Here is a 141,286-nt window from a genome sequence, read left to right on the forward strand (position 1 = left end):
TGCGACTGTGTGGGTGGGAGTTTGTTTTCTGGCCGCGCTGCTAAACTATTTGCCCGCGGGCCACAGGCAACCTTGTTTCTGTCCGTGGTGCTGAATCCACTAGCGTCTGGAGGCTCGATTTTCAACGACCTGGGACTTTGCTGCAGAGCTCTGATCCTCGGCCCAGGACTGGCTGCCTCGTCTCCAGCCTGTAACCACGATCTAGCGATTTGGCTCTCTAGGAGATAAGCTAGTCTTACTTCCTGGAGTAAGTGTGGAAGGGCCTGGACCCTGGCCCGAAACTCATTTTTCCTCCTCTTCTCCTCCCAATCCCTATGAGGTAGGATGGAAATGATGCTTCTCTCTACTTCTGCCTCACTATCTCTGGGATGATGGGGAGAACACCTATTGGAGCTGAGAAGATTGATTCAATATCTAAATAGGAGAAGTGGTCTTCCTGGGAGCAGATCCAACTTTATTTACTTCAGCCTTCATCTCCAAGTTACTGAAAGTAACAAATATAGAGGCTGACAATTTTATTCGGCCTTTTGAACATATGCAGCAAGTACATTCATCCTGGCTAGTCATAGAAGATCATATCCTCCATGGAAAAGACTAAGATTGCTCTAGAGAAATTAGGGCCAAGCCCTGCTCTCAGAAAACAGGACATAGAGGGAGCCAGTGGCAGTGGGGAGCCCTACTGCTTGAAGGGACATCTCTAAATTGTTTATTTTCCATTCCATCTCCCACTCCCAAGTCTAAGAAAGAAATAAACATACCCAAGGTGAATTCTTTTCCAGGAAAATAGACTCACAAGCAAAAATAAAGTGGAATTTATAAATAAATGTTTAAATTGTATTTTCTAAAATACAGGAAATAAACATAAAGCACTTAGTTTATTGACTTTGAAAATTAAGCAGCAAAACCCTTTAAATTATCAGACATAATTACTTAGCTTTGATAAGCCCCTACTTCCCCCTCTGTAAAACAGGAATGAACACTTTTCAGAGTTATTGTGAGGTCAGAATATAATTTATATGTATGGCTCAGCACAGTGCTTGGAACATTGTTCTGGTATGTTTTATTATTCAACTCCATGGTTGATTAAGAAAAACAAGGAAAAAAGAAAGGATAAATGAAGGTTGGGTGGTGAGGTAGGAAGAGAGAAAGATAGAATTAGACAGTCATAGAAAAGAAGACAGAGTGAGGGATAAGAAGGCAGCTGGTTGAGATGAATGTGGCTAGAAAGCACAGGGACCTGAAGGAAATGTGCTTGAAAAGACAGAAGTGTCAGGGCAGGCCTGATGACCAGCTGCCAAATGGCCTCAGAGGTAACATTTACCTCAGTGAATTAATCATGGACCAGGGTCATAAGCTTGATTTTAACAGGACTAAGAGATAACCTATATATACTGGGGGGCTGGAAAGTAGATTATAATAACTTAGCTCCTATCCCACTGAGCCAAAGAACCAATGTATTCATTCATGAGAAATGGAATTTCCAAGGGGGACGGAATTCTGACATTGCCATGTCTAGCAAATTTTTCCCTGTAAGAAAATGTGCACGGGAAGCCAATTTATGACACAAAGGCTGCTTTGCAGGTATGAGGGGAGGGGTTTAAGTATTGAATGGCATCAAGACCTGATAAACTTGTGTCTTCAAATACCCAATAGGGATAAACCTGCCATGGGCACCTGAGTGACTATACTAGGCTGGAATGGGATCTATCAACATATACTCCTCTAATTTTTTTTAATCCTAGTTCTATGTCTAAGCAGTCCATTTGAAGGTGAAACAGTCCCTTAAATGTAATTGACCAAAGTAATATAAACTAATTTAGTTTTTATCAGTAAAAAAGTGAAAATATTCATTCATTCCACCCCTACAGACCCATTTAAATTGTTAAACATGTTAACAGATTGTTATGTTCCCTTCCTGGTATTTTCTTACACAAACACACTCTTACAGAAAATGAATATATCTGTTAGTGAGGTAAACACTGTTGATTATTTATCCAGTATGTTTCCCCTCTCATATAGTTTATTGCTCAGAAAACCCAATTTTGTTTGCATGTTCTTCTACTGTAGTCCTTTGATCAGAGAAGATGACCCTCTCCCCAAGTTCAGGGATAAAGATTGTTGTCAGCTAATCATTTTCATCCCATTCTATAGATGTCATGGTTAGCTTAGGCATGGGCCTGTGATACAACCCTGTTCTTCTGAATTGGGAACTCTAGAAAAGCTTTTCCCTCCTTAAAGAAAATATGTGTAACAGTCATATCCCACTTCTTTGTATGTCAGGTCTATATTTGACACCTGGACCTGCTGCAGCTATCTTGACATCATGAAGGGGAAGATCTCAACACTTTTAGTTAATATTTTTCAATTATATGTTACTGGAAACCCAACTAAAACTGGACAAAATGAGATTTTCTTGCTTCATGTAACTGAATGAGAAAGATCTGTGTATAACAGCAAAGTTTTGCACTGGGATTGTAGTAGAGTGTTAGCTAATCACCAAACTTGGATATTCTAAAAAGGGAATGCAATTGAAATCCTAGAACTAAAAAATACAATAACTGACATTAACACAATAGATGGATCTAACATTAAATTAGACTCAGTTAATTCTAAGAAATAGTGAGCTGGAAGATAGGTCAGTATAAAATATCTGTACTGAAGTATATGTAGAGAAAAGATAATGGAAAACATAGATAAGAGAGTAAGAGACACATGGGACATGATGAAAAAGCTTAAATGTATGAAATTAGAAACCTAGAAGAGAGGAGGGAGAGAATGGGAAAGAAACAATAATTGAAAAGAATGTAGCTAAAAATTTTCTAAAACTTTGAAAGACATGAAAACATATACTCAAGAAGTGTCATCAGTTCCAAGCAGGATAAATGCAAAGAAAACCATACTTAAGCACTTTATAGTAAAACTGCTGAAGAACAAAGACAAAAAAAAATTAAAAGCAATAGAGAGAAGGGGAATAAAAGATACATTACTTTCAAATGAGCAACATGAAGACTAGCAATTGACTCTCCAACATTAATAAAATTCAGAAGATGGTGGAATAGTATCTTTAAAGTGCTGAAAGAAAATATGGTTAATCTATAATTCTATACCCAGTGAAAATATCCTTCAAAAATTAAAGAAAATAAATATGTTTTCAGACAATCAAACCTGAAAAAAATCACACACACACACCAAAAAAATACTAAAGGGAACTTTTCAGACAGAATGTAAATAAGCCCAAAAGGAAGCATGAATATGCAGGAAGAAATAAAAAGAGCAATGGGAAGGGTAAACATACAGGTAAAAATAAAGCAATAATGTTTTATGGAGTTTTAAACATAAGTAAAATTAAACCACACCACAAAAATGGCATACCATGTGGGGGCAGGTAAATAGAGTTTAAGTATTTAAGATTCTGGTGTTGTCTAGGAAGTAGTAAAAGAATTGATTTATATTAACCCTTAACAAGTCAAGGATGCATGCTGCAATCACCATGGAAATCATGGAAAAATCATATGTAACTTATAAGCTAATGTAGGAAAGTATGGAATAATAAAAACAATCCAAAAAAGTTTAAAAGAAGAGAGAAAAAAAAGCATAGAACATTTGGAAGAAAAAAGAAAAGTACTATGATATCTTGAAACTCAAATGTTTAGCCATTTAAAATATAAGTGGACTAAATACCCTTATTAAAAAACAAAAATTGCCAGATTATTTTTTTAAATAACTAATTACTGCTTTAAAAAATCTTAAATATAAGGATACAGCTATGTTAAAGTAAAAGGTTGTAAAAAACATACTATATAAACAGTAACTAAAAGAAAATCAGTAAACCTAAACTAATACTATGCAAATTAGACTTTAAGGCAAGAAGTGTCACTAGATACTGCATAATGATTAAAATGTCAATAAACAAGGAAGATAAAACAATTCTAAATTTGTATGCCCTTAATAATAACATAGCCTCAAAGTATACTAAAACACATCATGCATTCCATCCAGCCTAGTAGTCACTCAGGTGCCCATGGCAGGTTTATCCCAACTGGGGATTTGGAGACACAAGTTTATCAGGTCTTGATGCCATCAGATACTTAACCCCCTCCCCTCATACCTGCAAAGCAGCCTTTATATCATATATTGGCTTCCTGTACATATTTTCTTACAGGGAAAAATTTGCTAGACATGGCAATATCAGAATTCCGTCCCCCTTGGAAATTCCATTTCTCATGAATGAATACATTGGTTCTTTGGCTCAGTGGGATAGGAGTTAAGTTATTATAATCTACTTTCCAGCTCCCCAGTATATATAGGTTATCTCTTAGTCCTGTTAAAATCAAGCTAATGACCCTCATCCATGATTAATTCAATTCACCAAGGTAAATGTTACCTCTGAGGCCATTTGGCAGCTGGTCATCCGGCCTGCCCTGACACTTCTGTCTCTTCAAGCACATTTCCTTCAGGCTCCTGTGACTTAACAAATTTATTTCTAGCTTTCATTACATGTCCAGTGTAACTTGGTAAAGACTCTGCTTCATTCACAACCCTCAGGGAAAGACACTGATGGAGACTTTCACCATCAGGAACACATGACAAGGGAAGAGAGAGAGATGGATGAGACACTCAAATTCTTAATTACTGCAACTCAGAAGTATCACTAGTCACTCATGCTCACAGATCATTGGCTAAATCCAGTCACATGGTCCCCTCCTAATTGCAAGGAGAAACAGAAATATAGGGAGCACATGGAACATTTGGTGGGCACTCTCTCTGTAGCAAGAATTCCCCATATACTCAAAGGAAAATATGTTCTTTCTTAGTGCATGACATTATTTGAAAATTTTCCTTTAAAAATCCTATTTTCTACCTTCTCAGTAATCTCTCAGTTGCTTTATCTTTAAAATAATATCTACCTATTTCTCTCTGGGTGTATATCCACCTGTCTCTTTTCTTTGCTCTCCTTTCCTCCCTCTTTCCCACATGGCATCTTCTCTTAACTTATTTGCAACTCCTAGAAGTCCTACAGTGATCCACCATTTAAAAAAGCAGTTGTATCCTTTCACACAATGTGGTTTAGACTATAGACCATGGACAACTGTTCATATACAGCCCCTTCCTCAACCCTTTCCACAAATATTTGTATCTATATTAACAAGGCCAGAAAGGAGGAGGCTGCATGATTCCACAGATGGTCTGTGGCAAGACTGTGAGACCATGCAATGAGTTTGAATTTATACCCTCAGTTGGGGCATTTATTTTGGCTTAGAGCCCTCTGAGAAAAGAAAATATCACTCTACAATAGGACTGTTGTCAGGGACAACCTCCAGAATATTACAACTGAAAGGGACATCAGAGGTCCACTAGTCCAACTGCCCACTGTACAGATGAGGAAACTGAGACACAGAGATGGAAAGGATTTGCCTGGGTCCATGAAAACTATTGCCAAGCTTAGACTAGAACCTGGATATCTTGTAGAAAAGTCTCAAAGCTTATTTGTTTAGTTAAAGTTGGTTGGAAAGACAGTGTGTTACTTTCATATTGCTGTGCTAACAATTTTGTGTAACAGATTTACACAAACTTAGCAGTTTAAAAGAATACACATGTGTTATCTCACAGTTTCCACGGGTCAGATCTGGGCACAACTGAGATAGGTCTATTGCTTGAGGTCTCACAAGCTGCAGTCAAGGCGTCAGGTAGGCTGCATTCTCATCAAAAGCTCAACTAGAAGGCATTTGCTCCCAAGCTCATTCTGTTGTTTTCAGACTTTTTTCCTTGTGGCTGTAGGACTTAGGAGGCTGACTTTTTCTCGGCTGTTGGCTAGTGGCTACTGTAATTCCTTGCCGCCTGAGCTCCCCTACATGGTCATTCACTTCCAGCTCACAAACAAGTCTCTCACCTCCGGGGGTGCCCCATCCCTCTTTCAAGGACTTTTTCATAAGTAAATCTTAATAATCCCCCTTTTAATTAACTCAGACTCAACTGCTTTGGGACCTTAATTATATCTACAGAATTTCTCACCTTTGCTATATTCTATTGGCTAGAAGCAAGTCACAAGTCCCACCACACTTGGGGAGGGAATAGCAGAAGGGCATGGGAACTGGTAGCAGGGGCCATGGGGAGCACGCCAGGGTCTGGGTGGCACAGACAGAAATATTTAAACCTGCTCAAGGAAGAGTTATCAGGTGAGCAGAAACAGCTCCTAAGAATGAACTGGACAACCTGGTGGGAAATGGAGCGGGGTCTGGAAGCTATCAGATACCAAGGCAACTGTTCGCTCATTAAAAAAAAAATTATTTTGCTTGCTCTCTTCTTCTTTCTTCCTGGGGTCAAACAATCTCTGTTTTCTCCTTTCTATAGCACAGTTGCACATTTTCTTCTTTGTAGGCAGACTGTTCATATTGGCCTATTCATAGCTTCTGCTCCTTAAATGCTGGTCTGCCCATGGCATTGACTTGTCATGATCTACATGGCTTATCATATCTGCTCTGGCTTCTGCTGTTGCCCCAATCCTGTGTGACCTTTCAATTTACCTCTGCACAGCTAATTCTGGAAAATTGTTGGGGGAAATAATCTAATTGACTAGCTTGGGTCAGATGTCTATTCCTGGTCCAAAATTCTGTGGTCAGGGGAACAGGGTCACATGGTATAAGGATGGATTCTCAAGTAGGGGATACAGATGAGCAGGTACCACAATTCATGTCTTACATCATTCTATTGCATCAAACTGGACAGTAGCAAATGGAGGTGACTATCCTTGCCAGAAGCCTCAGCCTGCCTCAGTAACTGTTGCTATCATTGTGGCACTATATGTAAACTCTTGAAGCTTATTTGTCTTGTTCATTGTTGTATCTTTAGTACCTAGAACTATGCCTGGCACATAGCAGACACTCAAAAAGTATGTATTGAATAAATAAATGGAACTCTAATCATGATTCACTATTGCCTCCCAAACTGTCTTCCCTAGAAACTAAAATATCCCAGGAACAAATCTGAACTCTGAACTACAAAATCCAACTGTAGATTTTACTGCTCGCTTTTCTCAGGGTTAAGGGTTGGACTGAAGTGGAAGTATAATGGAAAGAGATATGTATGAGTGTGTGAGTGGAGGGGTTGATGGGGATACTTACTCTATTGAGCGGATTGGGTTGAAATAAAAATCTGGAGGAAGGGTGAGAAAAAGGAACAGAAGGGCCAGGGGAGGGCGTAGCATCTTTCTGCTTTGAAAGAGACCAGAGTGATCTCTAATTATCATAGCCTGTCATTATGATATCTCTCTAGTCTAATGAACACATCATCATGAACCTTAATCCCATGCCCTGCTTCAAGTTATCCTAATTCTTGTGGAGTTTCTATGTCAAGCATGTGTTAAATGCCCTATTTTTTAAAATCCTTCTACAAATGTATAAGATGGCTATGGCCCTACATTTCCTTCTTCCCTTCACATTCATGATTCTAGAGGGTTGTTTACTCACTTATCCATTTCATTTGTTTAAATTCACTTTAATTTTAATCAAAATAATACTGCATGTAGTATTAAAAGTCAAGTAGTACTACAAGGCTTATAATAAAAATAGAAATCCCCTGCCTCTCCCCTTCCCAACCCATCCCTGAGTTTCATACCCTAGAGCCAACCACTTTCCATGCTCTTAGTGAATATGGTCCTGGATCTGGCCCAAAGTGGGTCTATGCAAGTGGGTTTCTTTCCTGTTCTTGCTCTGCTCCACAAGCCTCAGGACATGGTCAACAGGGGGCGATGAGGCCACTAACATTATGATTCAATTCATAAGAAACTCAGCTAACATGTACTAGTACCTACTGTGTGCCAGGTTCAGGAGACAGTATTGTACAATGATGAAGAGTACAGGCAGATGTAGGCGCAAGTCCTAGCCCAGGCTTTCTACCTCTCTAAGTCTTTGTTTCTTTGCTTGTAAAATGGGGGAATGACAGTACCCAAGGCATAAGATTGACATGAGGATGGGGGTGTGGGTATGGGTAGACAAGTATCCTAAAACATGGCTTCTGCTCCATTCCATTGGACAGAGAAACCGTATCTGGAAAAGGTATGGAAGGCTAGGTGGAATTTGAACAGGAATGAAAAAGAGTAGCTATTACAGTAAAGAGAAGGATTGAAAGGCAGACTTACAGGCAGAAATTAGCATGGTATGTTTGAGGAACACCTTTATCCCATGTGTAGGCTGGTATAACTTGAATATTGTGCTCTCTTTAGATGTGGGAAATCACATCAGATTGGCAGTTGAGGAAAACACTGCCAGGAAAAATCACAGAGTAGTACTGTAGGATTGTTGGGGAGGAAAGAGGGAGTGTTAAAGGAGCACTCTTTTGTGAGCAGCAGACAAAATGAATTGGATTAGGGCAAGGGGCAGACTCAGGTGTGGTATAAGCAAGCTTTGTCTGGTACTTCAATAGACCTGGCTGAGTGCTAAGTGAAGTAACTTAATTTGAGCCTCGGTAAGGTAGAGTTATATTAGATGGTCTCTAAGGGTCCTTATAGTCATAATGTTCTATGATTTTTATCATTATAGGATTGATATGATGACAGTGGGAATAAAAGCAAAGAGCAGGAATTAAAACAGTTTTGCAAATGGTATGCATGTGACTTGGTCACCATTTGGATACTGGGAATAAAAAATATATATCAATAATGAGTTGCATAATGGGTCCTGAGAGATTGGGGTACCCTTCGATGGGCAGGTGGGGAGGAGAGCTAACAGTAAAACATGCAAGAGAAAACTTTTGTAGATTCATAATGAACATACCAAGCATGTTCCTGTCTCCAGGACTGTGAGCTTGCTGTTTCCTCTGCCTGAAACGCTTTTCCTATAATTGTCTTCCTTCCTCCCTCCCTCCCTTCAGATTTCCTTTCTCCCTCCCCTTGGGTCACCCTCACAGGGAGGTTTGCCCTGACCAACCTACTAAAAATTACAAAACTTTCCCATCCTGGCACTCCCTCTCCCCTACTCCTGCTTTGCTTTTCTCCAACACTTACCATCAGCTGACCACTCCATTTTATTCATTGTCTGTTTAGACATCTAACATGGGAATTGTGTAGAAGACAGTATCCAAAGGAGTTTTATAGTTGTGTTGGAGAGTTTAGGAAAAACAAGTAATAAAGGTACAGAAAACAAATCAAATGGAGAAAAAAGGGAATTACTAACCCCAGGAGAAACAAAAATTGTATACAATATACAAAAAGTGCAATTATAGCTCACACATGGCTCAATGGTGGAAAATATTATAGAGTATAATGTATCCACTAGTGATTTTACTTAAAATATGATACAGCCACATAGGGGCATGAAAGAAGAATTGGGAGGAGGATCAGAATATCTATCAGTTTTAGTCATTCCTGGAGATACCCATCCTGGTGTGTCTTCCTGCTCCTGTAAGGGCTGACTGCTCTTTGGATTCGCACAGCTATCATCCCGGAGCTCCCCAGAGCTTTTCTTCTGTATTATATTTCCTTTTTATCAGATTCCAAGTTTCCCCTCAACTTTTTAATTTATCCCCTTATATCCTTTGGTGGCTTTCTGAGAAAAAGGGCATAAGAGAAAAAAAATTGAGGCTTAGTATACCTAAAAATGTCTGTATTCTCTCCTCACACCTTTTAAACTGGTTATAGAATTCTAGATTTAAAATTATTTTCCTTCAGAATTTTGGAGGCAATTCTCCACTGTCTTCTGGCTTCTAGGGCTAATTCCAAATCCTTGGTATATGACTTCTCTTTTCCCAAAAGTTTTTGGATCTTCTCTTTGTTTTCAATATCCTTTAATTTCCTAATGATCTGGTCTATGTGTATTTCTTTCATTCATTGCTCACTTGGATAGCTATTGCAATCCAAAAAGTCAGGTTCTGGAAAATTCCTTTGTATAGCTTTATCTATATTTTCCTATATATCTATATTTTTGTTATCTGTATTTTCCTTGTGGAATTTGTTTTAGTTAGACATTGAACTCCATAACTGATCTCTAATTTTCTCATTTTCCTTCCAAATTCCATCTTTAGGATTTTCTTTGTCTATTTTCTGGTAGAGTCTTTGCCTTTATCTTCCAAACTTTCTATTAAAAATTTAAATTTTGGCTCTTATTTTTAATTTCCAAGAGTTCTTTCCTTCTCTCTGATCAATGTTGCCCCTTTTTATACAGCATCATGTCTTGTTTCATGCATGCAAATTCTCTGGGACATTAGATAACAGTATTTTGCCTGTTTTATTTAGCTAGCTTCATCATTTCTGTTTCCTCCAATCTAGTTGCTCTTGCTCTTACTCTATTACCCTTTCTTTCTTACTTCTCCCCTGTCTTTCTTTTTTGTTTGTTTGCTTATTTTAATCTCTGCCTTTCACACAAGAGGATTTCACTAAGTGCCTGGAAATCATTAGCTGGTTATTCATATTTAGAGTGAGGTATTAGAGAGCTGAAAGATCTGAAGCAAGGGGCAGAATTTGCTGATTTATAAATTTCACTCTAGATTGATCAGGCAGTGAGCTGGCTTTTCAGTATGTGCAGGATTTTTCTTAAGGGTCTTTCTTTTTCCCTGGAGAAGAGTCACTCAGACTTCTGCTTGGAAGGAAGCTTTCTAGGGACTGAACTTCTTATCACTTATTATGCATACTTTTACTTATTCCCCTGGATTTCAACTTGATAGGTGTCCCTGAGCCTGGAGGGTCTCTTGTTCTACTCTTCCACAGAATAAATCTGCCATCTCCTGCCATAGCGGGGAGGGAAGCTTTCTCAACATAGTCCAAGTTCTGTGAGGAAGAAGTGCAGAATAGATTCTGAGCAGATATGGGAGACATTCTTGGCTCTTTGATCAACCCCCATTTCCTCCTTCCTTTCTCATTCATTCACCCTTCTCTGAATGGCCTTGTCAAGGGATTGGTTTAAGCATAAGCATATGACAGAATTCTGGCCAATGAGAAGTGATGGGAACTCATCTGAGAACTTCTTGAAGAGTTTATCTTACTTTTTAAAAGAGTTACAGGACACCTACTTTATTCTTCTGCATCTGGATATTATCATGTGAGAATGTAATGCTTGAAACTGCTTGCATCCTTTTTCAACCATAAGAGGAGGCCAGAGAAGCCACAGACAAGATGATCTGATGCCCCAATGTCTTTGAAACTCCGGATTAACCATCCCTAAAGCCAGTTTACCTAAAGACTCCTCAAAATGTGGGATAAAATCTATTACACTCAGCATCACCTGAGATCTTATTAGAAATACAGAATCTCAGGCCTCACACCTGATGAATCAGAATCTACATTTTAATAAAATATTCAAGGGACTGATTGGCTCATTAGAGTTTGAAAAGCACTGCTTTAAGTCATATTTAGCTATTTCCCTTATAATTTGCAGCTGAACATATTCAAACTGATAGAGTGGGTGTAGCAACACCTTTGAAGCCATGTGTCACAACCTATAAATGCTAGTGTTTCTGAAAATTCCATCCTTGTTCATTTTCTCATCTCATTCTTACTCATTCCCAGAGCCATCTAATTCCATGCCAGAGATTACAGTCTTCTCCCCAACAGTTAATCCACTCCAAAAATTTAATCTAATCCAGTCATGGTAATTCCATCCCCACTGGCAACAATTTGTTTGATAAATCTAAACCAGATTAGACCAATGAGATTCAAGGGGATGAATGCTTAGACTTCTGGGAAAGAGAAATTAGTCTTGCAGTTGCCTGTTAAGATGACAAAAAGAAGCATTCAGCCTCAACCGCCCATGGCAGTCACTTTGTGATATGAGGGGAGCCAGCTTTGGTATAAAGTCAATGGTGGGGACAGCAGAGCAGTGAGATGGAAGTATCTCAGATTCCTAACGACATTGTTGAACCAGAGAACCTACCCACTCTGCCCTCCCATTGGACTTAACTGTGTTATGGGATATGTTTCCATATTACATAAGCTAGTTTGAATCAGGTATCTGCTACTTGGAGCTGAAAGCATTCTACTTAATTCACAATTACAACCACAAATTCTCTCAAACTCACTTTCCTAAACTCCAAACCTATCCACATTTCCCAACCTCGCTCCTCCTCTTCCTGGGTTTCCTACAATTCTTTTTCTAAGAAATAAGAATCAAGGTGCCTACAATTATGCCAAGCTCTGTTTTAGACTGCAGAGAGAGTAGTTGATAAAACAAAGTTTCTGTCATCATGGACAAGTGAAGGAGGCAGACGATAAACAAAACTACTTTCTGAATGAATGAAATAATGCAGAGTAGAACTCAATGCCAAGCAAAAAAAAATTGTCTATAATATATCACACCAGAGTCTAGTATTCACTCAACAAACAGCCCTGGAAACTGAGTATCAGATCCTGTTCTCACAGTCCTTGAAATCTAAAAGGTAAATATGACCTGGAGCCTGCCCTCTTGTGCTCAGAGGCCAGAAAGAATAGTGAATAGGTATTGATTGCTAATTTTGTCAGCCCTTGTAGTAAGTGCTTTATGGTAACCATCTCATTTCGTATTCACCGACTCTAGGAGGTTGTCCGAGAACAGACGGTTCCGGATGACAGCAGGCCTTACACCAGGAAATCTGGACAGTAACAAGAACTCTGTCGAGCCAGTTCTGACCCTTGGGTTTAGACCCGGTCCGTGTGACCTAGTGCAAGTCACGGACCCCCTCATCTTTGCTGCATCTCTAGCCAGGGCCGGTAGTATCTGACTCCTAGGGTTTTCCCGACGCCCCTTACCCCGGGCTCCAGAGGCTGCCCAGGGGTGTGTGAGGAGGGATCCGCTGGGTGGGGGACCTGAGACAAATACGAAGGGTCACTGAGATCAGTAGGGGGGTGTCGGGTAGTCAGTAAAGAGGGATCAGTGGGAAGGAGATTCTTCGAGAGAGACAACCATACACATTTGCTTTCTTCTCCACCAAGAGTGGAGGATCTGCGAGTTCCCGGACCAGAGGAGCCGGGCCTATTAAGTCAAGCCGCGTGGCCAGCGGAGGATTTGTGGTTCTGGGGCGGCCGGGTGTGGGCGCCGGGTTGGAGAAAGGGAATGCCCTCCTTCCAGGGCCAAGGAGAAGAGTCCTGGCGGCGGCGCTGGAGGGCGTGGGAGCAGAGAACACTTCCCCGGTCCACTCCCCCCTCGGCTCTTGAGCACTTGGTCTGCGCCGCCTGCATTGTCTGTGTGCCGGGCCCGCCCGCACTGCGGGGGAGAAGCCGGGAGCCGCCCACAAGGCTCTGGGCGTCGCTGTCTCCGTGGGACGCGCGCTGGCTGCGCGAAGCGCGGGAGCCGGGCGGGCAGCCATGGTGCGGCTGGCTGGGAGGTAGCCGGGCGGGAAGCGAGGAGCGCTGGAGCCGCCATGGCCCGGCGGCGCCGCCGCGCCTGCATCGCGCTGTTCCTTGTGCTGCTCTTCGCCTTCGGCACCCTAATGGGCCTGCGCACGTTAAAGGCTCCTGACGGACTCCCGGCGCTGGGCCCGGGCCTGGAGCTGGCGCCCTTTGAGCGACGACCGGAGGGGGGCCCCGCGCCGGCCGTCCGGGCTCCGGCAGCTCCCGCCGCGCCGCCGCCGCCGCCGCCGCCTGGCACGGCGGGCCCGGCCAGCTCCCAGAGGCCGGCTCCCGCGGAGGCCGAGCCCGCCCCCAGGCAGAGTCTGCGCGTCTACTCGGACCTGCACGCCTTCTACTACTCGTGGTACGGGAGCCCGCGGCGAGAGGGCCACTACATTCACTGGGACCATGTCATGGTGCCGCACTGGGACCCCAAGATCTCGGCCAGCTACCCCCGCGGCCGCCATAGCCCCCCCGACGACTTGGGTTCCAGCTTCTACCCGGAACTGGGACCCTACAGCTCCCGGGACCCCGAAGTGCTCCGGGAGCACATGACCCAGCTGAAGGAAGCTGCCATCGGTGAGTTCCCTAACCCCTGGGCGGCCCTGACCCCAGTTTCGCCATTCTTCGTTCCCACACCCCAACTCCCTCTGGTCCTGTCACCGGGCCTTTGGTCCCACTCAACCCTTCAGCCCGGCTTCTTATTTCTTCCCTTCTACTCTCATTCTGCGTCCACAACGAGGGACCGCCCCCACCTTCTAGTATTTAGACTCCCCCACCTCTGCCTTCAGACCCCCGCAGTTCCAGGGCCCTTTCATAGAGCGGAGCTGCTGCGAGAGCCAGTGGAAGGCGTTTGCGCCAGAGCTGTCCCAGAGATGAACAGCGAGAGGATGGAGAGTCTGTATGTCCTTTGGACTTTAAGGTTTGGGGAAGTGAGGCTTGGGTATCCTGGCGCCCCAGGTTCAGAGGAGTAGAGCCTGGGATGGCCTCTGCTTTCACACTAGGTACAGGGTAGAGCAACAGCCCTTGCTTTTGCTAGCTGCAAAAAACAAAGTTTGCCCACGTTGCAGGACGGACTCTGCTCTGTTTGTAGCAGAGAGCCCAAGAGCATTTCGTCAAGTGCTTGCTTGAAAAGTGCTTGCCTGAGAGACATCTTTGTAGGCAGACTGGGGTGAGGAGGCTCACTTGTTTCAAATTTTATCACTAAATTATACTGGGTTTTATAGCACATTTCAGTTTATCTGAAAATGGTTAATGAGTGGGGGAGGGGGGTTTGAATGCCCGAGGCAATGGGAGATATTCACGGAAAGATAACACAGACCATCCCTCAGGATTTTACAGTCTAGGGGAGCAGACAGTTGAGACTAATGTTTCTTCTCACAGGAGCCCTCTGCTCAGAGCTCTTCTTGAGGGATCGCAGAGATGCTCCTCTCCTCCATAGAGGACTGTGGCTTCCAGGTGGGTGTGGCATTGCCCACCCATTTCCCTTTGTTCTTCTAGCTATTGCTACGAGAGCCCGGCTACTACCCAGGCTTTTCTTAGGCTCCTTCCCGGCGTAGTGCGCTACGCTTCAGCACCGCAGCCATGGACAGTTCCAGGGCGCCATGCTCCGGAATCCGACCTGCAGGAAGTGTGAACCTGGCAGAAGCCTCGCTCAAGGTTTCAGTCAAAAACCATTTTTCCTCTGGAGATAGTTTGTAAGGAAACAAATCTCTGTTGCGGGGGTGTTATGTCTCTGAAGTAACCTCTGTGTTGTGTCTCAGGTGTCCTGGTCCTGTCCTGGTACCCACCTGGCATGGCTGATGATAACGGAGAACCCTCAGATGACCTGGTGCCTGCCATTCTGGACACCGCCCATCAGTACAGCATCCAGGTGAGTATCCAAGAAGAGATCAAGTGTTCTCTGGTCCATTCTGAAGATTTATCCTCTCTGCACACAGGGATAGTGCCTCTACCAAAGTTCTTGGCCCAGGTATGCCAAACATGTAGCCAGTGTGGTGTAGGGTGTAGGGTTCTACATAGTGCCTATGTCACTCCTATTTTCTTGAATTCTGGAAAAAAAAAGGGGGGCGGAGGAAACTAGGCATAAGAGAAATGGGAGACTAAATAAATACCACAATGGTAGAGTTTAGGTTGGAGACTCGATGACCTTGGATAAAGGGCAGGCAAGGGCCAAATGGGCCCACAGACTGAATTCCAGCCTTAGTCCCCTAGTGGAAGTCAGTGTTGGGCTTCAAGGAGTAGAAAACAACACATGTTTTCAACAGGTAGGCTTGCTTTCAAGAGGAATGACAGAACTGACCTCAGCATGTCCAGTTATTTTCCCTAAATGAACCAAATAAGCCATTCCTCTTTCCTGTAGCAAAGGAAGAAAAATGGTGCAGAGGATCCCCACTCCCACTGAGCCCATCACCAACACACTTAGCAGATCATAACACATTTTCCCAGAAACACAGCTTTCATATACTTCTTCCCAGTTTCAGGCTGCTGGTGCCAATAACTTGGAGCTGGCACAGAAGCTGGGACCTATTGGCCCACCTGCAATAACCCATCAGAATGATTCCCAGATGTCCTGCTGTGGGAGGTGGGCAAACTCCAAGCCCCTCATTTCCTGGTCCTAAGGGCAGTGGCTACATTTATCTCAATGGTATCCACCATTGCCAGCCTCTCTCCTCTGGGCCATTGTTGAAGCATGAGCTTTATAGGTTGTAGCCTCTGGACAGATACTCACCTGACCAGTATCTCCTTTGTGGTATAGGTGGCCTTCCACATCCAACCCTACAAGAGCCGGGATGACATCACTCTGCATGACAACATCAAGTACATTATTGACACGTAAGACTGCTCTGGGACCTGGATTTTGGTTGGGATCAAACTGTGGGTAGGGATAAGAAGTTTGGAGGAGCAGGTCAAGAGACACAAGGACAGAATGCCTGTGTCCCAGCAGCTATTTTATAGTAAGAGAGTACTGGGCTTGGAGTCAAATTCTGGTTCTATGGCCTGCAATCTGTGATCAGAGGCAAGCCTTTTAAACTTTTGAGTGTTGTGAGTTACATGAGTTAAAATATGTGAAAGTGGCTTGTACAGTGCTTGCACATATCATTCATTCATTCAAAAATATTTTTGAGTGCCTTCAGGGTCCAAACACTCCTCAGTCCCAGCTATACAGTAATGGGCAAGACTAGCAAAGTTTACATTCTAGTGTGTGTTGGGGGTACAGTGGAGCAGCCAGTCTTTATACATGAGAACTCAAGTAGTGACCCACACTATGAAAAAGTAATAATAAAGAATAAAGCAGGGTGTTGTGTTAGAGTGTGCCTGAGTAACTACTTTAAAATGGGTGGTCAAGTGAGCCTCTCTGAGATCACATGCAGGCTAACACCAGAATGAAGAGTTGGCTCTGCAAAGATCTGGGGCAGGTAGAAAATTCCAGGCAGAGGGCTGTCAGTTCCAAAGGCCTTGAGACGGGACAAGCTTGATAGCAGAATAGAAAGGCAAGTGTAGCAGAGTATAGATGCTACAGATGGGGTAATGGTAGGACTGGAGGTAGGCAGGGCCAGGTCAAGTAGGTGGGGCCTTGTGGGTCTTAGTAAGAAGCAATCAGACCTGATTTCCACTTAAGAGAACAGATTATAGGGAGGCAGAAATAGGACGAACCGAAACCAGTTAGGTGGCTGTTGATGCCATCCAGACAAGATGGTGGTGGGTTGGCCTAGGACAGGGAATTGAGTCTTGAATAAAGGAATGACAAGGCTGGGGAGTGGAAGGAAGGAACTAGGTTTTTGCTTAGACACAAGATGAGTCCAACTACGGAGACTGGCTGGGTCCAAATTGTGGTTGGGCATCATGAAGGATCTCATCCATGGCTGGTCCTACAGCTGTGCTGGTTTCTCCCATCTTAGGCTGTCAGCTCACTCTTCTTCCTCTCACTTAGGTATGGCTCCCATGGTGCGTTTTACCGCTATAAAAACAGCATGGGTAAGAGCCTCCCGCTCTTCTATATCTACGACTCATACCTGACATCCCCTGAGGCCTGGGCCCGCCTCCTGACACCAAATGGGCCCCACTCAATCCGAAACACCCGCTATGATGGGCTCTTCATAGCGCTGCTGGTGGAGGAGGGGCACACCCACGACATCCTCGCTGCTGGATTTGATGGCATGTACACATACTTTGCCTCCAATGGCTTCTCCTTTGGCTCCTCGCATCAGAACTGGAAAGCTGTGAAGAACTTTTGTGATGCCAATAACCTCATGTTCATTCCCAGTGTGGGGCCTGGCTACATTGATACCAGCATCCGGCCCTGGAACAATCACAATACACGAAACAGGGTCAATGGCAAGTACTATGAGACGGCCCTGCAGGCAGCCCTGACAGTGAGGCCCGAAATTGTCTCCATCACCTCTTTCAATGAGTGGCATGAAGGCACCCAGATCGAGAAGGCCATTCCCAAGAAGACGCCAACTCGTCTGTATTTGGACTACCTGCCTCATCAGCCCAGCCTATACCTGGAGCTGACTCGCCGCTGGGCTGAACACTTCATCAAAGAGAAAGAGCAGTGGCTGATGTGAGGAGCCTGCAAACAGGGGCACAAGGTGCTGATGTGTCCCAGCCTCACTGGAAGATGTCACACATGGAGCTCAGCTGCGGTTATAGGTACTTGTTCATCTCCAAGTCAGCAGCTGTGTGCTTCCAGGTGGGCTGTCAAGCCTGGGCCTGTGTGGAACAGAGCCTGCTTCTCAGGCAAGTGCTGGGGTACTCTCCAGTGACAGGAGGCAAGGCAGGGTTCCAGAGGGAACCCTAGAGGCTGGCAAGTGACTGGACTTAGCCCAGAACAGCTCCACATCCTCAGTCAGAACACTTTAAAATAATCCTTTATAGCTTTGGACTCGGCAGATTGGTGTGTAGTGGAGTTGCGAAGTCACTGCTCTTAGAAGGGTGCCAGGGTTCTGGGCTAGCATGCACCCTGCTCCCTTCTGCCAGCCCACATCCTCTCTTCAGGCCTCCTCCCCACATTGTCTGTCTTCTCCAAGTTAAGGAACCATATTTAGGCTTTCTAAAAGGGAAATTATTCCCAGTAGATTCCTGAACCCAATCAGGAAATAATCCTGAACATTCACATATTCATTCAACACATACTAATCAAGCACCTTCCCAAGTGCTAGGTGCTGGAGAACTTGACCAGGAATGGTTCCTGTCTTCCTGAAGCTTACGGGATCCAGCTTTCCTTGTATGGTGTGGCCTCATAGCTAGTGCCTGAACACAGCTCTAAGTTTTTTCTTTTTGCAGTTTTACCCAATGCTGGGAGTTAACTCTTTTTCCTCCAAGAAAATACCTCTGTGCTCCAGAGCCAGTTTTCCCAGGTGAACATTTAACTCCAGGGAGAGCATTAGTTTATTCCCCACCCCTTAGCTGCCTCAACTGAATGAGGCCCACACACTAGAGCCATTCTCAGTGCTACTGTGATTTGCATTAATGAAACATGATTTGGTATTGAATAGACACTCCTGCTCTCAAGACTTCACGGATCTGACCCCTCAGATTCTGACAAAGTGACGTGTGCGATGGCCTGGCTAGTGTTAGCACAATGCAGTGAGGTTGCTTAAGAGATTGGTAGTTCAACAAGATTTCTAGAGGGAATATTTAACAAATCAGTGCTTATTTACAAATAAACTAATATGCTAATCATAGCGACCCTTAAAGCAGTCCCTGGGATACCTTCTTGGGAAATTCTTAGGTTCTACTTGAAAATATGTTCATTCCCAGTGTGCTGCATCAGAAACCCCTGAATTGAGGTTTATGGGCTCAAGACCGAATCTCAATTCTGGGGACTAGGGTATAAGGTGGAAGGGAAGGAAGTGGGCCCTATTGGTAACCCCAAGGGCTCCCTGTTCCAATTAGATAACTGATAGTAAACCCTGCCAATGGATGGGGCAGGTCTGGTGCCTAGCTTGCGACTTAGCTGGGGAAACCAAGACAGGCAGGGACAGGTAAAAAGGCTGGACGGTGACCTGAGTGATTTACATTAGGGAGTAACACTGAGGCTTCATTTCACACACACACAATTTGAAAAATACAGAAAGTATGGCAAGACTGAGGGCAGGGAGAGCGACTGCTGATGGCAATGCTACTTGTTCCTTTCAAGGCTAATCTGTATCAAGAGCCATAAAAATGCTGATAACACTTTGATCCAGTAATCCTACCCTAAGGAAATAATTCAAAAGAAGAAAAATAAACCATTTACAAAGATGTTTAATAGCAACATTATTTTTTATTAAGGAAAAACAAAGTTCAAATGCCCAACAAAAATTATGTTTAATACTTGGTATACATCTAAAGAAAGATAAAGGCTGCTGAGTAGACACTGGATTTAAGTAATGGTATTAAATTCATTATAATTTACTTTATGAATAAATAAGAAAAAAAGCACTGGCTGAAAAGGGTAGATTCATTTTCCAGTATTCTTTAATTTGGACTCCAATTCCCAATCCCTTGCCAACTGAGCTGACTTACCAGTTAAACCAAAATGATGATTTCCTCTGCCTGGCCATTACAGCATACCACACCACCAGCTCCCTCTGGTTCAGAGGAAACTGGCCTGTGGCTCTTCAATCTTCATCTTAACCTGGTTCCAGCTTCAGGAGAACAAACTTATGCCTTTAGTCACTTGAGACTGAAACAGCACCAGCTGGTTACCTGATTTGGACCTTTAGGGCCATGACTTACCAGAGAAAAGGCTCTCACTAAATTCCAAATCTGTTGTTTAAATTATTTTTCAAAAAATTTTTTAGAGAGAGAAGAAACTTAAGAGAACAAAGCCATCCAAGGAATGTTCTTAAAGTCTTTACTCGGCTTTTTGCTGATATATGAAGTTACAGATAATAAATATAACCTCCCCCACCAGAAGCTTCTGGGACCTGGTCTCCAGTGTTCAGAAAGACAAAATGCCTTAAACAGTGACACTGACGCCCCAGGCCTCTGCAAATGAGGCCTTCCAGTCACCAGCAGACAGACACACAGCGTCCAGTACTCCCTTCTCCTGAGTTTCCCAAGCAGGGTCCATGTGAGGGGAGCAGCCCGTACTTCTGTTGGAGGATGGCAGCAGTGCCTTCTAGGGCACTGGGGAGGAAATGGAGGGCAGTTAGGAGTTTGAATTCCCAAAGTCCCGAGCCCACCAGTCTGGTAATCAGAGACCTCTATAAACTCTCTGTTCATCAAACCCTTGAGGAATCCCTTTGAATTCTGGAAAAGCCAGCAAACACCAGCAAACCTAGTCTCATTCCATCTACCTCTCCACAAACCTGCCCACCCCCGTGGGGCAAGCTAGGAGCGACAACCTTTATTGTGTCATGGCTCTGCTGCATCTCCCAACCTCCCTCAAATTCTATGCCCATGCCACAGGAATGGGACTCACCAGCCTGGACGAATGATGCCAAACTTCCCGGGCACAGACAAGTCAACCACAGTTGAGCCTAGGCGACACTCAGGACTCTGGCCATCCCCAATTGGTCCCCCATCAACAACCAGGGACAACTGAGGCCAGAGATCCTGGAACTCCTAAAAGGGAGAGGAGGAGCACAGGTACTACCCCTGGCATATGCAATGATGTCACCACATGCAGAGTATGTAAGACAAAGGCTGTACGGTTCTACAACAGGAGGCCTCGTCCTCTAAGGAGGGGAAGGAACCTCATTTAGTTAAGGTTAGCTGTGCCAAGGACATTGCATTAGCACCCAGGACACTGAATTCTGTGAGAACCTAGCACCCACCTAGAGCCTAAAGAAAATCTTGCTGTGCCAAGAGGTAATTCCATACACTGCATTGGCTGGGGAGGTACATAAGTTTAATAACTGGAGTCCTAGGAGTCCAAAGATGTGGGATCTACCCTGGACTTTCCACTAAATCTCTGTGACTGCATGCAGGTTACTTTATCCAGGGCTATAAAATAAGAGAGTTGGACCAGATGGTCACTAAGGGTCCTTCGAACTCTGGAACTTTGGATCAGGGCAGGGGGAGGAAAACAGGGTGGATTCAGCAAATGCAAGCCATGAGCACTGAATCCCTGGGCTCTGGGAAGGATACTCCCTCCAGAATTGTGGACAGAGTTGTTAAATGAGTTAGAGCACTGCCCATTCCCTCAACCCCCCCCTCATGAAGACTGCAGTAGCAGAGCCCTGGGAATTTGGGATAGGGGACCATAAATAACTAGTTAGTGTGCTGGATAGGCCAACTGCTTGCTGAAAAGGTAAAAACACTACTACAACCACCCCCACCGGCATCTCCACCCGCTACAGCCTGGTGTAGAGTCAACAGGACCAAGCAAAACCTGCAATCTGAGAATAAGAAGGGATTCTGGGCTCTCACTTTCCAAGGCTCCTGTCCCCACTAGCCAGAGCTAGGCATGGTAAACCCCATCACTTTGCTATGTTCTCTATTTAAATTCAGTAAGAAGACAAAAGTATGTTAAGTTAAATTTCTTTCTGTCCTCATTAGTTCTAAAATATGCACCTAGGCAGGATTAGGATGATCCTTTCTTTGACCTAGCTTGTGGCAGAGGTAAAAGAACAGGGTCAAGAGTCCCTGAGACAAGTGATTTAACTTTCTGGAGCCTTAACTTTCTTTACAGCACTTCTGTAAACAAAGACTCATCATTAGCAACAGCTTCACCCACAAATATGGAGAAAAAAAAAAGATTATATTTATAATGTTTCTTTTACAAGATAGAAGAAAATTCCATTTCTCCTTCTCACCTCTCAAACTGTAATAAAACCTTTCTAAGATTCTTAATTTGGATTCACCCCACCTGCCTCCCTGCCTCCCGGGCAGACTTCCCACCATTAGACGTAAAGGGTGACTCTCCTGCCAGGCAAATCGAACAAACCATCTACCCCAGTGGTTCAGAGGAAACTGTGTTTGGCCTGCCATTTCCGGGGGGAGGACTGGGTACTCTCACCTGGATGTTCAGAGAACTGGCCTGGGAGCTGAGGTTGGCACTGGTGAGAGCAAGTGGTCCCCCAAACACTTGGGCCAAGTCCTGCATGAAGGCATGGTCAGGAATCCGGATGCCTACAAGCTATTGGGGAAGGGAAAAAGGGATCATCAGTAACGTTGGAAAGGGTGGGGAATGCGTCTGGCCTGGACCTTAGTGAAAGCCAGACGACAGGAGTCCGGGAACACAAGAAGAAACCTGACTCACTGGAGTGAAGGGGTTCAGGTCCTTGTTGAGCTCTTCCGAGCGTTCCATTACTAGGGTCACTGGTCCTGGTAACAGATCTTTCAGGAGCCCCTCAGGTACTCTCACATGGCAGTACCTGGGAAACAAAGAAGGCACAAATCCATCTAAGAATGAAAAGCCATTGCTGGTCCTATTTCAGACTCTAGGCAGATTTGGAAAAGGGGATCCCAGAGACTACAGTGGGATCCCTCTGTCTTCCCTCTTCACCTCCCTAAGAGCAGATGGGCTCCAGAAGCGCACCTCAGGCTTGGAGCCCACATGCTTCTTCTAGTCTCCGAAGCTGAAACAGTTACACAACCGTAAGCCTCCATGTTTTATTTTCTTCAAATCACCCCCTATTAAGTTAAACTTCCGTGTTTGTTTCCTTTACCTTTTTTTTTTTAAACCGTGGGATTTCATTACCATAAAAGCGCCGGGAAAATAAGGACCCTGCCTGCCTCGTTCATCGCATCGCATCTCGCTCAGGGACCGATACACATTTCCAGTTCCGGATTCCTGGGTGAGCCTGGACAAGCCCCTCCCGCTGACTGCGCCTCAGTCTCCCGTGCCAGTCACCGGAAGCCCCTCCCGCGGTGCCGCCCCCAGCGGGGCCGGGTCGGGGCGGCCTCACCTGTAGACGTCGGCCACGCGGCCCAGGCATACTGCCAGCGGCTTGGCCTCGCTGCGGCCCTTGAGGCGGTACACAGTGCCCAGTGCCGCCGAGCAGCTCGCCGAGCAGGCCAGGCCGTACAGCGTATCGGTGGGGACAGCCACCACGGCGCCGGTGCGCAGCTCGGCCACGGCGGCCCGCAACGCTTCGGTCCAGACGACTCGCTCCGGGCTTGCGGCCCGCACAGCCCCGCTCCCCGGCAGCCGCAACAGGCGGGCCCCCGGCGCTGCTGGAGCGGCCCTCGACGGGTGGAGGAGGCGGCCTCTCCGGGCGGAGCCCGCGGGCCCTTCGCTCAACCCCACGCTGGCAGCCACCGCGGCCCTCAGCCCCCTACACCGATGCGCAGGAGACATCCGCTCCAGCCCTCTTCCGGGAGGAAGTGACGCGCCCAGCCAGATTCCGGTCCGGGAGGCTCAGCCCCACCTGCGCGCCGGGCCACTTAAAGGGACCGCAACCCCCAGGAGGATTGAAGGAGACCGGTGGGGACGGGGCGGGGCGCTTCTTTGCGGAGCCTCAGCGCAGCGCCGGGGAGGGGGACGGCCGAAAGGGGGGTGGTGGTCGGGCCGCGCAGGCGGAGATGGAATGGGGCCCGGGCGCAGACTGGTCACGGGGGTGAGAGGGGGCCTGTCGGGGCGGGGGGAAGGGGCTCGGACCCCGCGCAAGCGCCAGCCCTGACCGCCTGTCTCTCTCCCGGGCAGGGAGGCTGCCGGCGTGGACCGTGGGAAGGCGGGGCTGGGGCTCGGCGGGAGGCCACCCCCGCAGCCGCCCCGGGATGAGCGCGCCCAGCAGCTGCTGGACGCTGTGGAGCAGCGGCAGCGGCAGCTCCTGGACACCATCGCCGCCTGTGAAGAGATGCTGCGGCAGCTGGGCCGCCGGCGCCCGGAGCCGGCTGGTGGCGGGGTCAGTGCCCACCCGGGCAGGGCCGGGGAGGTGGGGACTGCCGACTGGCTGGGCTGAAGCCCTAGCTTCCCCCGGCGGGTGGAAGAGTGTCCCCACCGCTGTGTCCCCGACCCCTAACCTCCTTTCATCTGGGCGAGAGGCTTCGAAAAAGTTAAGTGCTATCCAAATGCCAAGTGACCATGTCCTTTCGGGGCCTAATCCAAGGTCTTTCCTCCCAGCCTCACTTTTTTCCTTTTTGTTCCAACCAGAACGTCTCAGCCAAATCCGGAGCGCCCCCCCAGCCAGCTGTCTCCGCCAGAGGTGGCTTTCCAAAGGATGCTGGTGATGGAGCTGCGGAGCCCTGACCATTTCTGAGCGGGGTGTCCAAACTTCTCTCCCTCCCCGGGGCTGGTGGCTGGACTCTGAACAACTCCCTTCAACAGAGGGGCCAGTTTTCACTGGCAGTGGCTGGTACTTGGCTCTCAGCCTGGGGTGGCAGCTCCGCTAGCAGCTGAGTTCACTCCTACTTCACCCTGGCTGAAGGCAGCGCTGAGCTTTGAAATGTAGCCAATGAATACCCAGTCTGAATACCCGGATTTGGGCTGACCAGCAGCACTTGCCAGAGTAGTCTGGCCTGCTTTCAGGGACCCAGGTGGTATTACATGTCCATTTCATGCTTTGGGGGCTCCTAGCCCCACAAAACACTTTCAGCAGAGCCTTGATTAAAAGGAAGCCTGCAGACTCTCCTGGTGACTGACCTTTCCTTTCTGTCCCCTGAGACTGATAGCTAGGGAGGGAGGAAAGTGGTTGAAAACTGTCAGCCATGGGCAGGGGTGGGAAGAAATGCCACAGATACTACCAGATTTAAATAAGCTTTTAATTAGGATTTCATTAGTATTTAATATTGCTTTTTCAATTCCAAAAAGTTAAATTCTCACTTCTTAGCAGATATTTTAAAGTACAATATTAAGTTTATACAAAATGAGCAATTAAGCAAACACCATTATTTCACATTCTTCAAAAATACAAATTCATATTTACTCTCTTTTTGGGTTTGGAGGTTTCTTCCTTTGGAAGTACTGAACCTGTAACGCTTTCATATCGCTCAGTGGAAGTCCGTTGTTCCCATGTTTCACACTTACATAAATTTGATAGACTTTTACATAATCCAAATAAAACCATTTTGGATTTAAAAAGTTGTCACCAAGACCTCCGGCCAATGACTAGTGTGTGTCAAAAAAGAAGGCTCTCAGGGGTCTTGCCTTTCCTAGTCAGAAGATCTGAGCCAGAGATTGAGCAAAAACCTGTTTCTAGCCACCTTCCCCAAACAGGGACAGGGAGTTCACAGGGAAAGGAAACAGGTGTCTTGAACTCTGACCCCCCCCCCAACATTCTCCAAAACACAACAAAGGATGTACACAGTTGAGTCAAACAGCCCCCTGGGAAGGCCTGAGGACACGGGAGAAGGATGAGAGGCCTCTGACTTGGCACCACTACAAGGATAACAAGGATATTGCAAAAAACACCCCTGGGTTTTGGTAAAAAGGTATCATGAAAAATTTTTCCATAAGAAAAAGTAGAAACTGCATTGAGCTGAGAAAGTGACACTACATTATCACCCAATTTTTGGCCCAGCAGGCACACCACCAAAAGGGCAGTGTGTGGTTTTAAACTTTGCTTCCAGTAAAAAAGCTTCTATTATGTACACATTGACATAAAGATCCAGTTTAATTTGCATTTTCAGTGCAGACTGAGAAGCCCTCTCTTGAAAAGGAGTAACAGTGAGAAATGCCCAACAGTGATTTCTTCTCCACATCAGCTTCCCCAAAGGGCATGAGAAGAAACGAGGGACCCTTTTCTTCTCCCCCAAAACTATGCAAGAGGAAACAGGCTAAACTATCAATCAGAAATATGAGTTTTGTTGCCTCTTCCCTCCCCAATAGTAAGGAACAGGCAATTTCTGATCTATGTCACAATAGAACCATTTGCATATTGGATCTATGGAAATCTGCTTTGGCTGAAGTATATTTTAAAACTTTTCTATAGTTAGCCTGAGAATTGAGGATAACACGGAGCCGGGTGGGGAGGAATAAGAGGGGAGTAGGTGTAAGGAAGAAAGTGGATAAAGCAGATTATTAACAGCTTTGTTTACTGGATTTAATGAAGGCCACAGGCCTTTTTCTTAAAGAGCCAACATGGACAGTATAGGGAGCAGCAGGGAAATGGCTCATGGTGCTGGCACCTCCCCCAACATCCCCCACCCTCCTCCCTGACTACCACCACCACTTCCTCAGACATATTTCTGATTGGTGGTACAGGAACATTGTAAACTCTTCAGCAATATTGTTGCAGTTCTACAAATCAGTGGTTTCAGTGACTCTGGAGAAGTCTTTAAGATTAAGGACAATGGACATGATTACAAATATAAAAGTCCAGAAGGTGCCAGGTTTCTACTTAGGAACAACCTGTTCCTTCCTTTCAGGCATCACTTTGCAATGGTGAAGGGGAGAAAGATGGCAAGGGACCAAGAAGGGATGAAAAAGGGCCTCAACAATCCGCAGAAAACAGGACCCGCAGCAGTTCTTCAGAGAGCCTGAGGGGGCGCCCTCGGGCACACAGGGAAGGCTTGCATAGATTGAGCAGTTGCTGAGAATGCATAATAGTGTTTCTTATAGACAGCCTCACAGTACAGGGCTGATGGAGCGGAAAAACACGGCCAGGCCAGGGCCACATGGGACAACGACCGTCAAGCTACACATATTGCACCAAGGTAAGTGCTTTTCTTTTCACACCTCAATTTAACTTTTTATTCTGAGCAAAAATAAAACTTTGTGGAAAGTATATATATGTATATATATACACACACAAAAGAAATTGCAGCAATTGGGTTAAAGATAAAATAACCTAAAGTGCTTTTTTATTTTATTATTTCTTTAATATACCAATACGAGGTTCTGCAAACTCATCCTTCTGGACACATTCAGCATTATACAAAGTCTCTCAGGAAAACCCACCCACCCTCCATTATCTCCACTGGTCCACTGCTTTGACCCTGAAGGTAAAACTTCCCAATCTATTGACTCTCCCAGAGATGGTGAAGAGAAGTCTCTTACTTCTACCCAGAGAGGTCGTCACACCTTAAGGCCCCTCCTGGGCTTTGTACCATGATCTCCTTCTAATGGGGGGCATGGTGTAATTCAATAATGACACCAGCTCCTGCCACCAAACTGGTGATGCCCCCATGAGGTTGCCCAGACCCTGCCAGGAAAAGCAGGGCCACTTTGCCTCAATGCCCCACCCACCTGCCTGGGAAGGGCCAAAACCACTAAGGCAGTTTGGCGGTGCCAGCCAGTTTACTACCACCTCCTAAGCCCACGAACGCCAATTCCTGGTGCCGATTAGTACCCAGTAAAGCGCAGTATGACCAGAGATGGTAGTGGGAGCTGGAAGTATAAATCTACAAGGTGAAAATGGGTGAAGTTACCATGGGACAAAAAAAGGCTCGATTTCACCTGCTAGAAGTCTGCAGACCTTCCCTAACCTCACCCTAGGTTCATTCCTGGGTTTGGGAAACCACACTCTCCTTGAGGGCTCTTGCTGGCTCCACTTTGGCTGTCAGCCCTCTCTTCTCCAAGGCCCTTGGTGCTTACAGAAGGGCGAGGCGGGGAAGAGTGCTGTAAGAGGAAGGAAGGAAGAAGGCAAGACCTACCTACCCTATGCAACAACCTGCTCTTCACAACCACTCACTAGTACATTCCTGATTTTTGAAAAGCTGGATCTGACAGTCCCTCTTCTAACATTTCGAGTCACCCTCAAAAGGCAGATACTTCACTTAGAAAGATCTGTCAGCCTAAACACTGTTTTAAGATGCTTCTTCCAACACCCCCAATCTTTGGAGAACAGAAAAGCCAGTGATCTGGGGAGGTCCAATACAAGGCCAGCCCTGGCTAACCAGAAATAAGCATTATTTAAACCATGGATGCCTCCAATGGCCTTCCCTGGGCTCCTGTGTGCTCCCTCAGCTCCCAGGGAACCATAACCCAGGTGACCATAGGATGGGTATGGGGGGAGGTCATTCCTGTCCTCCAATATGAGCTACCTTTGAGATCCCATTATGCTGTTCTCTCAGTTGTAGAGAAAACAGCAAGAGTCCTACTTCAAAGTTTCCTATGGGTGCAAGGCCCAGAAACAGCCAAGGACAGACTATGCTCAGCATAGTCTTCCCAGAAAGACTAACCCTCTGTGGCAGTAGGAGATGCCTCCTGCCTTATCAGCTTCTGCTGAGGTCAATGGCCACCAGACCCACCAGCCTTCTGCGGAGGGGATTCAGAAGGCCAAAAAGAAACCAATTCTCCTGACTCCTGGAATGAGAAACCACCAGCTGCTTGTTGGTTAAGCCCATTCTCCTCATGACAATAACATTTACCACCACTGTCCTCCTGTATAAGTCTGTCCCTGAACATCCTGTTAAAGGCAGGGCCTCTGGCTCCCAGGTAAATGATCTGTTCTGGATACTATCTTGGCTGGCCCTGAGTAATGGCTCAGAGAACAGGAGAGTGACAAACGCAGAGTGGAAAAGGAAGGCAACATTATGGCTGTTTTCTGCTTAACACTGCTGACTCAGAGAACGGCCCAGTTTGAGGAACCCTGCTCCTCGCTCAAGGAAGGGAAGGGACTCTTGAAGGGCAGAGGCCTTGTGTAGATCCTGGGCTAGGCCTAGTGTCTAAGCTCAGCAAACTGGGGGAGCACTCATGACTACACTAACACAGCCAGATGAGAGCAACATTCCGTTTTAGTGGACTGTATTTTATGTTTAATTTTAAGAGGCAATGACTTGGAGCCAAAGGTAGACAGATGGATATAATTCTATATATAAATCAAAAAAAATTTTTCCCTATAACACAACTTAATGAAATATTCCAAATGAGATAACTTATTGCAACATTTCAGGCTTTTTGGTGGAAGGGGAGTTTTTTGTTTTGTTTTGTTTTACCCTGAGTAGAAGAACATCTTTTCATGGTTTTTGTTTTTGTTCAGAAATCATATGACAAAACTGAGCAAGTCACACCCTTTGCAGTGTACTAGGCTGTATGCAAAATCCAGGGGGGTGAGAGGCGGAGATGGGAGAGGGCAAATAGAACCTGGAACCAGGACACCTGGCCTGTCAATTACTTGCCGCCTTAAACTCCCTTAAAGCCACACCTTCTCCTGATAAGCAAAATGCAGCTCTGCTGCTCTGAAGAAGAAAATACCATTAAAGGAAGGCAGACCACCGACGAGCAACTGGCCATAAGCCACTTGTCCACCGTAGGTCAAACCAGGGATGTTCCCCAAGAAAAATTCATGTGATCTGCAAGCCCTGGCAACCAACTGAGAAAGAGCCAGGAAGGCAAAGACTGAGCTCATGCTGCTACAGCCGGCCCTGCACAAGCAGCGACAGACAGCAGCCAGCAACCTGCTTAGGGCCCTGCAGAACCAGATCATCTCACCGGTCTCAGGCCAGGATCTTAGCTGCCCACTTGCGCTGCAGCTGGCTGCAGGATGACACCTGCCCCAGTCACCCTGAGCTCCACCCACACTGCGGGCAAACAAAACCGTCTCACCCAGTCCCTGTTCAGCTCACAGCTGTCTGACCTGCCTGTGCCACTCCCCTCTCTGATGGAGTGAGGGTCTGGCCTCTGGATACATGTCAGCCTCAGACTCAAAAGACACCTGGGAGGAGCAACACCCGACACCCTGAACTCTACTGCCAAAACCACAAAGACCCCAGTGCAATGATGGGCAGCATCAGATTGATGAAAACCACACCCTTTCATTTAGAATTTTTATGCATACGAGTAACCTTAATTTCCAAGTTCACATGACAATAAGCAAAAGTGACATACAGTGCAGCCAAACAGTTCGTTTATAACTTAGCTTTTTTTTGTTTTGTTTTGTTTTTTCCAAAGATCAGTTCCTTAAAATGGATGCTCCTGGGATATGAATAAAGAAAATACATCTGACAGTTGAGGATTTCAAACAGTAGATTTCTTCATCCTTCAAATTGCTGACCCCATAATGGTAGGCATCGCACCTTATGCTTCCTGCTTGCCCTCTTTCCTTGGAGGGGAGCATATATAGGCCTTTCACTTGGAGAAACTGCTGGTCAGGCCCATCTCTTCCTCCCCCTGCAGTAGTGCTTCAATGGGAATCAGATTGGATGGGGTGTCCAGGCTCTGGAGGGACAGAAACTCTGACACATCCATGGCACTTAACGTTTCTGTCTGAGGGTCTGAAGGAGTCTCTGCTTGTCTGCTTTGCTCACAGGAAGAGGGTATGGCGGAGGATGATGACAGGGGGACAGTGGGGGAGGGAAAAGTCTGTGGTGATAGCTTCAGGCTGGGCCTGTCAGGAGGCTGGGGGTTCGGCTCTGGAGGGGGTGGGGAAGAACAGCCCTTTCTCCTGCTCGCTGCCCGCTCCTTGGCAGAGTCCCGGCACGCACACTGACACTGACATGCCTCCTCTTGTTTGATGATGATCACAGGAACACTGAGGCCAATCTGCTGTACAGAGCTCCCTGTGAGAGAGGCAAGAGAGACTGCTCCTCAAGTAGCTGCAGGGCGGGGGCAGGAAGGATAGGGGCGTAAAGACTAGGTAAGAGCTGAGTGCCACGGAGGCAGGAACACTGGGAAGGGTGGATGCCATGCTCCAGACTTTGTTCTGCTTTAAATGGGCCCTTGGTCCTCCTCAGATAAAAAGCCTCTGACACTCCTCATCCTCTCCAAGACAAAGTCCCTCTTCCTTAGGAAGCCACACACATCATCCAGATGGACCCTGTCTTTTCAGCTTCATTTCCAGCCACTCTCCCCCCTGCACCCTCCATGCCAGCCACAGAAGATGCCTCCCTTTTCCTGACAAGCTCTTCACAGCTCTGGGCCTCTGGGATCTTCCTTCTGCCTGAACTTCCCAGACATCGCTGTTCTTATGGAGAACTTATTCTTAACTCTGAAGACCCAGCTCACTCTACTCCTGTCCTGATGCCTCCAGGCAGTGCTTCCAGCAGGCTTATACTAGGGCTGGCCCAAGGGCAGCTGGCATATGAGTTTCCTGGCATGTGTACAGAGCCACTGTCTTCCTTTCACGCCTCTCTCCACACTGCACAGCACTTGTTTAGTTCTGCCTGCCCAACAGACTCTGCACCCCATTAAGGCATCTCACTCCTCTTTGTAGCCACAGTCCACTTCCAACACAGGAGGTGTTGGAAAATCTCTTTTTACACAGCCAGCCTGTGTGCATGCGTATCTCTCTCTCTCTCTTTTGTGTATGTGGGCTAGTTGTACAAATGCACACTCTGAATTCAGACAGAACTGTGCGTGTCTCGAGAGTGAGAGACCAAGCGGTAGGAGAACAGAGGAGTCAGGAGGCCTGAGAACTAGTGCTGTGGCTCGGCCACAGACTCACTCAGGGCTTCAAGGGAGTCACTTCATCTTTCAGGGCCCTAGTTTGTTAATCTATAAAATAAATAGTTTGAAAAATAAAGGATGTTTTACTCTTTATTAAGTCTCTGACCCAGATGCTATTTCTTTATTACTGTAATTAGAAAAGAGTCCAGTGAATTAATGACTGCCCTCTTTGGCATTAACTGGGATTCAGGCTTTTTTCTGGCTACATTTAAAAGCTACATCTGAAAGGGAAAGAACCATTGCTGAAGAAAGAATGTTAAACATGGTATTTATGCCATAAGTACACTAACTTCCAACAGGTGAGAAGAGGAAATACTCTAATAAATAAACAATACAATGTGACAAAATTAATTTTAAAGTTTTAAAGACTGGGGCAAAGCAACAATTAACTGTGCTTCACAGGGCCCAGAGAGTTGACTTTCTTTTAAAGTTCAGACAGAATTACATACCTGTGCTACTTGCTACTGGTACTGCAGTGGTAAAAAACACCTTCTCAACTTTAGATGCTTGCTGCTGGAAAAAAACAAAACAAAACATATTTATGGCCACTCAGGTACAGTGGATTTCCAAGAACATGAGGCCTCCCCAGCTGTCATAGGCATCCAAGAGGACAGAAGACCCTCAGTGTGCAGGAATTTTTGCAGTGAGTGATGTTTTGTGCTCTGACATGAGGTCACCACGCTGTTTGACATTCAGGGCTGACAATGTAGCCAGCTTTGTCCCCTACTAATTGCTGTTGCCCACTGCCTAATCCAGTATGTTCTGTGTGCCCAATGGTTCTCTAAGGTTGCATTTCTCAAGGTCATGGTCTTCTCAGAAGGAGCCCCAAGGCTAACTTCCTCTCTAAGCTCTCCACGCCCTACTTCCCTCTAGATACTTCTATGCAGCTGGAAAGTTCTTTTTTCCCCTCAAGGATTAAACCACATGCTAAGCACAGGCTAGGACTTCCTCTTGCAGGCAGAAAAGCCCCTGCAAAGGCCCTGGGCAGTGTCCTCTAACAGCTGCACAGGGTAGTTGCCCAAGCATGGGCCCTGGACTCAGTCACACCTGGATTCAAATCCAAGCTCTGCTACTTAGTTGCTGAGCAAGTGATTTAACCTATCCGAGTCTTAGTTTCCTCATCTGTAGAAATGGGGATAACTAAGGACCTCCCAAAAGACCCCAGTGAGGATGAAATGAGACAATACATGGAGAGCCCTTGGCACATGTTGAGCATTCAGCAAACACTAGCTTTTTACATCATTACTAAGTAGGACTATAAAGCCATGGCCAAAACTCAGCCCTATCACTTTGGCATACTTCCTATTAAATTAGCTACAGAGTTTCTGCTTTCTTCAAGTCTTATCTTAGATGGGCTTTGTCTCTTATCCCTTTATGGGGAAAAAAAATGTGCCTCTGAGTCTAGGAGAAACACGAAAGCTTCTGGTTAGGTTATAGGAGATGACACTATAAAATGATGGAAAAATGAGAGCTACATTTACATACGTGAAAATGAATTATGTGGAAAAGTAATGACACTTGTTCCATGCAGCTCTCCAGGCAGATCCAGATAACAACTACACAGAGGCAGACGGGGCCATAACACTGACAAGACCTTTCCAGGGACTCTGATCATCTGAAAATGGAACTAGGCTGCCTCCAGAGGTGGTCGGCATCCCATTTATAGAATTTAAAATGCTCTCACTATTTAGCCCTAACCTACCTTTCCAGTTTGTCTGATAGTGTCAAGCACTCTCCTACTTTGTACAACCTTTTCTCCATCTAATTAATACTCATACCTCAAAGTTCACCTGACCTGTATGGACACTCAACAAGCGCTTAGTTTCTGAACCCCTCATCTAGCAGCCCAATGTGGTAGTCAAGAGCACAGGTTGTGAGGCTGGTCTGTCTATGCTCAAATCCTAGCCTTGCCACTTAAGAGCTATGTGATCATGGGTTAGTTACTTAACTTCTCTGGGCCTCAGTTCTCTGTTGGTAAAATCATATCTACCTCCTAGGATTGCTGTGATTACATGAGTAATGCATTTAAAAAGTGCTTAGTGAGCACGGGGGGTGACAACTAGAGATACAGACACATAGATAGTAAAAAGATCAGTGGTTGCTAAGGGCACAAGGTGAAAGAGGGATAAATAAGTGAAGCATAAGGGATGTTTAGGGTGGTGACATGAATCTGAATACTGTAATGGTAGATAAATGATATTATGCATTTGCCAAAACCCATAGAATCGCACCCCACGCAGAGTGAAACCTAATGTAAACTATAGACTTTAGTTAATAATAACGTATCATTATTGACTAATCAACTGTTACAAATATACACATTAATTAATGCAAGATATTAATAAGGGGGAAACTGGGGGGCAGGGGCAGGGAATGTATGGAAATTCTCTATACTATCTGTTCAATAAAATCTACAAAAAATGCAACCTAAAAATAATACACATAAGGTAATGACTGGCATATGTTAGCTCCTCAATTTTAGAAAGTGCATAGTTAGTCCAGTGAGCCCTCACACATCATAAGTGCTCAGAAAATCACAGCTGTTATTTTTTTTATTACTATTTTTATTATTATTTGGCACTTTACCTACTGATAATGCTAACTCTCTTTCAGGCATTTTTGCCCTTTTAACTACAATATAAATTTTTATGAAAAAGAGATCCTGGTTTTCACTTTTCATTTGTCTGCATCAACAAGAGTAGCCCAAGGGTATCTGGTGAAATAGCAGGTCCTTAAAATGTATTTAACTGAATAACCAAGTCATTTCCTTAGTTATCAAGACCAAACACTTTTGTAGAAAATGGCTCTATGGCGGGCTCTGGACGTGCAGATTCTTTCTCTGAGTTGGTCACTGCTGTCTGGTTCCATATGATATGGTTCCATCAGTCTAACTCTGCCTTGGAGAAAAACCCGCTTTCCTGCAACATTCTTGGGCCTCTGGAGTTTGTTGACTGCTTCGCTGTCCTGGATGACAGGATGAGACTGCAGATGGAATAGTTGTTCAAGTGTCTACTGCTAGGTAAACCTAAAGGTTGCTTCTCTGCCTCCCTACTGTAGGCACTGACCACAGCATTCCCTGAATTTGTACTACTCCACTATGAGGAAAATGACTAAGAGGTAGAATTAGTGTTCAGGGCAGATACGAGAACCACTTTCCTTTTTGAAGGAAAAGCCTTGGAATATGTCACCCGTGTAAATGCATGTCACCCCATTGGATCCATTTACACATAATACTTACAGTTTGTTCTTGGTTTTGTGGTGAACTGGTGGCACCATTTAATATCCACTGTAAGTTCTGTTCTCCCATGACTAGGCTGGACTGCAGGATAGCTGTGCTGGGAGTCGGGGTGATGGTGATAGTGGGATTGTTAGTTAGGACGGAGTTGGCACCCAGGGGCAGAGTCTGGACCATGGCTGGCAGGGGCTCAGTAGTACTTTGTGGTTGGGGTGGTGCTGCCAAGGCTGATGCCACAGCTGCTGCTGATGCCGAAGCCCCAGCAACAACAGAAAGTCCTGGTCCGATGGGCTGTGGTGCCTGGGGGTGCGGAAGAAACTCTTGATGATTAGCAGCAAACTGTGTGCTGTGGGGAACAGGCACTTCTGGAGGTTGTAAGAGAGCAGGGGGGTTGCCAAATGCAGCTTGCTGGGAACCAGTTCTTAGGGAGGGAGCAGGCGGAGGAGCGGACGGTGCTGAGGCTGGTAGTAGACGCTGGGGTGGCTCGGAGATGCCAGGCTGCAGTACAAGTGGAAGAGATAAAGATGCTGAATTTCCTGTGGATGGCGGAACATCACTGACTGACTCTGCATCACCATTAAAACTTTCAATCAAGGCAGCTGGCAAGAAAAAGAAATAGAAATGTATATACATATCCCAAGCCTCATACGAGCCACAAAAACATAGTCATTATGGGCTAAACCAAAGATAGCTGAATCTGTTAGGGCCAATTCCTTCACTGCTAGAAGGCTGGCTTTCTGCTTTTCATTTAATGACACCTCTGGTCAAAGTACCAGGCTTCATGATCAACCTCACTTTCTAAATGTAAAGAGCTAGCATAGGTCTTACCATTAAAAACATGCTGTCATAAGGCTTTTCTGGGAAGGAAACTTGACATTATTTTCTGGCATGACCAGTGAACACACTTCATGACTACTGTGAAATGTCAGGGACCAATTTTCATTCAAACACAGCATGATCTATGCATCTGATGCTCAGTTTGTGGATCCTACCCACTCATGAACAGGAGAAGCAGCAAAAGCTCACAGCTCCACTCATTTTTCAAAGCCAACAAGAGTCTTTGGAAAAGGAGACCCTCAAGCAGACCCTTGCTGAGGGAAGGAGGGGAAAAGATGGAATTGAAATGAAGGGCCCACACTTTTCTGACCCCTCACGGAAAGGACAGTTCATTCAAAGGAACTGAAATAATTTTCACTGTGCCTATTATTTATTGTGTCAACAAGTGTGAATTCCCTTTCCCAGGAAAAAAGTCCATATAACAAACCTGTCTGTTGAGGATCTTCCTGAACTGCCGTATCATCTGAATTCTGGAACATTGATTCAAAGAGGATTGCTGGTGAAAGTGTGCTGAGATCCTGGTCCTGTGTCTGATGAACAGAGAAAAGACATGAGATTTTCCATCCTGAGACAATTCTTCACCATGAGAGACCATCAGGCAGCAGAACTAGAATGAGCTTTTGACAGCCTTGCTTCTAACATTGCCTTTTCCAAGGTGACATATATTTCCCTAAATCTCAGATGCTGCAGAATTGGGTCCTCAAATACTCTAAAACAGGAGCTGGCAAACTATGACTTGCAGGCTGCCTACCTACTTTTGTAAAGAAAGTTTTACTAGAACAGAGGCATGCTGGTTCACCTACTATCTATGCTGCCTCTGTACTACGGCAGAACCGAGGAGTTGCGACAGAGACTACCTGGTACAGAAAGACAAAAATATTTACTATCTGGCCTTTTCCAAAAAAAAAGTTTGCCGACCCCTGCTCTTAGAGACCAGGTCCTACATAAACATGGGATTATATAACATTTATTATTTGCAACTTGCTTTTCTCATGAAATAATATACTGTGAATATCTTTCAAGGACGTTATGTAACATCTATGTTATTCTAATATGTACACATGGCAATGAATCAAACAACAAACTTATAATAACAGATAATAGTGATTGCCTTATACTAAGTGAACACACACACTTGTATATTTACTATTATCACTGCAAATTTCTTCATAACTTACAATTAAAAAAAGGTCAGAGGCATTAAAAAAAAGATAACATGTGAAAACAAAAATGAAAGGCCTTGAGGGTCTGACTCCTGATAGGCACCCAATAAAATGACCACCTCCCGGCTTCCCTTTAGTTAAGGGGAAGGGAAAAACAGCAATTCTTTTATTTGCACTCCACCTCCAGTCCATCTCCAGTCCACCTCCACCCTTGCATTTTGTAAGGCAAGAGTGACAAACACAATAACCTGAAGGAGCCCAGAGAAGTTGCAGAAATAAATGAAGTAAGGGAGGTGCCAGGGGTGGGGGACAAGGTAGTGTGGGCTGTGCTAACCTAGAGAGCATGTGCCCCACTCAGCTAAAGGTTGTCAGTGGAATGCTGCCATGTGCTATGTAGACTGGGGAATCACTGTAGCCCAAGAATGGCCAGAAATCTGGATTTTTCATGAAATCTAATTTTTTTATGATTTGTAATTAAAAGAAAGTAATTTAAAACAATTTAAAAGTATTGTGTAGACCAAACAAAACCTATCTTCAGGGCAGATTTTGCCCCAGTGCAGAGTGTTTAAAGGCCATTTTGCAACAACTCTGCTTCTGGGAGGACGATGGATCACTCGGGGCTGGGTGAAACTGTGCTAAGTGGAACTGTCCACCAACCTCGAGGTCCTCAGAGACTATAAACTGCCCATTTGAGCCAAGAGGGACCAATTATTCCGGCATGATTCTAACAGATAGAAGAATGAGCAGGAAGGTGAATGAATCTGATTGCCAGTATGACAGAAACTGAGGGCAGAAATCTATGCAAGGCTTCCAGCTCCCCATTTGGAGGGAGTTAAGAAGCATAGGACAAGACAGCAGCCTTCAAACTTTTCACTGTGACACAAAGAATACATTTTACATTATGTATACACATACATACATCATATTACACATCTATCCATATGTATAAATGAAACAAAAGTCTATGAAACAGAGCTTATTTTTACTGTGTGCAATGCCTTCTGATAGTTTCTATTTTGCTGATGTCCTTAAAATGCTGATTATAAACCTATAAACCTATACAATTATTTCAAAACCCAGTGAAGAGGTGTCACGTAGTTTGAAAAGTTGTGGGCTAACAACTACCACTAAGCTGTAAGCTTTGCAACTTCCTCATGGTTATTTTTGTTCTACCTGTTTACAAACTATATCTTCAGTAATATTGCTAGTGTTACTCCAGAAGATTACCTACAAGAATGTCCACAGCAGCACTATTTGTAATGGTTTCAAATTAGAAACCATCCAAATATCCAAAGGGAGCAGAAAGAACAAATTGTGGTATATTTGTTTAATGTAATACTATTCAACAATGAGAGTGATCTAGACTATATGCAACAACATGGAGTTGGCACCCAGGGGCAGAGTCTGGAGCATGGCTGGCAGGGGCTCAGTAGTACTTTGTGGTTGGGGTGGTGCTGCCAAGGCTGATACCAGGAATCCTCACCTGGTGAGCTCAAGGTTGCAAGAAAGGTCAGCACAAAGGACTATATATCCCATGATGCAAAGCACATATACAGGCAAAATTCCTGTAAGGTTGTCAGAAGTCAGGATCATGGTTATCCTGAAGGAGAGTTAACAGCTGTGAGTGGTGCTTCTGGGGCACTGGGATGCTCTGTTTCTTGATTTGGGTGCTGGTTACATGGATGTGCTGAACAATGATTCATCAAGCTGTACATTTATGATAGGTGTACTTTTCTGCATGTATATTACACTTCAGTGAAATATTTTTTTAAGTAATAATAAAAAAACAACAGGAAAGTGCTGAGGGTACTGCGCCTCAGCCACTGACAGGCTGCTGGGCAAAAACCTCTGGGCAGAGTGAGTGAGAGCAGTTCCCAAAAGTAGAGGTGACAAGAACAGGCTAAGCCTCAGAGCAAAGAGAAGACAAGAACACTAGGAGCTGTCTGGGACCAGGACAGACCCTGAAGCTGCACAGCCAACAGGCCCAGCGGGCCATTCCCTAGCTGTTTCAACCCCCACAACAAAGAGCTGAGCAAACCAAGGTTCACTCCTAGGACACATACACACATGTGGCTACCCAGAAACCTATAAAATGATCATCTCATAAAAATGTATCATCTGATTTTTTCAATTTTTAATTTTTTTAGAGCAAAGCAAAATTAATCCTTTTATTTCCAAGAATTGTGGACTTAGGTGAAAGACTAAAAATGAGACTATTTCCCATTCTGGGATAAATGCTGGGTGAGGGCACAATATGTAGTATGACCCAAGCAATACAGTAGCCTCTCTCTTGCTAATGTAAATTGTGGCAGAAAAGGTTTTCCGTTTTTACAAGTACTTAATGTCCCCCTCATACCAGGAATCCTCACCTGGTGAGCTCAAGGCTCCAGAAAGCTCCTCAGTCATATGTCACAGCCCTGGCCAGGGAGTGGACTCCTAAACCATTTAAGACAATCTCCGAGATTAGAGAGATACCCAGAAATCTTAGGCTGCATAGCCCAGAGGGCATCTAGGCCACCCAGTAGAGAAATTTCATTTAGAGAATCAATGCTGAGATGTGAGTATGCATAAATATCATATGAAGTACTTATTTAATGTTTTTCTGTGTTCTTCAGATTGGTTAATTTCTATTGCTCTATCTTCAGTTTAACCTATTCTTTCTTCTGTCTTTTCCAATCTGCTGTTAATCCCATCCAGTGAATTTTTTATTTCAGATATATTTTCAGTCCTAGAATTTCCATTTTTTATAGTTTCTATTTCTCTGCTGAGATTTCCCATTGTAAGCACATTCCTTTATGTCCTTGAGAACACAGAACTATTTAAAAATTCTTGTCTGCTAATTCTAACATCTGGGTCATCTTAGCATCAGTCTCCATAGATTACCTTTTCTCTTGAGCAGGGATACTATTTTCCTGTTTCTTCATATGTTTATTAATTTTGGATTACCCTGGATATTGCAAATGATATGTTCTAGAGACTCTGGATTCAGTCACATTTCATGGAAGAGCATCTGTTTGCTTGCTTTAACATTCCATTGGCTTGGGTGTTCTATGGCTCCAAATTCTACCTTCTCTGAAGAGGACAACAGCTGTAATCTTTGTCCAGTGCTTTAGCCTTAGCTGGCCTGCTCAAGGCTCTGTTCCCCACATCCACACTTAAGGGATCGATTAGAGATCTGGACAGAGTTTATACACAGAACTGGGGCTCCCCTTTTGTGGCTCTTTCCTTTCCAGGCCATGCCTCCTAACTTTCCAGGGGCTGAGGTAGCCCTGAACTCTGCCCTCTGGTTATTCGGGCCAGTAGACTGAGTGTTTACTGAGTTTTGGGCATCCTGTTTGGTGTCAACTGAGCCTAGCCCTGAGGTGGATAAGCCATAAAACCTGAAAACCCATCCAGTGCCTTTGCTATCTTCCAAGTGGCCTCTGCTTCCAAGTGTTTCCTCTGCCAGTTTGGGTTGCCCTCTGGTGCCTTCAAGTAGTTGTTTTTTGTATTTTGCCCTGCATAGATAGCTGTTTTCTATGGGAGGGTTGGTCTGATAAGAGCAAGTCTGCCATTACCAGAAAAGCCCAGGCCTTGGGGTGCTTATATACAAATGCAGTGTCACCTGCCATTCCCAGAGGACACTGACTCAGTGAGCTTGGGGTGAGGCCCAAACCTACGCTGTCAGAGTGCTGCAGGTGCCTCCACTGCTCACACTTCAAGAGACACTTTTTGCAGCATGCCTGAGCATTCAGTCTCTTTTCAAATACTTCCTATCACAGATATTCCTTCTTATTTATTATGCATATACTCATAGAAAATCCAACCTAAGCTGTATTTATTTACCAGAGAAAAATTTTAAAAAGTGCACACTTAACAAGTAGTGCTGTGATACAGCAAAGCACACAGATCCTCAAGAAGGAGTCTAAGCTCAGGCTTAATGCAGTGGTCTGCAAGGCACATCTTGAAGCCATGGGAATGGCAGGGAAATTCCAAGCAAAGTGAACTGAAGCAATCAGATCATGAAACAGTGGGGTTGTCCCTTAGCAGAGGGCGTTTAGAGGAGGTTCCCAATGTAGTAAACTCAAAGAAAGGAAAAGACTGACTCAGGTCAGACCAGCAAAGCTTGAGAAAGTCTGAAAACTGGAATTTTGGCTCCTCCTTACAGTGCACTAATTTTAAGCTCCTCCAGGACACAACATACCTACATTTTCATCACTACAAGTAGCTTGGTACCAGCACATGGCCTGATGGAGTAGGCACTCAATAAATATTTACTAAATGAATAAAGAAAGAAATCTTCTGGGGCCAGGTTATCAAGTGAGTGACCTGAATCAAAAGGCATTAGTCATCAGAGAGACCAGTGTCTCCTATGAGAGGTCTTATCAAGCAGAAAAACAAAAGCAAAAATAAAAACAAAAAACCCTGAACAGTCAGTAATTGAACACAACTAAATCTGGAAGTCTTCAAAGATGGCCTATTTCAATTTTCCCACCAAAGGGAGTGCTCAATTCTTGCACGTATTTCTCTAAGCACCCATATCACAGGTACACTTACTGTATTGGGATTTTCTCGCAATTCAGAATCTGTGGACAGAAGGCTCAAGTCACTCAGACAAAGAAAGTGGTTTGTATCCTGCGGAAGAGAAAAAATTCTAATTGAATACAAAAAAAATCAGGATTTATAGTAGAATATCATATAATTTTTTTTGAATTAATGCTTTTTACTGTTGTAAGATACACATAACATTTAGTGAAAGTGTGCAATTCGGCAGCCTTAAGTACATTCACAGTGTTGTGCAACAATCACCACTACCTAGTTCCAGAAACAGTTTTGGTTCCCACAGACAGAATCCCCATATCCAATAAGGAATCACTCACTATTCCTACCTTCTCAGCCCTTGGCAACTACTGATCTGCTTTCTACCACTGGATTTGCCTATTCTGGATACTTCATATAAATAAAATCAAATGCTCTGTGGCCTTTTGAGTCTGCCTTTCACTTAAAAAAATGTTTTTGAGGTTCATCCGTATTGTAGCATGTATCAGTACCCCGATCCTTTGTAATGGATGAATACTCCTCCACTGCAGGATGTACCATTGTTGGCTTAACTATTCATCCACTGATGGACATTTGGGTCCTATCCACGTACTGGCTATTGTGAAGAGTGCTGCTGTGGACATTCACATACAAGTCTTTGTTTGAGCACCTGTTTTCAGTTCTTTTGGGTATATACCTGGGAGTGGAATTGCTGGGTCATATGGTAATTCTACATTTAGCTTTCCGAGGAACCACCAAATTGTTCTCCCCAGCAGCTAACCCATTTTACATTCCCATCAGCTACATATAAGGGTTCCAATATCTCCACATCCTGGTCAACATTTGTTATTTTCCACTTTTAGAAAATGTAGTCATTCTCGTGGGTGTGAAGTGGTATCTCACCGTGGTTTTGATTTGCAGTTCCCTAGTGACTAATGATGTTAAGCATCTTTGCATGTGCTCATTGGCCATATATTCTTTGGAGAAATGTCTATTCAGGTCCTCTGTATGCTTTTAAATTGAGTTGTTCGGGTTTATTTTGTTGAATTGTAAGAGTTCTTCATATATTCTAGATGCCAGATCCTTATCAGATACACAGAATATCATATAATTAAACACTTGATTACAATGTCTCTGAAGTTCCAAATGTCTAGATGCATTACCTCAGAGGTATAAACCATCCAAAGCAAGGGCTACAGGAACTATTTCAATTTAAAACATCCTGACATTCTTAGGAGAATCTCTGGCATTTCTTAAAGACGCTTAATAGTTTGAGACCTATCCATGACTCAATCTCCAGAGTAACAAAAGCTGTAATGATATGAAATCAATAATATTTATATAATTTGTCTTATTATGTACAAAGTGATTTCATACGACAGTATTTGCTATTCATATAAATCTTTGTAGTAGTATTTTACATTCCCATTTTAAATATGAGAAAACTAATACTAAGACTGGTAGTGAACTGTCCAAAGTCACAAAGCTAACTAGCAGAATACACAGTGCCTCTGATTCCATTATAGCACTGTATTTCCAAAATGGACATCCAAGGGATCCTTACTCAGAGCTACACTGAGGATTTACTACTCAAATACAGCTGCCCTAGGCTAACTCTGATCTCTGGATTCCTAGAATGCTGCAATTCATACACTGTATGCAGTAATCCTGCTTCCCTCATGGATCATGTTCCCATTCATGCATGCATTCAAATTCAACAAATATTCACTAAGTGCCTACTGTGTATTAGGCACTGATACAATAATGAATGACACAAAATCACTAACACCATAGAGCTTACATTCTAGTAAGTGGAGGGGGAATGGACCAAAACATACAAATAAACATGATGCATAAAAGATGATGATAATGCTCTGGAGGGTAAGGGGACTAAGGACTGCTGGGGTAGAAGCTGCCTTTTATTAGATTTGGGGAGGCCTCTTAGACAAGGTGGCATTTAAGCAAATACTGAAGGGAAGAGCAGTATGGACCATACCTATCCAGGGAAAGTGTTCTAAGCAGTGGACACAGCAAGTACAAAGGCACAAGTGGGCTTCCTTTGTTCAAGAAACCACAAGGAAGACAGTAAGGCTAAAGTGAGAGGAAGAGAGACGAATCGGGTCAGAGAAGTGACCAGGCCAGAATATATATGGCCTTGTGGACCACTGTAAAGATGTGGCCTTTTGCCACATCTTAAGTGACACAAGAAGCTACTGAGGGTTATGAGTAGAGGACCACATTATTTGCCTTATGGTTTAGAAAGATCACTCTGGGTGGTATACGTAGAACAGTCTGGGTCAAGGTGGAGTGGGAGAGGGGAGAAGAGCAGAAAAGGTGCTAAGAAGACAATTCAGAGCAGGTTACTGCAAAATCCTGGCAAAAGATGACAGCGGCTTGAATGAATTAATCAAAAGATGTGACCAGATTTTAGATATATTCTCAAGTAGAGCTAATAGACTTTTCCAGTAGATGTAGGGTTCAAGAAAAAAAAGTGTCAAGAACAACTCTAGATTTTTGTCCTGTGACCTTAGAAAAACAGATGTGCCATTTACTAAGATAGGAAAGACTGTAGGAAGAACAGGTTTGGACATGTCAAGTTACAGACAAGTGGATGCTATCTGGGTAGAGATGTGAAGTGGAAGGTTGAATATAGTAGTTGACCATTGAACCACACAGGGGTTAGGGATGCTGAACCCCATGTAGTTGAAAATCCACATATAACTTCTGACTCCCCAAAAACCTAACTACTAAAAGCCTACTGTTGACCAGAAGCCTTACTGATAATATGAACAATTAACACACATTTCATGTTATATGTATTATATACTGTATTTTTACAATAAAGTAAGCTAGAGAAAAGAAAATGTTTTTTAAATTGTTGCAAAGCTTCAAAAATATTTTCCAGTAAATTTACTAGAAAAAACCCTGCATGTAAGTGGACCTGCACTGTTCAAACCTGTGTTGTTCAAGAGTCAAATATACAAATCTTCCTTTGCTTATGATGGGGTTACATCCTGATAAACTCATTGTAAGTTGAAAATATTCTAAGTTAAAAATGCATTTAATACACCTAGCCTGCAGAGCATCATAGCTTAGTACAGCCTATGATTAACTCAGCTCAGCACATTTGTATTAGTCTAACACAAAGCCTATTTTATAATAGTGTTGAATATCTCATGTCACCGATTGAATACTATATTGAAGGTGAAAAGCCCAATGACTGTATGGGTACAAATGGCTGTGAAGTGAATTGGTTGTTTGCCCTTGTGATCGCGAGGCTGACTGGGAGCTGCGGCTCACTGCCACCGCCCAGCATCAAGAGAGGTATCCTAAGGCATATCACTAGCCCAGACAGGAAAAGAGCAAAATTCAACATATGGTTTCTACTGAATGCATAACACTTTCAGACCATTGTAAAGTCAAAAAATTGTAAATTAAATCTTCCTCAGCTGGGACTGTCTATAAAGTCTAGAATGCCTGAAGCGATCCAGGCTGGAGATATAAATTTAGGACTTAAAGGCAATCTGGTTGGCATTTAAAGCCTGAGGCTAAAAGAGATTCCATAGTAATCCAGAGAAGATGAGTTCTAGCACTGTGCACTGGGGCACTCCGATGTGCAGAAGCTGCTGGCAATTAAATTGTCCTTGGATTGTAATAAAAATGAGAAAACTGATTATGATTTAATAAATACAGCTTAATAGACAAAGACTCTCAAATATTAATAATTTTATCTGGTTTTACAAATGAAGAAACTGAGGCACACAGAAGCCACTGCGTAAGGTCATCTGATTAGGGGCAGAGCTTGGGTCCGAATTCATGCAGCTGAGCTCCAGAGGCTGCAGTCTTCACAATTAATGCTATTTTGCCTCTTACAACATAGGCGTCAAGAACCACGGTCTGGAATTGGACTGTGTGGCTAAATTAGACTGATTCCAAGCTTTGGATACTCAAGGGAGTCGTTTAATTTCTCCTTGCCTCAAGTTTCTTTATCAGTATTATGAGGATAATAATAGCACTGACTTCACAGAGATCTTGACAGTGAAATAATCTATATACAAGTGGTCAGCATAGTACTTGGCAACAGTAAACATTCAGGAAATGTTAGTTATTATTACTTTAAAATACAGGGGGAGAATCCTTTTAAAGGGATCCTTTGCTGTTTACAATTGGAGACCACAGAATTAAAGTATGCTGTCTCTACCCAAATCAAAACCATATTACATACATTAAGAGCATCATTTTTATAAGGGGATCAGTGTGCTTCGGTTTCTTTAAGAAATATTAAAATAATAGCACTCAGTTCCTAGGTTGAAAAGATATAAGGTAAGCACCCAACACCACACTAGAAGTGGTACTGATAAATTCATCCCAGGAGCTCTCTGAAATGGAGCTACAGAGGAGAGGGAAATATGGAGGAAAGGCCTGGCAAGGAAGAGGCAGAACAGCCTAAAATTCCTCAGAGGCTTGCTCTGTGGTTCAGTGCCTTAAGTCAGAGGCTCTCTAACCTTTTGGTCTGTGGACAATTCGAAAGGGCAAGGGACCATCAAGACCATCCATCACTAATAATGGATTAATGGATGTGTGAAGCCAAGCATCAATTCAAGTCCCAAACTCAACTACAGATACACCATTTCATGGACATGAATGGGAAAATAATAACCTTTAGAACATCTGGCTGGCCCTTTGGAAGCCATTCTGAGACCTGTGGTTTCAAGACACTTCTTCCATCATACCTGATGGAAAGGAAGTGAGCTGATTCAGAAGCTGAAGCACAGGGAGCCTGCTGAAATTTCTGGCTTCCACCACTCCAACACAAAGACATAGATCTTGACCCTGATTTCTTCCCCCTCACTAACAGATACACAGAAAAGATGTTTTAACCTTTTATTTTGATACACAAGCAATCATTGCCCTTCTCTGGTGTCCAGATAAAAACAAGAGACAAAACACTACACACCTCTGATCCATTGTGATTTGGAAGTGCATTGTATGAGTGTCCTTTGTTATCGTGACCTTTCATGTGACTTTTGAGACTGTATTGAGTGCTGAATGTTTTCTCACAGCCGTTACTGGGGCAGAAAAAGGGTCTTTCACCTGCAAGAATGACAAGTGGTATTAATTTTAACATAAAGTCATTTCATTGGTTTAAGACATCTACTTTTCCCTTACAGAGGGAAGTAAATATTCTTATGAGGTTTCAGGTAACAGTCATTATAAATTGAATAAATTACATGTTAATCATCTCAGTCCTACAACTTAACACAGAGCAAAGCACTGAGAATTGCCTGCTTCTCGGAAGATTAAAGATTAGGTTTTTTCTCTAAAGGACCTAAAAAAGATTAGATTCTTCCCCTGAGTATCTCTATGTTGGTTTCATTTCTTCAGGTTGGATTCCTAAGCCCAACTTTTAGATTCTTTCACCTTCTGAAAGAAAAGTCAAATGTTATAGATGAAGGCTAAGCTGATTAGGCTCATTCCCTCCAGAAAGCTTTGCAGGTCTCAACAGAAACACAGATATTTACTGACTTGGTGAAGGTTAAAATGAAAAATAAAAATTAGCCTCAACTCACCAGTATGTGTACGGACGTGAGTTTTAAGGTGGTGGCTTGCTGCAAATGCTTTTCCACAGCCATCATGATCACACCTAAATAAGGTGTTTAGGGAAAGAGAAACAGCATTCATTAGCTAACAGACCTTTATCTTCAACACCTCTTATAAACACAAACTCAAAAAACAAATGTTCAGAACACTAAGATCAGGTTGGTGGAACTAGTTTTAGAGATGGGAATGACGACAGGTCCCTGGAAAAGTAAGGTGACAAATCTGAGATCAGAGGGAGCTGATTGCCCAGGAAAAGTATTTCTGGTCCTGCTGGTAAAGCACGTGTTGAGAGCCCTGACAATAAAAGCCTTTTAATAGATTACTTGATAGAATTCTACTGACTCTCTATATTAGAGCCCATACAGAAAATCTGTCAGTAGGACATCTGGAAACCTAACAGTAGGTATCGTGGCTCTCACATAGGCATGGAGCCTGAAATAGAACCCTAAAACAAAAGCAGTTGGAGCATATTGGCTGCAATCATGTATTTATAACCTCCGTCTTTCTTTTACTTTCTTGATAACCAAAGCTAGAGTCATTCTACCCTCCTCAGAACTCCTCCAGCATTTATCTACATGCTTCTTTTAAGGCACGTGTCATTCCCAATCTTATTTTATCTCCAGGTGTATACATTTGTTATCTGTTCTCCTAGATTGTAAATTCTTTGAGGGCAGGATTCATGTAGTTCCTTACATCTGTTGTGGCCCATGCACATAGCAGGCTTTTCAACATGATTTGAATGAATGAATTCAATTCTTTTAAGCTGAAATATTTCATTTCTTTAAATAGACAGCCTCTCTAAAGAATTTTATTTTCTAATTACAAATAACCATTGTGTCTAAAGTCCCACCTGAGAGCCAATAAAAGTTAAGTTTTAATCATCACAAAAGTGCATGTGTTGGAATAGAAATCATAGTATCTCAACAGCCCTATGAAGGGAAAACTAACACTCTCCACAGCACCTGGAGAGTGACCAACTAGAACCTAAACAGTCCTGCTTTTAGATGCGCCATGACTCAGGAATGCACCTGTAATTTTAGAACACAATTCCACTTAATCAGTGTTAAGAACTGACTAGCCCTAAAGACTCAAATTTCTTTAATAAGGAGATGAATGATTTCAGAAGGGAAGGTGGCATACTTAATGACATGAACATAACAGTAATCTCTCCTGCCAAAATTCAAAGACATTGTTTATGGGCAATTTTCAGTCACATATCTATATTATATTTAAGGAGAATCCTTACAAACTGATTATCTCATAAGAAATGCTATATAATCATCTCACAGTATTTCTGAATCCCTATTAAATGCTCAGAACAATGCTAAATGTTATGAGCACAGAAAAAAGTGGATGATACAAGTCCTTCCTTCAAGTTTATACATTTACATATGTATCTATTATATATGCATGTGTATTTAGAAATTAAAATACATAGATAAAAACGGATGCTTCTGTATGTTTGTGCACACACACACGAGATATTACAAAGCAACAAGAGAACAAGTGACAAAATAAAACGCCTGCACCACCAGCTCAACGATTCTTCCCCTCATATCCCCTCTCCTGCAGTCCTCCCCTCCCATCTTAGGCAGGTATCCCTCCCCTGTGCTCAAAGCACCTGCGCACCTCAGTCTCAGTTCCTGTCTGGTTGCCTATGGTTCTTGTCCATCAGACTAAAGTTCTCAAGAGGAAAGCCTGGGTCTTGGTATTTCTCTAGCAATGATAAAAGTACCTACAACATAATTGAGTTTCAACAAATGCTTCTTGCAAATAAAGGGCAAGAGGAGGCAGAGGCCACCATCCTGAGAAGGATGCTCTTAGAATCTATCACCACTCCTCCAGCCTGCAGTAGTTGGGTACAGCTGTCCTGGGCAGAGCTAACACTGCCAGAGAACTACAGAAAGACATTTTCTTTCCACTTTGAAGAATTTGAGAGTACATCAAAACACCTAGCTAAAACCCAATCAGTAACAAAGAGAAAACAGGAGTCTTACCGAAATGGCTTTTCTCCTGTATGGGTTCGAATGTGCTTCCTCAGATCACTGAGTGTGGTGAAGTATTTGCTGCAGCCTTCAGATTCACAGTTAAACGTTTTCCCTGTGTGAAGCCTCTGATGTGCTTTCAGCCTGCAAGATATTACCAAGAAATTCCCTTTGTCATAAAGTACTATAGTACAGAGCCTCTGCACATCAGCTTCATGAAGCTTCAGGATCACGTGCATAAGAACTCTAAATCCATAGAACATTAGTATCCAGAAAATTTTGAAGAAAAATGCAGAGAAGTATTATAGCATGGTGGTATGACTGTGACTTTGGAGCCAGACCTGGTCCCACCTCCTACTGGATAGGGGACCTGGGGCCAGTCACAAAATCTCTCTGTGCTTCCATTTATTTATCAGCTACTGTGAGGATCAGCACTCAAAACAGTACCTAGCACACAGTGAGCACTTCATAAGTGTTAACTATTGTTATGTTTGTTATTCTAGGCCCAATGCTGAAGACCAATATGTCTCCTGATATAAATGGTGGGAGAGAAGTGGCTAATGAGTGGGCCACTCCCCATTTCTCAGAGTAGAAAAGATGAGGTAGGAAAGAAAATGACAGAGGCCTTAGTACTAAGATCTGAGCCAAGGAGAGGTATTACTCTAAGCCAAATACTAAAATCCCCAGGCCAGAATTTCACTCCAGGAAATGCAAATCTAAACACAAATGACTATCATCTTTAACCAACCCAAACCATGTCGATCTTTAAACAACAAACTCTTTTAGTGAATTTTAACCAGTTGAGCATTGCTGTGCTCTTTTAAGCCCTGAAAGTACACACATGTACTGTGCAAGGAGAGAACTCTGCAGTCATGCCACAGTCAGGGTCAGAGGCTAGGGAAAGAAGCCGACCTGTATAGCGTATTGAACGCCTTCTCACAGCCCTGCACGTCGCACTCAAATGGCTTCTCCTTCGTGTGCACTCGCACGTGGATCCTGAGGCTGTAGGAAGTGAGGAAGGCCTTGCCACAGCCCTCCTGATTACAGACAAAGGTGTACTCTCCTCGGTGAGTCTTCTGGTGGGTGCGCAGGTTGCCTGCTGTGCTGTAGGTGCGGGGACAGCCCTCGAAGGTGCACTGGTACCGCTTTACCTGGCAGACAGAGAACACCTCATCAGAAGGACAAAAGAGCTGCTCAGGGCCTAACTTCCCCCTGGAGCTTAGGGTCTAGCAGATGTGGATGATACAAATACACAGGAAACACCCTTAAACAACAAAGTGGGGAAATCTTCCCATTGATCACATCACACCTGGACAACGAATGATGAGTAATGGGGAAGAAATAAGCTTGTAGTAGGTGACTATTCTAAATGAATATAAGAAGGGGGTTTTCAGGCTCTAATATGTATCTATCCTCTAAAGGTGAGCACATTCTGTTACAGTTGACAAGTAAAATTTTGGCTTCATTTCAAGGCCTGACTAAACTCCCTACCCTATGGCACTATACCTTGATTGGAACTGACCAGTGTTAAATTGAGTCTAAAACATCCTGAAATTTATGTATTTAGTCATCAAGCAGTATTTCCCTAGCATAGTTTCTACTGCATAGTTCCAAGTCACAAAATGTATCATGAATTTCTCAGCATATCTGGCAGTATGGCATTTCTCAAACTGTCAGCTTCTTGCTTTCCCTCTTACCACCAAACTTAGAAGGGTGGTATACAAGTGTGCCTCCATTTCCCTCAATGCCCATGTATTTCTTAACCATTTGGCAAGCGAGCTTCGCTGTACAAAATCATTCTCTTACACTTCCTGGTGATCAAAGTCTTTCACCTTCCCCATTTTCCTTCACTTATTTGCAAAAATATCTCTTTGATGATGCCCTCTCCTTCTGAAAACATGTCCTCTAAAGCACAGTAATCCCTTGGGGCTCTCTTTACCTTCCTCTCTGAGCACTCCTTTCCCTTGCCCTCTAAATCTAAGTTTATTCCAAAACTTACTTCCCATATCCTAAATGTTCCCATATCTACACAGGTGCAGGGGAAACAGCATTAGACTTGCCTGGAGAAGACTGAAATCTGTCACTTATGTTCAAGACCTTGAGGAAGTAGCTTCATTTCTCAGAGCTTCAAGTTACTTCTAAAAATGTGAATTTTAATGCCTGCCCTGCCTGTCTCACAGAGCATTTAAGTGACACAAAATGAGATAAAACATTCGTGAAAATGCTTTGTAAATCACCTGATGCTGTATATATCAGGGTGCTAATATTAGCTACTCCTCAGCTTTAGCAAACATCTTCATCCTTTAACCCTCACCTTTCTCCAAAGCCTTAGTCCGTATCTCCAACTACATTATTTAGTATTCATTCAAGTACTGAACTACTGTGTCCCAGGCCACAGGCTAGAAACCACAGATACAAAAGGGAACAATGATATCTGCTTTAAGGAGGCAGATGGACACAGATTACTAAACACTGCGCTGAGCCAGACAACATTACATGCCCAAGGTGCTTAGGAAGCATCAAAGAGTGAAACCTAATCCCTCTCAGAAGATGAAACCAGAGAAGGATCAAAAGCCAAGGTATTCTCTCTTAACTGAGGGGTTTTTTTGCTTGAGTGTTTGTCTACTTTTTTAGGGGTTGACTGAGGTGCTCCTCAGACAAACCAGCAAGAGAAGGGCATTCTAGAAAGAGGAAATGTCTTGGGAATTGCATGGAAAGGTCAACTGAGTGTGCTGGTACAGTGAACCAACCACACTTGCAGTATGTGAGAGACTGGGAGGAGAAGAATCTAGAAAAATAGGGCAAGGCCTCCTTAGTGAAGCTATGGAATAGAGGAACAGGACAAAGAACCACCAACAGGATTTAACCAAGATAGCAACACAAGCAGATCTGGGGTTTAGGAGAGATCATTCTGATAGCCTTGTGGAGGATAGAGTGGAAGGGTAAGAGACTAGATGAAGGGGCAGAAATTAAGAGAAAAGGGACAACAGTCCAGGACAGAGATGAGAAGAATCTGAACCAGGGAAGTGACTGGATACTATGAGAGATAAATTCCAGAGAAATTAAAGGGGAAGAAATGACTGGCTGAAGTGACAACTGGGTGCTAAGGAGTGGAAGGGGTCAGGGAGAAGTGAAGTTGAGATCACCTGCCAGGATTATGGCCTGGAAGACTAAATAAATGCTCATACTACCAAGCTGGGGCTGGATGGGGGGCAAAGGAGAAATGATGAATTGGGTTTGAGGTGCTGCCAAGACTTCCAGGTAGAAATGTCTAATAGACAGCCAGACATATAGGCTGAAAGCTAAAAAGGATGTTTATGGCCAGAGTCTTGGGTACACAGAACAGCTGACTTTATCTGTATACTAAAGTAGGCTCAGGTGCAAGCTCCAGCTCTGCCACTTATTGTATAACCTTGGGGAAATTAATTAAGCTCACTAAGCCTCATTTTCCTCACTTATAACAGAGGAAACAAAATCTATCTTTTTAAGGTGTTGTAAGGATTAGGAATAATTTGTATAAAGCATTTAAATACAGTGACTGACATATAGTAGATACTCAATAAAATAATAGCTCCTATAAAAGGACAAAAGATAGACCCCTGAAAGTCAAAAGTTCAAGATACTGGTAAAATAAGAGAAGCCACTGATGGGTGAGTGGAAGAAAGGGCTGGGAAAAAAGGAAGAGAAGCAAAAGAGAATGAAGCCAATAGGAAAAGGGTCTCAAGGAAAAGAGAATGATCAGAATGTTCAATGTCAGAGAAAACAAGGAAGACAAGGACTGGGGAAACTTCTGGATCCAGCATCTAGGAATTCACTAATGACTTTAAGTCGGCTGGGGTCTGACATCTATATTAAGGTGAATATCTGAAAGGAGAAGTGGAGGTAGAGACAAGAGAGCAGCAGCAAGAGAGGACTTTTGACTTGATGAGGTTGTTGATTTTTTTAAGTAGGATAGATCTTGAGCATATTTGGAAGGAGAAAGTCCTTGAAGAAACAGACACTGAGGATCTGGGGAGGAACATAAGGAAGAGAAGGCTATTTAAAAGCCTGGGTGGTGGGAAAAGCCTCAGGTAGGAAGAGGGACATGCAGTTTCAGAGAACAGAGGAACTGAGAAAAGGATGGGTATGACTCAAGGGTGGACAAGGTTTCTGTAAAGGGCCAAATACTAAATATTTTAGGCTTTGTGATCCACGCAGTCTGTTCTAACCACTCAGCTCTGCTACTCTATGTGCAAGTGGCCATAGATAATACATAAATGGAGAAGCAAGGCTGTGCTCCAAAAAAACTTTATTCACAGTGAAATCTGAATTTCATACCATTTTCATGTATCATGAAATACTGTTCTATTTTTAAAAATCACTTAAAAGTGTAAAAACCATTCTGCAAAAACATGTATCTGGATGGATTAGACCTGTGGGCCATAGTTTGCCAACCCCTAAGACCTGAGGGGTTGGGGCAGCGAGAGCCCTGACTCCTCCCCCTCCCTCCCCTTTCCCGCCCCTCATCTGTCCAACCCCCAGTATGATCTTGCACAAGTCCTAAGGTTCCTTAGGCAGGTGCTCTCTCACTCACTCATTCTTTACTCTCCCACTGCCACACAGGAGGTGCTCTGTAAACAGCTGTCAAAATGAATTCAGAACCCCTTGTCCAGGTTTATTCTAGAACAGTGCTCTATGCATGCCATCTCTCTGCCCAAACAGTAAAGTCGCAGTTCCTTAGCCTGATATTCACATCCTTCCCAGGTCCCCTTCATCTTCTATCGCATTACTCTGGAGCCAGTCCAAGAGCAGGCTCTGTCTAGGCCTACAAGCGACAGTACACACTTACCTAGCTGCAACACTGAATCCCTCTTGCCTCCCTTTGCTCTCTTTTCCCTCTCCTGGAAATGCCTGGTTCTTTTCTTCTCTGATTTTCTGAGCCTCTCTCTTCCTGCAATTCAAGCCTCACTCTACAATCACTCCATGTCTCAGAGAGAGTGCCTTTCTCTGAATTCCAATAATATTTAACTATACCACTCATCTGACATCTAACTTACATTGTTATTTATCCTCTCATGCATATATCCTAATTTCCCATCAAGACTAAAAACCTCTCCGGTTCTGCAGATAGAGATTTCAAAATAACCACTGGCCAGGAAGGAGAAGCACGACTGTGAATGCCACAACAAGAAAGTCTACACATCTCAACCAGAGAGTACATGGCAAATGATAAGAGCAGAATTTCATTCTTAAGATGCTACAGCAGTTGATAACTTTATAAGTAACAGGGCAATCAATAATTAACTAGCCCTCCCTGTTTCCCTGCCAACCCCTACTCCCAACCAGGTGTTTTCCTTGGCCAATTCAAGCTTCCATTAAATATTCCTACCTTAAGGAACTCTTCGCTGGCTGATCCCTTCCCTCACCCCAAACTAGAACATTTTATGCTTATTATAGGTTCTCATAGCTTCCTGTATTTCTTTAAAGCATGTGATACCATTGAGATTAAATAATTACATAATTAAACACTTTACATCATTATGTATTTAGCTGATAGGCACAGCAATAGCAACAGGAGGCACTAATAAACATTTGATGAGTTAAATGAATGAATGGCTTCTCTCTAGCTGGACTGTAGGCTCCACGAGAGCAGAGACCGTATTTGTCTTGTTCACTGCCATAGCCTCAAGGACTATGAGAAGTGGCACTCGATTCACACTTGTTGAAAGAAGGAATGAATGACTAAACAAACGAGCAAAACCAGCAGGACTTAAAATGCTGATGAAAGTAGTGACAGGATTACTAGTGACAAGTGACAAGGAACAGACTTTCAAGGAGGATGATCAACTAGGTCAAATGTAGCAGAGATGACTGATAAAGCATTTCTTGGATTTTGCCGACTCATAAGGTCATAAATTGCCCTGGGAAGACTAGATTCATTGGAGAGGTAGGAACAGAAGCCAAAATGTAATGGGCTGAGAAGTCAGAGAAAAGCAAGGAACTGGAGACAATAAATAGAACTCCTTTTTCAGGAAACTTGTCTGAGAAGAGAAAGAGGAGAGAAAGTTAGCAAAGGACACTGACCAGGGAAGGTGTTTGCATTTAAAGGTAGGAGAGACAGCTGATGTCAAAGCAAATGCCTGCTTCCCGTGATATGTTGCTTACACGAGTAACATGAGTAATCGCTCTCCCCATCTGGAGGGAGGCAATAAATGAAAGTCACTATTCTGTGTCTTTCAGAATTGTTTTTAAATACTACCAAATTTCACAAAAAAGGAAAAACTAAACCTCCTCAGACAAGATCAGAACAGGAAGTTGCAAAAAATACATAAGTTTTCATGGTTATGTAAAGGAGCTATTGCAACATTTGGTACTTTAAAATACAATTAAGGTTTATCATGCTTGTATGCATTTAAAAAAATCACATCCCAGGGATTATACTGTTTCAGATGCTAGGAATTAAAAAAAAACAGCCCTTGCTCTCAAGGAGCCCAAAGTCAAAACAAGGATCAAACAGACAAGAAAAGTTTGGGATGAGAAGTTGTGCTGATAATGTATGTTAGAACAGAGAGAAATACAGAGAAATAGCACCTAATGTAGACTTAGGGATGACTAAGAAAGGCTTCTCAAAGGAGGTGATAGCCAAGCTGAATTTAAAGAACTTGAGGGAGATCTGACACATAATTTGTCTATCAAAATTAATTAGCTATCTGCAATATGAACATAATGTCACTGAAGATTCCATTAGATAATAAAGAAAATGTATTTCTTCAAAAGAGCTTAAGAATTGCATTACTGTAATGTGCCCATGTGGCCTCAAAATAGCTATTGATTACTAAGTTAAGGAGCACAGAGGGAGCACAGGTCAGGCTCACCAAGTATGGGGTTTATTGCTACATGGGGCAGGAAGCATGTTGATTTACAAAGTGTTCTAAGTAGTTCTAGAATAGAGAAATATTTAACAAAGATGATTGCCTTGTGTGGATAAAGTGAAGGTTCCTACGGCCAGGATTCTCATCTGGCTCTGGTTGGCTAGCTCACTACACATGTGTGGGCAATACGTTGTTATTGACTCTATATAAAGAGCTCGGCCCAGTGCTCTGGGCAACATGGTGGCATGGCTGCAAGGCTCCAGGAGAGCATAGCAGAGGCTGGAATGGTGGCAGCACGGGCAGAGAGGCCCAGAGGCAGAGACCGGCTTGCTGCATGCAGAACTGCTCTGAGTGGAAGGGATTCTAGTGATTGACCTGCCACCGTGGGAATAAAGTTGGTATAACCCTTTCACCCCAAGAATGTTCTACTGTCATTTCTTTGGTCTCATTGAATCCATAGTGAACTTGCCCGGGGCTGAAACCCATTGGCAAGACACCCTGTTACATCAAAAGAATCAGAACAGGAAAGGTGAATGAGATAAGCAAAAATGAGAAATTAAACACTGGAACTCTGGGAGACAAAGGCTTAAAAAAATTCAGAGAAGAAAAAAGGCTAGTTTTTCCTGAAGGAAAAAGAAATGAGACTGAAACTAGATTCTATGTACACTGGCAGCTCCATCCTCAATAGGGAAAGGGAATCTCTGGTTCTGTGCAGCAAATCAATGACTGACTGGCTGTTAGGGCTGTAGGAGCAGCCCTTTCCTCCTGGGACTTCCTTTCCCCTCTTGCTGATACCAACTCTGTTCCTAGGCTGGCACCCATCTCATTTCTTCTACTCCACAGTGTCAACCAAAGAGCATGACATAGAATGCAAGACCTCTGAACTCACTTTGTTTCTTCCCCAGGCCTCCCACTGCCCACAACAGAGCTGAATTCATACAGGTGTACCCACTCTTCAACTTTTGCCCTTCCAGACTAATGCCACCCTGCTGCCCCCCCTTTCTCAGCCCTTTTCGCAGCTAACAGATCTCAGTCTGTTTCTCCCTGTCCTTGCACAGGTGGTATGTTCTGACAGAAAGCATAGGCTTCAGCATCCACAAAGTCCTAACTTCAAATCTCAGTTCTACCACTTGTTAGTTGTACATTTATGAGCCTCAGTTTTTTCATCTGTAAAATGAGGGCTAATCATTTTATAAGACTGTTATGAAAACTGAATAAAAAACTACATTAAAGCCCCTAACACATTGGCTGGCACATAGCAGGCCCTCAACAGACGCTTAGCCATCTTATATCTTACCCTCTTACCACTGCCACTGCAGCATAGTAAGTGCTCACTGTTTAGCTATAAGAGCCTTCAGCTAAAATAACAAGTCCTGGGGATGTAATGTACAGCATGTTGATTACAGTTAACAATACCATATTGTGTATTGAAAGTTGCTAGGAGAGTAGATCTTAAAAATTCTCAGCACAAGAAAAAAAATTTCTATGTGTGGTGGTGGATGTTAATTAAACTTACTGTGGTGATCACTTCACAATATATAAAAATACGGAATCATTATGTTTTACACATCAAACAAATATGATGCTACATATGAATTGTATCTCAATAATTTTTTTTTTTTTTAAAGAGGCTTCAGCTTTGCCTGGTGCCCCAGCTCCCACCATGGAAGTAATTTTCAGTGATCTGGTGCTAAGGAAGTCAAAGGTAGCTGAGTATGAAAGCAGATGACCTGTGGCAAAGGCTGGCGTTGACAGAAACCCTACAAAAGGACTACAAACTAGTTCTCATTTTAAAACATGGTTATAAATGGTGGTTCACATTCCTTGGCAGTATTAATATGACAGTGCAGCTAATTAGAGGCTACTGGGAGTTCTGTAGGCTATCCTAGAACCCAACCACAACTTACAACCTTGTCTGAAGGGAAAATGCTTCCAAAGTGTTCCCAGCAAAGACCATTTTAACGCCTTTCTAAACTAGAGATCACCTCTGTACATCCTTCAAGAATCACGTAGAACTTTCTCTTCTACCAGGAAGAGGAAGTGTACATTTACTGAACAACCACCCTGCACCAACGACTCTGCTAAATGTTTTACGCATATACTACTGTATATTTATACGTGAATAAACCTCATTTCATCTTCAAAAAATGCAATGGGACATTTTTATTTCAATATTACAAAAGAGGAAACAGAGCAGCTTGCCCAAGGCCACAGAGTATATATCAAAACCAAGATGGAAAGTAGATCTAAATGATCAATTTGCACATCACAGAAGAAACTATTTTAAGAATAAGCTTGATTTAAATAAGAGAAAAACATTAAAATTTGTGTTCTTTCTCAAATGTCATACAATAGCAAAATTTCAGCAATACCCAACAAGTACAGCTAATACAAAATATAAATCTGAGACCTGTTATTCCTGCCATACCACGTTGTAAAGCCAGTCTGTACCAAAACTACCCCTGTCCCTTTCCAGACCAGTGATAGCAATGCTGAAGGCTGCAGAGAGGTACTGAACACATATATAGGCATGTAGGGGACAGCACTAAAATGGATTCATTTGGTGGTAAATGGAAAATACTTCCGGCCCTGGATTCCTACAAAACCTTGCACACAGTCTCTAGCAGTCTCCCTACTAGCCTTCAAGTCCTTCAGGGCAGGGACTATTTTCCTGTCCCTGATGATATTCGACAAAAGTAGATACACAATAAGTAAAAACATGTGGAAAGAACGAATGATTCTTAATACTACAATGTCCAGCAGAAACAGTCCCTGTCCTCGTTCTGAACAGAAATTCCACGGGAGTTCAGAAGGGAACCTATAAGGAAATGTAATCACAGTATGCAAACACTAACAGTGAATGGCCCCCCTCTGGGCAAGTCAACAACATCCTAGTGTGTCTGTCTGAGTGGATCATTCCCCTGCCTGAGGAACTGACAATGAGGAAATCTGGAATGAAATTGGAACTAGGTCTCCCAAAGTAAAGGACACATTACAAAAAGGCTCTGAAACACTAGAGTCAAATTTTTCCCCTTATTCTTACACTCAAAATTGTCACACTAAAAAAATCTCCTTGTGGAGTGTCACTGACTAATAATACAGCAAGCAGTCTAATTCATAAACCATAACTGTAACTATGCTTCTTCGTAGAAAAAGATAGTCTTTCCTAATCAATGTGTGGGAATACTCTGACGCAGCATGAGGAACATATTTGGTATATGATTCCTGGATTCTTCCCACTTCTCAGCCAACTATTCAACTGCGAAGTGGCAAGGTCAGTTAGCTACAGGGGCTCTATTACTTTCCCCAGTGTGGTTCTGACTAGGTGGATCAACAGGTAACTAGACAGCTGGCAGGTTCTCAGGAAGGACACAGGGGTAAGAAAGTTTGGGAAACCATGGACTGCATGAACCAACTAAGGCAACAGCTGCTTAAGAGACCTGGAATAGAAAAGCATTAAAGGAGCAATGCTTAAGAATGCTAATCTTGAGCAGACTGACAATATTTTGATTGGAAATTTGTCAAAGCTACCAGATCAACAGGTAGATGATAGTAAAACATCAAGTATGAGAATAAGATATAGGAAATTAGAGTCATGTATCTTCTGTATTAGGAGAGGACAGTATCTGTAGCAAGGTTCGGGTTGGTTTATTTTTTTGTGCAAGACAAGCATGAGGAAATAAATGAATAGGTAAGCCAACCACACACTATAGGAAACAATGGAACAATCAGGAGTAAACAGGAAAATCAGGCTAAAATCTGACTCAGAAAATAAGCTGCTTAGGAAGCCAAGAAGACTAACTAGTCATCAGATAATCTGATTGCTCAAGAGTAAATAACACCTGGACATGGAGATGGGGGAAAAAGACCAAGTTCTTTAAAAGGGGGGAAGGAGGAGGTAAAGAAATCATGAAGAGTACTATCAGTCATAAACAATGGCCTCTTCAGGCCAATTAAATGGACTTAAATGCAAAAAACACAAAAATCACTGTTAAATCAAAAGGTAAGGTAAGACGGTGCTTCAGGAAGGCAAGTCTCCTTGGTCATTAAGCAAGATTTTTAAAGACTAAAAGCCCCTCATACTTATCCCTCAATCCCCAACCAACCCCACACCTACTGATTTTTAAAATAGTTTATAGAATCTTCTATGTATGGTTCATGGAGAGAATGGAAAAATGTAGTAGAAGGAAATACAGTGAGCTAAACCCACAGTGAACTGAACAAGGTGCTCACAGAGCCTGTGACTTTGTCCTATTCAATATGACTATCAACAAGCCGAAGAGATGAATACTAAAATAGACTTGTAGGTACACATGATTTCCAATTTAAGATCTTTCAACTTTACAATGGTGCAAAAGCAATATATATTTAGTAGAAAATGAACTCTGATTTTGAATTTGGGTCTTTTCCTGGGCTAGGATACTCTCTGGTGGTGTTTTGGCAGTGGCAGCGAGCTGCAGTACCCAGTAAGCCTCTTGATCACAGGGTAAACAACGAATACACTTAAAACCATTCTCTACCCAATACAACCATTCTGCTTTTCACTTTCAGTATAGCATTCAATCAAAGACATGAGACATTCAACACTTTATTATAAAATAGGCTTCGTGTTAGATGATTCTGCCCAACTGCTGGCTAATATAAGTGTTCTGAGCATGTTTAAGGTAGGCTAAGGTAAGCTATGATGTTTGGTAGGCTAGGTATAGTAAATGCATTTTTAACATTATACTTTGAATCTATGATGGGCGTGTTGGGATGTAACCCAATCGTAAGTTGAGGAAGATCTGTAGTATGAAGTGTGAAAGTGACAGCTAATATCACTGATTTCATAATTGCTCCCTCTCTACTATCTATCCTCCTTTTCTGCCTAGATCAGCATTTCCCAAAACGTGTTCCACAAAAACTGACCAAGGAAATGAGACCTGAAAAAAATGGTTTCCCAATTCAAAGCATTTGGAGAATGCTGTATTTCCTTCCTTCCTAGTAATTAGCTGTAACAAGAAATCCTGAGAAATTCTTTAATAAGCAAACCTCTGTCTTGATTTAATGTTTCCCAAACATTTGCTCTTGAAACACTCTCACATAGTAATCATTAACTGAAGATAGCCTAAAGTTTAGGCCCTATGCCGTGTTCAAATTTTCTGTACTAAACAAATGATTCAATTCCTTGAGTTACTACTGCCTCACCACTCTTCTTCCAACTACTGTAAAAAAAAAAAGTTTGACACTTCCTGCCTCCTGTTTCTTGACCACCTACTCACTTCTCCATCACCTGAAATCTGGTTTCAGCCCCCAGTGTCTTCCTGTGATGTGATCAACTGCACAGACAGCAGAATTAATATGGCTTCTCTTCGACCCCCACAGACCCCTCCAGGGTCACACAGCAATACTACTACTTCCTGAAACCCTCCTCCCTCAGTTTCTACAGCACTGCATTCCACTAACCTCTGACTATGTGATCTTTAGTTCTTCTTTCTCTTATTAACTCTTAAATTCTCAGATCAATTCTTAATTCTCCTCTCAATAAAGTGCCCAAAGTTTGAAACTGCCCCTTCATGGATCTATAATTCCAATCCCAAACCACTTTCTTGACTTCAGATCCACATTTCCAACGGCTTCTTGACTTGTTCACTTCACTTTTCCCCAAGGACTATACATGCACTGTATTCCAATCAAACTCATCAATTTCCCCACCAAACCATCTCCTCTTCCAGTCTTCTTGATTTCTGTTAGGGACTCAACATTCCTGGAGGAAGAAGGAAGCAGCAGTCAGCCGCTTTCTCCTCAGCAGGAACACAGCATTCTGAATATGCCACTTGTAAGGTACTATTACAGTGGACTCTGACTACTTGCCACCTAGACCTGAAGCTTCTTCAATCACCCATGTGACTGCTGTGCTAAGATACGTGGAAAAATGGGTGAATCCTTTGACTCATACCTTAATTTGTGATTCATTTTTCAAACCCCAATAATATACCAAATTCTCTTATATGTCAACAAAAGTTCTGAATTCTTTCATGTGTAAGGCCACTATCCTTCATCAGACTCAAACAAAACCCCAAGCCTAAACTACAACTATCTCTTAACTGGACAATCAAGTTACTACTGCTTCCAGAGCAATCTTTCTAAAATGCTTCTCTAACTATGTCACTCCTTGATTGAGACACCTTCAATGGTTTCCCACCATTTCCACATACAGTCCAAACCCCCTAGTATGCTATGATTGCCTTCTGTGTCTGGACCTCTGCTATCTTATTTTCCACTACTACATCCTTATTTTCCACTATTCCCTATGTTCTAGTCCAGGGGTAGGCACACTATAGCCAGTGGGCCAAATCTAGCCCACTGCCTATTTTGAAATAAAGTTTTATTGGAACAAAGTCAATTGACATTTGGGGCCAGATAATTCTTTGTTGTATGGGACTGTCCTGCACACTGCAGAATGTTTAACAGGATCTTTGGCCTCTACCCTTTAGATTCCAGTAGCATGTCCCCTGTGCGACATCCAAAAATGTCTCCAGACATTGCCAAATGTCTTCCAGGGGAAAAAATTAAGAACCCCAGTTAAGAACCACTATTCTAGAGGTTTCCAAGTACCAGCTAATATGATGTTGTTGCTAATAAGATACAGACTCTATAATAATTGTAGTAGTGTCCAGATTAAGTGATAAAAGTCACATCACACAGTATTCAGTGCTAGTTGACTCACACTTATGAAATTGTGCTCAATTATGAATTTTAAGGACTTTGGAAAACTGGAATTCATACATTCAAAGGTGACCAAATGTGAGAAACTAGGGGGAAAGGTCATAAGAGGGATATTTAAGTAAGTGAGGTGTTTAGCTTGTGCAAAAGAAGGTGACAAAGCCATGATCTTTAACTATCTGATGTGCTGCCCTGTGGGTGGAAGGTTTAACTTTCTGTTATTCAGGAAGGCAGAACTAGAACCAGAGGGCAGCAGCCACTACAAGAAGGCAGATTTTGGCTCTACAAAAGTAAAAGCTTTCTAACAATCACAGCTGGCCAAAAACTGCATTAGGCTGAGCGGTGAAACACTGCTCTCCTTATTCTGGAAGTGTTCAAGCGAAGACCAGATGAACCGATGTCTGAGATGCTGCAGAGAGATTCCTGCACGGGGAGGTAGGACAAGATGATCTCTCTAGGGTTCCTTCTAGCTCTGAGATTCTAAGGCTAGCAAAGGAAAGCCATACGGCATGAATAATAAAATTCTCTAATTTCAAGACCTTAATTACAGCAAAAGAGAAAAATATTTTGCTAAACAATTTACCCTATGTCTGTTTGGTAACATTTTACATTTGGTGCCTGGCATTACAAGCCAGCAATCTATTTTCTCTAATTGACCTATAATCAATTCCTGGACAATGTATGTCACTACTTTTAAACCATAACTTTTATTCTGCTAATAATCACTAGCACAATTTATACAATACTTTAGTTTTCAAAGCATTGTGATATACATTACTCACAGTAAGTATGAGCATGAAAATTTTAAATAACCTGCTCTCATTCACTGTCTCTTGCCTGAATTTCTTATGAAAGAAAGCCCTTAATATTTATTAAACATTCACTTAAAATAATAAAGCATATTCCAACAGATACTCATCTCCAAAACAAACCATTTATACACAACCCAGAGATAAGCCAAATCTAGTTATTTCAGCATCAGAAACACGGACTTGTCTCAGTGGAATTTCTCTTTTATTTATGATTTTGGGAGGAAAATTTGAAAAATCATAATTTGGTTTTCCCAAATTTCAATGTAGCCATACAAACCACAAGTCCTAGAAGGCAGTCACAATAAAATGTAAAGCCTACGTATTACTGACAAGCAAAGCCATTGTGGGTCCTGATTCCATAGACTCTTTTACTCCCCAGCTGCAACTGCCAATAGGAGCTGTGTAAGGATTTTACCCAAAGCCAAACTGGGCCCTCACCCATTGCTTTACTTACTTCTTTACGTTTCGTTTCTGGACATTCCGACTGCAGAGTGAGGGTTGCACCTTCGATATTTCTTGGCATGGGTGTGGAACCAGGGTTTATTGTTAAATGAATTTGATCTGGTGAGATAATGTGTTGCACATAACCCTGGGACATTGCTTCATGATCTATTAGGTGAAAGCCCTCTTCACCCCCTACTAGAAAAGGCAAGTGTTCTCCACACTGTCCATCATCGTCTTCATCCTCCAAAGTGCCAGGGTCCTGCTCAATAAGAACAGTTGTCCTATCATAAACAGTTCCAGGTGAGGAAGGCACCAGTCCGTTTTTATCCACAAACCTGAGCATCTTATCATCGGGGGTCAGTTCATCTTCCTCTGCCTCAAAGTAGATGATGTTGTTGTCTGGACTGTGTTCCCCCATGGTTCAATCAAGCTCAGCCCAATTGTGAGAAATGGAAATGTAATGACCTGTCTGTAATAGGACAAAGTTAGAGTTAGAGCCATACTACAGGACCCAAGGATCTCTTCAGCAACCACAGGACCCATTTTTCCTCATTTTAAGAACAGGCCAAAAGTAAATGAAAAATCACTTCCTTGGGAATGATTTTTAACTTTGAATCACGTAATTTTAAAGGAAAAGCAATGCCTTTTTTAAAAAATTGAAGTAGTAGCAGTTCATATAGCCAAACAATTTGAAGTTTGGTCAAAATACCTGAAGAGAATGAAGGAACAAACTCCTTCAAGGGTGAATTGTTATAAATCTTAAAGTAAGGAAACCCCACTCAAATATCCCCCAAACCAGACAAGGTAGGGCAGTCTATGGTGAAAGAGCAGGCTCTGGAGGCAGAGTCACCTACCCACAAATCCTGGCTTTGCCACTTACTACTTGGGTAATTTTTCTGTGCCTCATTTTTCTTATACATAAGGTGGGACTGGTAATTCCTGTTCTCTCAGAGTTGTTAGGCATAGTAAAAGAGATAATGTATGTTAAGGCACAATGCCTGACAACAGTAGGGAAAACAAGTGTGAATTCATTCCCTCCTTCCTAGAACGTAAGTTCCAGCTTCTGGGTAGAGGGGCTGATCCCTAATAAGGCATATTAATGAAGATCACTTTATGTATTTATCTCCTAGAACAATCTGGTATCCACTAGAAGCTATGCCTGAATACTGTGTTCTCTGCAATGAGGAAACGGTCTTATTTTTGTTTCCACTGCCCCTAGCACAGCATAGTGACACTTATTAGGAGTTCAGAACATGTCAGCTAAATGAATGAAAGACCTAAGATATACATACTATCCTGAGAAGACATCCTCTCTTGGGAAGATATACTCTCTGGGGAAAAATACCAAAAGCTTCCCTGATCTGAATCTGTGATTCTTTCTCACACAAGTTCTACAAATGTGGGTTTGGTAGGCAAAACAGAGAATTTAAAAATAATCAGCACATCACTTTTAGTTTTCAGTATGGCTTTGTACTTTATCATCCTCTTCTGCTCTGGGTTAGAGGGTGAACCTTTCTTTACGTAGTGGGGCGGCTAGACATAGAGGTAGTTACCAGAGGCAGGCCAAGGGATCAGATCCGGGAGGAACCGGCCCGACCCCTTGCTCTGGCTTACGCAATCGGGTAGATGCACATTTCGCTGCATCTGAGAGGAGAGATAAGAGCACGAGGGGCCCCACTAGGCTGCCCCGGCACCATCGGCAGCAACGCGGGGACCAACTGTCCGGAACAAATAAGACCAGGAGGTTTGAGGCTGGCAAAAGAGAACCCTTGAGAGGATGGGAAAGGAACCTGTTTGGAAGGATAGCCCCCAGCCCGGGGCTACACGGAAAAATCCCAAGACAGGCTGGGGGGCATCAAGCCTGGCAAAGAGGGGCAGGGTCCGGGTCTCCATGGAAACAGGGGAGGGGGGCTGGATACCCATCCCCATGGAAACGGAGGAGGGGTGGGGTCCCTATGGTGACCGCACTGGGGTCCTGGGGTCTCTGCTGGGAACTGCTTCAAGAGTGAGCCAAAGTCCCGCGCCCCCCGGGAGGTCCCCAGCCCAGGCCGCGTCTAGTTTCGCCTTTTTACCTCCGCGGCTCCCGGCAACGGCGGCAGCGCCAGCTTCTCCCCTCCCCAACGGCACCATGATTGCCCCCACCTTCCCTGAACGTCACTTCCGCTTCCGCTTTCCGGAGGAAGGAGGAGATACTGGCTCCCCTCCCTCTGGAGCTCCTGATTGGTTTAGGCGATGTGGGGCTGAGCTCGAGCCTCCAATTGGCCGGCGAGAGAGGCGGGGCGGGGCGGGACACTACGAAAGCGTAGCTCCGCCGTGAGTTTGTCCTGGGCGGGAAGTGCTTGCAGGCAGTGAGGGCGTCGCTCCGACTACACCAGACACAGGGAAAGATGATCGAACCCCCCAGTAACTTCAGCCTGGCATGCGCTGGCCGCCTTCGCCCTGGCAGCCACAACGGCAACGGGGAAAGTTACAGTTAGCCTTCTGCATTCCGGCTCGGACCCGCAAAGGGAGCCTATAAAGCGGTGACATTATCGGATTCACTCCGTGGCCTTAGCTGCCCCTCATCACCCACCAAAGTTAATATAGGCAGGAGGGTCTGAGAAAGTAAGATTGGAGCCAAATGTCAGAACCAGGGAGTATCCCAAGCCCAGGCAGAGGACGCCGCCTTCTCCTCTCCGTGTCACACGCTCTTGTAAGATGCTTAGCTCCCTTAGTCCTCACACGCCTGCCCAGGCTGTCGGCCCGTTTTCCCCTGCAGAGGATTGTCTGCTTCCACGGGATTAGTGCCCAGAGCCAGTCAACGCCATCTACTGCCCATTCCCTTTCTTTAACCGTTCACATTGCCACACTGTTCTGTATCTAATTCACACTTTACGCTGCCAAGGGATAGTGGCGTACCAGTGCGCAGTAGCGGATTTTCCATTCATTATGCCATAGCTTTAAATACCTGGACGATCTAGCTGTTAGAACCTCCCAATAGCCACTGCTTGTTTTTCCCATAAGATACTTCTCTAGAACATACAGAGTGGGACAAATCCCAGGCTAGATCAGGTGTCAAGAGGTTCAGGCCATGCCTGTACCATCTCTTGCTTGAAAATGTGAATAGTGACTGTTACCCACCAGACTGCCAGGCAATTATCTCTCTGGCCCCTGACCAGCTGCCCCAATGCTTAAGCCATAAAGAGCCAGCTGCCAAGAGCTGCCATCACTTAAAAGAACACATACAAACAACTATTGTTAAAAATACATTTATCATTAAAATATATTACACATATGAGAAAAAGGATGCATCATATACAGTTTGAAGGATTTGCTGGCCCAGAAAATCCCACTTGATTCTCCAGAAAACCAATTTCTTGGGCATTTTCATTTTCAAGCCACTGTATTGCCCTCAGAGGCTGAATGGCCAGTCGCAGAGTCCGTCAGCCATATCTGAGTAGAAGGGTAGGGTTTGCATATACATATACACATGTCCTTAGAGCAGTAGAAGCATCTGGGGTGGCTGTGGCCTGTTTATCCAGCAGCTTCCACTTGCATTCTTGCTGTTCAACTCAATCTCTCTTCAGGACTCCAAAGTTTGATCCTGGGGAGCTCAGCCCAGACTACAGCGAAGGAACTATGCCCTGGAGGCAGGCGGAGTGAGCACTAGAAGTCTAGTTAAATATTTGTAAAACTAAGCAACAAAATAGAGATCTGTGTTAAATACTGAAGTTGAACACTGAATGTCAGTTTTTTTGTGGTGGTTTTCCTGCACCTGCCCCCTCATGTCCTCACAACTCACAGTAGCACTGTGATAGTCATGGTGGGGGTGGGGTATCTGGGCTCAGAAAAGAGGCAGCTCCCACTCTTGCTTCTGAGTGGCCTTACATCCTTGTAAGGTGGCTCTTGAGCTGAAACAGGTGGAGCTGGTATCTGGTTGCCTCGGGTAAAGTAGGAGAGGAGATAGGCTCAGCGTGCATTGCAGAGGAACTGGTGAATAAATTCTTGAGCCTTCTTCTTCTCTGCCATGTCAAGCTTTTGGTGACCAGCTGGATTTCGAAGTAGTAAGCTGCCAAATATGCTAGCTGCATGAAAAACACAGAAAACAAATGATTCAACAGACGAAGTGCTACTTGCTCTTGTGTTGTCTAGAGTGGGGACAGCTGCCCAAAAGCAGTATTTTCTACTTTTATAAAACTCTTTTAGGTAAACTTTGCCCAGAGCTTAAGGCATTAGTCCCACTGCAGTGGACTTGGGACCTTCCTCAACCCCCTTTCCCATGAGTCTCAGCTTGTAATGCTTCCCGCTGACACTTGGCTGCTTACCTAGAATATTCTCATCCAAATGATTTTTTGCGGAGTTTTTCAGCAGTTCTCGCAAAAATGCCATCAAGTAGTTGAAGACATTTTTGTGGGATGCAGGAAGAGTAGAAATGATCTGCAAGGAGAATTGGGATTTGTCTTTTCATTTACTCAATCATTGCTCATATTTCTGCTATAGTCCAGGAACTGAGTACATGATCCAAGTACATAAGTGAGACTGTACAAAGACCCTGATCACTTGCCACCTGGCACAAGTGCCAAAAAAGCAGCCCAGATCAAGTGCTATGCGAATTTAGAGGTCAAAATTCAACTTCATGCTCTCAAAGACTTCAGGGAAGAGCAGACATTTTAGTTGGGTCTTAAATATAAGACAAGATTGGACTTACAGAGGTAAAGGTCTAGGGTAGTTAGGGCAAAAGCAGGTGTGGAAAAGGTGAGAGAAGGATAAAGTGAGGTAAGGAGAGCAAACTCAGCTTTGGCAGGAGCGCTACTGCTGGAACAGGGGCTAAGCCTGAGGAGGTGGTCAGGCTGGAACTCAGGGAGTACTCCGGCTACCCACATGTCAGAATCAGTGGGGAAGCTTGTACAAAATAGACTCCAAAAAAGATTCTGATTCGGTGGATATGTGATGAGGCTCTGGTACCTGAATTATTAGCAATTCTAGATCATTTTGCTAAGGCCTGTTACATGTGTGAACCACTAGACTAGACCATTAAAAGTCTTGAATATTTAAGAAAATCACTCATTGGCAATGGAGAGCCAAGGATGGTTTTTGACCAACAGTAACATGATAAGGACTTTGAACACATAATCTGACGGCAGTATGCAAAACAAATCAGCAGAAGGAGAGCCTGAATGCAGAGCCTTCAGGTAAGAGGAGTCAAGAGAACAGAAGATGCGGGATAGGTCAAGGGGACTGGGCATGTGGGAGGTGAGATGAGGAGTTGGGAATAACTCCACTTTCTGGGTTGAGTCACTGGAATTTACAGTGATGCCATTAAAAAGGGACATGAGAGGAAGAACAGGTTTGGGAAGGAAAGATGTGGAGTTGAGTTTCTTAGACACTGCATTTGAGCGACTGCACCCATGTTTCCTCAGGCCCCATGCAGCCCCAGGGCAGCAACGTGTATGCTGATGCCCAACGCTTCCCCTCACCTGACTACTTGCTGTTAAGTTGCCTGAACACTCCAAGCAGTTATGGTAGGCGCTGTAGCAGATGATGGGCTCTGGCAGGCTCTCCAGGAAGAGCAGCAACGCTTCAGCTACGGAATGATTGCTAGCAGCTTTGGCTCATCGTTAAGGAACAGGCGATGCTGCTGCCCATGGTTAGGAAAAGGCTCGGGAGTGAGCATGTACCAGAAAGTGCTGCCTGCCCAGCCAGGCTCCCTCCTCAGAGCTAGAATGCCAGCCTGACATCCTGGAGGAGCCAAGCTATTTGCCAGCTTCCCTGGGCTTTCCTAAGTTCCTGCTATATTGTTTGCTTAAAGTTGTAACATTTTCTCTATGCAAACTTTAGGTAAGAAAAACATGATATCTGAGGACACAATATCTGATTTTGAGCCTTAAAGTATTACTCCTTCCTTTTTCTCACTTCTTCTACTCATATTCTCCCTCTCTCTTTGTCACGTACACACATGAAGTGTCTGAAGGATACAGAGGGATTCAATCATTCCAGTATCCAAACAGTCTCTGATATGCTCAAATTCCAACCTCAGGCCTGGCTGCTGAAACAGATCTTCCTGCAAAAGGGAAGAAAGTCACAAAATCATTATATTCTCAGAAAATCAGCAATGATTTCCTTACCTAAAAATATAATTGGAGCTGAGTACAAAAAGGAGCAGTATAGAAAGGTCTTTGAATCACCTGGTAGACAATCTGATATATATTCAGGCCAATGTAGCTAATTCATCTTAGAGGCCTTCTCAGGCATGCTTCCACAATAGATCTTCATAGAGTGATAAGACATCTATTATAAAATGATGGGTAGGGCATACTACACACAACAGTAAGAACCAACATAAGAGAAAACTTAAAAGTATCTGTGTTAACCTGAAGGAAATATATCATTTATAAGATGGAGAAAGTAAAAAGGCACAAGACTATAGCAATAAAGGGATTTCCATTAGTCCAGGATACTTTACATTTGTTTTATCAAATGTGTTAATGCTATATAACTATGAATAACAATATCATATATATTGCTCAAAAGTTACACCTGAAAGGAGCTTTGTAGAGAAGGTAAAATAGCACAGTACTTAAGGATACGACTTCTACAGCCAGAATCCTTGGGTTCAAATCCCAATCCTGCCCATTTATCGGCTTTGGAACCTTGACCAAGTTACTTAACCTTTGTGAGCACATGTCTCTTCATCTGAGAGCTACCATGAGAAAGAAATGAGGCAATGCTGTTAAATACTTAGAATAGTGTTTGGTACATTGTAACACTAAATAAATGTGAGGGAAAAAATGAAAAGACAGTATCATAATGATGTGTGGTACTCCAAAGTGGCAGAGCTGTGGCAGATTTCAGTTTGTATTGGTCTGCTTGGGGCCTACATTGGTGAGTCTGAGAAACTGGCCTATCTGATCTCATGAAGCTTTCCCAAGTCAGCATCTCATCAGGCTCCTGACTCATGACTCCTGAGTCATGGCCTGGAGGCTCCATCTGGCCCCCTGCCTCTCTCTGGCTTGTCCTATTCCCAGAAGTTGGCAAGAGTTCTTCAAAAGGAGAGCAGGATGACATCCAGAGGAGTCTCCAGAGCTTTCTACCTGAGTGGTGGCCCCCGAGGCCAGGGGAGGGAGCATACTGTTCTGGGAAGGCCATCCTGCACAAGGCTGTTTCCCTTGGGAATAATCAAGGCCTGTGCAAAATAGCAGGGTCTTACAGGGGTACAAAATGAATCTATCCCTCAGGTGCTCCCTGGGGGAAGAAGGCTTTCCATAGGTTCCCTGGAGTAAAAGCTTCTTATACCAAAAGTTCTTAGGGTTGATGATCTTTCTCAAGGCTGCCTGGCCTCAATCAGCTCTGACTTCTTAGCCACCACCTACCTGCTGGGCAGCATTTTGGTACAGGTAATCAACCATCATCCAGAGTTCTTTGGGGATGTCCATGGGGTTCTCCAACTGGCTCCTACCATCTTCAGTCTGCAGGGGCATCAGAGTCTGAAAATAAATAAAAATCATGATAAGAAAGCCCAACAATAGAACTTCTACCAGGCTGGCTTCAGAATGCATGATATGGGGACAGCAAACCGTGGAAGGAGGAAACATTTCAATGCCCCTAGGCAAACATTCCACAGGCAAATAAAAAGGTACAAAAGGAGACTTTTGAGAATTGGGAGTGGGTTATGACAAGCAGCTTCAATGAAGCAGGTGAAATAGAAATTATCTTTGGAAAAAACACCCTGCCTATAGCATTTCCCTGTCAGAACCAGAGACAGTGTGGTCTGGTGAGGAAAAAATGGACTTGAGAGCCCAAAAACCTGAGTGCAAAATCCAAGCCCACTGTTAACTCACCAAGTGACCAATAACAAATCACTCTCCTTATTGGGCCTCTGTTCTCATCTATATAATGGAGAGGAGAGAGATCAAGAGTCCCTAAATGAAAAAAAAACACATCGGAGTGGGAAAAAAGCACACATTACTTCAAATCAGCTCCAAACTAGCTCTGTGTTTTAGAATTGTCACCATAGGAGCCTTCTAGGTCTCAGAAAATTTAGTTTGGGATGAAAAATGATGATTAAAACATAAAAAAAAAGGAGTAATTTCATGGGCCAGGGAACCTCCATATCCTCACAGCCATGGCTGAGTTTCTCTATGTACCATATATGAAAGACTGAAAAACATGGCCACGCCATTTTGCAGCTCTTCCCATTAAGAAGTGCAATCTTTCTCCACCCCTAGAATCTGGGCTGACTTCACAACTTGATTGCAACTGCACAAATGGTCCTAGGCAAGACCAGCAGAAGAGCCACACTGGAGACTCAGAGACATGAGAGGCAGTAACTTGCTGTTGTAAAGCACTAAAATTTCAGGGTGGTTTGTTACAACAATATATAACTGCTAGAGAAAGCAAGCTCTAGGGAGGCTGAAGAATTCCCAGGTCCCTGGGGAGATAGGCATAGGAATATCTTGTTAGACTGGCCTGGCTGCCACATAGTTCTAGGTGTTGCCTTGTGGCTGTAACTCACCAGCTCTCTAATGGTTTCTAGTGGCAGGTTTAAGACTGGCTCCCTCATGTAGCACAGTGTATGAATGGGAGATCCAAAACAGCTGGGCAGGTAGTTCCCAGACACAGACAAAAAGTAATCCTTCCCCCTCTCCAAGTGCAAAACCAGAATGTCCTCAATTTTGTCTTCACCCGAGTTGAGCTTCGTAGCCGTGGTCTTATTTACGAATAGCTCCAATTCTATCTCAATGGCTGAATCTGAAGAAAAATTTAAAAAGTAATGTTGGCTGGTGGGAGGCCAAGAGAAAAGGGTAAAAGAGGACAAGAAGGAAGAAGGTCAGGCACAAAGGGTTAGGGAAAAGGAAGTAAGAGGCATCAATCGGCCGACAAGTATATATGTGCTCAACACTCAGGAGACACATGAACAAGGAGTTTATAGTCCAAGTGGAAATATGAAAACAACACACCAAACATGTGAACAGGCAACTGCTAGAAGATTCAAGTACCAGGCAGCATAGCTCAAACTAGAAGTATTAATAAAATAAGAAGGCATGGATCAAAGAGCTTGCCCTTAGCCAGGTCAGGTGAAGATACCTGATCCAGGATGAAATAAAATGCAAGGATCAGCCTGTGAATTGTCCACAAAACAGGCTTAATCCCTCTGCCACACAGCACAACCCAGAGTGCAGAGAAGTCAGGGGAAAGACATGGATGGTACATTCCAGGGCCAGATAGAATTTCTGGATTACCAGCCAAGTATCTTTCCCCACAAGATCAGATGGTTGGGAGTTGATTATAGTGAGGCAGACAGTACAAATGGTTCCTTTACTAGCAGACCTGCTTCACAGCAATCTTACATTTCTTTTTCCTTGAAATGATGGAGCATGGACATTACTGAGAAGGATTTTTAAACTGAACTCATGCTCCTCATTACATTTTATTTATGGGTAGTTCATCCACAGGGCTTTCTAAAAGTTTCTTTCTGACAACAAAACACTCAGAAATAAAAAGCTTATATTAGGAAAATGAGCAGACAGAGTAGGGTCCCCCAAACAAGCAACCAGGAAGCTGGGAGCAGAGGCCTTACCTGGCAGGAGGAACCCCCTGCTGGGGTTGACATTCAGCCACTGCTTACAGTAAGACGTTTCATCAGGCTTGTTGATGAATTCAAACTGACAGGGCACTTGTCCATTATGAATTGTAAAGGACTCTACTTGCAATTGCATATACTTCACATTCTGAAAACAGAACTGGGAACAAGCCCAGGATGGTCAGACCAGGGCCCTCTTTTCAGCCACCTGCCTAGCCACCCCTACTGAGCAATCCTTACCCTTTCTGGAAAGAAAACGAAGAACCACCTCTTTCAAATCATCTTTCTGCTTTAAGGATTTAGCTGGGAGGCCACAGCTACCACTAAAGACCAGTTGTCTGTGTTTTACTCAGAAACCCCAAAACTAAAAAAAACTCATGTTGTATTAGAAACAAATTTCCTAAAGGAACCAACATTTAAATCTTCTATATCCAAAGACCATTTCCAAAACACCCTTCACAAACTCCACCCTCAAACACAAAGACCAAGCTCATCCTTCCCTCTAGATAGACATCTAGGGCATTAAAAACCCTCACCATAAATCCCCTCTTTGGACTGCCAATTCTGAGTGATCTATTTTGTGGCTCTTCCATGAAAACTCTTGAGCCCTAACTTGACTTCTCTCCCACTACCCATTGCTTTTCTATATGGCCACACCTCCCTTCAATTTATGCATATCTAAGAAATTCAGACTCATTTTAATCTTGTCAAAGCAAAGCAGCAGTAGGAAGAAAAAGGCATTGGAAGAATACACACCAGTTATAATAAAATCAAACAAAACACATTTTGGATAGGCTAAGCCATTGCTTAACTCATGAACAGCCAATTTGCGGTTGAAATATCTGAGCCACAAAAGATTAAAGACTTTTGAGAATGGAGATGAACACAGTCTAAACCAACAAATCCTGTGTTCTTGGCTGGCACTATCAGCCTTGTTTTATCTAGAAGCAGCCAATCAAGAAACACGATAGCAGCAGCCTGATAGGTGCCCCCTGAAATTCTGAGCTCTCATAGGTGAGATATAAGTTCTATGCGTAGAAGAGCCTAATGCCAATATTTTAGGCATGTCCTCCCTACCTCTCTCTTGGAGAGGGACACAGAAGGGATGTTGGCATTTTCCATCTTATCCAGGGAGCGGACAATCTCCTCCAGAGTTTTTCGGTAAAGCTCTTCATTTATGACCTTCACCTGTAAGGGAAACATCAGACCCTGAGTGCTGTGGCCTCTGCCCCTCTCCTCTTTATCAGTAAAGAGGACATTCACAGCCTTGGGAAATAGCAGTTAATTAGCCACACAGAAAGTGAGGACTAAATCGAGTGAAACAATTACCAGAGAACCTAAATTAACATTAGACATAGGAGGGTCCCCCAGTGGCAAAGCCTGTGGTAAAATCAACTGCTTCCTGATTACCAGAAAGAAGACGTGGGGGTGAAAGCCTAGTTGGCATCTCTGCCAGGCCTTATGCCCAGGGCAGCAAGACGCTCAGTGCCCAGCTATACTCTGCTTGCTGCGGCCACAGGCCTGCACTGAAAAACTTCTCAAGCTTTATGAACCTGGTGCTCTACCAGCCAAGAAGATTTTGTCAGGCTTTGCCTTCTGTATTTTGGATTGTAAATACAATTTTTGTCATTTTCCAATAATGAAACTTTAATCATAACATTATGAACATAATCATAACATTCATTAGGCTTTTTTCAAACCGCCCGCACCCTTATAGATTCTGGTAAGCACTCTTGAGAACTGGTAGTATAAAGAATTGCAGAAGTCACTGAAAAAAGATACAAACAATTAATAAATGAAGAGATGTTTGACCTCACTAGTCATCAGGGAAATGTAATCTACAAGAATGAAATACCTTTGTCTTTTGGTTCATTGATTTGGCAGCAATTTACAAAACTGATAAAATTCAGTATTAGCCAGAGTGTGGGAAAGTGCCCTCATACCTGGTTGGCAGAAGTGTAAAATGGTAAGGGCTACTGGAAGGATAATTTAGCAGGATCTAGTAAATTTAAAATACATTTTTCTTTTAATGACTAATTTCTCCTCCGGAATTTCACTCTACAGAAATAACACTGGTACACAGAAATATGTGAAGGGTGGTCACTATAGCACTGCTATTATAGCAAAACTTTGGAAACATTGATATTACAGATAATGGTTCACCCATTCTATGGAGTATTTCATAACCTTTAAAAATGTTAAAGGAAGGAGCTATACCTTTACTGACATGGGAAGATCTCCTAAGACATAGTCAGTGGGGAAAAAAAGATGTTCTCAGAACAGTATGCATAATATGATCTCTTTTACAAAAAAAAAACATCCTCTGTGTTGTATACAGAATACTGACATTTATGAATTTATGAATTCATTTATGAATGCATAGTAAATGGTCTGGAAAAGCAAAAGTCCAAGGAGTCAAAAAAAAAGTCCAAAAAGCATAGAGGAACTTCCACATATGTAGAAATATACAGAAGTTCTCAAAAACAATCATGAATTAAATTTAACTTAAAATAACTTTTTAAAGGTGCTTCCTCACTCTTGAGGGTAGAAGAAGAGACCAGAAAGGCAAGAGTGGCTTTGGTTCTAAGAACCAGTTCCTACAGAATGGTCACAACAGGTGTCAGCTGCCCACCTACCCCAATGTCAAACACTGAGCTGACAGGCTTGTGGTCACTGGTCTTCAGGGCCATGTGGCTCTGGTAACTCAGCTGAGTGATGTTCTTCCCCTTCCAGAGGACCCGGTCACACCAGGCGGGAGCACGACACTTCTCACTGAAATACAAAGTCCACCCTGCGGCCCTCACAGGCACCACGGTACCCACTGCTCAACTAGCGCCCTGGCTCAGATGGGGAATGACGGGGCAGAGCTTGCAAGTCCATGTGGTGCAATGATCTGAGGGAAGGAGACATCCGGCCCCAGTGGGGGATAACATACAGCCGATGGTTATCAGCCAAAACACCGCTCAGAAGGATTCTCTGCTCTTGACCCTCCTCCTAAGGGGATCATGTGAGAGTCAAAAAGGCAACCTGAGAGTAAGTACTCCACAGTCCTTAAAAGACAGTGGTTAAAACAGGCTCAGAATTCCTACTGGCCAGGTTCAAATCCTGGCTCTACACTTGGCTGCTCTGGAGGCTCTTTAATTTTACTATGCCTTAATTCCCCAATCTATAAAATGAGAATAGTAAGACATACTTATTTCAGTGGGTTGTTCAGAAGATTAAATGAGATAATACAAGTAAAGCATATTGAATAGTGTGTGCCAATCCGTAAGCACTAATAAAAAAATATGAAATGACCAAGCACAAGTTAAGTTAGTTGGAATCACCGTATTACCCACCCTAGGCATTCCTGAAGAATAAATTAGCCTTAAGAATGACTATGCAACAAAGGTTAAGGCAGCCAAAAGAAAACATGTAGGAAGGCAGGCTGCTTAATGAGCAGACACTGAGAGAAAATGTCTGACCAGAGTGCAAAAGAGGGGGCAGAAGTCACAGGAAACTTATCTTCCTCTGTAGGTCCATGAGGGCAAATGCTTTACTAAATTTCTGGGTTGCCATTAGCTCAACCCCCTGGGGCAACTTCTGACCTACCTGGTATCCCAGTCATCAGAGCCAGGATCATACTTATAGGTAGGCTGGAATGTGAGCTCGCCTTCTGTAAAGCCTTCAAATACAACTTTTGCAGCCACCTGGGTTTTCAGCTATACAAAAGGAAAAAAAAATCTCAGAATAAAATGGTCAAACCCTGAATTATCAGAAGAAAGGAAATCAATTTGGCATCTAAATCCTAACCCACAGAAAAAGGCCCATGAGACAGCTATTCTGCAAGATCTTGAGTTAACTAACTTCTAGGAAGAGGAGCAAGCTGAGCACCCCTTCACCTGCTGTAGTTTTTAGGCTCTTTTCTAGGAGTGTACTTGCATCCAGGGGGCCTGAGTACCATCCTGCTGAGATGCCCCTAAGAGGATTAAGTACCACAGACAGTTTTTCCCTTTCAAGTAGCAAACACTTCAGCTGTGTAGCACAGTTGTTCCAGTTAAACAGAAAAATTGAACTGCACCAAAAAAAAGGTCCAAAAGATACCATCCAAAGAGCAAAGGGGAACTTTCATGTAAGTAGGAATATAAGGTAGAAGTATCCCGAAACAACTATGAATTCAATTTTAAATCAAAACAATTTTTTAAAGGAGTTTGTCAAATTCATTACATGACCTTGGGGAGGAGCTCTGTGCCTTGGTTTCCCCATCTGTAAATTTTGGATTTATAACAGAATCCACCTCACAGGATTGTTGGAAAGATAAACTGTCGACTTAGAACAGCGCCTGACATGTTATGATAATAGCCAACATACTTCTTACTGCACTAATTCTAGGAGCTCCTTCCAGATCATACTCCAAACAAGAGATAAAAACCACAGGGGTTCCTGCCTCTTCCCTGGAGCACCAAATTTGGCACTGTGTGGACCGGTGAAGAACTGGCAGCTCTAATTTTGGAGACACGGTCAGCTACCCAGGGCACAACAGTTGCCAAATTCCCTAGGACACGAATCCCTAAAAAAACTATTAAGGAAAAAGCAACAAGAAATAATAAAAATTTAGGCGTTAATGTAAGATGATTCTTAAATGGGTATATATAGACTTTAAAACCACATGGCAAGCAGAGAACACACCAAATGGGTACTGTTACTTGAGGAAAGACCAGAAAAGAAGGCAAGAGGAGATGGGTTTTAAATGACCAGGGAAATTAGAATGACTCAGTACAGAATATAGAGAGGCAGGAAACAGTTACAGAACAAAATGGGCTTATGCTGAAATGAGAATTAAAGAGAATAAAAGTAATTTAACAAGGAAAAGAACTGGAGAGAAAAATGTGGCAATTTTTCAATTGCTCTTCACCAGGGGGAGAAAAGTAACAGAAAGATTTAGACTAATGTCAGTACAAAGGGTATTAAAAGAGAAATACAGACTAAAAAGAAGGACTTCAACATTCTGAACAACTCTGACTACTTGAACAGTTATGGAATGTCCTGAGAGGTATAGACTGAAGGAAGTCAGAGAGAAACAGATGCCTCCTGTCCTGTGAAATGGCTAATGCTTTCAGAAAGAAACGCCGACCCAAACAACAGGGCAGAACAGCAGGTTACAGAACTCATTTCTGTTGGAAGTGAAGAAAGCCACTTACGAAAGAGCTGTCATTTACACTGGACAAGTCTGGTGAGGAGCAGGAGAGGGGAGCTGAGGTTCACTCAAAAAATTAGTAATTATCTTAAATATACCAAGTTTTCTTCTTTATGAGAAGCTTGGTACCCTTTTAGCCCCAACTTGAATGAATAAATGAGCACATGGGAAAGAGAGAGACAGAGACAGAGACAGAACACACTTGCTCTCAAGGACACAGGGTGCCTCATGGGAAAAGCCAGTGGGGAGACAGCTCAGGAAGAGGGAAATGCACATGAAAGGAAGAAAGGACTGGATATCAGCTTGTCAGAGATGCCTCCCCAGCTGAGGAAGAGGCCACGCACGGAGGAGCCGGCTTCTCTGTGCAATCACAGCAGCGGGACAGCTGACTAAAGAGGGCCCAGGTGGCCATCTGTACCTGATCATATGCATAGAGATTTTGAAAGGCCTTCTCTTCGATGAGCTTTTTCACTTTTTCCACATCCAGCTCTTCTATCCTGTAGTTGAGGTCCCCCAGCCACAAAATCACACTGTGAGGACAGAGCACAAAGGTTACAGGGTTTAGGAGGGACTTTACCCATCCTGCCCAATGTGCTTCTGACAGAAGGCCCCCAAGGCTCAGCTCCCTGGGAAGTGTGTGGGGCAGTGACTCAGCTGTGCAGGAAATCCTTCCCTTGCCATCCCATTTAATACCATATCTAACATGCTGCTTACTCAGTTATCTTGGTCCAGGCTCATTATAAACAGCCTTGAGTTCTTCTTGACTATTCTACTCTTGTTGGAAATATAACCTGATAAGATCTAAAATGAATGAATGACAGTAATTCATTCATCAAGACAATAATTCAGGCAAAAAAGAGCCAGTATTGGGAGCTGTGTCAATCACTCGGGGACCCCAAACCAGATGATGCCATGATGTTGCCTCTGCCTCCATGCACCTTTTAGTCCACAAGACACACTCTCAGCCTTTGTTTCTAGAGCTAAGTTCCTCTGAAACAAGCTCAACCTTGACAGTGGAGTCTGGGTTTACCCACCACTGTTATCATTGGTTGGCTCTTTTTGCAAGTGTGACACGTGTTTTATTATTACACCTGCTGCTTTGGGAAAAAGGTAACTGCATGCCCCCAGATGACATCAGACATCCCATAAAGTTCAATACTGCTCTACCAGAAGCCAACAGCCAGGTCGTTAGAGAATCTACCAGCAGTACACACACACCAAGTAAATGCATCCACAAGCTAATGCAATAAAATGACATGCAGGCTGCAACCTCAGAAACTAGGATAATGCTGGTCCAGCAGAACAGAAGACACATTCCCTGCTAGGGTCCCTGGAGAAGGAAAGCCATCCTGTCAGCTTCCAGAACACCAGTGAGCTCAAGACAGTTCCACCACCGAAGCAAGCAGGCTGAGAGGCTTGACTCCCTGGCAGACACCGTGGCCCCGTGGCTTCTTCCTTTTTATAAAAGAAGTGGCACAAGCTTCAAGTGTTACTGTAGAGTCTGGGATTCTAACATGCCTTGAATTTAAACATACAGGAAGTTTTAGAGATAAACAAAATAAAGAGAGCAGGCATTAGCACAAGATGCTCCAAGCAGCTGCGACCAAACCTCTGTAAAGCTGAATCAAGTGGTAGAAAAGACTAAGCGAAGGCAGACAAATGCAGTCCAATCTTAGTCACATGTGCTTCTGGAAAGAACAGACGTACAAAATCCTAACACATACTTCTAAAACTTGAGTTTTAGAAGCTTGCTCTGGGTGCTTTCCTCATGACATTGTATCAAGGCAGACCCTATTAAGATAAATTTTATACATTTTCTAGGGACAAATGATGCTTAAGAAAGATTCTAGAGGTCTGCCAGATGGTAAGTTAGGAAACTAAACATTTCCAAGGGACACAATTTATGTGGGACAGAGAGCTGGCCAGAACTGCCGCTCCAGCAGCAGGAAGCCTGCACCAGTTACCTCTCTGCCAGGAGAGAGAACCCCCAGCTCTGGGCTTCAGGTATGGTGGACTGTTCAGGAAAAAAGCCCAGACTCACTCGTGCTTGCTGATGGTGAGAGGGGGGAGGCTTGGGTCAACCTGACGGAAGTGCATTCGAGAACAAATGTCCTTGTAGTCCTGGTTCCTTCTCTCGCACTCCTCAGTGTGGGCTGCCAAGTGAGAATTCACGACGCAGATGCTGGTGTTGTGGAACTGGAACCTGATCGCCACTCCTCCTTTGTTACCCTAAGGGAAGGAACCCCAAAAACCCCAGTTCTCAACTTAACTGTGGCAGTCATTTCAACCCACCAACTCTCAAAATGTTCTCCCTTCATTAACCTTCATAATAATCCTGTGAGGTAAGTGAAGTACCATTATTGTCTGTATTTTACAGGGAAGAAAATAAATCCAAGACGGAAGAATGACTAGTCAGCCAGTGGTAAAGCTGAGGCACGAAGCCACAGGCAAACCACCTGCCTTCTCTACAGGAAGCTAAGGTCTTGCAGTAGAACTTAAACACAGAATTTTAAGAGCCTCAAGAAGTAGACAAAATTGCAAACCTATTGTAAGCATTCTTTTTCCTCCTTGGTGACCCAATATAGTTCCTGCAACATAGTTCATGGATTAAGTGGGAGAATGGTGGAGAGGCTCTGGTGTGGAGTGAACACAGGCACGTGTACATCAGCCAGTGGCTCACTAAACATGATTTTCACATGGTGTGCTTGCTCTAGCCCTGCTTGAGGGTACACTTCATTTTGTAACACCAGCACCCTCAAGCTGTGAGACAGGCAGTCATGGTGTCATGAAAGGCGGCGTCAAAACCTTAGGGACCTGGGCCAAACATACCAACCCGAAACTCACCATCCTCCCCATGATTCCCGTCCCCACAGTCTCAGCTTCCACTTCTGAGATGTGTGCCGCATGTTCCTGCCTGACGTACAACAGCAGCATGATCCCAACTAGCCGAATGAGCTTCACCTGGAAAACAGAGTCAAACATTCAAGTGATAGCATTAAACAGAAATCGAAAACAGGAATAAACATCTCAAAGGAAAAGTGGTCTTGAAACTGGCAGAGAATATGAATGCCTCTCCCTCTCCACACTAGGATACAGGGCAATCACCTGTCTGAGAATGCTACACGATACCCTCAACAGCCTACAAGCACCAAGACCTGCACCTTCCCCACCCATCAGTGCCTCTTCTGGAGGACTTAAAACTGACAACAGCAGGATCATTAGGACTGGCTGATGGTAAAGGCCACGGAAAAAGTGAAAAATTGTCTTAGAATTTCCCTGCATGGCAATGTTAAATTAAAAGGTTCCTGATTCTCTCCTACCTTTGCATACTTGGCATCTGGATGAAGACTCTCTGATACAGCTTTAAACCACTCTTCCTCTCTGGAGGTATCATGGAAGAAAAAGGCTTCCTTACTCAGATCAAGCTCCTGAAACCTATTAGGAGAAGCAACCAGTCAGATAGTAGAGAAAGATAAGGTGCCTAGTAACATTCTCAGATCGGTTTGGGTACATAAACCCCAGCTTTCTAGCTAAGCCGCAGGACCCTCCAGAGGGAGGAAAAGTCAACACTTAGAGCTGAGGTGCCAAATGCTAAGAACTCAGCAGTGCTTTCACAGGGAGCAGGCTGGTCCTGCTTCATAATCAGCCTGTGAAACAGTTGGAAGCATCTCCATTTTACATCTGAGGTCACTAGTTCACACAAGCACCAAATGGCAAAGTAGGGTTTAGACCTGGGTATCTGTAAATTTCCAATTCTAGGTCCTTTCCATTTTACCACACATGCTTCCCCCATCCCCTCCCCACTGACAGTGCCCAGTACAGCAGGAAGAAGATAGGAGTGTGACAAAAAAAAAGTTAACCTTCCTTCCCTGGAAAAAGATATTTTTGCTTTGGTTTTAACAGAGGGCTGCACTAAAAATTAAATAACAGCATTTAAATGCCAAGCACATCACTTTAATAGTGCCAGGAATTTGTTTCCTATGAGGAAGAACATCAAAACGAGAAGCAGCTGCTATTGAGCACATGCTCATTTCTCAATTCCTCCACCTGCTGTGAAGGCTCATACAGTCACGTCCTCATCCCTTCAACCACAGCTACATGTTCCTGAGGTCGTGGAGGCAATGGGAAGAAAAGCACTCACCCTACACAGTACACATCTGGCGCCTGGATACCATGGCTTAGCCAGGGCCTGAGGCATTCTTTGGGGGACTGTCCATTCACATTGTATGTTCCCACAAAACACCTGTCATCAAAAAGAATCAACCAGTCACTTGGGAAGACTATAGACATAACAGAGGAAAGCATTTTATGTTATATTTGCCTGGTTTCAGTCTCTCTTGGGTGGAATTTCAAGACATAGGAAATGTTGCATCTAACCTAGGCTGTGGCACCAAGGGGCAACTTGCAGTCTGCCATGGTTTTGCTGCTTTTGTGTAACTTCAAACAGTACAGGCCTACTCTGAACATCCCTACTTAGCGTTAACAGCCACTAGAGAGTCGTAACCCAGAAAATGGTTCTTTACCCTCTGCATGCTAATGGAGTGAAAAAAATGTAAAGTACCTTGGTCATTACTTTGGGAAGGAAAGCCACACCGGTGTCTGCGTCACTGACTGTTGATAGCCCTGGAAGCAGTGGTACTTTGCCTTGCAGCCCCAGTGCGAAGATTTTAAAAGATCTAACAGCATCCTGCAACCTTTATTCATTCATTTAACTGTCAATCCTGTCTAAAAGGATTACCAAACGCTAGTTTGATTTTACTAACTTCAATTTAAATGACTTTCTTCAAAAGCCCAGAATGACCAAGGGATATACAAAAGTCAGGAGATCGTGGCCTCTTCTGTACCATGTATTTCTTCAAACACTTGTGTAACTATTTTCAAGTTGTGTCACTCCCATTATACCACACCTACCACAGTGACTAGATAGTAAAGTCACTAAATAAATGCCTTTTAATGAAGAGCCAAAGGAATCTCTCATTTAGGAAGTGATGGGAAGGATTCTGTCGAAGGATATGCTCCCAAATCCAGGGCATGGGGGCGGGGGGCAGTGCTCAAGTTTCAGAGGGCTGAAGAAGGATCATGCTGCTCTGAGATGAGTCTAAGACCTAGTTGGCTACCTGAAGTTCTGGATATAGGTATAATCCTCTTCTTTCTGCAGTAGATGTGATTTCACTATTGTATCTCGTAGTCCAAACTTCTGCATCGACAAAATATGAGCCTTGTCTGATACTGTGATGGTGGAGGAGCGAACCATGTCAGTAATTTCAGACTTGGATTTATTCTGTCTAGAAAAACAAATAGAAATTTATCATATTTTGTTGAGTCCTCCGTGGCAAAACACATGAACATAAGGCTAGAAGCTTCCACACACAAGTGTCTGAATCACAGAAGTCTAAAGGAAGCCAAAGTAAAACATACTTAGTAAAACAACACTGCTTTTATTTGGAATTAAGTAAGCTTATATGTTGTTGAATGCATAGTACATTGCCCAGAGACTTTCAGAGGACAGGTTCATATAATCTCAGACCAGAGGGGACCTTGAAGTAATCTAATAGAAACCCTTCCTTTTTCAAATAAGAAAAATGAAACCCAGCATCACCAATGACCCATCCAGCCAGATGGTGGCAGAGTGAGGATCAGAACCCAGATCTAAGAGTGTTTCTTCTGGCCCTAGTGCCTCTTGTAAAAAGACTATAAAAACATCCAGATCCTTTGACTCGATAACTCTACTGTATCTCTATTCCACAGGAATAATCTGAAATAAAACACGGGGCAATGAAAATTTGTATTTCATTATTATTTATGTAGTTTTATTTATTTGTTTTCATTATTTCTTCTTTTTTTGTTGTTTGTTACTTTTTTTGGTTCTTTCTGTTTTACTGCCACTATTATTTGCATAGTTTTAATACTCATACTAAAAATTATTCAAATGCCAACATTTAAAGTTAAGCAAAATTTGATATATTTACCTAAAAGAATCTTAAGAGCTCAAGAAACTTTTGTTGAAGATTAGTTAATGAACAAGATAGATAAAACCCTTGGAACAATGCTGACATTAAATAAATGCCACGTATTTGATATTATATTGTCATGTACATATGAATTAAAGCTATGTAAATATGTATCAATGTATAGCAGGAAGGCTCAAACGTGAACTAAAAATGATAGAGCTAGCTACATTTAACATATTCTGGTATTGTTCATTGCTGGTTAGGTGCATAATTAAAATACACAGTAAGGCAGCTTTTATCTTGACCAAATGATTCTAGCTATGATCACTAGGGGGCTCTGGAGTACAGAACAAATAAGGCACATCAGGAAAAAGAAAGGACAAATAAAAACAAAAAGGGACTATCTACAAAGTCAGGAAACTCCTAAAAAGAATGGGAGGGAGAAATCAAATGTTCTAATCATATATATTTATAGGCAGGGTTAGACCACTAGTTTCAAATCCTAGATCTGCTACTTGCTAGTTCTGGATCTTGGGTATGTTATATAAAGTCTCTTCCCCTGTTTCCTCAGCTGTAAAACAAAAAATAATGGTACCTAGCCTAGCTATTAGGTTAAAGTAAGATAATCCATGTAAGCACATGGTGCCTAGCATACACAGTAAATGCTCAATATGTGTCCAACATTACTTAAGCCAGCAACCCTGGGACAACTTACACCATGCACAATAATGGTCTCAGGTTCTATAATGAGGAAAACTAGGCCTTAAGAGGTACACATGAAGGGAGAGCTGTCTTACCTTGCGAGCGAGTTTTCTGGTTTATCCGGACTCCAGGAGCTATGGTCCACAAGCAGCAGGCCTTTCCCATTTGGCCTTGAACAGTCAAAGTGAGAAACACCTAAGGGGAGGGGGAAGAAATTAAAACACACTTACACACACTTTAACATACACACCACAGCTGCTCAAATTGTAGACCAGGAATTACTGGTGGTCCACATACTGCCTGAAAACATAGCAAAGGCTTATCCTGATGTCTGGGTGAAATTTCCTCCCACATGCATACAAAGGGGGTGTGGTGGGGGGAGGACTTCATGCAGGTATCTCCACTGCTGAACACATGACTCCTCCAGCCAGTCGGACTCCCTTCTTGTAGAGACAGATCGCATTATAGAAAGCATGACACTATGAAATCTGCAGACCTGAGTTTTATCACAAGCTCAACTATTTATTGGACATTTTTACTCTGGGCAAGGCATCCACTCTCTCTTAATCTCAGTAACTTGACCTGTGCTGCTTTCCACTCAGGTTTATGGTAGGGATCAAAGATTGACAGTGAGCAAGCACTCTGAAAGCCATAGAATATATTATAAAATATAAGATAGTGATTGTATTACCATGTACTGCAAGGGAGACTTTAGCTCCAAGGAGGAAAGAGATCTAAAACTGGGAAGGTCAAAGTGCTCTAGAGAATGAGAAGTCCTTGTTGTTGTCAACAGATTGTCCTGAAAACCAAAGGCCTGAGGACTTGCCACAAATCAGGATTTTGGGACAGCTGTTAAACCAAGATAAACCTGAAATGGAGAGTTATCTGCCACTAGCTTCTCTGCTCCTTAAAAGCCAAATCTCTTGTCAACAGGAGGCAGCATGAAGAGGCCTCAGAAAATGCTGCTTTAAATACAGAGGTTCCAAGGAGCACTGACAGGTGGAACATCCCTAAGGAATTTTGCTCTGAAGACTATTGTTGAACAAGGGCTTTTCAATCACACATCCACATGAACCAGGAAAAACAGATTTTGGAGTTGAAAAAGAAAACACAATCATCTGAAACATGAAAATAATTATATTTCAATGCCCCCAGTCAATCACCAAGGCCTTTCCATGTTGATACTTAAATGCCTCTCAAATCAATACATTCCTGTTCCCAATGTCACTATCCTAGTTCATGCTACCAACATCTCCCTGGAATGACTTCAAAGACCTCAACTAGTCTGCCTCCTTTGTTACACCACCCTCTCTAACCCAGTCTCTACACTGTGGCCAGAGGATTTGTTGAAGTGTCTGATACCACCACTTACAATCTTTTAAAAGCTCTGTACTGGATAAACCCAAACCCCTTAAAAATGGCTGCCAAGTCTTTTCTCAGTCTGGATACTGCACACCTCTCTGGCATGTCACTCACCACCATCATCTGGCCCCATCTCCTCAAATGCCATATTTTAAGTATGTTAAAGTTACCGTAGTTATACAAAGATCCCATCAGAAACCGACTTCCTCTTCCTCACTCTGCTTTACACCACTAACTCCTCCCATCCTGCGGCTGGGGTCAGCAAACTTTTTCTGTAAAGGGCCAGAGAGTACGTGTCCTAGGCTTTGCAGGCCACGGTGTCTGTTGCAACTATTCAACTCTGCCATTGCAGTGTAAAAAGGGCCACAAGCATGGCTGTATTCCAATAAAGCTTTATTTGTAAACCCTAAAATTTGAATATTATATAACGTTCATGTCACAAATGTTGTTCTCTTTAAATTCTTTTCAAACATTTAAAAGTGTAAAAATTATTCTTAGCTCACAGGCTGCACAAAAGTAGAGAATGGGCTAGATTTGACCTATGGACTGTAGTTAGTCAATCCCTGCTGTAGGGCCACATCTCAGGCGTCACTTCCAAGGAGCCTTCTCTGACTCCTCCTAGATCAGGTCAGATGCCCTGACGCTGGTGTTCCCATAGCTCCCTCTCGCCTGATCATCACAGCCTCGATTACTGTGTATTGTAACTATCTCTCCAATTAGACTGGAAGCTTACTGAGGACAAGCCCTGACTTACTCATCTTTGCATCCCCATCATCCAGCCTATTAGCCAGCAGGCAATAAGCAATTGAATCACTCAACAACTCAATACAAAATACTGGATAAATGTGGATCTCTTAACGTAAATCTATAACATCTAAGTTCAAGTCTGTAGTGTTCTTTTGGAATGTCTCAGGTCATCTTCAGCACACAACAAAAATAAGAAAGGGAGAACCGGAATAGGCTGTTTCTAGAATTCTACAACCCCAGGGTTACTTAATTATTTCTGGAAACCAAATCCCTAACTGGATTCCACCTCTCTTGCATTACTCTCACTGAACTATGAAGCTTGGAGAACCCAGGTATTTGAGTTAGTGAACAGAATAGTGGAACACCTATTAGAGTGGCTGAAATCCAAAAAACTGACAATACCGATTGCTGGTAAGGATGTGCAGCAATAGGAACTCTCATTCATTGATTGTAAGAATGGAAAATGGCACAGCCACTTTGGAAGCAGCTTGGCAGTTTCTTTCAAAGCTATACACAGTCTTACCATATGACCCACCAATCACACTCCTAGGTGTTTATTGTTTGAAAATTTATGTCCATATAAAAGCTTCACACAAATGTTTATAGCAGTTTCATTCATAATAATAATAAACTGGAGGAAGCAACCAAGATGCCCTTCAATAGGTGAGGTGATAAACTGTGGTACATCCATATAATGACATGTTATTCAGCAAGAAAAAAAATGAGTTATCAAGTCATGAAAAGACATGAATGAATCTTAAATACATATTGCCAAGTGAAAGAAGCCAGTCTGAAAAGGCTACATACCATAGGATTCCAATTATATAACATAATGGATAATGCAAAGCTATGGAGATGGTAAAGAGGTCAGTGGTTGCCAGGGGTTTGTGGGGGGAATGGGAGCGGGGTAAGGATTAAATAAGTGAAGCACAGGGGAGTTTCTAGGGCAGAGAAACCATTCTGTAAGAAACTCTGATGGTGGATACATGACACTATCTATGGATTCCCAAACCCACAGAACTTTATAGAACAAAAAGTGAACCTTAATGTATACAAATTTTTAAAAAATCATTTCACAGGTCAGGGGACCCTGAAGTGAAATGCAGAAGATGACAAAAGAATCTGACTATAGCACTAATGTATGAAACAACCTCACTGAAGGGGGCAGAAGAAAAGTGCTTACTTAAGTAACTTTGGAAACAAGTGGAGTCCATAAGGATAAAGGCAAAATGAACTCTATGTAAGCACCATACTCTAGTCGGCAATTCTGTTTCCTGTGGGGGGCACAGGTTAACAGTTCTGAAGCTACCATGCATGTCCATTGAAATTTAACCATTAAGGAAATGGATGGTGGACAGTGGGAGCCAAGTTTCCCCCTGTTGGAGTGAAAGGTTCGAGATAAAAGGGGAGGAAGCTAGTATGATCCATGTAGCAACAGATTAGAGTTGGAGATATCAATATGAATTCATGTTTACCTAAGTGTAGACACAGATGGTTGCATAAAGAAATACGGACACACACAGAGGTAAGTATATACACATACATTTCCTCGCTCTGTCAGCTACAAGGGCCTAAAAATAAGGATGCACCAGCAGTAAGAAACACTCTTACTGTCCAGATCTTGGTTTCTAATATCATTCTCCAATAAAAGGAACCAGGGCTCCTTGAGATACAGTTACTCTTGGCCTGGGGCAGGAAATATATAAGATGAACCCAGAGCATTTTGTAATGTCAGGAAACAAGAAAAGTACTTAAAAAAAAGAAAAAAACAAAATAAAATCGCCCACAAAGATGGGGGTATGTCAAAGGGATACAGGAGCCAACTGAAAGAGCTCCAATGGCCACAGTTGGAACAATCTGAGCAAGAAAATGAATAAAGTAGTATTAGATTATAACTCAAAATATAAGTAAATATTCATCAGCCCATACTGAAATAAACAATCAAATAAAAAAATAAATAGAGAAGAGACAAATCTACTATGAAGAATTCCATTTAACTTGGGTAAATAATCTACCTTCATGGAGGTGGAGCATAATTACCCCCTTCTGGAGCGTGGCTGCACAAAGTGACGTCCTTCCAAAGAGAACAGTATGGAAAGAAGAGACAGGAGACTGACTGCCCTGGAGAAACCTGTCACCATGACCTTGGCCAGGCGATCAAGCTCCGCATCAAGTGGGGTAAGTCATGCTGACGGTATGGACCCTGGTAGGGTGGATGAGAATACTTTTCTTGTCATCTTCCCCAAACCTGTTAACTCCAGTCTAAGTTTCATGAGGAAAACACCAGACAAATCCAAATTGAGGGACAGTCTACAAACTACATGGCTAGTTCTCCTCAAAACAGTCGAGGCCATCAAAAACAACGGAAGCCTGAGAAATTGGCAGAGCCTAGAGGGGCCTCAGAACACGGGACGCCCGTATGTCACGTGCTCTCCCAGGCAGCACCCCAGAACAGAAAAAGGACACGAGGGAAAGCAGGAAATCTGACTTTGTAGCGCTGATGTATCCATATCGGTTCATTAACTGTGAAAAATATGCCCTAACTAGTGAAAGATAAAAATAGGGGAAAAGATAAAAAGAGGTTTTTTTAAAGTGGAGTATATAGGATCTCTCTGTACATACTATCCCCAATTCTTCTGAAAATCTCAAACTGTTCTAAAATAGAAACGTTTATTTTATTTTTTTTAAGGCACACTGGGGACTAAAATCAAAACTCTGTGAAAGGCTTTGTCTCTATCTCACCTGCCCTTCTCTTCTCAACCCTCTGCCCCATTACTTACTGCAACCACTTACGTTAAGGTTACTCATAACCTTCACCTTGCCAAATCCAGCTGGCACTCGCCAGTTCTCAGGTAAGCCCACTGCAACCTCCTTGGCAGCGCCTGACAGATGATCGCTCCCTCCCTGAAGAAAGGGGTAAACACTTTCTTCAGTCCTTGACAGTTCCTCTTGTTCTCCACCCATCCTGTCCCCCAGCCCCAGAAATGACTCCAGGCAGGGTCCTGGGAAGACCGCTTCTCCAGCTACAATCTTTCTCATCTAGGTGATCGCATTTAGTCTCACACTTTTAAAAACTTCCTACATGCAGATCACTCCCAAATTTACATCCCCCACCTGGACCTTTTGCCTGTGCTCTAGAACGTTCTATTCTGCTTCCCTAACAGCCTCCTTCATCTCAGTAAACAGTACCTTCATTCAAGCAGCTGCTCAGAATGAAAAACTAAGACCGCTCATGTCTCCTCTTTTCCCCACTGCTTACACCCACATCTAATTCATCGGTAATTCAGGTAAGTTCCACCTTCAAAAATAACCTAGAAGTTCTCACCAAGATTACAACCGCATCTTCCTGTTTTTGAGCTTCCACGCTTAACACTCCTGTGGTTAGTTTTCCAGAAAGCAGTCAGTGAACTTGGGGAAAAAAAAGTATACCACTATGCCAGAGGAAGTAACTTCTCTGCTTGAAACTTTCAAATGCTCCTCACATCTCACCTCAGAATAAAGTCCAACTGCCTAAAGAGTTGATAAGGCCCTACCAAACCTGGCCGCATGCCTCTCCCACCTTCCCCGCTGCGCTCTACCTCACACAGCCTGATCTGCCATGTTCTCTTTCTGGATGTTCCTGGAGCACGACACACTCATTCCCAACTCTTTTGCTCTTTGCTGATCACTCTGCTAGAATGTGTTTCCTCCAGATCTCCATTTCATCAGGGCCTCTGCTCAACTGTCAGAAACCCTCTGCCTCCCCCATCTAACTGGCCCCACCACCCACATTACTCTATCCCCTACTCCAGAGGTTCCTGAACTTTCTCCATTCACAGCACCCTTACAGTCTTGATAATTTTCTCAAAGTGCCTCTAGGCCAAAAGAAATACCTAAGGGTTCTGTTTAAGTAGGTAGGGCCAAATAAATTACTAAATATTTAAGTACTAATTACTTAGTAGCTGAAAGTTTGAAAAATAATACACATAAATAGAAAGAAAAAATATTTCTATTTCATTTTAAATAGCCATAATTACTCACTAATGAGATGTGTGTGCCTGCAGGGTACCGCACTTCTCAAATCTTGACGTCCAGATTGGACACCACATATGACATTCACATTTATTTTTTGTGGGGTACTTGTTTTTGATCACCAAAAATCCAGCTTCACAAAGACAGGATGTCATCAAAAGGAACTAGCACCATCTAATGTTGAAACTGTGACTACCTTAAGCTAGATGTTTGTTCCTCTAACAGATGTCATGTATCTCTCTGTTTACCTTCAAAATTTTAAGTGTCCCACAGTGTCCCTGTGAATTCACTGCAAAGCCTCAGGGTGCCTCAGCACCCAGTTGGGAACCACAACCTTGCTATTTAAAGTTTTCCTCTTAGTGCTAATACCATCTGACATTATATCTTCTATGTATTCACTGATTTATTGGATGCCATTTTCACTAACATGCAGGCTTCACGAGGTGAGGACTTTTTCTTCTCTGTGCTATTTCCCAGGGTTCTGGAGCAGCACCTGGTGCATAGTAGGTACTCAACATATGAAATGCATGAAAGTGTTGGGAAACTTAAGTTGAAGTCTAGTTCTACTGTTATCTTCCTGTGGGACGAGTTACTTCCTCTCTTTGGGTCTTAGTTTGTTCATCTATAAAGCAGGGACTTCAATATAAATATCTCATGGGGCTTTAAAATATGCAGAGGCAAACCAAGCAATAACAGTTAGAGGTCTGTTTCTGCATGCCAGTGCTTTCTAAGCACTCAGGATTTTGTCTCGGGGGGTAGTTTGTACTAACAGCAAGCCTAATAGGACATCTGGGGTCAAGTTGGTTGGCCCTGTGAATCCGCGCAGGTCCATCACCTTCAGACCTACGTCTCGTCAGTGCCCTCACACCGAGTCTGTCTTGGGACCCCGTCCAGCAAGGACTGGAACGTCTGCATTCCTCAGTCCGTGCATGGAAACTTTAAGGCATGATTTGGGGGACTTCCAGCCACAGCGCTGTCTTCTCGGAATCTCTTCTCTCCTGATCCGGCTCGGAAGCTGGCTGTCAGCAGCTCTTCACCAAATTTACCATCGCACAGCCTCCCAGTTCCCTCTCTGGCCACAGCTTCCTGTCCCTCCTCTCCTGCTTCCCTACTCCCACTCCGCCCTCTTTCCAACCTCAGACCTCCAATCCTTGTCACCCAATCTAATAGGTGACACCTTGGATTTTTCCTTTCTTCCCATGTGTGCTCACCCATCCCTATAAATCCTGTCTCCTAAATATTTTTATGCCTGGCCCTCTTCCTGATTGCTACTGTCATGAGTCTGGTCAGGCCCTTAATTATTTCCAGAACACACATTCAATCACCTCCCTGTCTCCACTCTCACTCCCTCCAATCCACTGTCACCATCTGGAGGAAAACACAAATTTGAGCAGGTTGTTCCCATGCATAAAATCCCTCAGTAACTTCTATCACCTTTGAAATAAAACCCAAACCTCTAATCATTGTACATCTTTATAATTAGCCGCAGACGACCTTTCCAGCCCCATCTCCCATCCCCACTCCAGTCTCTCCTCCCCCAACCCCTAGTCCTGTCATACCAAGACGATCTGTCTTTTCAGGATGTTGTGTCCTTGCCCCACCGTTGATCCTGGGTATATCTTAACCACCCCTCAACTCTGCCTGCATGTGGTGAACTTCAAGCTCATCCTTCAAGATTCTGCTCAGGAGTCATCTCCAGAAAGCCTTCCCTAACCCTCTCCTTACATCCTCACATGCCCACACACCCAATGTTTACCTCTATCAAGGCATTTATCATACTGGAACTATAGATGCATTTAACTCTTTTATCTTTCCTCTAGCTGACCACACCGTCTTGGAAGCAGGATCTGAAGTTTTTTCTCTGTGGCCCCAGCTTACCGCAATATATGGAACCTACCAGGCAGGCCATAAACACACGTAACAAATAGCCACAGGACAGAGATTAAGATGGCTGTCATTTCTGGGTGCTTTCCTAATGACCACCTTTCACACCTACAGTTGACACCATTTCCTAGTAAAAACCCACTTGGCAGGTCAGCTATGGTAACAACTGCAGCTTGGTCTGGATGTAAAGAAGTGCAGACCTGTTCGATTTTTCTTGCAAAGTCTGTGCACTGAACTGCACATCTTACAGAACTAAAATCCCTCTCGCTACAACTGGCTACAGAGATAACATCAATGCTGGAGGTGTCTGAGCTCAAGCAGCAGTAGAACCTAAACACTGAGCCACGGTTCTTTACCAGAAGCCTTTGGGACCAAGTGTATTTTGGAATTCAGAATTTGGGGGATTTCAGGAAGATAATACATTACCCATGCCATGTATCATACAATACCCTCAGCTGAGTCCGAGGCCACAACCAGTAATCAAACACTTTAATATTTCTGCAACACAACTTATGAGTAGTAACACTTGGTGGGAAAAATAAAGCCTATAAATAACCTCAAGTTCAAGCAAGCCTTAGTGTCAAATTGAGCTTGGGCCAAACTTACCAAAAAACCTTTTTTTCCATCTTCACAGCTTTTAGGACTTCAGAACTACTGATAAGGAATTGAGGATGGTAGGTAAGAGTGTGGCCTAACATATTTATATATCCAAAAGGAATGAAGTATATGTCTATATATATATATAATACATGTTTATAGATATAATATAGAGACAAATACACATTGGAAAGTCTGGAAAAGTATACACCAAAACATCAACAACAGTCATTTCTTAGTGCTAGAATTTATTTTGCTTTTGCTTATAGGTACTTTCAAAGTTAGCTACAACAATATATATTTTTTGTACACACACACACACTCATATATGGCACAAGCTTTGGAGTCTAAGACCTGGGTTCCATTTCTGGCCCTTACAAACTGTATGACCTTCAGCAAGTTACCTAATTCCTCTATGCTTCTGCTTCCTCAACTGAACAAAGATAACAGTATCTGCCTTAAATGGCTGCTGTCCTCTTTTCCTATGTTACCTTGATGCTATCCCTCACTGCAAGGCCAGAAGGTGCTCTAGAAGCCAAATCAGACCTGTTGAAGGCCCAGATCTACATATAAAAAAACAGGAGGCAAGAACTCAATTTTCATGTCTTGTAGCCAGGCCTACCACTGACTTGGGGTCTGGGCTTTTTCTAAAACACATCACACAAAGGAAAAAAAAGTAAAATTCAAAAGAAAATCCAAGTACCCCATTTCTTCTGAGAATTGTCTGACAGACAGCAACATTATTTCTTAATTAAACTGCTCCTTCTATCTCCTTGCTCATGTCCCCTTGCAGGTTCCCTAGTTATTGGCAGGTAATCCCCAAGATCTAGACCAGTGCTGCCCATTAGAATTTTCTGTCATGGTGGGAATATTCTGATTGCACTGTCTAGAACAGTAGCCAAGCCACACTTAAGCATTTACTAAATTAAATGTAAATGGCCACGGGTAGCTGCCATATTGTACAGACCAGGTCTGAATAGTGTTCTTTCTCCTCTACAAGAACCATCAGCTATCACAGTTGAGTGTACATGGAGCTGTCCAGCTCTGCCTGAGCTCAGTCCCTCCACTGTCTATGGGGCATTTCTATGAGATGTTCTGTGCCCAGGTGGGTCCCAGGCAAAACTGGTTTGATTTCTGGGCCCTTTCCCTGAGCTCTCCCTTCAGTCACGGGCACCATCACTACCCACTCGGTCTGGTTTGCAATCCTGCCATTGGCTCACCCCTCTCCTCGGCCCCCCAGGGCCAGTTAGTCACTGGTCACTTCCTTCTTTCAGCTGCCTTCCTTCATGCCCTCCTTTCCTTGTTACCTCAATAGTCTTCCAGCTACAAGACCTTCCCACTCCTCCCTACCCAATGTAGTCTCTGGACTTGGGCAGACTGAACTCTGATTTCATCTTTCCCTGCTGTAAAACTTCCCGTGTTACACCACTGCCTGCAGGGTAAGGTCCAAACTGGCTGAACTGGCAGGTGAGGCCTTTTGCAAATTGGCCCTACTCTCTCTCATCAATCCACCTCCCAAAGACAGCCCAATGTAAACAGACAGGTTCCCCATGCATGCCACCCGACTCCTGCTCCATCATGAAGCCCCTCCTACTTGCTGGCCGCCTCTCCTTCATGGCCCAGCCCCACTCCTCCATCCTCCTTCATGAAGCCCTCCCAATCACATTAGTCCTTGGTGGTCATTTCTCTGACTTCTGAAGGCCTTCCTGTCCATACAGCTTGTGTAGAACTTTAAGAGAAATTAGAGTGTTCTGAAAAAAAGCCTTGGGCTTTGGAATAAAATAGACCTGGCTATTTTTACTGGCTCCACCCATTACCTCATTTGAAACCTTTAACAAATTACCTGATCTGTTTCCTCATTTGTAAAATGAGGACACCACCACCAAACTTACAGAGAAGCCAAAAGGATAAACAAATGAAATCTGAATGGGTCAAGAACCCAGCACAACGCCTGGTGCACAGCAGATATTCAGTATCTGTTCATTCTTTTCCCCCTGCTGTACCACTCAATCCTCCACTGCTTTGATAAGAACCCTCTAACAGCTAGGTACTATGTTAAGAGCTTCATGTGTTATTTCTGATTATTGGCCTCATTTTACAAGTTAAGGATGTTGAGGCCCAAAGCAGATAGCAGATATGCCCAGGGACACAGAGCCAAGCCAATAAATGGCACAACTGACATTAAAACCTAGATCTGCTTGTCTCCATGGCCTCCTTTTTTGCAAACATGAACATAATATCTTCAATGAAACTATAAACTCTTAGAGGTAAGTACTATATGAAAAGAAAGGTGAAGTCTGGGTAACAAAGCAAAAGTACCATCATAGTCTCCACAGGATGTGTGGGTGTGTGGCTGTCAATACTGAGTGGAGATCATGTCCTACAATGCCTGAGCATCTACTAGACAAGCCTAGGAGGAGGCGTTCCTTGCTTTCTTCTCAGTCACTGGCCTTTGCATTCCATTTCTGGCACACTAGAAGAACCTGCAAAACCATGTGAGCAAAATACCTGACAGTCCAAACTGACAGTTCAGGCAGGAGGAAGTGGGTTAGCTCAATTCTTATCAGTGACACCATGCTGTGTACATGGCTGTCCCACGGGCTCTCTTGGTCTAGACAAAGCAATGCATACCAGCAAGAGATATGTTCAATTCATGGGGCGATAAATAGATCCAGGTCCAACTACCCAGAACCCAAGTCAGGCTGTGTTAATAATGACAATGGTGGTACTATTATCATGAATAATATTAATAGCAAATACTTAAGCTTACTACATGCCAAGCAAAGTTTTAATCACTTTATGTGTATTTAACCTTCACAACTTCTCCATGACGTAGGTGCTATTACTATCTGCATTTTATAGACCAGGAAATAAACACAGAGAGGTTAGGTAACTTGCCCAAGTACACACAGCTAATAAATGGCACAGCTAGGATTCAAACCCAAGGAATCTGGGTCAAGAGTCAGTGCTCTTAACCAATAAAGTCTACTAACTATCAGAACAATGTGGAATTGAGAAAGCATTTCTGGCAGAGGAAATAACTTCAGCACAAAGATGTGGCATTATGGTATGCTCAGAAATAAGTAACAAGTAGTATAAATAAGTAGAAATGAAAACTTTTGTTTGAGAAGCATTAGGGAATACAAAAGAAAAATATAGGGGTTAGGGCTCAAGCATGAGATTCAAACAGACAACTTGAGTTCTATTATCAACCCTGTTACTGACCAGTCACTTATCAGAGGCATGTTACCTACCCTCTCTGAGCTTCAAACTCACCATCTGAAAAATGGACAACCTCTTACAGAACTTCTGTGGCACAACATAAAGCCCACAGATCCATAGTTAAGTGTTCAATAAATGGTAACTGCTAATCAAATCATAATAGCAATGAAGTTTTTATAAATTAAATAAGTTTTATTAGTAATATATTTTTATTATATATATTAAGGCCAAACTGTAAGTCTGAATGCCATGTAGAGTTTGGATATTATACTGTTCCGACAAAGGGGGGCTAAGTACATAGTACATAAGGTGGGGAACTCTTGAGAGAAGCCCATAAGGGCACGCATCATGAAGGAGAATGGAAAGAATCACTTTTTCCTGTTTCAGCCTAGCCACCAGCCCAAATAGTTCTGTTACTTTCTCTAAAGTCAAATAACCATGCTTCATAGTTTTCTTCTTTTTTTTCTTTTCTTTCCCTCTTTCTTTTTAATATTCTCACTGTCTCATGGCTATTAAAGAAGTACCATAGATTTTGGCATTTAAAATGGGCACAGCCATCAATCTCTAAAAACACATCCTGTGCCTTGCAAACCTGTAAGCTCTGGACTCAAAATCCAATTTGCACTCTGTGCAAATCCAATTTAGATTAGCAAGGATTACATACAACCAGTTTAGCTTTCAAGGAGGAAGACGATAGTGCAATGACTTTATGGCAATAGGTTGTAGTGATGATAGGCTACTGTAGAAATGACTTGCCTTTTTCCTCCAGCTCTCCCCTCACTGGGCCTTCTGTGAACTGTCTGTGGTCTGGTGATAAAGCTGAAAGAGAAGTGGGCAAGAGCAAGCCAGGAAGGGAGGGGAGAGAGGGGAGAGCATGCTCAAAAAGGAAGGGGGCAGGGGATGTTCAGGAGACAAAACACTTTCAGGCTCTGCACTGTATGGGTCTCTAGGTTCAAACAAAGACGACATTTTTTGATCACATACTGATATACAAGGTATTAGGCTGGCGTTTGGGGAGGAGAAAGGACGCAAAACGCTAAGGCAGCAAGTTTGAGCTTGTAAAAATGTCACTGAATGAGCAGGCAACAAAGAGATGAAAAGGCACCAGATTTTATCCAGAAAAATGAGCAGTCAAGTTTGAAATGAGAGGAAATAAAGGTGAGTGGGGCAGAAAAACTAAATGAGATGAGAGGGGGGCTGAGGCCAGGCGGAGTAGGACTGGAACACCAAGCTAATTAGAATCTGAAATTTATTCTGTAGGCAACGGGGTGTTCAAGTTCATACACAAAATAGTGGGGCACAACACAATTAGATTCTAAGGCGATTCCCTAAGGGAGAGGAGACTTAAATAGCAAGACCTGTAAGGAATCCACTCACTGCCCTAGTTCAGGTAAGAGGATACCAACATTAACTATGGGGATTTGCTTTTTTTTTTTCTCCAAAAAATGTTAAAATTGCAGAAAGAAATAGATGAATTCAGTCATTAGACACAAGAGGGAAGAGTCAATAGTGACTGTGGTTTTTCAGTGACTTCATTAACAGAAAAGGAACCGGAGGGAAGGGAGTAAAGAAGAAAGGAGTGTTGTTACTTGGGAGAAACCGGCCTGGGACAGGCTCTGCAGAGGACAGCCAGTTCCTGAGCTCCCGGAGGTGGGCTTTTGCAATTCTTTAATGTGTTTCCCAAATGAAAGCACCCCTAAATAATTTACCATTCCTTAGTCCTGTGTGATCTTCTAGCAGGCAAACATTTGCTACCATTTTATAGATGGAAAAGAGGAGAGCCAAGAGACATGTCTAACATCATACTGAGATGCAATAATAAAAATAAAATTACCCAGGCCACTTAGATATACACTCTGTTTAAATCCTCATCATTCATATTTGCAGCTTCATTTCATATATGCATCACTACTTAAGTCTACAAATTTTTGTTATATTTTAAGCAGCAAAGAAAACACGCAAGTCAGCTAGCTTCTAGGTTCCAACTCCGTCTTTCCTCTAATAAATATTGATGCTTCTGTTTTCCTGAACCTTCCCTCCCTGAGGATTTTTCTGTGCAAAGCCGCTTCTAAATGAACGTTTGTGGGTCACCTCTCTTGCTCAAGACTCCCACTGTAGAGCCCAAAACAAACCGTTTCCTGAAGGAAAGAAAAAGTCTTCAGGGGGTTCTCCTATTCTAGAAACAAATACAAGGTTCAATGTGACAAAGAGGGAAAATGGAGAAGGGAACAACAAAAGAAGGAACAAAAAGGAACACAGTTCTCTTTTGTTTAAAGAAACAAAGTGATCCAAATTAATTTGCTTAGGAGCCTGAGGAGCTTCCCACAGAGGTGGAGATGAAGGGCCATATTTCTACCTGTAGGATAAACATTTAGGAAAAGTCATGTTCTCTATGCTGAAAGGGTATGTTGGTCACACAGATTTTACTTATTGAGAGAGAAGGAGAGAAGGAGGAAGGGAGAGGAAGGGGGACAGAGGGAAGGAAAAGATAGGGAGACGGACACACACACACACACACACTTCTGCCTCTCTCTCTCTCTCTCTCTCTCTGTCTCTTCTGACCAGGGGGCTATTTTTCCTCTACCCTGGTAACCAAGGTGGGACAGAGGGAGGGAAAAGATAGGGACACGGACACACACACACACACACACACACACACTTCTGACCAGGGGGCTATTTTTCCTCTACCCTGGTAACCAAGGTGGGATAGAGGGAGGGAAAAGACAAAGAGAGGCACACACAAACTCTTCTGACCTGGGGGGCTATTTTTCCAACACTCTGGCTTCTACCGTGGTAATCTAGGTTACCCTTTATGCTACTCTGAGATATAAATAGTATTCATTTCCTTTCTCTGGCCAGACAGAATTTAATGTTTTGTTTCCTGGGTCCAAGGGGAAAAAAATTCTCATATCGCATCTCATTCTAAATCTGAGTTACTACAAAGCTGCCTCATGTTGAATCAACCATGGAATAAGAAAACCACTTCAAAAGACCAAAATTTGTTTGCTATTACCACTGTGTTAAAGTAGCCCAGAATAGCTCCAATGGGACTTCTCAATGGCTGTTTTCCTTTGCAGTGCAAAACTCAGATTCCTCCAGACACACTGCTCTAGGTCTTTCACATGACCAGGATGAAATACAGGTGACTATTTATTCAATAACATGGATAACTATTCTACCTTGTGCAGGGTCCCCCAAGGAGTTTTCTGGACAAGAGACTTTCAGTTGCTAGATAGAAATTAAGAGACATTTCTCCTTATTTCTTTTTAAGGAAAGAAAAAGCTACACAAAGAAGAGCAGCTAAGTGAAGAGGCAGAAAAGCTCCTACCTACAAGAGCTACTTGTCGGAGATTCCTGCAAGGTCTTAGCTGAAGAAGCCAAGGGAATCAGATGAGTAGGTTGCCCATCAACCACAAGCATCACATCTCACTTCAATGTCACTACTCAGCTCAAAGACATTGGTGTGAACCTGAAGACATGGACTCCTGTCTAAAACTAGCTATATTATCCTTTTTTACAGTCCTTACCAAGCTTGGCCTGATACCCCTGAATTCAGCAGAGAAAAAATAAAAGACCAGACATTTTTAACAGAAACATCAAAGTGAGATCTTTCCTTTCTCTACCAAGGCAAAGGCAAGGACTGAAGAGCAGACTCACCTTGTACCCAGGGCTTTGAGGTGCTCTGACACGTGGCTCACTGTACAAGGGCCACCATTCTGCTGGGCCAAACCCACAGTCTCTTACCTCTATCCACGGACTGTGAGCAACCTCTCTGTTAGACTATCAGCTTCTCCTGATGACTATCACAAATAGCATGCTTTAAACAGCCTTTTGCCTTGGGTTGGTTCCCCAGGCTACCAAGAAGTGGACATTTTGATCAGATGCATATAGGAAGAATGAAATCCACTACCTGTTTCCCTTGGGGCCTGGACTGTTAAGAAGATCCTAAGAGTTCCTCCTACCTGCTGCAGAAGTCATGACCCTCCTCTGAGGTCAGAGCAACTTGGGAAACAGCTGACCCAAACAGAACTGGGGACTTGGTGCCAATCTTAACATAAGCAACTTAGCCATTAATAGTGTAACCACACTTAATCTAGCTATTGTGATGGGGACAAATCACTTTTAAACTAAAAATAAAACCAAAACATTAACAATAATCCCTCACCAGCATGTGGCTATTTTTTGTTTTTTGAAAGGAAAGGAACAATTCTGAGATCTCTGTGCATTGATCGCCCAGGGGCAGATAACTGGTGTCAGAGCTGCCCTGGCTTCTCACAGAAGACCTCTCTAGCATGAGGAATGAAACACTCCAAGCTTGGCTCTAGGGTGCTGGCTAAGAAGACAGAACCCACCGCTTTCTGTGGCCACTGGGCCTGTCCTCCATGAATGGTCTGGATCCACAGCCTCTTTTGAAGGGGCAAGGAGAGGATGTATATCTTTTCTAAAGCCCTCACCTCTCCTGGCACCGGAACCCAGAATGTCATGGAAACTGAAGTAATCGCTGTTTTAGATGAGCACCTCCAGTGAGCTAAGACCATGAAAGATGCAGTAAACTATCAGCACCATCAAGCACTTCAACGGCGTCTTGTGGCAGCTGCAGAGAGGGAAAAGCATAAGCACTGAGGAAGTCCTTTGCTCGCCTCATTTCCTCTCATTTTACAAACTTGTGCAACCTGCTATTCCCCCTCCCCAGCCCCTCATAGTTTCCAAGCCTTGTAAGCGCAAGTGGAGAGATGGCCCACATTCTACACAGCTACTCAACAGACTCTTCACCTCTAGCAAATAGCTGAGAAAAGGGGCACAAATGGGCACCAGTGGTCATGCCAGAGCTCATACGTAACTAGAGCCGCATGGGCACACCCAGGAGAAAAAATGCAGGGAGCCCTTGCAGATAACCTAGGAGCTGAACATAAAATACAGGTCTGCAGGTCCTCCCAAAGCACCAGACTGACCCAAATTTCAGCCCTGGGCCTCTTGCTCTCCGAAAGACATCCTCTTGCTCATCAATTGCCTTTTTGTACGGCAAAACATTACCCATGGGCTGAGTGGAAAAAATCTAGTCCCTTTCACCTGTAACCTCATCCTGGCCTCCAGTTCCCGGAGGAGCGGGTTAGGAGCGGGTGCTAATCACAGCTTTCCTAGATTCCAGGTCTGCGCGCAGCCCAATCTATCGCAGGGGCTGAGGACCGACAAGAGAACCAGACAGCCCCAATACAGACACCATTCTTCTCCCAAATAAAGGTTCTGTCGTCGCGAGTGCACCCCCACACAAGCCAAATTCAGATCAAGTATTAAGAAACTGACTGAAGGTCAGTATGTGGTAACTGAGATTCAGAGAGAGGCAGCGACTGGCCGGGATCACACAGCGAGTCAGGAACGTAGCTTTACTACAACCCCAGCCTCCAGATGCCGAAGTATCCCACTGCCATCCGCCTGCTCTCCTCAAGCTCGGCCAAGATTAACATCCCCAATGAACTTCAGCCGCAGGGTCCGCACCTCCGCAGGACCTCGGCCTTCGCGCCACGCGTCCACGGGCCGAACCTCAGACCTTGCCCACCTGAGAGTTGGGCTCGCCGCCGCCCCCGGCCCAGAGCCCCAGCCCAGCTTCCCACAGCCCGCCAACCTGCAGAGTCGCGCTCCCGGGAGGCGTCCGCGTCGGACATTTCCCTGCCTGCTTCTCCTAACTCTTCATCACGCTGCCCGCGCCGCCCAGCCCGTGTCTCCCCAGAGGACCCGCCCCCGCTCTCTACCTCCGCCAATCGAAGGCCGGTCTGCTCCATATCCTCGCCCCCAAACAAAACGGAGTCCACCCCTGAGGCCTGGCCTTCGCCAATCCCTACCGCCCCTTCCGAGACGGATACCTGCCTCCGCCAATTCTGGCGCACCCTGGCCAGATGCCTGGGACCGGGTTCCAAAGGCTGCGGGTGGACAGCTCGGGCTCCGACTGGGTGCACCTATATCGGGACAGCCACAGGAACTCAGGATCTGGGGTCTCAGGGTCGAAGCCTGTGGCAGGAACAAGGAGAGAATACTAAGCCATGTGCCTGAAGGACTGGTTCCACCTCTGAATGATTGTATGACCGTGAGCAAATCGCTCGGCCTCTCGGGAGAGCCTCCATGCCCATTAACGCTTGCGAGCAGGGTGGGGGGAGATGCAAATGCAGTAATGAATATGAAAACAAAACGTAGACCACGCCACTTCTCCGACCTCGGGTAACTACGTGCCAAGGTTTGTGCTTCATGTATGTATTACCTCCTTAATCCTCACAACTAACTTCAGAAGGTAGGGAACTATCATCCCATAGCGCCTGAGCTAGAGGGGTGAAGTCTAAGATCTGAATGGGAACCCAAAGAGACGTCAGTACTAGGGAGTGGGCTGGGGGCTTTAACTATTCCTCTCCATCAGCAACTCCCAAGCTACTCCAAATAAACACACACACTCTAAGTAAAAGCAGAGTGCTTGCTATGGAATATGCCTTCAAGACAAGTCCTCTAGCTCCCCTTAACCAGATTGCCCCTCCTCCTTCCTACAAATTTTTGAGCCACCTCTGCCTCTCACTCAAACCCAGGTCTGTCTGACTCCCAAACACTGGCTGGCTGTTTCCTATGCTATCCTTTCTGCTCCCCTTGTAGAACTGCATGAACCTGATTGAACTGAACTGGATTTACAAAGGCAACACAAATGAGGAGATTTGGGGCCCAAGACTGATTATGGTACTGCCAGACACAACTTTTAAATTAATTTCAACATTTACATACTATTACCCCATACTAGACCTTTTCTGATCCTCACAAAACTCTTAGGGTAGTAGGTAAGGCAAGTTCAGATTTCCATTGTACAAATAACAAAAGCCAAGACCTGAATAAATAAAAATATATTGTTCACTTTCACAACTAAGAAGTGGCAGAGTTAGGATCGGAAATGAAATCTCCGGACTGCGTGGCACTGGAGTTAGACATGGGGTTCTAAACTTGGTCCTGTGACTTCAACTGATGAATGGCCTGGGGAAAGTTACCTTTCTTATGTCAGTTTACTCATCTGTAAAACAGCATACCTACACTTTAGAATGGCTCAAAGACTGAATAGGAAAACATGGCTGCTGTGCATTGCCTAGGTGTCCAGAAAAATGTTTCTGGCATACAGCAAGTACTCAGAGTTAGCGAATCCTTTCCTCTGACTGTGGTCTGTTGACCAAAGCACTCCCACTCCCTGGCCCTTTTTTGCTGCACAGTTACCCACCAAGGATTGGGTGGGGAAAATCTAGTTCTTTTCACCTGTAACCTCATTCTGACTCTAGTCCCTTTATCTGTAAAATGCAAGGATTGGGCTGGTGGATATCCAAGAACCTAGCAACTCTGAGAGTCCCCTCTCACCCAGGCCCCTCCATGAGGGAGTCTGCATCATGACAACTGCTCAGAGAAGTTGAGGCAGGGAAGTTTCCCTGCTGCTTACCCCAGGTGTGGGCCCCAGAGGGAAGAGCAGGTAAAGTGACTGACAGATAGCTAAAGCTAAAAGAAGGAAGTCATCTTCGACTCCTCTCCTGCTTTTGTCTACACAGCCGAGTGCCCAGCTCTGCTCACCCATTCAACACATATTTATTAAGCATCTACTATGTGCCAGGCACCGTTCTAGCCACTGGGGTAAAGTGAACACAGTGCACACTCACTGCCCCCATGGAGCCTCCATCCTCCTCAGTTTGATCTCTCTAGTGCGTCCTCCCCTCTCCATCTGCATTACCAGGCCCAGCTCCAAGCCCCTAGTTTATCCCTGAGCACCTGTAATATGCTCCCACGCCAGTAGATCTCCCTCCTTTGAGGTTCTCCCCTTCTGTACCAGTTGCCAAAAGAATTTTTCTAACAAGCAAATCCTGCCTTGTCACTCCTCTGTTTAAAACTCCTATAGCTCCCCCCAAGCGATGGGGCAGTCAGAGCTCTGGGTTGGTTAAGACCCTTCAGGAGCTGTCTCTGCTGGCTTCTCCTGGCTCGGCAATTTCTATCTCAAGTTCAGTCCCACCAAGTGACTGCTCTTCCTTCCGATGGCCCTTTTTCCTTTCTTGTCTGCCTGGGAAAAACCTCATTCATCCTTCAAGTCTCAGCTTAAACGTCTCCTCCATGAAGTCTTCCCTGAGCCACTTAGAAGTGACCGGGTGGCACAAGCTTAGGAAGCTCAAGAGCACGGGCTCTGGAGGAGACTGTCTGATCCTATTTAATCCTGGGCTCCGTAGTTTACCAGCTATGTAGTTGGGCAAGGCACAGAACAGCCTAGAGCCTCAGTTTCCTCATTTGTAAAATGGAGACATCAAAATACCTACTTTGTAAAGTTGTGGTAAGGAAAATGAGATAATGTGTGTAAAGCTCTTAGAACAGTGTCTGATACACAATAAATCAACCATGAATGTTAGCTAAGTTATGGGCCTTCTTGTACAGAGGGCGGAAACATTTTCTGAGCTTCTACTATGTGCTGCACATGTTCATATATATTATCTCATTTGATTCTCACAATTCCTGCAGGAGGATACTCTTTACATGTCAGAGAGATGAGGTGGTTTGCCCAAAGCCACACAGCTCAGAACCAGCAAAAAGTGGCTTCAAATACAAGAGACAGTGTAGCTTCAAAATCCATGCTCTTTGCTGTTACTGCTATTATTACCCCTCCTAGAACTACCAATAATAATCATAAAATAAGTTATCCTTATTAGGTGAAGGCCTGGAAATAAATTCCCCCCACCTGTAGAAAAAACCTTAAACCCCTTAAACTAGGCATTCAAGGCTCTATAATCTTGTTTCTACTTCCTTTTCCTTATACCTCAGTTTGCATCCAAAGCCAATCCCCTAACTGGCACACCAGAGAATTAAACTGGATTAAGTTGGAGCCCCTGGAAGTCTAGGCTTCATGGTGAGATCACAATAAAAGTGATGCCCTGCCCCTGGCCCCTCAGTGACAAGATGTTAGCTAGAAAGGAAATAAGTAATAGTGTTGGGTAAACACCTAACCCCAGCACCTGGCGACTCAAATTTGCATGTTCTGGGCTGATCCTCAGCTCTGTAAAAACTTTCCTTTACCTGCTAGCTGTTCTCCTGATCTAAACAAATTCTGACTTAGAGGCCACTGACATCTCACTGCCAGGCCACAGTTAGACCATTTCCTCACCTGCAGTGGGGGACAGAGCAAGATTCAAGGGCAGCAGAGCCCATATGACAGAAGTTCTTGGTTCTGGCTGTGGTTGGCAGAGAGAGGGAAGATGGGCTTCTAGTAGCTGCTGACCCTGCTAACTTGTAAAAGATTATGCATCAGAATCACTACCCACTCTGTACAGCCTGCCCAGCACCAGGAGAGCAAAGAGGTCTGCTGGGGCTAAAACTCAGGTCCAGAAATGCAAACATCATGGTTGGCTGGTGGCCTGGGAGCACTGTGGCCTCAGGCCAGCAGCTTTTAAGAGGGCAGAGACACTGGAGTGTGAGTCCCAAGTGTGGAAAGTTCACTAATAGTGGGTCGATCACCACCCCAAGGAGCCTGAGGTCTTACCTACCTGGGCAGGCTCTGGCAACTTCCTGGAGGAACATCCTGGTGTGTGAACCAAAGGGTAGCTGGAATACAAGGCTGAGCTCCGCTGTGTCCAGCTGGACAGTCACATCTGAGCCTGCACAGAGGAGGCAGAAAATGAGCCCTTGGCCTCCAGGAGCTAAGTGCTTTGATGCATCCTAAGGCTGGAGTCTCCAGTATGGAGAATCCACAGTCTAAAGCTCCTTTGGCCTTCAAGCAATTCACTGAAGGCTGCTGCTAGAACAGTAAGAGAACCTCCTTATTATTATTATAACCTCCAGATTGTCATCATCCTCACTCTGCTGAGGGAGGAGACCAAGGCTCCTAAAAGCCAGTTAGCCACAACAGTACTAGACAGAGCTGGAGGAAAACAAGTGCTCTGACATACAGTCCATGCCTCTCACCAAGTGGACAGAAGAGCACATAGATGCAAACAAGAGGGGCTGCCCATCAGTCAGCCTACCTGACTGAGCCAGACACATGCTAGGTACTGGAAATGCCATGATTGAAGCAGCCTGTCTTTAGGAAGATAGACTGTGGATGGTATCTTGCTCATAGTGTAACGCCAGTACCCAGCAGGTACCTGGTGAGCACCCACAAACATGCGAGGAACTAAGGAATGAGCAGGAGCATCTAACAGACTGATCAAGAGTGGGGGCTCTAGAGTCTGGATTCTGAGTCTGAATCCTGGTTCCACCACTTAACTAAATCACTTAATTTCTCTGGCCCTCAGTTACCTTGCCGGTAAAATGGCGATAAAAACAGTGGTAACCTCCTGGAGTTGTTGTGAGGGAAACACCATATGAGGTATGTAAAGCCTTTAGCATAGTGCCTGGCACAAGGTAATCATTGATTAAATATTCATTTCCATTATTATTTCTATTATTATTACCACTACTACAGTCTAACAAATAAGACAGACATTAAATAGGTTCACTACAAATAATTAAATCATTGTGAGTGACAAATGACAAGGATGAGAAAAAGGAATGTGTACCAGTGAAATAAAATTCATAAGTTCATAAAGGCTTCCTGCATAGAGTAGAGTGTGAATTGAAGCCCTGAAGAATGAGTTGGCTTAAGCAAAAAGAGGCATGAGGGCTTTCGGGAGAGCAGGCAGCATGGGCAGGGGCTCCCAGGTGACAGTGTGTTATGTTTGAGGTGATGGAAGCAATCCAGTGGGTTTCAAGTGCAGCAAGCATAGAACTGAGGCCAGCAAGGTGGGCAGGGCCAGATTCTGCAGGGTCTTGCTTGCCACAGTGAGGATATCAGTGGGTGCTCCTACTTCACACCGTTCTCTGCAGATTCTGTACCCCCTGCCCCAACTGGGACTCCGACTGAACGGACACTCACCAAGAATGTAGAGTCCACCATCTGGGGACACTGGGGAGGGAAACGAAAAGGCCCTTAGCAATTGAGCACCCTAGCCCCAGCATGCTCCTTGCTCCCTCTGCCCCACCCCCCAACAAGGGCAGAAAGGACCTGGGGGCCCAGAGAACAGGAATTCATACCACCCAGCCCCCTATAGCACCTTCTTCCAGTGTAAAATCCCGCGAGACTGGCACTATCTGGTCCAAAGAGACATCATCCCCGGTAATGGCCATCCTCCGGTGTGTATACAGGAAGAGACTAAGGACAGGAAGCACTGGTGAGGACAGGGCCCATCATGGAGGCCTTGGGATTCACACTCCCTCCTTACTCCCTAGGGCTGTGCTGGTGGTGCCCAGCCATGCACAATCCTCATGTCCTCTCTGTCCACAGCGCCCAACAGACTGCAGTTTTATGAATACATCAGCCAAGCTGATTTGTCTCCTCTTGGGGAGCCCCTGCTTTGTTAGTAAAACTTGTGCTTGATCTATCCATTGCACATCCTAGCACATCCTGTCACTGTGTGTGACACGAACAGTGCAACCTTAGCCACCCCGTCTCCCTCCCTGAACCTGCTTGCCATCTGTAAAGTGAAGGTGGTAAATCTGAAAATGTCTAAGGCCCCTCCCTCCCAGCCCTGAGACCCTAAGGTTGACTTCTGGGCTCTGAGAATTTGGGCAAGTATTATTTATTCTCTCTGCTTTTGTGTCCTGTGTGGGTTGTTAGTAACATTTACTGAGCACTTTCTAGGTGCTTCACAGTGCTTTAAACACTTGACATGTAATAATTCACTTTAGTCTTTAATCCAGACAACTTGGGGTACAGAGTTGTAGAGCAACTCACTCAAGATCACATGGCTCAGAAGTAACAAAGTCTTGATTTGAACGCAGGTAGTCAGGTCACAAGGCTTAAGATCTGGACCAGTATGTGAAACGGACTCTTCTTGAGAGGCTTCCTCATCAGATTTTGAGGATTATATTAATGCATATGAAAGGTTTACAATGTAGTGTTCAAAAAAATCATTATTATTATTATTATAATTACTCTAGAAGACTCTAGGAACTCTCTCCTAGAGGGACAGTTGAAGTCCAGAGGAAGGTACAGTGAACAATAACCCCAAGGCTCTGACAGGGACAGACCGAACCCCTTACTTACGCATATTCCTGGCCACCCTGCTCCAGGCGGTAGCGCACAAGTCCCAGAAGGCGGCTCTGCTTGCTCTCCCCCTCACATAGCACACCTTGCACTGCCTGCTGCTCAGGTCAAGAAAAACCAAAACAAAACCGGAGGCCAGGCCTCTCCCAGCCCAGCCTGCTCCACCTTCCCTCACCCACACAGACTCGCTCTGTAACCCTGAGCAATTTGCTTTGCCTCTCGGACCCTTCCTCATCTGTGAAATGCAGGTGATAATCCCTAACCTCACAGAGGGCTGATAGGGTAACTGAGTATTTAAAGCACCTGGTAGTCAGTACTGCATGAGTACCTAGTAAATACTGGTTTCTCTCTCTGCCTCACAGCACAGAGACGGAGGAGAGCAGAGGGACACACCGACGTCTTGCACTCCACTTCCTAAGGCCAGGGCAGGGCCTGCGCCTGGGAGCTCCTAACTAGGAAGGATATGATGATGCAGTATTCCCCCTCAGCCAGGGTCTCCTGGATGGCCACAGACTGGTCCATGCTGTCCCACGCTGCAGACACACACCCTGGGGGAGGGCAGATGGGAGCCCCCTTTGGTCAGTAAGTTACCAGCGAGGTGATGAAGCTGCACTAGAGGGCTGGGGGGCAGGGAGGAGGGGTCTTTGTGCAGGAAGAAGGCAGAGGAAGCCTGCTCCTCCTGCTCTTCCTCCCTAGAACGGGCCCTTTAGTTTCTAGGGAAAGGGGCTGTTCCTTTATCCCTACTTGGGAGGTAAAGTTGTTGTACTGCCCTTTGTCTGGAAGGGCATCCAGTTGTTTCTGAGTGTCATCCAGTCTTCCTGTTGGAAGTGGGGTGCCCTGTCCCATTACTGGAGTGGGGAACATGGCCCCACTTACAAAATGTGTTTTGTAAAGGGTGTGACACTGTTCACAGGAAGTACTGTGCTGAGACTTGGGAGGAGCCCCTCTCTGCTGACACGGAGTTCTGTCTCCCTTTCTGGGGAGCAGCATTTGTCTTGCTGGCATCTCTCTGGGGGGTGTCAGTGGGTGTATGCATGGGGTTGGGGGAAGCATCCCGTTACTCTGCAGAAGGAAGGGTCTCATCCTGGGCAAGGCCCCCAGCCCTGATTCTGTTTCCTTAAATACAGGGAAAGTGTCCCATTGCTCCTTGGCCCCCACCCCACCCAGCAGGCCCCATTGCATCAGCCGCAGGCCAGGGGGTGTCTGGTTCTGACAGCTGCAGGTCAGGGGTCCCAGCCTTTAGCTTGTCCACTCCCTCCTGCCCAGCCCTCTCTGGTTTCCCTGCTCCTCACCCACTCCCAGGCCCCTGTCATTGCCGCCTACCTCCTGAGGAGCTGTCACTGCAGGGTGTGTGGGACACCGCGACCCGGACAAGCCAGTGACTACATTTCCCAATGGCCCCTGTGCCACATGATGCCCAGCCAGACTGCAAATCCCAGCATGCCCGTGCCAATCATGAGGTGGGGCCTCTGCGCCCCCATTAACTCCTTATGGCCTGGGGTACACTGGGTTCCCTGTGCCGGGTTTTCCTAATGAATGCCCTAATCTCCACTCCTGGCCCTCTAAGTCATGGGACCAGAGCTCCCTGCTGAGAACCCAGAAGGAAAATGCCCACGTCTGCTTTAAGAGAAAAAATAATGCATTTTTATTTTCTCCTCAATCCCATCCTCAACTCCTGTCACTCCAGGCCAGCCAATCCTGGTCTCAACTCAATTTCTCCCCAAATAACTGCCCTGTCCTAGCTAACAGGACAACAACACTATGAAGAACTAGTATCCCCATTTTACAGGTGGATAAACTGAGGCTCAGAGAGGTTAAACAGTTTGCTAGCAAGTTGCAAAACTGAGCCTCTACTAAAAGTTTGACTCACTCCAACTTCTTTGCCACTGATCCTGCCACACACTGCCATCTTATCTCCCTTAGTCTCATGTGCATGCATGACATGTGTGTAATGTGTATATGATGGGGAGCACCCGGTCCTGCCTGCCTTGTGGAGCTGTTTGAGGACAGTGGATGTGAACTCGTTTTGTACAGGGTGTGACTGCTCATGGGCATTACTGTGCTGAGACTGTGGAGGGGACCCTCTCTCAGGACTTAATCATTCCCAAGCCCCTTCCCCTGATTCACCGGGTTACCTATACTTGGGCAAGGCCTTTCTCCTTTGGGGCCTGATTTCCCCATCTAAGATAAGGAGGTTGCTCCAGATGGACAAAAAGGGCCAAGTCAGGTAAGGAGTCCAGGACTGGTCTCTCTCAACCTGTTGGCTATTTCACTAACTGTAAGCTCCCTGAGGACAGGGCTGGCATTTCCTCATCTCCCAGCATTGTTTCTGGAACACAGTTGGCCCTCAGAAGGTGTTTACTGAATTATTAAATTAATTCATGAATTATCTCAGTGAGTACATCGTCTCTCAAGCTTTGACCCGAATGGAAGGATCAGTGCTGGGGAAGCAGTGGTCACTGCACCTCTGCCCAGGGGCCCCCTCTCTTTCCCTGAGCTAGGAGCTGCTGCCTTAATCACCAGTCCAACTCTGGATATGTAAACTTCGTCCATAAACACCTACCACCTTCTCCCCAGGCTTCTCCTTTTCCTGGAAATAGCCACTGCACAAATGGGGCTCAAGTTTATTTGAATTTGGTTTCAAAGTTGTGTTGGGGAAAGAGGGAAAAAGGATTGACTCAGACCCTTAGAGATAAAGGGTTTGGGGGTCACTTCAGGAGAGTGGAATCCAATTCCAGCCCCACTCTTGATGTTAAGGGCTGGGGAGGAAGGTTTGGGAAGAGCGGATGGGGCCAAGGTTTTTACAGGTGAAGAAACTGACCCTGCAGGACTCTGGGCTCCTCCAATTTGATGGGGGTCAGGAGGGAGGTGGCTCTGTTTCTCCACACTCCAGTCTCTCCTTGGGCTCATGTGTCCCCCCTTTGAGGGCCCCATGATCAGGCCTAGGCCCTGAGAGAAAGGAGCGAGGAGTTTTGAGCCCAGGGTGTGAACTTAATAAATCCCTTTCACTAAAAATGGAGCTGCAGGAATCAAGAGCTAGAAGGGGGCCTGGGGACATGTGGGGGCTACATAGTCTTCCTGGCTGCTGTTTCCTGATGCTACTGGGCCTGGCTAGGGGAGCAGGGACGGGAGCAGGGCAGGGTTGAGGAGCAGCAGCATGGCCCAAGCCATGGTGATCCTTGGGGCTACCCACTTGAAGAGGAGGTTCCCATCCAGCTGGAGGCAGCCGCCTGAGGCTGAGGCTTGGCAGCTTTCCTACTGGCAGGGCTGAACTGCAGCCCCATGACACCTGGGGGTCTCTGTCACACAGGCCTGGCTGCAGCCTGCAGTGTAGCCTGAGTTGGACCTTTTCAGCTGCAAGAAGAGATAGGACCATTCATCCTCCCTTTGCCCCTCCCCCCAACTTGTGGAGGCAGAAAGTGGACCATGGGCTAAGCTGAACCTCCCTGGACTCCTAGGTTCCCCCAACCAAGATCAGCTATCCAGTCCCAGAGGACATTTGGGGTTATAAGAGACAAGGGGGCAGGTCTGGGAGACTTGGAAAATCCCAGCTGCTGCCCTGGATTCAGTGTGCAGAGCTGTGAGATGTGATGTCAGGCCCACTAGACCCCAGACTGCCTGGCTCCCAGAAGGTCTAGCTCCAGCCAGATTGGGCTGCCAACCTACTCCATCCAGGTAGGAGGAGGAAGGCCCACAGTGCTGAGGGAGGACAGCACCCCAATCCTTGGAGCCCTCCAGGGCTCACCTCATGGAAGTCCAAGCCCCTGGGGCACACAGCCATGGTGATCTGTCCTTTGAAGCAGTCACTCCCTTGGCAGGAGAAGGTGGCATACATTTTGCCCTGGGAGAAAAAATGGAAGAAAGATTGAGGGGTAGGGAGCTCTGTTCAGACCAAACTGGGGACTGAACGCCAGACAGAGGCGAGGCTGGAGCCCCATGGTGCCTGTCCCACTGACCCTGTGGGCAGGCATGAGGGAGAGGCTCACCATTCTCTTGGGGGCTGACGAGGTGGTGGTCAGCAAGAGTGCAGGGGGAAGACGCTTGTCCTTTGGGACAGGTAGGTGGCCTCGGCCTGGGAGCAGAGCAGGGCTGCCCGGGAAGTGCTGTGACACCCCCACTGGGTGTAATTCCTGTAAAGTCCCAGCCCCCGCCCTGAGGGAGGGCGCCTTGTGTGTGGGCAGTCACATCCTGACGCTGTCCCACTGCCACCCTGGACACCCACAGGAGCCTGCTCCAGCTTCCTTGGGGCTTGGGGGGAGGGAAGCATGGGCTAAGCAGGGCTGGGGAGAGGGGGTCTGGAAGAGGTGGGCCACTGAAGGTAGACAACTCAGGCTGGGGTATTGATGAGGGGGTTGACTGCAAAGGCAAGGGTCAGTCTGATGAGGCTGAGCGTTAGGGTGTTAATAGAGGTTGGGGTGTTGGTGAAAACTGAGCTCAGATTTGAGGGCCTGTCAAAAGCTGGGGTTCAAAGTTGAGTGTTGGTGGGCACGCAAGGCTCAGGCTCAGGAGAGGTGAGCTGTGGGGCTCAGAGCTTATGAGGCCAGTGGGAGCAGGAGGCAGAGCGGGGCCAGTGGAGGGGGGTTCAGGGCGGCACACTGGTGGGGCTGTCCTGCCTGAGGCCGGTTTGTTGAGCACCAGGCAGAGTGGGCTGCCCAGCACTGCAGAGAGCAGGGGCCTCGGCTGGGGGCCGAGCCGCTGGCCAGCAGCCGGGGGCTGGGGCTGGTTTCATTTCCTGCCTCACAACTGAGGCTGAACCTGGCCATGTAGTGGGCATCATGAAGTTGAATCAGCTGGATGAAGAGAGTGCCCGTGAGTCCAGGAGGGTGGGGAGCAACCCAGTTCTGAGCCATACCCAACTCCGGGCCTCCCAAGCACTGGCTCCCCTCCATCCTGCCTCACATCTCCCTCCCCGCACCTTAATGTCCCCGAATGTCAGCACCCCTCCCAGGACACCGCTCCCACCCCTGCACAGCTCCTCCTGCTAGTGTCCTGCCTGGGTCACAGCAATCCCACCCCTGCACCTCGCAGTGCTGCCTCCCAGGTCCCTGTTCTGCCATTGGTTGGAGAACTTTGCCTCCCAGTACCACATCTCTCCAAAGCAGGAGATGCTGGGACATATCTGTGGAGGGGTTTGAACACTGTGGCCCCATTTCCAAGGGGTGAAGGCATCTGGGATGCTTTCTCCTTCATATGCTGCTTACCTGGGCAGGGGCAGGGGTTGGGCCAGCTGACTTCTCACCAGGTTTGGGGCTATCAGTAAGACCAGCAGGAGGACTGGTAGGAGGAAAAGAAGAGAAGGGGCTGCTGCCAGGAGGAACCAGATCAAGGGCCACAGGACAAGGAAAGGTCATGCAGTGGTTAAATGGAAAAGGTCACAAGGTCAGGAAAAGAAGCAGTCCCAGGGTCCAACGATAGTCATGGGTTAGGGTTGGTCACAGAGTGCAGGAAAGGCTGGGGTTTCTGGGTTGAGGAGAGCTACCTCTGAGCAAAGCAGCCCTGTGGCTCCTATTGGCCACATACGTTTTCTGTCCAGAGTGAAGGACCAATCTTGGGCAGCCTGGGTGAAGGCTGCAAGCAGAGATCCCTGGTACTGTACTATGCTGATGAATAAACTGAGGCTGGGGAGCAGGAGGGGTCAACCTGAAGGGAAGAAGGGGCCCCAGGAACTGAGCTTTTGCTTCCCACAAGTCATACTGTCAGAGTGACACTGAGGCAGGCACAAAGGGACCTGCAGCCTAGCAACAGCCCCCCTGAGAGTGGATATTGTTGTTGGCATGGCGACAGCAGCATCCCAGGCCCAGGGGAGATGGAGCTGGAGCAGGTGCAGTGACAGGAAGTAGACATCCGGTGCCTCTGATCTGGCCTCATTTGCCTCTTACATCAGAAGGTGCCAGGGGTGAGGGGTGGGGGTGATGGGTTTCCTCAGAACCTAGCACAGAGAAATCCTGAGTCACAGAGAGGGTCAGAAGTCAGGGCCCTCCTTGTCCAGGTTCCTCAGGGTTCAGACCTCATCCTGTTCCCAAACTAGAGCTGAGCCATGGGGAGGATGTAGCTCTCAGACCCTGGATAGCTGGCCCCCAGCTCTGCCTCCCCAAGAACTGAGGGATTAGACTTGTTAGGGTCTAAGTCCGGGTTTAGGTTTTTCCATGCAAGGCAGAAAACTGCTGGAGATGAGAGAGTGGAGCATTTTTCCTGTCTTCCCTGGGGGGAGCCCAACCTAGTCTCCAAAGTTCTGAGGCCAACAGGACACGTCTTCCTGTCCTCCTGGCTATAGTCCTCCATCAGCATTTGGATCTGTTTCTCAGGTGACAGCTGCCTCCAGGGAGAGCCTGGAGCTAGGACCCCCTCTGGGCTGAGCCCTTTTTGGTGGTTGTCTTTAATGCACAAATGGGGCAGTACTCAGGGTCCAGGTGCTGAGATGAGGCAGGATAGGACCCCTTGGCAACGGGAGCCATGCCTCTCTCCATCCTCACTGCTCCTTACCACCAGGAGCCTCAGCCCCCCCACTGTCCCCTCCGCTCCAATACTATACTCAAGATGTATTTGTCATCCAGTTAGCAACTCTCCAAAGGGACCTCTGTCTCCAATGGTGAATAACATCGAGAGAAGGACCCAAAGGTTCTACCTGGGTCCCTGGGTCCTTGTGAAAGGAAGGGCCCAGGCCTCCCACCCAAGCCTCTCTTCCTCCTCCCTAGAGGGACAGCCCAGGAGTGTGAGGGGCCAGACACTCCACAGAATCAGCAAGTGGGCAAAGCCTGGATGGTTACCTCCTAGTCTGCATCAGTTCTGGCTCTGTGCCCATCTACTTGCATTTGTGCGCCCCTCCATGGCCCGAGAGAACAGTCCCCCTATTCCCTGTGCCCCACCGGCTCCCAGAGGTAGACACGCACCTTACACCTGAAGGGGAGGAGGGTGGCAAGAGGGTGCACATGAGTCAGGGAGGCTGCAGGTGCAGCCCCTGAAAGCTGGCGCTGCCCCTCTTCCCCTCCAGTCAGCTCTGGGAATTCCCACTGATGATGCTGCCTTCAGGGACACACAGTGGCCACAGGCAAAGGAAGCAAGCACGACCAATGTCCAGACTGTAGCAGAGAGAAACAATAAAGCTAACTGGCAGCTTGGGCAGATCAAAGGACCTCCCCAGTCCTATGTCCCACTGGGACTTGCCTCATCAATGTAGGTCAGAAACCTGGAAAGTGGGGAGGGGCTCTCAGATCAGAGGGAGGGGAGGCCAGTGTCCTCCCAGAGCCTGCATGGAACGGGAGAATTGGGCTGGGTGATAGTAGAAAAGGTAGTGTGCCGGGGGAGTCCACAGGCCTACTCCCTCCATGAGAACTTTGAAGGGAGGCTGCCTGCAGGGCTTGAACGATGAGTGTTAGCTACCATTTCAAGGATAATTAATTAATTGATTAATTAAATCAATCTATCTCAGGACTTTGTCTGCCCCTCGCTTCCCCAACACACCAGCTACCCTTTGGCGCTCCCTGTGTAGAACCTTCCAGCACAAGTTGATCCCAGGGAGGGGCACAGAAGAAAAGCTGAAGAAAGGGATGCCAGTTGGGGCTGGACAAAGACTGATTCGCTCTCCTCTCAGAGCGGGGAGTGAGGAGACTCCTGCTCCTGGAGGGGCAGCATCACCCACCTGGGGGTCAGTCCTAGGAACAACTCGCCAGACACTTCCATCCGGGGCGGGAGGGGCAGACATCCTGCTGCTTCTCTGATGGAGCAGCTTTCCTCCTGGGAGAGCTGTTCTTGGCAGGAAGCAACCTGAAGAGATCAGATGACATGCCTAAAGAAGAGATTCTTATAAGACCCAGGAGCCAAGGATGGACTTCTAGGGATTAACCCCTGAATGTGTGCAAAAATGTCTGTGTATGTATGTTTTCCCAGGGAGAAAGTTCAGTTAGCTTTGTATTTCCAAAGGAATCTATGATCTAAAAAGATTAAGTCTTCAACAGCTAGTGTTGGCAAAACTGGACAGCTTCATGTAAGAGAATGAAACTGGATCACTGTCTAACTCCATACACAAAAGTAAATTCGAAATGGATCAAAGACCTGAATGTAAGTCATGAAACCATAAAACTCTTAGAAAAAAACATAGGCAAAAATCTCTTGGACATAAACATGAGCGACTTCTTCATGAACATATCTCCCTGGGCAAGGGAAACAAAAGCAAAAATAAACAAGTGGGACTATATCAAGCTGAAAAATTTCTGTACAGCAAAGAACACCATCAATAGAACAAAAAGACACCCTACAGTATGGGAGAATATATTCGTAAATGACAGCTCTGATAAAGGGTTGACATCCAAAATATATAAAGAGCTCATGCACCTCAACAAACAAAAAGCAAATAATCCAATTAAAAAATGGGCAGAGGACCTGAACAGACAGTTCTCCAAAGAAGAAATTCAGATGGCCAACAGACACATGAAAAGATGCTCCACATCACTAGTCATCAGAGAAATGCAAATTAAAACCACAATGAAATATCACCTCACACCAGTAAGGATGGCCGCCATCCAAAAGACAAACAACAACAAATGTTGGCAAGGTTGTGGAGAAAGGGGAACCTTCCTACACTGCTGGTGGGAAAGTAAATTAGTTCAACCATTGTGGAAAGCAGTATGGAGGTTCCTTAAAATGCTCAAAATAGACTTACCATTTGACCCAGGAATCCCACTTCTAGGAATTTACCCTAAGAATGCAGCACTCCAGTTTGAAAAAGACAGATGCACCCCTATGTTTATCGCAGCACTATTTACAATAGCCAAGAATTGGAAGCAACCTAAGTGTCCATCAATAGATGAATGGATAAAGAAGATGTGGTACATATACACAATGGAGTATTATTCAGTCATAAGAAGAAAACAAATCCTACCATTTGCAACAACATGGATGGAGCTAGAGGGTATTATGCTCAGTGAAATAAGCCAGGTGGAGAAAGACAAGTACCAAATGATTTCACTCATATGTGGAGTATAAGAACAAAGAAAAAACTGAAGGAACAAAACAGCAGCAGAATCACAGAACCCAAGAATGGACTGACAGTTACCAAAAGGAAAAGGACTGGGGAGGATGGGTGGGAAGGGAGGGATGAGGGGGGAAAATAGAAAGGGGGCATTATGATTAACATGTATAATGGGGGGTGCACAGGGAGGGCTGTACAACACAGAGAAGACAAATAGTGATTCTACAGCATCTTACTACGCTGATGGACAGTGACTGTAATGGGGTTTGTGGGGGGGATTTGGTGATGGGGGGAGTCTAGCAAACATAATGTTTCTCATGTAATTTTAGATTAATGATACCAAAAAAAAAAGATTAAGAACTAGAGATCTAAGACAAGGAAGAGCAACCCTCCACTCTTTCCTCAGCCTGCTTGGGGACTCAGCTGGAGTCCTGTTCTTCCTATAGCAAAGCCCCTGCAGCCCAGAGTACATGGAGTCACCTCTTGGAGAACCACTTCTGCTAAGCTTGCCAGTACCTTTAATAGCTGTGCCCCTTGGGGCTGGGTGTTGGGGCCACATGGCTTTTCCTACCTGCCCAGGAGGTCGTTACTGAGTCTCCCTACCTCTGGTTCTACTCCCACCCACTATCTCACCTCCACCTAATTCTCAAGGCTTGCAAACCTAGCTATGCCTGTGTGGATAAAATGAGAGTTCCTGTGGCCAGGAGTCTCACCAGGCCCTGGTTGACTAGCTCACTGCACACCTGTGGGCAATACATGGCTGTTGACTCTATATAAAGAACTCTGCCCAGTGCTCTGGGCATGACATGGTGGCAGGGCTGCAAGGCTGCAGGAGAGCAGAGCAGAGGCTGGAGTGGTTGCAGTGCCGAGGACAGAGGACCAGAGGACTGTGCAGAAAAGCCCAGAGGACGGCTGTGTGGACAGAGAGGCCTAGAGGCAGAGACTGGCTTGCTGTATACAGACTCACTCTGAGTGAACAAGATTTTAGTGATTAATCTGCCACCGTGGAAATAAAGTTGGGTATAACCCATTCACCCCATAGAGCATTCTGTTGTCAATTTTCTTTGGTCACATTGAATCCATAGCAACCTTGCCCGGGCTGAAACTCATTGGCAAGACAGCCTGGCACATACAAGGCACTAAAAAAATATTTGGGTGAGTGTAACAAGTGAAGAAAAGAATCCTTTGCTGTGACAGTGAAGCCCCAGGCTTCCTCCAAGACTGTTCTGGTGCATAGGTCACAGGATGACAGCAGTTACCTGGCCAAGGGTGATGGCAAGACTGGTCACACCTCCCCTCAACACTGAGAATAAAACCACAGGTTCTTGGGATACTGCATTAACCCTAGAGTCCAGATATCCACTCCTAGAGGAGCTCTCTGAGGAACAGGACAGCTTGAAAGCAGCAGGTATGTTCCTTGGGAACTCCTTGCATAGAGCCTTCCAGCACAAGTTGACCCCAGGGAGGGGCATGGAAGGAAAGCTGAAGGGAGCCCCGAGGTTGCTGCTGCTCCACCGGGAAGGCTGGGAGGATGTCTCCTCTCCACATTTCACATTTCCAAGGCTTTGTTTAACTGTCTTCCCAAACAACAATGCCTCCTTGCACTTAGGCCAGCTTTCGGTAATCAGTGTTTCTAGTTGGCTCAATTAGGTTTAATTATACACACATTCTGCTTCTGAAGTTCAGGCCCTGGAGAGGTTGTCCAGCTGGGGTTTTAAGCAGCTGGAGGAGCCAAGGCACAAATGAACCTGTGAGGCGTTGACCAAGGGAGAGGCTGAACCAGGAAGGAAAATACCAACCCTGAGTGGGGTACCCCAGGAGTACGGGTGGTGGAAACTTACTGCCATGGAGATGACTAGAGCAATAGTGTGAGGGAGAGGGCCAGTTCCAGAGCTGGGAGTTTTACAAGTAGACATATTACAAACAAGCTGAAGGTCTGAGTGCCGGGGGGCAAAGGGGGCCTCTGGAGAAATCTTGCCCTGGAGCAGGCCCTGGCCTCCTGGCAATCATGCCTGTCGGCAGAGCAGCACCTCCTTGGCTCCCAAGCTCTTTCCGCATGGGATACCTGGTTCAGATCCTGGGACAGCTGCTCAACTCTACCCAAGCCCTGGCTATCTGCACTTGAAGAACGTAAGAGTACTAGCCATTTGTCAAGTGGACATCTTATAGAACACACAGGCAGCAATCACCAAAGACTTCTGTTCTGAACTAGCAAGTGGGTGAAGTCACTGCTGGTCCTTGTTTCATTGTGTGCCAGGCTGCTGAGGCTTGGGCATGGGCAGGGCTGCAGGCCCACTCCCAAACTGCCCAACTCTTTTCTTTATGCGAATAAAAAGGGCAAACTGTGGAGCCATAACTTGTCCACAGCAGAAGCCCTGGCTCGCCCTCCCCGTCTTTCCCTAGTAATGTGCCTGAATGGCTAACTCAACTTAGGGCAGAGCTTACCCTGGGGTGATGCTCATTTGGGGAAGTGGCAGCAAATGCAGGTGGGGAAAGAGGTTAGGTCAGATTTACCTAACATGTAATGTAATAAGTGCTCACTAAACTTTAGTTGCTACTGAAGCTGATGAAGAAGAGGTAGGGAAGTGTTAAGACCTAAAGGAGTGAGTTAATCCACAATCCTGGCCTTCAGAACAAGATGCATTTTAAACAAGGGCTGGTTTTATTTTCAGACTCTTTTTTAATAGAAAACAAGGATAAAACATCTCAACCCCACAATCTGCCAGCATGTCTATATTTCTACAAGATGCATGTTAGGCCATAAGACTAAATAACAAAGTTTTTAGGAGCATTTGGTTGTGAGAAATAGAAAAAGATCATAGGGCGGCCTGGGAAAGCCCAGAAGCTGAGCTGCATCCCCGAACACTAGAGCAGTCCTTGTCTTTTCAGATCCTCATACGTCTTCTTATTCACAACATTCCCACTAGAGTCTTCATACTCTTCCTAAAAGGAAAGGGCACACTGTTAGCTATGCCTCCTGGGAGAAATGTTTGGGCCTGACCTCTGGGTACCTAAGCTCATCCTGGCTCGATTCCATGGCATTCATCTGAGCCTTTCTCAGCTGGGGTTTGCAAGTGAATGAAACCCTACGGCCCCAAGCCATCCATCATGTGTGTGAACTAAGTTCTCTCGTAGGCATCTAGGATGGTACCAGTTATGACCCATTCTTGGGATAACTAAGAAAATAGTTCATTCAAATCATTCTGTGTTTAAGGTGAGGAACCCTGGTTGACAGAGGCTCACCTAAGACAACAGTTTTAAATGGTTCCCAAGAACTCTAGGTTTCCCAAGAGGCCAATGCAGGGGTTGAAATGGAGGCCAAGGAGACTGAGCTTCCCCACTTTCAGAGCAGTTCTCCTGTACTTTGCTTTATTTACTGGAGTTCTACATCAGTCTGAAAAGGGCTTTGCTACTAAAAAAGGAATACTGAAAACCACTGAGACTTAAAAGGGAGCTGCTACCAAACCTCACATTACATGTCATTCCTCATCTCTGAAATCTGTTTGGGACAACGGTCTCAAGACCAACAAGGATGCCTCCTCCCCCCCATGACAGGATCATCTCTTATTAGACGCTTTCCTCAAAGGAGATCCAACATATGCTATGGATTCTCAACTACTTAACTAGGGAATCCTCGTGGCAGGGCAAGACATTGGGTACTCCTGCCCGCCATTTCAAAATTCCAATCGGATACCACAACCTGTCTTAAGATGCAGATTTAGAGTCTGACACATTTAATATTACAAATATGATAGGCTTACATGTCAAGAGCCAATGTACAGATATTGTCATACAGTGCTCGTTACTACAGAACCAGGGATCATCTTTCACCTCTGCTCTATGTGGTGAGCTCTGCACTGGACGCTAGCCCTGATGCTACGTCAGCACCCACCTCAGTGTCAGGCTGCCATCGTTCTGATGCCTTCTGCAGCTTCAGCTTGGCCCACACTGTAACGTGAGAAATGTGCAGCAATCAGGACTGACAGTAGCCAGTGCGTACACAGTATTACACCACATCACCCATTAGGACATTCCTGGATGACCCCTGCCCTTGAGACTCTGGCCTGCCCCACACAGGAATTTCACTTCTGGACTATCTGTAGACAAAACCCCTTCCTCTACAAAACTTACCATCATCTTTGCTTAGCTGTGAAATAAAAATTCGATCAAATATAACCAAAGGCCTCTTAGAGAACTGACATATTCCCAGAGGAAGTTAATGTGGTACAGCCCATGGGAATTGAGAGAGAAAGCGACAACAGTCTTGAAGTTCATTACGAAGAGAAATATAACACTAGATGTTGTCAAATATGTTTATGTGAAGCCTGATTATGTGAAGTGCATATTTCAAAGACTTCAGAGAGGGAAAAAAGGTGAAATATCAGCCAAAGAGTCTGAAGAGAAGTGGCTCAGTAAACGCTGGAGACCTAAAACAAGAGTTCTGGCAGTTCAGTAACACATTATCTCAGTGAAGATGAAAAGGGTCAGGCATCTACAGAAGCCACTGCAGCTTCGGAGGCGGTGATCAGACACGTACACAAGACAGGACAGATATAAAACCAGGGAAAGAACCGCTCAAATCTGCGAGAATGGTGTCAGGAAGGTGCGCTCTCAGAACAAAGGGCTATACAGATAGGAAAGGTCTGCTTAGAGAGATGATAAAAGTATTTACAGATGACAATGAGGAGACATAACTACTAGATTCCTATATGCTTCCACAGTCTCCATCAAGCAGAACAAGACATGGGAAGATTAGAAGAAATATCATAGAAAGTTTTAGCCTAAAATGGGAAAGAAATAGTAAATGAGACAATATGAGAAAATGCTTAGCTCTGTGCCTGGTATAGAGATGCTAGACTAATCATCTTTTTCTTCCTTGCTAATTGCTTTAAATTAGCTGGAGTCTTCAGGCCCTGATAATATGCACATCACAAAAGATTGGAGAATTATTGTGTGCCACAATGTGCCAGGGCAGGGCCTTGTCAGACTCTTTGTCCAGGCCATTGCAGGAACCCAACCCACAGTAGCACTAAAATACTGGACATTGTAAAGCTGTCATTATTTTCTTAAAGAAAAAAATGGATATAGGAAACTGGAGCAGTAAGAGAGACGTTACTCTTCAGAGGGATCTGCAAACAATTAGAAAAGAATGGGATCACCTCTAGGCATCAGTGTGGGTTCACTAAGAATCAAGTGAAGCAAACTAACTGAATTTCCTGTTTTTGAGGAGATAGCGACCCAATGAAAAGCCACAGGGATGTCATGATTTTAGCAAAGCAACTGCTCTCTTAGGCAATGTCCCTAGGATCCATTATAACATTTAAATATTACCCTATTATTGTAAACAAGATGGTGATATTTGAACTTGATGCTATTAGTTTGTTAGGTAGATTTATACTGGTGAATATTGGTCAGTGGTGACCAACCACCTAAATGGGGATCTCTGGTGGCAACTCTACACGGCTCTTTCTTAGCTGTCTTTCATCCAGTTTTTAAAAAAATATCTTAAGTCTGGAAAAATGGAATAATTAACATAATACATTTATAAGTAAACTCCTTCATTTAAATAAAAAAAAAAAAAAGATTGTAATTAAATGATAGTACTGAATCCCTCCCTGCTGGCTAAAACTCCAAAATAAAAACTTCAACAAAATGATCTAAAACCAAGACTAAGAAGTCAGTAACAGTGTAACAGCGAAAGGTTAATTCCTGCCCATTCCCTTGTTAGGGAACCCAACTTCCCAGATGTCTTCTGGAAGCAGCAGTCCTATCTAACAAGTGACTACTTTCACTACCAGTTCCTGGAGACACAGCTTCTGGACTACAGACAGTATCTGACCCAGTCAGGCCTACCTATCATCTCTCCCAAGGTTAGAAATTGGGACACTGAGGGACTGAATGAGCGGTCCTGTCAACATAGAAATAAGCTTATGGAGACCATTTCTATTTTTTCCTTTATATCTGTAGTTCTTAACACATGAAAATCAATTCATAAAAATACACATACATCCACTAACTCACATCTTGCATACAGGGGGGTTAACAGACCACAGTTAAAAGGCCTATTTAATGCTCAGCACAGGGCTCTTCTCAAGGGGAAAACAATCAGTACTGCTGACTAACTCTTGCCCTCAAAATGGAGTAACTGTACGACTGCTGTAGCTTTTACAGATCCGCAGCCTGCGGCCTTCAGGCCCGAAGCACCAGGGTATTGGGACAGTGAGTTGTAGCAGTGGCCACCTAGTCTGGCCTTGGGAACAATAAAGCTTACTTACAGGAGACAGCATCTTCAATCTGTGTCACATTAGCAAAGTGGGCAGTATTTGGGATGCCCAAACACCTCATGCCATGAGCATGACGCCACTCCTAGAAGAGAGAAAGGGCAACGTGAAACGCGAAACGGCACACAGAGCACTAGCTCCATTTTACTCATAAGCCCTAACCCGGCCCTTTGCAGAAGATCCTCCTAAAGGCAGCATTCCTTCTGTGGCTCATGTTTGTGCAGAGGCAGCTGTGACTGACAGCGATCTCAAAGCAGTACTACAGTGTTCGCATCATTGGGCAGGTTTGTAACGTCTAGCTTCTAGATCCAATAGCCTTCCAGACAAACAAGACCACAGAAAACCACCAGAACTCTAACTAGTTACCTCCCATGCAACCCCCACCAGCAGCATGAATAAGCCTTACTGCCAGCAGGCCAGCGTCATCTTTGGCAGTAAAGGAGAACACTGTTTATCAGGTATAAGCAAGGATGTGAAAGCGCAGGAAGAGACACTGCCGCCATGACAGTTTTGGCTCAGGGATGGCAAATGCCTTAGGTTTTATCCTGGATGCTCATGGCACTTCCAATTCACTGGAGGTAGTGTTGGGATTCAAGACTACTCAGGGGCTCAGCAGAAAAGACCCAGGATTAATCAGTGATGTGTGTCTGTCTGAGGGAGGGAGACAGGAGTTCACAGAAATTCTCCACCCTTGGTCTAGCAAGTCTTTTCCATGCTTTAACACTTCCTTCCAAGTACTAAGAACTGAGGCAGAAACAAAACAAGGCTCAATCCACTTAGTGAAGTATTATCCAGATAATGTCTGGTCTCAAGAACAGCTTAATAAATGTTATCCCTTTAGCCTCTTTTTTTCAAAAGGCAGAGGCCCAGTTAAGACCCAAAAAGGGTGGTCAGCTCCTTCCTGGGTTCAGTGTACTGGCAATGGGCTAGAGAAATGACCAAAGAATAAGAGACTGGTCTAAGATGCTACAGAAAGACAGAGAGAGAAGTACAATAACAAATGAGAGGAAACTGAAATGAGGTTCAAACAGCAGGGTGGGAGAATGCCTCCAGAAACCAAGTCAGGTATTGTTCAAGGCTAGCCCTGGTGCCAAAGACCAGATGCCACATGCTTGACTGGAGACCCATTCCTCTGATTCTCAGGTTCTGGACTAGTGATCTTCTCAGGCTCCTGCTATCCTCTTTTCTAGAAGACTCATGCTTCATGCTTCAATTTTCAGGAGAAATGGCTTGAATTCCTTACAGCAAAATGCCGCTGGAAGGCCTTGGGACCCCGGTAGGTGTAGTTTCCACAAATCTCACAGTTGTAGTTGATATTTAGGCCATGAAGCTTATACAACCAGTATGGAATAGGCTAAAATAAATCAGGTAAGAGACAGTATTAGACTAGCAGCTGCAACTGCATCTAAAATGGGAAGCAGGGAGACAAAAGGTGGCCCTGAGACTTACTTTGCCATCCCAGCCAAGGGGCAGGTTTTTGGGGTTGTAAATGATCTCGTTCTCTTCATCCTCACTTTCACTCTCACTGATCTGCTCCTCCTCCTCCTCCTCTCGCTCTTCTCCTGTCCTGGCCTGCTTGCGCTGTACATTTTCATGAGTGAGATGTCGCTGTTCCTGAGCCAGGCCCATGAATAAAAAGGATGTCAGAGAAGCAGAGCAGAACAAGAAGGGACATGTCCTGTTTTCCTACAATCCTGGCTGACCCCTCACTTCCCAGGGTAAGGTTCTCTTCCTTGTACATTAAAGGGGAAGCCTTGCCTTCATATCAGAACTTCTTATCGTCAGGCCCTCCCTGATCCAAAAGGAAGAAACCAAAGGTTTCATGTCTCCTGCTTACATTTTTCACCTGAAGCTACACACTATCACAGAACAATAGAGAACAAAATCTTTTCTCTTCTGCCTCTAAAATATTTTCTGACCTGGTCCTTTCTTCTTCCCACTGTTACTGCCCTTACCAGGAATGACAGCCTTCTAGTTTGCCCTAAGTCTCTCCTCATTCTAGTCCAGCTTCCATTTTGTTCCCAGATTTATCTGTGTAAGAAATCAATCTTATAGTACATTCTGCTTAAAGAACTTTTATTGGTGGTCTACTATTTAAGGACAAAGTCCACATTTCCAACATAATTCTCCAAATTTTTCTGACTGCTCCCTCCCTTATGAGGCACACTCCATACATAATGTATTTCTCATTTTTTCTTGTACATTTAATTTCCTTTCATAAAATTTCACCTTTGTGCTTGTTTCCTCTAGCTGGAATATTTTTTCTCCCTCTTTCTACACAAAAATCTCAACTTCCATGTGTTACAGCATGTGTCACATGGATGGCAGTTATTCATCTCTCTCGATCAGAGTGGGTTTTTCAAGGCTAAGAGGCTTTTTCATGTTCACCACTATATCCAAACACTCAGCACAATGTCTGGAAACCAGCATATACTAATGAATAGTGAAATAATGGCAAAAATCATAACAGTACAGAATGAGAGCAACTTCTGCAAACTCTTTTGGCTGGAATTCCAAAGGGAATGGTGCCACCTCCTGGCAGTGAAAGCAAAATGCTCTCAAAGGAGGGAGAAAGCAGTGGGTACACATTACGTCAAGGGAACAAATTAGCCTCCCAGTCACCTTTAGAGGACTGGCAACTCAGAGTGCTGCCTACACTAGCAGAGTCCAAGTTCACTGTGGAGAACATGTGTCCAGTGTCCAATGTCTGGCTAGCCTTTTACTGAAAAGCAGTTGTAATAAAGGGAACTAACAGGTAACTCTAGTTTTATAGCTGTTATATGCATGGTCCTCAAACAAGGGCAGAATGAAAATATTCATGGCAATGACAAACATATGTAAACAAGCTATTGGAGACAGAGCCACCCAATCAAAACATCATCTAAGCATCTGTAAAGGGAAAGGCTCTGAGAGAAGCTGAAAGTCACACAAAGCAGAAACACTATCAGAAAGGCTGGTCTTCTGCAGGACTCCCAGAGACACTGAGATTTTCTCAGATGGGTGCTGCCCTTCCTTCACCTTCTCTTCCCTGAAAGAGAACTATTTTATTTCCCCACCTTCCCTTACCTTCTTTCTCAGGTAAGCACCCTGGTCCGGCCAGGTCTTTCTCCACTCCCAACCCACCCTTCAGCTCCTTCTTGAGAGACCATTCAAGTCAGCTTTGCACCACTCACCTTCTAGCCCTAGTAAGGGTCTCATAATCTTCTGAACACGTAAGTAACGCTCCTTCCTAAGAAGTCACACCCGAAAAGTTGCTGCAAGTAGCTTTTTCTTACTTGCTTTTTGAGTGTCTGCTTCTCGGGTTACCTTCCAGGCATATTCTGGAGCTCAGGCAAAGAGACAGCACCACTGGGGATACTATACTGACAGGAGGGTCTAGTCTGTCTGGCCTCATGGAAATTGGGCAACCTTAGGGAATATCACCTAACAAAAGACACCTAAGAACAGAACAAGACCTCACTGAAGGGCCAACACCAAGGACCCTGCAAGAACCCTATTTTCTGCTGCCAAAGTGTAACGCCTATCCTTCCTCTTTCAATCCTAAAAAAAAAATCCCATGAACTCGTATTTCTCTGACTCTTGTACCTTGCAGCATTTACAGCCTTCTGCAGAGCCAGTTACTCACCCCAAGAATCTCTACATATTCGTAGATCTGAGCTTCCAGGAAGGCAATGTCTTTGTTCCTCTCAGTGTCTCTGAGAATTAGAAACAAGCTGCATCACTCAAGGGTTTTTTACCTAACTCCTTGTTCCGTATACTTGGGGACATTTATTTCATGGGTGCATTAAAAATTACAAGCACAAGAGAAACATCATGCTGTGAAAGCAAATGCTCTGTTCAGCTCAGGACTCGCTGATGGAAGTACTAAGGTTATTTCCTGGAATGCATGCACGGTACGTACTTTCTTTGACCTCACTGTAGAAGGTAAGGTTACAGACATATCAAGATATCTAAACTCCCATCATAACAATCTAAAAAGGAAACATGGTATTGGAGATGAGCACCCAAACAGGCAGACTTGAGCTCAAATCCTGACCCTGCTACTTAGTAACTGTGAGATAGTGGACACGTTCCGTAACTTTTCTGAGTCCTTATCTGCAAAAGATCAGTATGAAAACTACTTTTCACGGTTGTGAGAATTAGAAAAAACAGAAGTAGAAAGTGCTCTGTATAAGCAGGTGGGTCAGGAAGGGTTTCATAAACTTAGAAAAAAAAATTTCAACCTACTTAGTCTCCGTAATGTCCTGAGGTAACAAATGGTACCTGGAGCAGTTTCAAAGTTAGAGACTTCACTCACTCCAGTCACCTGGGTACAGACCATTCTAGGTTTATAACATCAACAGCACACTCTGCCATTAGCAGAGAAAAAAGCAGAATGGATCTCCATGAATCAATACCGGTGATAAAACAGGCTTTACAATCTCTGCTGCAGTAAAAATTCTACATAGCAATAACATTTTAGAACTGTAAGCAGAGGTGCCCAAGCTACTCACCGCTTGATGCCCTTCGACTTAGGGTTTTTGGCAAACAGGGAAGTGTCAAGTGACTCCAAAGACTTTCCTTTGGTGCTGAATAGCCTCTGGGCTCGCTCTTCTAGGGTCCTAAGGAGACAAGAGGGGCAAAGCATTTCAGGGTTACATTACCCTACAGGCTTATTTTTGCAGTGTGGTGTAACAGAAAGAATGGAATCAGAGACACTTAGAGATCGTGCATATACACAGTAAAATAGGACAGTTCTAATAGAAAAACCAGTCTCTTACCCGCCACACTTCAGGCCTAAAGCTAAGAGTGCTGATTTTAATCTGTCAAGACCCAGGGAGGCCAACTCCTATACATAAAAAAGAGATAAATTACAATTTTATGTAAACAGATTTTGAGAAACAAGAGATGCTCAAACTTAGGTTTAGCAGGTGTGGATATTCCTGAAACTTTGGAAAGACTAATATATTCTATAGTCAATCTTCCTAGCAATAAGCTTAAACTTTCCACAAGACTGACTCTGGGTTGAGTTCATACATAACCATACTGGTAGTACTCCATTCTACACTAGAATTATTAATTCTCAGTTTTCAAAGTTAGTTGTTAAGGTATTTTTTTTCTTTTTTTTTATCTTTCCACTTTCTTTGTAGATGCCTGGTTCCAGGAACTGGTGTTTTATTATCACACATACGTAGCATTAAAAAGAGGCAGCCAGGTGTTCCTCTGAGGCGTGAAGACAGAACCAGTACAGTTGCTAACGAACACATACCTCCCAAGAGGAGAATGCGGAGAGGTCAAGATGGGCTCCAGCATGGGTCAGGGCACTGCTTGTCTCTTTCTGGCAAGAACAATAACATGTTTATTAAGATCCAGGTTTAGAATGAAAATAAGGGAACTAGCTAAATTACCAGGTCCTGCATGGCCCCTTTCTTATACACATACGTGAATAAGAATCAAATTCCTGTGAGGGTGAAGAAAAAAACCCAGATGATTCATTCTCTCCCTGAGAGTTCAGGAAATCTCAAGTTTATCCCCAGGAATGAAAACAGATAGTATAGATTTCTAGCACATAATCTTACCAGTTTTTGGTCAGTAGAAAGCACACAGCACTAATGACATAATTGGTGAAAATCCTGGGCCCAGCCAATGGCGAGTGGGCCCTGACAATTTCATTCCAAAGTACACAAAGAAAACTTGGCACACTCAGCAGAGAATACGTAATGGTTATAATGGATCCCCACAAATCAGGATCTACTGCCCTAAAGCAGAAGCTCAAGATTAAAGTAAAATCCTTAGTTCAATTCCCCTGCACAGCCTTCACCCACACCCCCACTGAAGCTCACCGGCCATCCAGGAAAGGTACCATTCTCCCACTTCTTCTCAAACTCATTCTGAATCTTCCCAAAAAGTTCATTCTGATCTTGAAGGGGCTTCACTCGATCTGTATAATCTTGAAGGTACTCAAGCAGCATCTCCAGGTATCTACAGAGGGAATAAGCAATATAAAGAAAGCAAAAGGGTTTCTGTTTCTGACATACTGTTATGCCCTGTAAAATACAATTCCAGTGATACTAATTTTTAAAATAGGCTTGCAACTCACTTTTTTTTCTTACCATGTCTTCTTGATTCTAACCTTTCAATTAAACTCCTTTTATCCTCAAGATACAATTCCAAACACTAAAGTCATTACTCACACATAAAGATTTCAGGTAAAAAGAAAATGAAAAAAAGAAAAGAAGATCGGAGTGCAGATCACTAACCAGGGGTGTAAACACACAAACAAAACCTTTCACCTATACATCAGAGCCAGGCACCTCACTTCAGTCACAATCTGACAAAGTCTAATTTTTTCCCATTAAACTCCAAAGACAGAGGTCCCTGGACTGGAGATTTCCTTCTACAATGAGAAAATAATAAGAATAGATGGGGATAAGATCGCAGATGTGCCCATGGACACACATTCTTCCAGAGCCAGAGCATTACAAACGTTTAAAAACATGTCATTTAAAACCCCTATCTTCTAATAAACCTGGATGTCGTTCAAGTACTCCTTTCAGACAAAATTCAGAACTCTGCCAGTAAATCACCTTCTCATCAAATCCAGTAGAGAGGGGCCTAGAAACTACTAATGCTTACCTCTTATACTCTGCATTTTTCCTTTCTTTAGGAATGTCAAATAACTGGTCAAAGATGGACAGATATGTGATATAGTCCAGCTTCTGAAAAGCGAAATGACAAGAGATTTAGTTAGGTGTTTGCACTGAGTTAGTGTTATCCCCAACACATGACATCAAAACAGAGTACTGTCTAACAAAGTGACAAGGCATGGCTCGTGTTAGTCTTTTTCTTTCCTGTCATTTAATTCCTACACTAACTGGGGTGTTAATTCCATTGGACTGAGTAGAATATCAGGCACATAATTAACTCTGCAAAATAAAGATCAAATTAATAAACAATAAACTAAAAGAAGCATTTGTCAAACCCTTCCTACGTGCAAGGCACTTGGTGACACTCACTGCACCCTAAAATAGGGTCCTGAAGGTGCCATTTGTTCACTCATGCAATCACTTATTGAGGAACTTAATCATTTAACTTCCTTGTGACTTTGAGAGTGTCACATTTCATTAAATCTCATCTCCTATGATAAATTATTTTTCAATGTCTTTTTCAAAAGACATTAAGTAGCTTTTCGCTGGCAAAGATTATGTTTTGTTAATGTTCCATATAACTAATACCATGTGTGCCTAACATAGGAGCTCAATACATATTTGTGAGTTTTTAAAAATTTGTTTTTACAGAAGCAAATTATGCTTGTAATAAGTAAAACAGTAAAATTTATAAGTAAATAATACGCTTATTGTATTCACTGTAGAAACCTTTCATTTCAAATACTGTTTCATTCCCAAGAAGCACAACACCTCTTTAATCTAACCATTACAAAACATAAGACACTCTAATTGCTTAACAGTGGAAGACACTCTAGGGTCCAGGAGCCCCAGCCCAGTGTCCTGACTCACCCCTAGAATCAGAACCACTCTCCCTTCTCCCACATCTTACCTCGGAAGCCTTCAGGTTAATGTATTTGAGGTAACAGTCATGGAGATCAAGGTACCGACCGTATCCCTCTTCATCTGTGAACTCCACCAAGTCTGAAGGAATCAGAAAGATCAAGGATTCAGATACCAAAGATCACTTTTTTGGATGTGGCTTTTCAAATGACTGCTAGTTCCTTGTTTCACGAGGCAGCTCTTACCCAAATGTCCTCCCTATTCTCATAAGATGAATAGACCTCAGCTTTCCAGACCAGCGAATCTGATAGAGTACAGCACAAAATGAGTATTTTGTTCAAGGCTACTATTTTATTCTAAGTCAATCTAGCCCAGAAACCAACAAAGAGAAAACCAGTAAGAGAACCTGGCTATAAATCTCCCTGGGGCCTTGTTTTCCAGAGCTCCGAAGACAAATCTGAACTCTGCATTCATCTGTTCTTTTGTTAGTGCTGGAAAGAAATGTTAAACCCTACTTACTTTGTGCCTCTTCACTTGGATTCTCTCGAGCCTTCAGGAGCTCCTCAAATTCCACTGACATTGGCACACAGATCTGAGAGAAAGAAAAGCTCAGGTGGATTTTTCAACAAAAGGTTGCAATGTCCCAGAAATAGGCTGTACAGAAAGTTGGACTTCTGACACTTGATTTGGACTTGACTTTTCATTAGGAGCCGATTACTGTTCTCCAATTACCTTGTTTTTTGCTTTTCCTTTTTTGTGCTGTTTGACTAAAACCTGCTAAAGTCTCCCTTTATTAATTCTGCTACAAACAGGTAACCACTGTTCACAGATCTTTTCTTTTTATCCCAGCCATTCCCAAAGTTTGCTGCATCAGGATCAACTGGGGGAGCACTAAACAATCTTGATTTGCCTGATACCTAGTCATCAGAGCAGGGCAGGCATCAGTATGTTTTAAAAGATCCCCAGGTGATTTAAATATGCAGCAAAATCTGGAAACCACTGCCTCATGTATTTAAATATGCATCTTCACAAGCACATACAGGCACGTGTGAAGTTTTTATTTTGTTTTATACATCACTGGACTATGTTTTTTCACTTAGTATTTCTTGGATATCCTTCCATTTAACCATTTATTCCTCATTACCTTTCTACCAGGGCTGGAATAAGATTAACACACCAAAATGGTACTCATGTCTTTTCTCTTAGTTAACAAACAATTTCATACTCCATTCTCTAAGGCAGGGTGGGGAAACATATGCAGGTGTGCGAGAGTCCCTTCATTCACCTTCACTTAATTTCAATAAATCACCTTTCCTTCCTGGTATTTTCAGTCTTTTCCTTTTCCATTTGATCCTTTAAGTATATACATCTTCCCGTTCTTGCTTGAGATCCTCCTGTTTCTCTTTTTTTTTCTGCCAGTCTTTCAAATACATGTTCCACACTCCAAACTCCTACTTTCTCATTGCCCACTTTTACCGTGACCAGACTTCCATTCCTACCACCTCGAGAAGTAGCAATGCTGGCAGTTACCAATCAGCAACAGCTGATACCAGTGACTTCCTTTCTGAAAGTCTTGCTTACTGTCATTAAGATCACATTACCTGCAGTTGTCCTGTGACCTCTCTAATGGAAGTATTCCTAGGACACTTTACAGTTCAGAAGCTCTAACACTCTCTCTTCACATTGTCTCTCTCCTAGAACTTTGACTCATGGCTTCAAGCATCAAGTCCATGTGATAATTCTAAAATCTAAACCACAAGCCTTTACCTCTTGCCTGAGCCCCAGTTACCTAACTTTAGCTGCTCATGGGACACTTCTACCTAGATACAACATCACCTGAAAATCTGCATATGTAAAAATTAATTCCCACTGCAAATGAGTTACACCTTTCTTTATTTCTATCAACGGAACAAACAGCTTTCCAGTTACACCATCCTGAAAGCTGAGAGTAATTGTTGACCCATCCCTCTCCACTGTCCCCCTATAATTCTTTTGGTCAGCTATACAATATACTTAATGGGTTCTGGATAATTGAGACATAATTCCTGCTCCTTACAATTTTACAACACAGTGGGGAAGACACTGTCATAAAATAGGACAGTATCATAAAGAAAGGAAAGATTAATCAGGAGTGGGGCCAGGGTGGTAAGACTAGGAAAGATAGTTAATGAAAGAGTTGGCCTCAGGGCTGAGTCTTGAGGGTATAATGATCACTGAAATAGAGTAAAGCCTCTTTGTGTCAGTTGGGTGCCCTGGTTAGCAGACTTCAAGACAGTTAGGAGAGCAAGCAGTTTATGGGGGTGGGGGGCTTGGGGGTGGTATACCTGTGAAAGACAAAAAAGAAAAGAGGAGATCATTATGCTTGGGCAGGGAGAGCTTAACCCATGAGGCAGACGGGAGTCTTCATCACCCCAATGGGGAGCTTGCAGCAGAGGTGGCTCCTTAGAAGGGCCTTGTAGTGGGCAGAAATAGGCAGGCCATCATACCTGTGATGTGCTCAGTCGGTGGCTGGAGCCAGGGATGAGTACAGCCTTGGCTTAAAGCTGGGGGGGGGGGGTGCGGACTGAAAACACTGAAGTTGTAATATGTCAACTAAATATGCTTCTTGCAGCTAAAGGGCAAGTTCTTTTTTGAAGGGATATCAGTGTGGCACATCTCCTTTTTCCTTATACCCTTCCTTTAATATGCTCTTTGGGCAGGCCTGGAAAAAGTCCTTTGACGCCATACCTCATTGGGGTGTTTCCGGTGGAATTCCTTTATTTGCTTGAGTCTATTATAAAATTCAGCAAACTCATTGGGTCCTGAAATGGCATTGAGCTCCTCTTTTCGTAACCTGCAATTCCAGGAAAAATCCAAGGAACACAGAGCACAAAGTCAGTCCTTTAATCATGGCTCCTCAGAAGCACTAACTCCTGGACTGGCTGTGACTGTCACTTACCCATCCTTATCATCATACAAATCCCTCAGATTCCCGCTGACTTCCATATACCTCTGAAAGGCAAACACAAACCCATCAGAATGGAGCAAGCTCCACAGCTACCGGATAAGCCACCAAAAAGACCTCTCTAGTCAAAGCCCAGAGAAACCTTGAGAGATACGGTGTTAAAAGTTCCTGTGCTTTCTGGCATCTTTAATAGCACTGGTTCTTGGTTAGTTTTTTAAACAAGTCAATTTGAAGATTACCTAGCTGATGTGGCAGAGAGTTCCTATACTGACATACTACTGATACTTAAATTTCCTTAGAAAAGCCAGAGAGCCATATAACAGAGTCACTCTTTGCTAAACAGCTTTTCCTACCTGAGACCCTCAAAGATAAAAGGGAGGTTTGGGCCAAGATGATTTTCACTACAAAAGCTTGGTTGAAGAGTTCACAGGCTAAATAAAACATCATACAGCTTCCTTTGGATTCAAGCTCAAGATGGTACAGATACATAGTCCCTTCTTCAGAACTTTTGGGAACAGATTTATTTAAGAATTTGGAATTTTTAACTCCAGAAAGGTACTGTGTATTATATTTATTATCCCTAGTGGAATCTGGAACACATATTAATAATTCTGCAGTGAAACTTATGCATTATTTACTAAGTGGGATAAAGACGATAAAAAGCCTCTCATCTGTTCAGGTTGGGTTTTGCTTCTAAATGAGATCAAGTCAGACTTTGTCACTAAGTAATTAAAAAGAACAAAAAACCCCAAGAAAACTGTTTTCAGAATATTTGGGATCTGGGAATTGGATAAGGGACTAGGTCCTTGTCTAATTATCTCCTGCAAATCAGAAACTCAGTTTCTATTAGGTCTTTTATTCCTTTCTAAACAGATTTTAAACATAGGCAAGAGTAGACAGCACAGTACAATGAACCTCCATTTACCTATCACTCAGCTTTAATAAGTATCAACGCTTTGATTTTGATTCATTCTCTAAATTTAACTGTTAAGAAACTTAGAACTATTACTAGGCAAATGCAGTTCGGAAGACTGCATGTAAAAATACCTCAAATACTTCAAAAGGTGTTCTGGGAGAAAAACACTCATATGCTGCATTCTCTTTGGGGGAGAAGGAATAGTACCTTCTGTGCCTATGCCACGGACTCCTCATAACCATTCTTTACACATCCATGGAGGGCACACGATGCAATAACAAAGGGTGTCTTCCGAGTAACTGGGAATGAATAAGAGCTCCCCGTTCAGAGAAGTGAGGAAGGGCAGTTCAGCACCCAGTTTTGGGAGCCCCGTGGACGTCTCCGGGGAGACCCCGTGACTGACCAATCTGGTTATCTTTGGCCAGAGCTCAATTAGAGACCCCCGCCCCCGCCCCCCCTTTTTTCCTGCTCATTCCGACCCAAAGAGAAGCGGACAGTGGGACACTCACATCTTGCATGGCCCGTGTGCGGTGGTCGGAATTGATTTGGTCCCGGAGCTGCAGTAAGGCAAACAGGACACAGACGCCGTTAGTCGGAGTTCTCAAGTTGGAAAGGCCGCCCGAGGGAGGAGCTTATCCGCTGAGGTCTTAGCGGCTGAAGCAGAGAGGCCCCCGCGACGTGGGCCCCGGGAGGAGAGGGAGCCCGAGAGTGGGCCGGGGCGGTGCGCGGGGAAGGTCTGAGGGCCAAAGTAAGCTCTCTGCGGTTAAACAGGCAAGGGGCCTAGCCTCAGATGGGGCTCTTGCCCAGACCCCACTCACCGTGGACTTTTTAGTGAGCATTTCTTTGGCCATGACGTCCATGAGCCTTTCCTTTTCCTCGTGATATCGCCGCTGCTGCTCCAGAATTGTCTCCATTTTCCCTCCACCAACGTACCGCTATTGAGGCCACAGATACAGCCGGAAACAACTCCTGCCGCCTTATGTGCTTGTGTCCCCACTCTGAGGGTCCCACTGCACCAAAGTTCCGCTGGTTCCGGAAGTGCCTAGGGGACTCGAGGAAAAGGGAGCGCCACAGGGAGATCCCAATCTGAGCTAGTGAGTTGGCAGAGTGCTCTCTGCTGGCTGGAGGTGGGGTGGTGCGATGCTGAGAGGTTTGCAGGTGCCTCTAGGGGGCATACAGAAATCCAGGAGCCTGAGGTTCAGAGATTGGCTTCCGGTGGCTACCTGAAACCCGCCGGGAGGGCAGGGACCCTACGGACTGAATAGTAGTTGAGTAGTTGAAGAACACGGATGGGAGTTGGGAGACTGGAACTTGAGTCCCTAGCGCTCAGGGTGCTCTGACAACGTTAATTACTTCTCTGGACCTCCGTGTCCTTGTCAGTAAAACGGGGATGATAGCATATTTGTTGTCTTTTTTTAAAAAAGGACATTTTTTTCCTTTTTAAAAAAAGGAAATGAATCTGGTCCCGAAGCTGCAATAAGGCAAACAGATCAATTTGACCTGTTACATGTGGCAACAACCTAATTGTCTATCAGCAGGGGACTGGTTAAATAAGATACATCCAAGCAATAAAATGTTACACAGCCTTAAAAAAAAAACTGAAGCAGGTCTATATGTCCACATCTAGATGGAGAAATAAAAACATGTCCAAATGTTCATAGTATTATTCATAACAGACAGAAACTGGATGCAACCCTAAAATCCATTAACTGGGAATGGATGAACAAAATGTGGTGTATACATACAATGGAATGTTATTCAGCAGTTAAGAAATGTTCAGTATGGATGAAAACATGATAAACCATGAAAACATCATCCAAGTGAAAGAAGCCACCCACACAAAAGGATGTATGTAGTGTGTGTCCAGATGAAATGCCAGAAAGACAGCCATGCAAACAGAAAGTAGATGAGTCGTTGGCCTGTCGCTGGAGGTCAGATCAGAAGTGCCTTCAAACGGGCACAGGAAATCTTTTGTGGGGGGTGATAGAAATGTTCTAAAATTGGATAGTGGTGATAATTGCATAACTCTACTATAAATTTCCTAAAATAAAATGAATTGTATGCTCAAAATGGGTGAATTTTATGGCAAGTGGCTTATACCTCAATAAAGCTATTAAAAAATCAGTATGAGCTCATGTGGAAAGATGACCACACAAAGTGAAAAAAGCTAGGTGCACAACAATGTATATAAAAATAGATTCACAAAAAGGCTATTTCTGTAAGGATATCCAAGTAACAGTAAACAATGGTTGTTTATGAGGAGATAACATGGAAGGTCTGGTATGGAGGGAAATTTTTCTTTGTATATACCCAAAATAACAGCATGAAGTTTTTTTTTTGTTAACATATATTATATTACCTTCACAATTAAAAAATAAACTAAAACTAAAAATGGACATACATATATGCATATGCACGCTTAACAAAGAATGAGGAGGCTATAATATATCAAGGCATTATTAGTGATGGTTTACCCTTTGTTCTCTTTTCAGAATTCTCCAATTTTTCTACAGTAAGCACGCATTGCTTTTAGTTTTTTAAAGTTTGAAAAATAATACAGGGATGACTCTTGTCCTGCCTACTCATGGGGTGTTGTGAGAGTTAAATTTATGTCTAAAAATGTAAGCAAGACCTCAGCCTTGGGGAGAGGATCCTTAGAACAACTCCCTGCCAGGGGTTTTTCCTGTACAGCTAGGACAGAGGTTAGAAATCTCCACTCAGGATTAGAGAGACTCAGAATGTCAAGGGTTTTTTTTTTGTTGTTGTTGTTGTTTTGGTAAGGTTTGGGATCTACCATACTCCATCAAATATGAGACACCGTCAAATGTTAACTGCACCATTATTGTATGTACCACTAAGAAAGAAAGAAAAAAGTGTCAATCATGTCACCCCTTTGATTATGCAAGTATCTGGGTTTCTGAGATGTTAAACCTGGAAAGTGTTTATATTAAAATCAACAACACACTATTGTACCTCTACATCTTTTCCTCTTCGGTGGGTGGACCACCTAAGCAATACCATTCACCTCATGCCTGCCTTCCCCTAAGACCTTCTTTCCCACTCTACCAAACCAGTCATTAGGTCGTCTTTTCCACTAATGGTCTACCTGCCTTATTCTTTCTCACCTGGGCCTCTGCATGAGCCTCTTAACTAGCCTGCTCATCTTACCCTTCCAACCCATTATTCATGATGCAGCCAGAGTGATCATCTTGAGCCCCACTTAAACATTTCCACTGGCTGCTCTACCCGCAGGGTGAGGTCTGTTTAACTTGGCATTTGGCTTTTCATGACCTGTTTTCAGCCTGAGATTTTAGTCTCTTGCACTTCCTCCAAATGAAATTACTTGCTACTCCCCAAAGCACCATGTCTTCGCAGGCCTCCAGGCCTTTATGCCAGCTGTTTTCTGTGCTTGGATTACTCTACCTCAAGTATTTATTAAACATATAGTAAGTGCACGGAGCTGAGAATGGAGGGATGAGCAAAGCAGGCGCAAGCCCAACTTTCATAGAGGCTGGTGGGAGATAGAGACAAACGTGTAAACATCTAATTACTGATTATAAGCACATACGATGGGGCATTAGTGAAGGTTTGATGAAAATATCAACCATGGACTCAGAAAGTATAGGATCCCAAGTGGGCTGAGGCGGCAGTCTGAAGAGGATTAGAATCCCGAACCACCAGTGACTGGGTATGGAGGGAAATTTTTCTTTGTATATACCCAAAATAACAGCATGAAGTTTTTTTTTTGTTTGTTAACATATATTATATTACCTTCACAATTAAAAAATAAACTAAAACTAAAAATGGACATACATATATGCATATGCACGCTTAACAATGCATGCTTACCAGGCTGGGTAACTGACAGGCCGAGCCTCCACCTCTGGGAAATGGAAAAATGCCCCCCCATAGGATTTCTGCGGATTGAATAGGAGATACATATAATAATCGTGCCGTTCTGCCGGCCGGAGGGCTCCGCCCCCAGGGCGCTGAGGGCCGCCGGGGTCTGCACCCCGGGAAGCTGAGGGCGGGCGGTGAGCCCGCGCGTGCAGCCGGTGCACATGAGGCCGTCTCCCGGCCTTGCACTGCCGAGCCCAGACCTCAGGCCGCGGAGGGGGCAGGGCCAGGGGCGTCGGACGCCGGGAGAGGGGAGCAGCGCTCCGCCCCATCTCCCCACTTTGGGGGACAACCCCCCTCGCTCATTCCCGCCCCCGCCCTTGAATCACGGGGGGCGGGGCCATGACCCATTCATGCCGGGAATCGGATCCAGATGTTCCCGCGGCGCGTGCAGCTGCATCCTTGCCTTTTTTGGCAAAAAACGTGCGACCGCTAGCGGATCCCGGGCCGCCTCCGTTAATCCTCGGGAAGAGGGGGAAGGGGGCTGAGGGTCTGGGCCCAGACTGGGAATCCATACCGCGTGCTCTGTGGGGTTTGGGAAGGTTTGTTAATGGAGGGGGGTGATTTGTACCAGATGGAGGAACCCACTGCCACCCCTGCTCCCATCCCCAACCTCTCCCCAACCCCTCCCGACCCGGTGGAAAAAGCCCTCCGCCAGCAGGGGGGAGCCAGGCTAAGCCGAGAGGGACGGTAGCAGCGACGACGGGGATCCCCGTTCACGGGAGATTCCTCACCCCGCGGCCGGCAGCTTCCCCGTCTGCCCTCTACGGAGGGGGTCCGGAAGAGCCCGAGCCTCCCTTTGCGAAGGCACCCGTCATCCCCTTTCATCCCCAGACAGAAACACAGAGACCTTCTCTTCCTCACACTGCTTTATTGAGGAATCTGGAAGGGGAGAGAGCCAATCCCACCCCTTGGCCCATCTCTGGGCAAAATGGAACTGAACTGAAATGAGAACTCACTCGACAGACAAGGGCTATGCAAAACCTTGTACCCTAGGACCCCTGCTGCTCAGACAGCCCCCAGCCCTGGGGACTAGGCTGAGATGGGGAGGGTCAAGCCTGAGTATAGTCCACTTCTGAGGACTTCTCAGACACCCAGAGGAGGCCTCAAGTCTCTGGAGAAGTCTAGCTTGAAGGGGGCTTGGGTTCCCAGAGCCCAGGATGGAGGGCTGGGGTCTAGAACACAGGCTGTAAGGGAGAGGGCTAAGTTCTGGAGTCCAGGTCTGGGGAGGGGATTAGAATGATGGAGGCTCCCTAAGAGCCCAGGGAGTACTGTTTCAGGGATGCTGGAGTAGGGAGACTGAATCCTGGAGCCCAGGGGGAACCCCTGTTTGGGGAGCGGCTGGGCCTCAGAGGTGGTGTGGAGAAGGAGCCTCAGTCCTGGAAGCCTGATTTGGGAGCTCCTGGGCCCAGGAGCCCTGGCTCAGGGCCCTGCCTGGCTGCAGCCCTGACATAGCACTTGGTCTCCATCTGGCACAAAACCTTGGCCCACCAGGGAGGTGGAACAGCGGGCACAGGAGAAGCAGCTGTGGTGCCAGTGGCGGTCTTCAAAGGACACATACTTGCCTCCACCGAGTCCTGGAGGGAGGCCAGAGGTTAGCTCTGTAGATATAGAGGGTGGTCCTGTCCCACAGCCTCACCCAATACCAAATCCCATTCCCCTGCCTGCACCCTATCCACTCTGATCTTTGACCCTTGTCCCACCTGTGATGGGGCGCTTGCAGCTGCTGCATTTGGGTGCAAAGAGTTCTCCAAAACAGGCCACACAGTAGGGATCCTCATCCCGGGAGGTAAACTGCTGCCCTGCCAGGGGCGTCTGGCACCCAGTGCAGACCAGGCATTCTCGATGCCAGGGCTGGTCACGGTATG

The 141,286-nt window shown here is 44.5% G+C and overlaps 7 protein-coding genes across 25 annotated transcripts in view; 2 read left to right on the forward strand and 5 right to left on the reverse strand.

The window, feature by feature from the left end:
* Positions 1 to 13,008: 13,008 nt before the first annotated feature.
* MANEAL (mannosidase endo-alpha like) lies at positions 13,009 to 19,540 on the forward strand. 2 transcript variants are annotated; one of them, XM_036876606.2, is made up of 4 exons: positions 13,009 to 13,870; positions 15,055 to 15,164; positions 16,050 to 16,126; positions 17,226 to 19,540. In XM_036876606.2, exons 1-4 carry the CDS (start codon positions 13,324 to 13,326, stop codon positions 17,860 to 17,862), a joined length of 1,371 nt encoding a protein of 456 aa, XP_036732501.2. In that variant the 5' UTR covers positions 13,009 to 13,323; the 3' UTR covers positions 17,863 to 19,540. The 2 variants fall into 2 exon arrangements, with proteins under 2 accessions (XP_036732501.2, XP_036732502.1); XM_036876607.2 differs by lacking the exon at positions 16,050 to 16,126 and having other exon boundaries at positions 13,701 to 13,870.
* A 572-nt stretch (positions 19,541 to 20,112) lies between these two features.
* YRDC (yrdC N6-threonylcarbamoyltransferase domain containing) lies at positions 20,113 to 23,528 on the reverse strand. Of its 2 annotated transcripts, none has more exons than XM_036876609.2 (5): positions 23,137 to 23,528; positions 22,488 to 22,602; positions 22,245 to 22,364; positions 20,706 to 20,848; positions 20,113 to 20,376 (listed from the first exon to the last, which is right to left on the reverse strand). In XM_036876609.2, coding segments are annotated over exons 1-5 (771 nt in total). In that variant the 3' UTR covers positions 20,113 to 20,375. The 2 variants fall into 2 exon arrangements, with proteins under 2 accessions (XP_036732504.1, XP_036732503.1); XM_036876608.2 differs by having other exon boundaries at positions 20,113 to 20,410.
* On the forward strand, positions 23,359 to 24,800 carry C4H1orf122 (chromosome 4 C1orf122 homolog). Of its 3 annotated transcripts, none has more exons than XM_036876612.2 (3): positions 23,359 to 23,577; positions 23,874 to 24,075; positions 24,324 to 24,800. In XM_036876612.2, exons 2-3 carry the CDS (start codon positions 24,028 to 24,030, stop codon positions 24,417 to 24,419), a joined length of 144 nt encoding a protein of 47 aa, XP_036732507.2. In that variant the 5' UTR covers positions 23,359 to 23,577; positions 23,874 to 24,027; the 3' UTR covers positions 24,420 to 24,800. The 3 variants fall into 3 exon arrangements, with proteins under 3 accessions (XP_036732507.2, XP_036732509.2, XP_036732506.2); XM_036876614.2 differs by having other exon boundaries at positions 23,456 to 23,654; XM_036876611.2 differs by lacking the exon at positions 23,359 to 23,577 and adding an exon at positions 23,658 to 23,787.
* Positions 24,801 to 24,910: 110 nt separating this feature from the next.
* MTF1 (metal regulatory transcription factor 1) lies at positions 24,911 to 65,805 on the reverse strand. 4 transcript variants are annotated; one of them, XM_036876605.2, is made up of 11 exons: positions 65,720 to 65,805; positions 63,658 to 64,116; positions 49,748 to 49,986; positions 48,848 to 48,979; positions 46,820 to 46,893; positions 46,207 to 46,343; positions 41,268 to 41,345; positions 35,996 to 36,098; positions 34,735 to 35,330; positions 31,946 to 32,006; positions 24,911 to 30,610 (listed from the first exon to the last, which is right to left on the reverse strand). In XM_036876605.2, exons 2-11 carry the CDS (start codon positions 64,063 to 64,065, stop codon positions 30,180 to 30,182), a joined length of 2,259 nt encoding a protein of 752 aa, XP_036732500.2. In that variant the 5' UTR covers positions 64,066 to 64,116; positions 65,720 to 65,805; the 3' UTR covers positions 24,911 to 30,179. The 4 variants fall into 4 exon arrangements, with proteins under 4 accessions (XP_036732500.2, XP_036732499.2, XP_057355998.1 ...); XM_036876604.2 differs by having other exon boundaries at positions 31,946 to 32,009; XM_057500015.1 differs by having other exon boundaries at positions 30,467 to 30,646; positions 31,946 to 32,009.
* Positions 65,806 to 66,879: 1,074 nt separating this feature from the next.
* INPP5B (inositol polyphosphate-5-phosphatase B) lies at positions 66,880 to 116,700 on the reverse strand. Of its 10 annotated transcripts, XM_036876504.2 has the most exons (25): positions 116,565 to 116,700; positions 114,127 to 114,854; positions 112,671 to 112,766; positions 109,391 to 109,473; positions 108,926 to 109,020; positions 107,756 to 107,785; positions 106,389 to 106,499; positions 102,724 to 102,864; positions 85,131 to 85,230; positions 83,500 to 83,667; positions 82,524 to 82,625; positions 81,703 to 81,817; positions 81,227 to 81,343; positions 80,424 to 80,611; positions 78,801 to 78,912; positions 76,798 to 76,907; positions 75,843 to 75,978; positions 74,284 to 74,394; positions 73,204 to 73,366; positions 72,139 to 72,374; positions 70,997 to 71,110; positions 69,603 to 69,687; positions 69,104 to 69,231; positions 67,952 to 68,063; positions 66,880 to 67,711 (listed from the first exon to the last, which is right to left on the reverse strand). In XM_036876504.2, exons 2-25 carry the CDS (start codon positions 114,274 to 114,276, stop codon positions 67,596 to 67,598), a joined length of 2,919 nt encoding a protein of 972 aa, XP_036732399.2. In that variant the 5' UTR covers positions 114,277 to 114,854; positions 116,565 to 116,700; the 3' UTR covers positions 66,880 to 67,595. The 10 variants fall into 10 exon arrangements, with proteins under 10 accessions (XP_036732399.2, XP_057356000.1, XP_036732403.2 ...); XM_057500017.1 differs by lacking the exon at positions 116,565 to 116,700 and having other exon boundaries at positions 73,204 to 73,354; positions 114,127 to 114,852; XM_036876508.2 differs by lacking the exons at positions 112,671 to 112,766; positions 114,127 to 114,854; positions 116,565 to 116,700 and adding exons at positions 107,934 to 108,031; positions 110,249 to 110,339.
* A 3,853-nt stretch (positions 116,701 to 120,553) lies between these two features.
* SF3A3 (splicing factor 3a subunit 3) lies at positions 120,554 to 136,514 on the reverse strand. The gene is made up of 17 exons (XM_036876569.2): positions 136,340 to 136,514; positions 136,031 to 136,078; positions 134,600 to 134,652; positions 134,389 to 134,494; positions 132,181 to 132,253; positions 131,711 to 131,802; positions 130,790 to 130,872; positions 129,997 to 130,135; positions 129,423 to 129,491; positions 128,935 to 129,002; positions 128,668 to 128,775; positions 127,800 to 127,869; positions 125,624 to 125,788; positions 125,418 to 125,528; positions 124,169 to 124,259; positions 121,786 to 121,841; positions 120,554 to 120,836 (listed from the first exon to the last, which is right to left on the reverse strand). Exons 1-17 carry the CDS (start codon positions 136,433 to 136,435, stop codon positions 120,759 to 120,761), a joined length of 1,506 nt encoding a protein of 501 aa, XP_036732464.1. The 5' UTR covers positions 136,436 to 136,514; the 3' UTR covers positions 120,554 to 120,758.
* A 3,755-nt stretch (positions 136,515 to 140,269) lies between these two features.
* Positions 140,270 to 141,286, reverse strand: part of FHL3 (four and a half LIM domains 3) — a 7,825-nt gene continuing 6,808 nt past the window's right edge. For all 3 annotated transcript variants that reach the window (XM_036876587.2, XM_036876586.2, XM_036876588.2), the window contains exons 5-6: positions 141,122 to 141,286; positions 140,270 to 140,995 (exon numbers count right to left, since the gene is read on the reverse strand). The exon at positions 141,122 to 141,286 is cut by the window's right edge and continues 22 nt beyond it. In XM_036876587.2, the coding sequence (XP_036732482.1) occupies positions 140,841 to 140,995; positions 141,122 to 141,286 (320 nt within the window). In that variant the 3' untranslated portion in view covers positions 140,270 to 140,840. The remainder of the gene's footprint in view (positions 140,996 to 141,121) is intronic.

Source organism: Manis pentadactyla, chromosome 4, assembly GCF_030020395.1.
Source record: "Manis pentadactyla isolate mManPen7 chromosome 4, mManPen7.hap1, whole genome shotgun sequence".
NCBI classification, from domain to species: Eukaryota; Metazoa; Chordata; class Mammalia; order Pholidota; family Manidae; genus Manis; species Manis pentadactyla.

Excerpts from the sequence above, each read along its gene's own strand:
- MANEAL (XM_036876606.2), top strand. The coding sequence starts at position 13,324 with ATGGCCCGGCGGCGCCGCCGCGCCTGCATCGCGCTGTTCCTTGTGCTG. Across the intron at positions 13,871-15,054 it reads GCTGAAGGAAGCTGCCATCG|GTGTCCTGGTCCTGTCCTGG; the intron begins GTGAGTTCCCTA and ends GTTGTGTCTCAG. Across the intron at positions 15,165-16,049 it reads CCCATCAGTACAGCATCCAG|GTGGCCTTCCACATCCAACC; the intron begins GTGAGTATCCAA and ends TTTGTGGTATAG.
- YRDC (XM_036876608.2), bottom strand. The coding sequence starts at position 23,528 with ATGTCTCCTGCGCATCGGTGTAGGGGGCTGAGGGCCGCGGTGGCTGCC. Across the intron at positions 22,365-22,487 it reads ACCTGAACCCCTTCACTCCA|CTTGTAGGCATCCGGATTCC; the intron begins GTGAGTCAGGTT and ends CTTCCCCAATAG. Across the intron at positions 20,411-20,705 it reads GGCATCATTCGTCCAGGCTG|TGCCCTAGAAGGCACTGCTG; the intron begins GTGAGTCCCATT and ends TTTCCTCCCCAG.
- C4H1orf122 (XM_036876611.2), top strand. The coding sequence starts at position 23,753 with ATGGAATGGGGCCCGGGCGCAGACTGGTCACGGGG. Across the intron at positions 23,788-23,873 it reads GGCGCAGACTGGTCACGGGG|GGAGGCTGCCGGCGTGGACC; the intron begins GTGAGAGGGGGC and ends TCTCCCGGGCAG. Across the intron at positions 24,076-24,323 it reads CGGAGCCGGCTGGTGGCGGG|AACGTCTCAGCCAAATCCGG; the intron begins GTCAGTGCCCAC and ends TGTTCCAACCAG.
- MTF1 (XM_036876604.2), bottom strand. The coding sequence starts at position 64,065 with ATGGGGGAACACAGTCCAGACAACAACATCATCTACTTTGAGGCAGAG. Across the intron at positions 48,980-49,747 it reads GCGTTCAATACGCTATACAG|GCTGAAAGCACATCAGAGGC; the intron begins GTCGGCTTCTTT and ends AATATCTTGCAG. Across the intron at positions 32,010-34,734 it reads CACAAAACCAAGAACAAACT|CAGCAAGCATCTAAAGTTGA; the intron begins GTAAGTATTATG and ends GTTTTTTTCCAG.
- INPP5B (XM_036876504.2), bottom strand. The coding sequence starts at position 114,276 with ATGACCTTTCCTTGTCCTGTGGCCCTTGATCTGGTTCCTCCTGGCAGC. Across the intron at positions 72,375-73,203 it reads CAGGGGGTTCCTCCTGCCAG|ATTCAGCCATTGAGATAGAA; the intron begins GTAAGGCCTCTG and ends ATTTTTCTTCAG. Across the intron at positions 69,688-70,996 it reads ACCAAAATGCTGCCCAGCAG|GAAGATCTGTTTCAGCAGCC; the intron begins GTAGGTGGTGGC and ends TCCCTTTTGCAG.
- SF3A3 (XM_036876569.2), bottom strand. The coding sequence starts at position 136,435 with ATGGAGACAATTCTGGAGCAGCAGCGGCGATATCACGAGGAAAAGGAA. Across the intron at positions 130,873-131,710 it reads TTAACCTGAAGGCTTCCGAG|AAGCTGGACTATATCACATA; the intron begins GTAAGATGTGGG and ends TTCGCTTTTCAG. Across the intron at positions 128,776-128,934 it reads TTAGGCCTGAAGTGTGGCGG|GACCCTAGAAGAGCGAGCCC; the intron begins GTAAGAGACTGG and ends TTGTCTCCTTAG.